At 42.2% G+C, this 144,179-nt stretch overlaps 6 protein-coding genes across 7 annotated transcripts; 3 read left to right on the forward strand and 3 right to left on the reverse strand.

Moving 5' to 3' along the window:
- Nucleotides 1-5,193: 5,193 nt before the first annotated feature.
- exd3 (exonuclease 3'-5' domain containing 3) lies at nt 5,194-50,254 on the reverse strand. The gene is made up of 21 exons (XM_061062083.1): nt 50,136-50,254; nt 49,134-49,182; nt 44,367-44,431; nt 43,277-43,438; nt 41,993-42,178; nt 41,828-41,881; nt 41,525-41,664; nt 41,327-41,433; nt 41,154-41,227; nt 39,061-39,099; nt 38,809-38,975; nt 37,747-37,900; nt 37,455-37,653; nt 37,265-37,374; nt 36,688-36,871; nt 36,215-36,387; nt 35,255-35,479; nt 35,071-35,124; nt 34,852-34,983; nt 6,482-6,548; nt 5,194-6,345 (listed from the first exon to the last, which is right to left on the reverse strand). The coding sequence occupies exons 2-21, from the start codon at nt 49,171-49,173 to the stop codon at nt 5,975-5,977; spliced, it is 2,703 nt and encodes a 900-aa protein (XP_060918066.1). The 5' UTR covers nt 49,174-49,182; nt 50,136-50,254; the 3' UTR covers nt 5,194-5,974.
- A 1,867-nt stretch (nt 50,255-52,121) lies between these two features.
- On the forward strand, nt 52,122-61,791 carry cdc37l1 (cell division cycle 37-like 1). The gene is made up of 7 exons (XM_061062151.1): nt 52,122-52,460; nt 54,062-54,364; nt 54,480-54,573; nt 55,072-55,187; nt 55,779-55,901; nt 56,102-56,275; nt 58,871-61,791. Exons 1-7 carry the CDS (start codon nt 52,362-52,364, stop codon nt 58,985-58,987), a joined length of 1,026 nt encoding a protein of 341 aa, XP_060918134.1. The 5' UTR covers nt 52,122-52,361; the 3' UTR covers nt 58,988-61,791.
- A 149-nt stretch (nt 61,792-61,940) lies between these two features.
- On the reverse strand, nt 61,941-68,920 carry ak3 (adenylate kinase 3). The gene is made up of 5 exons (XM_061062152.1): nt 68,553-68,920; nt 66,344-66,463; nt 65,974-66,146; nt 64,490-64,608; nt 61,941-63,058 (listed from the first exon to the last, which is right to left on the reverse strand). Exons 1-5 carry the CDS (start codon nt 68,698-68,700, stop codon nt 62,947-62,949), a joined length of 672 nt encoding a protein of 223 aa, XP_060918135.1. The 5' UTR covers nt 68,701-68,920; the 3' UTR covers nt 61,941-62,946.
- A 2,625-nt stretch (nt 68,921-71,545) lies between these two features.
- Nucleotides 71,546-81,570, forward strand: rcl1 (RNA terminal phosphate cyclase-like 1). Its single transcript, XM_061062117.1, has 9 exons — nt 71,546-71,746; nt 72,192-72,263; nt 73,610-73,785; nt 74,097-74,171; nt 74,301-74,425; nt 75,148-75,273; nt 75,574-75,730; nt 80,279-80,382; nt 81,395-81,570. The coding sequence occupies exons 1-9, from the start codon at nt 71,617-71,619 to the stop codon at nt 81,546-81,548; spliced, it is 1,119 nt and encodes a 372-aa protein (XP_060918100.1). The 5' UTR covers nt 71,546-71,616; the 3' UTR covers nt 81,549-81,570.
- A 5-nt stretch (nt 81,571-81,575) lies between these two features.
- Nucleotides 81,576-86,100, reverse strand: anxa3b (annexin A3b). The gene is made up of 13 exons (XM_061062118.1): nt 86,001-86,100; nt 85,849-85,896; nt 85,608-85,695; nt 85,416-85,510; nt 85,198-85,311; nt 84,963-85,053; nt 84,793-84,872; nt 84,315-84,371; nt 83,846-83,939; nt 83,321-83,416; nt 83,103-83,161; nt 82,231-82,353; nt 81,576-82,076 (listed from the first exon to the last, which is right to left on the reverse strand). The coding sequence occupies exons 1-13, from the start codon at nt 86,010-86,012 to the stop codon at nt 82,017-82,019; spliced, it is 1,017 nt and encodes a 338-aa protein (XP_060918101.1). The 5' UTR covers nt 86,013-86,100; the 3' UTR covers nt 81,576-82,016.
- Nucleotides 86,101-87,883: 1,783 nt separating this feature from the next.
- si:ch211-282j22.3 (ER degradation-enhancing alpha-mannosidase-like protein 3) lies at nt 87,884-100,916 on the forward strand. Of its 2 annotated transcripts, none has more exons than XM_061060976.1 (21): nt 87,884-88,180; nt 88,274-88,753; nt 88,887-88,932; nt 89,671-89,771; nt 93,359-93,398; nt 93,528-93,640; nt 93,767-93,920; nt 94,102-94,236; nt 94,406-94,511; nt 94,682-94,779; nt 94,897-95,022; nt 95,148-95,231; nt 95,667-95,750; nt 95,941-96,065; nt 96,214-96,409; nt 96,484-96,641; nt 96,742-96,859; nt 97,073-97,246; nt 97,567-97,732; nt 97,881-98,072; nt 98,608-100,916. In XM_061060976.1, the coding sequence occupies exons 2-21, from the start codon at nt 88,602-88,604 to the stop codon at nt 98,877-98,879; spliced, it is 2,640 nt and encodes an 879-aa protein (XP_060916959.1). In that variant the 5' UTR covers nt 87,884-88,180; nt 88,274-88,601; the 3' UTR covers nt 98,880-100,916. The 2 variants fall into 2 exon arrangements, with proteins under 2 accessions (XP_060916959.1, XP_060916960.1); XM_061060977.1 differs by having other exon boundaries at nt 96,214-96,379.
- Nucleotides 100,917-144,179: the final 43,263 nt, after the last annotated feature.

Genomic DNA, 144,179 nt, shown 5'->3' on the forward strand with positions numbered 1-144,179 from the left:
ATAAATTAAAAGTGTGACTCGTTTATTGGGTCCTTGGAAAGTGGATCCGGGTTTTATAAAGTGACAAAAAAAAGGAAAACCCAGAGTCTGTTTCTTTGTGAAGACATGAGTTGTAACCAACAAACCAAATGGAAGTTGGGATCCATATAAAACACCTCAGAGGAGGAGATTAGAGGAAGCTGTTTAAATCATAAACTGCGGATATATTCCAGTTGTTTTCAAACGACTAGACTGCGGGACTTCAAATAACAAAAGCCCTGCGTTACTTCCTTTTTGCAAGTCAAAAGAGGTGACGCTGTGCGCAGATTGACACGCCGCTGAGGCTCAGCTCCCCCCACCACCGTGGGAACTGGGTGCTTGTGTGTGTGTGTGTGTGTGTGTGTGTGTGTGTGTGTGTGTGTGTGTGTGTGTGTGTGAGAAAGAGATATTGAGAATGTGTTGATAGGTATTGATAGATGGAAACAGTTTGAAAGAAAGAATGCGTGTGAAAGTGACATATCTGGATAGATAAAAGGGAGAGGGGGGTTAACATGTGGAAACCGCAGATAGGTATGTGCCTCCCTCGCGCCGTTTGCTCCATTTGGCTGCCCGCGTGCTTCATCTCATCTGTGTAACACTTTATAACCGCTCTCCGCTCTGATGGTTAGGTGGCTTCACACTGTCCTCTTTTTCCCACACTCAGAACTGTACATTTGGCGCGCGTCTGTGGCTGCATCTGTCTGCATAAATGTGTGACAGTACATCTGTGCATCAGTGTGGGAGAGACAGCAACAGAGACAGAACCGACAATAACAAGGTCACAACCTATTTCATCTAATCTATCCAATCTATGGAAACACAAATTGAATGCAGTTCACATAAGAGGCAAGATCATTACTTCCAATGTAGATACAGATGGAGTGCATGATGAAAGTAATGATTATCTTTGCTTTACACTTGATCTATGTAATCCATATTGCACACACCTGTATCAGGTCAGTGAATAAACAGCACAAGCTGGTTTTTACAAGTGAAACCGAGAGAGGTCTTATTTGCTTAAAAAAATTATAATAATGTCCATTATTCTACAATATGGCACCTCATCACACAGATACTTTCTTTAACAATACACCTGTTGAAAGAGAATCATTGCACTGGGTTGCTTGGGTCTGTTAACTGATATTCGTAATAACATTAAAAAAAAAAGTTTGGATGCATAAATCAATGGGCATATAGACTAAGTAAGTGATCCACTTTTGTAAAGTCGTGCTTCAGAAAAAATAGGTTTTGTATGTTTTACTGGATGTAACCCTAATAGAGGCACGTTTAGAATAGAATGTGAGTTTCGGATGGAATAATTGGTTGTACTTTTAAACTGTGAGAAGAGGGTTTCGACGATGTTGTCATGATGACGAAAGTCTCTTAACACCGGATGTTGAGTTGAGAATGAAGGGAACTGTGTGTGTGTGTGTGTGTGTGTGTGTGTGTGTGTGTGTGTGTGTGTGTGTGTGTGTGTGTGTGTGTGTGTGTGTGTGTGTGTGTGTGTGTGTGTGTGTGTGTGCGTGCGCGCGCGCTATAATGCTTGACTGTGATTCATATGTTTTGGAGACTTTTGGGTGTACTTGCAGGTGACTGTGTGAATAAGCTGCCTGTTTGTTACAAGTGGCCCGCACAGCTGCAAACGTTTTAAAATTAAAAAAAATGCGGCTCTGACTCATTCATATAGAAATGCGGTGAATACCTAGCTCAGACCTTTTATGTCAGCTATACACTCGCAGTCGCAGATGTGCGTTCCTCTCCACATGTCTACTTCTGACTGCATCTGCTTGAATTGGCAGCTCAAAACTCTCACACCGCACATTAAGCCATGGTTTAACTTTAAGATTGCATCCCAGAGTTTGTAATTTTAGGATTATAATACATTTTATTATGTTTGTTATATAAGTGTCATTCTTGGGGTTACTGAATAGTGCGGAACATCTTCTGGAAAATCCTGAACATCTGTCCGCTACCAGAGGTTTGGCTGCACTGTGTCTGGACACTTGGAAAACATTTGCAGAGACCGCAGGAGCCAAAAGTTTCTCCGATTGGATGAGCCCCCCCAAACTCTGGGGCATTTGCTCCCCTCTCTCGGCCCCCCACCGCTTCGCAGCGATGAGTCTTTTTGGTAATGTGAATCTGGGAGGCAGCCAAAACAGATACAAACCAAGAAACTGTTGTAAAACAGTTTACAGTTAATGAAATTCGTTTTGCTGGTTGAACTATTAACCCCCAGTGTAAAGACTAGAAATAAATGGACAACAATCAACGACGTTGTAAGCGCGTAAAAGCGCACGGCGCCACAGTCAAAGTCATCTTTTAGAGAATATAGTCAGGTTTTGTGCATTTAGTCTCGAGCTGAGGCAAAATTCTCAGCCGATTAGATCGGTGCACTTTTCCGAGTTTTGGCGCCGGGACCTGCAGCAGCCGGGACCGCAGACCTGAGCATCTTGCTGCGCATGCATGTAACCGAGGAGGAGAGTCGAGATAGTAAAACAGGATGGATGTCATACCACCGCAAAAATGTCATGATGAACATCGTGTTGGCAAATTGGTTCTCCTGCATTCATGGCAGTGAGAATGTTGAACTCAACTTGCGATGTAAGTGAGAAAGAGAGAGAGAGAGTATGAGAGCCTAGACAGAGAGAGAGAGAGAGAGAGAGCCTAGAAAGAGAGAGAGAGAGAGATGACGTGTAACCGGGAGGGAGGGCCTACTGAGTCCAATTCATTCCGGGCACCACGTGTCCTCAGAGCGTGGGAAAGAGGCGAGCTTTTCTTCCCAGCAAAGAAAGAGCAGGGATCAAATAACACGGTGCTGCAGCAGAAAGCTCGCACTCTGCGCGGAGGCAGGGGCTGCAGCGACCACCCGGACAAGGACGGCACAGGACACACATAGGGGTTTTATTTAGGAGCTAGAGTGTAGACTTCATTCATAGCAATAAAATTCTTTTGGAGGTTAATGATACTGTAGTGATAATACAGTCCGAAAAAAGCGCACGGCAACACTCCAACAATTTCTTTTGCATTACAGTGCCTGTGAATCCATGCCTTTGTATACGTAAGAGGAAATCGGTTATTTTCTATGAAAAATTATTAGTAGTAGATACTATAAAAATATGTGCCTCGAGGAAACCCCGTTTCGTGGAGATTTTATAAAAAATCCCCCAGATTGATCCCAAACTGTCCCCTGCAGTCCTGCTTGCAGTTCCACAACAAAGATGGAAATCTGCTTCCCATTTTAAACACATGCATGAATGAAGAATAAAGTAAATGAACACGTGGCTACAGTCAAACCAACATGTTTCCTCGTTTTTTTTTTTTTTAAACATACATAAACACCAGCTCATTCAAATAGCCTAATACTCTGATGTCACTATTAAACGAGGCACACTTTGTTAGCTTCCACTAGTTATTTAACTTAATTTATAAATACTTTATTTTTGCTTTATGGATCAATTATGAAGAATGAACAAGGACATCTTCTTTGGGACCATACTTTTAAAAACACCTTTAGATGGTGCATCCTCCTCTGACATCACATGGTCTTTTCGTCTTTTGACCTCTCTATCACATCAGGAGACTCTGGCCCGGGTCCAGACCTGTGAAATGCATTCCAAGGTTTCGAATTATGTTACCACAGTTCAAATATCAAACATGCAGAAGAAGAATTCAGTCTGATTATCAGGACAGAACAGTTTTTGAGAAACTGGAAATGGCAAGCCAACCATGTGGTTATAAAATCTGCCTGCAGAATAGTTTGAATAATCAGTAAAACAAAAAAAGCAAACATCCCAGAACATAGGAATATTTTTCTCCTGAGAAAAGGTCTGCAGAGAACCCGGGCTCCTCCTTTTATTAATATCCTGATCAATTATTCATATAGGCTTAAATCAACTTATAAACATCATTGCGGGATACTCGGCTTGAGAGCTTGTAAATCATGTCTGAGAGAATAATCCACATAGTCCCCTATGTTCAAGATGGTTAATGTTGGAGTTTAAGGGAGGAGTTGAACCTTAAAACGGACTTATAGGAGGAGGAGGTTGAGATGAGGACAACCTTGATTTAATTGCTATGAACAATAAAGACTAAACTACATGTTCACGGTGATAGACGCCCATTTTTCAATGGTAATTCTTCAGTAACAAAGTGACAGGACTTATAATGTCCTTGCAGATGTCTAATGGGTGTAACATTACTTTCTGCAACAAAAGCACTAAGCCTATGTTTTGAAATGCCACTGAGGTTATGCAATTGGTAAGTTGGTGTTATATGACCTAGAAGCAGAAGTCTGACCTGCTGTTCAAATGCAGTGTTAATAAATGATGTAAATCTTTTGTCTTGTCTTAAACATGTGAAAAAAGGGAAGATTTGGTCAGTCAACATTGTATTTTTTATTTCCACTATTGGAATAGAATAGCTCCCTGTAAACTGACAGTGTGTGAAGTCAGCAAACCCAGAGTTTTCAGTTCCCACATATTAAACACTTTACATCGGATGATGTTATAATTGTCAGATTATGCTGTGCATGATCTTGAGACATGCTTTCACTTTATAACCTGACCATTAAAAAAGATTAGTCTCTGACTTCCTACCGCAGCCAAATACGGTCATTAAAAATGCATCTACCTCGGTGATTCACAGTATGACCTGTCTTTGGAAATCACTGTGGCTTTCTTGATGAAAGTAAAGTGTTGAAGTGAACATCTGGCTATGATTAAGGGTTTCTTAGATTTGATGAGTGTAAAACTCAGCTTTCCAAAAGCTATGAGTACAAGTAACGGGTCCTGAAAACACCAGACATTTGTTAATGTAGAGTTTTCCAGATGAGATCTCTTTCAACCCTTTTGGGGAGATCTCACAAATATGAAGTGGGATTTTTGAGTAGAGGAGAGTAATGAAAGAAAGGTATGAGAGAATATGAAAGGAGCGGGGGGGGGGGGGGGGGGGGGGGGGGGGCATGTGTTGGGTTACTCTGTGACCTGGCTGCTCTTCGGCCTGGGGGCAGGAAACCCCCACACACTGTTAGTGTTACACCTGACAGACATCAGTGAGGCTTTGGATGACCTCATCAATCTGACCACTCTCAGCGCTCTACCATCTGTTTTCTCAACTCGGAAACACATCAAAAACAAAACGTATCTGCAGACGGAAATGATTAGGACTTCTCACAGCTTCATAAAAGAAATGATTCTTTATTAACTCATTAGAGCTCGCAGCTGAATATGTAAACAATGTACACATGTAATAACGGAGAATGGAAATGTACAGTACCACAGACTGCTAAAAAAACCCAAACTGAGTCCTGCTGTCATTTGAGTGCAGCTCTGAAGTCCTAAAATAAAAAAAAAGTCCTAAATATGACTCAAGAAAGTCTTTAATGGAACAGAATGATTACTAACTTCAAGCCCGTAATAGTTTGAAAATGTAATCCATGTCAAGTTGAACTGCCATATGAAACTGACAAAGGAAAAAAAAATGTTTTTGAACAATAATCTGCTGTGGCATATCTGTTAATAAAATCAAAAACATAAAATGACCAAGTACAAACGTTCTTTGGTTGTCTGAGACTTTTGTTTTATAAACACAACTTTTAAAAGTATAAAATTATACAACTGAGAGAATCTAAGGATGAGCATGGTATTTCAAACATGTGTTCATTTATCATAGTTTTTTGTTTTTCTGGCCTGACCGGCATCCTAGAAGATCGCTTATTACCTAGTGTGTATTAGAATAACCTTTTTCCCCTTCTGCTTCACAAGTGTGAAATTGGTGTTTTGAATTTTATTGTCGGCCTCAATTCACATTTTTCATGCCTTAGTATCATGTCAATTAAAAAAAGGGAAGAATAAAAACCAATAAATGAGCACACCGAAGTGGATTTTATAAGCTGTGTGCTGAATGTGCAAATGATTATTTAGGATGTTTGAGGAGAACTACAGTAGTCCTACACCCGTCAATTTTTCTGCGCTGCCGTAACGCGTGCCGCGAATGATTCAGCGTCGTCGTCTGTAACGTGTAAGACCTCCTGAAACATGGACAGGACACGGCCGAAGTGAGAGCCTTCCCAGAACACCTTGCCACATCTGGTGCAGACGTAGAAGAGGGGTATCCTCGGCAGGAGGCCGGGGGGAACAGTGTGGAGCTGCATGGGCGCCCCCCCGGGAAAGGTCAGGGTGTCGGGGTCCAGCCCTGACAGAGGGGCCCACTGACACTGAGGAGCATACCTGGGGAGTTCAGGGGTCATGCTGAGGGTCACAATGTCACTGAGGTCCTCCTCTTCCTGTTGGTGTGTGTAGTCACCGTCGCCCTGGTGTTTCAGAAATCCTTAAAAAAAAAAAAAGAAGATTAAGGATTAGAAATACTGGAATGTAAAAGCTACGCTAATGTTTCATCTTTATTACGAAATTTAAAATCTGCTGTATATGAACTTTCTTCTCCATAACTATGTGGTTTAACTGACCTTTCTCTTTAAGCATCCTGACCATGTACTTTCTGGGCACAGCCACGTACTCATCGCTGTTACATGCCTGGACAAACAAATGAAAACAAACATTAGCAGCAAGGTTTAAAGAAATGTTTTTGAGACAATTCAAACATCAGAAATTGAAGATGTGTGTTTAATTACAGAGGAACTATTAGTTTTTATCCCTCAAAATAGAGTTCTCTTGGGGAGCTGGTGGCGCAGTGGTTAGTGCGTCAGCCCCATGTACGGAGGCTTTGGTCCTCCAAGCGGGCGGCCCAGGTTCAAATCCAGCCTGTGGCTACTTTCCCGCATGTCATTCCCTACTCTCTTTCTCCCTGATTTCCGACTCTGTCCACTGTCCTATCTCTCCATTAAAGGCACAAAATGCCCAAAAATAAATCTTAAAAAAAAAAAAAATTCTCGTTTCCTCTCATCCTGATGAAGAAAAATCCTAATCCTGATTATTTTGATTGATATAGAAATCCTGATTATTACACATGATTACTCATTGATGTTCATCACACACATTTATCAAACTTATACACTTTAACATTTTGAACACTTTGAAAAACAGTGAAAATAAGTGTAAATTATAAATACATAAAAATACAATTTACTACTGTAAACTCCAGTGTATAAAACACACTTTTAATATCTAGTTTTTCATCTAAAAAGTTGGCTGCATCTTATACTTTACACTGGTGCCACCAATATACCAGTATAAAATGCTGACAGTCACGCCATAATAACCACGAGTGCAACCACTTCTACCACACAGTGCACGCGAGGTGACGCAATTGAAATTTCACCTCCATTCATTGTGTACTGGAAGCTGACTGGGATATGTAGCAACACAGACAAGGCTGGCTGCACGACTTTTTAACTTCTTTTCTCCCTCCTTCATGCATTTAAAGCAAGTGGTGGTATATTGTTCAGTAAATAAAACTTGTGGAGTGCTCTTTTGATTAAAAGACTCACATATTAAAGTTGAAATTGTGACTTGGCTGAATCCAAAGGTCAGACAACACCTGGTCCATGGCCTGTTGCTGCCAGAACTGTGTGTCTCTGTTAAGTTTTAATCTTTCAAACTCCAACATAAGCGGAGTCAGACAGCTTACCGGGGTGCTGGTAGGCTATTTCACAAATTTCATTGTAGGCTGAGAGTTTAACTACCGTACTGTAGCTGGCAGGAGTGCAAACTTTCTTTCTGGGAAAAAAACAGACTGCGTCTTGTAAACCCGTTGCGACTTATATTCCGGACTGTACTTTATGTTTTTTAAGGTGGTGGTGATGAACTCTTGTGGCCAAAATATAACAACAAACACATTGAAACATTTACCACACATGACTTAACCTATGATCAAAAGGAGCGCAGCATTGCCCCACAGTAATTGTTTAATCTCGATTATCTCGTTTTCATGATTGTGAGAAGCCAAAATTGTAAATGAAATCTAAACTCGATGAAATGCCCACCCCTAGATCAATGTAATGGGGGGACATTTAAGACAAACTGTACATGAGAAGAAATCATTTCTATTTTATTGAAGCAATTTGTATGGGCTCAAATGTCATTGTGTTTACAAAAGTATGAGATGAACAAAATCCAAACCAATATGAAAAAATAATAGAAAAAATATACACTACATGTATACTACAACAAAAACTGAACTCTAACACTGTTTGACAGAGCACTTCTTGAGAAAGCGTGACCCACAATTCTTTTTCTGAGAATATAGCTGCTGAATGACACGTCTCAGTCATACAGCAGCTATGTGTGTGAAACTAGAGGTAACATATCCTTAAGTAAACTAACAGTGACCGGGGTTCACCTATTCAGGTGGAAAAGTGTCAGACCTGTATGTTAAAAACCAGGTGTAGAGCCTGAGAACTTGTGTTGACCCATTCACACCAATGGCAAACAGACATTTTCCCTCACTTTGGGTGTGAAAGGAACTGAGTGTTACTGACAGATCGGATCAGTGTGTTAGTGTGTGTAAAGACAGCGTTCACGCCTCAGCAGCGTTCACATGGCCGTGCCGTTCTGTCCCTCTCCATGCTTAAAGTCTCCCTGGAGGGACATTAGCGACCTCTTGTTTGCCGGCCCCTAACGTGGACACACACACGCATGCACACACACACACACACACACTCGTCTGTACGCCATCCTGACAGCATGACGGTGCTAAAAGCCTTGTCAACACACCTGAGCTCCACCCAGCAAACAGCATTCCACTTAGAGGTGGGCTGTAAATCAAACAACGCAGACCTCGCAAAGCAAGATCCTTGACTGGCTCACTTAAGCACAGTTTGTCTGTTTTCACTCAGAAAAAAAAGTTTAAGGAAGACTGCAGATCATGCAGAGAGCTGCATTTGCCTCTGCAGTTAGTGAGGTCAGGACAGGAGAAAGCGGCTAGACAGTGGAGGTGTGGGAATAGCAGAGGTGTCATCTTCTTCCTCATCCATGGGAATAGCGCTCATCTCTCCCCTCAGTACGCTCTGTATTCTCCTCTTTGTATTCACACACACACAAAAAAAAATTACCACACAGACAAAACACTTCAAAACTGGCACAGACTTCCCTACAGTGAGCATATACTGCATGCATACAAGTGCTCACAGTGCAAACACATGGCTCACACATATACAAGTGTGGCGGCAGCCAGGAAAACAGACCCAGCTATTTGCTCAGCTTAAAGTTTCCCAGAGTCGAGCAAGCCAGAACCTGCTCTGAACTCTCAAGGCTAAACCACGGAGCGGCAGGCACACACGCACAGCATCTTACACACACGCAACCTGTATGGAAACCATTCTGTCTATAATTAATGAAAACAAAGCTCGTTACAAATCCAAAGATCCTGCACAGATCCATTAGATAAGTAGATACAGCGAATATGTTTTGAAGAAAGGGAAAGTAAGCTTAAACAGTGCATTCTGACAAACCTCACTGTGGTATAAGCACACCTTCTAGCGATACTAACAGATGTGTAGTGTCATGGGAGTGGAAACGACTACATTTCATGGCTTAAGCAATGCATTATTTTGGACTGAACACAAAAGGTGGCTCTGTGCTTTCATCTAGGTTCAGAAACTGTATTTGAGTGACATTTCCCTGTTTTGTGAATGCTGCAGGACGGCAAGGTTTGATTTTCCCACAGTCAGAACTGAAGTGTTCTCAGGCATGCAGTTTCTCACAGAGAGCAGGAGAAGTTCAAACTAGTAATAGGTGCTCCTGCTGCTCCTGCACATCACAGGAAGCAGACTCACATGATTGTCAAACCCTTTTTTTTTTATTTGACATGTTTGCACAGGCAAAATATCATGTTTGTGATCATTACGATGAGCACCGTGTGGTTTATGGTCACTGCAGTCTGTGCAGGTTATTTAGACTTAAAGACGTTAAAATGTCAGGACGTGGTCCACATTACAAGGTTACTGATTTGTGTTTTCAACATCGTCTTCCTGGTGCATGTCCACTTTTGCACAGGTTTCTCCCCATGGCACTAGAAGGAACCTGCAGTGTGGGCACCTTTTTTCCCCCTCAAAGTCTGACAGCCTTTGCAAACATGCCTAATTTATTACAATACTGCCTCTCACCAAGCCACAAAAGTGCCTTTAAACAATAGAACCCTGAAAATTAAACCAGTAAACCAGAAGTTTTCTTCTCTTGAATTTACAGATTAAGGCAGTTGCTTCACAGCTTCTTCCCTCGCTCTCTCTTCTTTTGTTCTTTCGGTGTTTTTCAGGGAAACTCCTGCATTCTCACACTCCGTGGCCGTGCCAGAGAAAGAATGCTCCTTGCCGTGACAACAAAGGCTATCTAAAGTGTGATACTGTGTTTCAAAGGATGGGAGGTGGTGGAAAAAAAAGAGGAGAGAAGGGGGGGGGGGTAGCAGAGGGGAGTTAGGAAAGAGAGAGGGACGGGGGGGGAGATCTTTCCCTAACATTCTCAAACACACGCACGCTCACCCTGCACTGGCTCTGTAGGCAGCTCCCATGGGAAAATCCGAGACCAATCTCAGAAGGCGGTGCTTTTAGGGCCCATGTGGGTCACATGGTCAGAGCAGCCAATTGGCCACAAGTGATTTGATTCAAATTGTGGTAAGTCAGGTAAAGGGCAGCGTGGGAACTGGAAAGAAGAAGCGTGAGGGGAGCAAGAACAGCACCACTATTTCCCTTTGCAAATGTTGTCTTTTCTTCTTTGAGAAAATTTCCAAGTCAAGGTTAAAAAAAAAATAATGAATTCCACTTTCCATGCTGATGTAGTCTTAAAAAAAACATATATATATATGTATATAAGAAAAGAATGTCAGTTTAAGAAACTACTGCACAATTTCTCTTCTAAGGACAAACAAAAGAAAAATACAACATCAGAGATTCATTGTGTGCTTCCATCATCACATGTCTGGGACATTCTGCCATCATTGGCGCTCTGACATTTAGCTGGGCAGATACATCATTTTGTTGCCGCTGTCAAAATGATGTAGGTCAGTTGTAAGTGAGACGGAAAGCTGAAGTGGAAAAAAGCCGTCTCATTCTACTGTAGAAATGATGAGTAAGGGGAAGCCAACTGGTCGAGGTATTGACCTCTTTCCCTGCTTTCCCACACAATCCCAAGGTCATGCCAGGTGATTTGGACGACTGCCAGCAGCAGTGGACGATCTCATACGTGAGTTTTACGGAGCCATGCAAACTGCTGAACATTGGCCCAAGTTGATTTTTTTTGGCCCTCCAAAAGGAAACAGAAAGGAACATTTTTCTTCATTTAGCACATTCCGACTGCAAGAGCTGACAATACTTCAGAGTTAATCATTGCGTGAGGTTACCTTTGGGTGGGAAGTGAACCCTTAAAGCAGTCCACAGTCGGTACTCTGTAATACGAGTGACCACAGAGGGGAGAGCAAGTTGTGGAATTCTCGTTACGAATAAATAACTCGTACAAAAACTGTATTTAAAAAGGCAATCTGGTGGTTCATTGGCTTAAGGCAACACACATTACATTATTAATATAAAGTGTATAATGTGATGAAGACGTTTAAAATAGAAGAGAAAACACCAAGTCAACAAGTAATATGTACAGTAGACCTGCATGGTATGAGAAAATATGTAATGTGTGATGATAAGATTGTTCAATGCTGTGATAACGATATGAAGATGCATAGATAAAAATGAGGAAGTGCATATAAGATAACTAGTGTTTATGTCTAATACTGGTTTTTGGGACATTTTTCTCCTGAATCCAAAATACATTTAAAAAAACATCTGACGCTGCCCGGGTGAAAACATAGATTTCTTGAGCAAGCGCATCATCTCTCTGTGTTCTCCTGTGACCAAACTCACACTCATGGTAGGATCATATCGTGGTCTAAACCAATAAGAGACAGAGCTCGGGCGGGTGCTGTTCACCGCTCTAAGTTGTGTGTTTAAAATTTGCGAGCGACCTGAGCGCCAGAGTAGCCTAACTGAAACGGAAAAAAAAATAAAAATAAAGATCTTAGAAAATGAAGAGAGGTAGAAACATTGAAAGTTTATTCATTAAGAAAACTAAACCTACTGTTACAACCAGCCCTACAACTGTCATTCCTTCCATCCCCACTACTGAGAGTCCATCCAGCCAAGACACAGAGCCCTCGGTCCTCACATGCAGACTCAGTGTAGGTTGCGGACACCGGCGTTGAGCCTGATGATAAACTTATTTTACCTCTGGTTATTGTAAAAACAGTAAATTAAAATAACTGATTTTAATTACAGATGGTTCATTTCTCCCAGAGGTGAACGTGTTGTGTTGATCACCTCAAAGTTTCAGCGTGACATCACTTCTAAATAGCCTGCTGTTGCGCCTTCATCGTAAAATGCTTCCTCGAATTGCGCACGGAGATGGCACAGATTCATGGCGCATAAAAAGTCAGTGTCAGACTCATATCAAAAGTCGTTTATCTGAGTTTACTTAGTTGAAGACCGTGCACTCCACACGGACCTGATCAGACAGCAGTGCGCAACGCTGAAGGATAAATTCAAATGTGTTGGTTTAGAAACATGTTATCATTTTATAATGCCTCACACTAAAATACCCGAAGATGACTTCGGTCTTTGCATCAATGATACTCTGTGTGTTTGTGACAACTTATTCATGTGAGCAGGTTTTATCTGTAATGAACCTTAATGAGTGCAAACTGTGCTGTGGCCTGACACACACAGATCTAAAGTCTCTCTCTCTCTCTCTCTCTCTCTCTCTCTATGTGACCTTATGGTGTTAAAGGCGACCCAATGAAAATTTGGGTGCACCTAAATTTTACGCTGGTGCACCTAAGAAAACATGTTAGGCACACCAGTGCAACCAGTGCAAAAAGTTAGTCTGGAGCTCTGGTCTGGTACAAAAAAAAACGAAATAGGTCTGATTAGTTATTGTCCTCAAGGGCACACACTGAATGGGGGGTGTAGCTGACATGATTGACAGGTGCGCGCGAAACCTGCCTCAGCTTCAGCTTCAGCTCTCAGCCTGTTGTTAGGTTGACTGAGACAGGATTTCCTACATGGCAGCTGCTGCCGATGAGCCTCCTGCTGTAACAGATGGGTGACCTCACTCAGGCTTCATGCATTAATATTTACAGTCTATGACTGAAATAAAGAATTTATTGCACAGCCCTTATGACCACTAAATTAAGATTAATTATAAAATCAGAAACAAGCATGTCCATGGCTAGGTTAAAATTCCAATATTTAAGATATCTTCTGAATTAAATCATACAATGACCTTACTAAATCATCAGACATTAATGAATACGCTATGTGGAAGTGCTGGTTTCTATGACAACAACACAGCAGCCAGTATGTCCTCTTTCTAAGGTTTGATTCACCATTTAACATCCAGTCCGTTTTTTTTTTGTCTTTTGGATCCTTCCTGTAGATATTATAAATAATAAATATTCCTGTAGACACTGTATCTAAAGAGCTAGAGTGTGAGGTCACTCTCCTGCTGCAGACTGAGGCTACCTGCTATGTGTACTTTCCCACAGTATCCTGAGGGGATCTGGCCAGTGTCTCAGCCTGACAGTCTGAGGTAATTACCAGCTCTGTTAACTAACCACTAACACCTGACAGCAACCTGAACTTGGACCACGGCAGAGCCTGTCTGGGCTTGAAATCACACACACCTTCCTCTGACTCATTTTGCTCACACACATGTACAAACACACACACACACACACATACTTCCCAGCAGGAGATGTAAAAACTCAGAAGAAAGTCTCTCACTCAAATGCACACCCTTTACTGACTCATGTTTGCACCCACTCATTTCATCTGCATGACATATTACAGAAGCCACATTAATCTCTGAGGGAATTTTCCCATGGGTGCAACTCTTAACTGCGTAACACAGAACATCACTGCAAAAAGGCTTTTAGTTTCATTTTGTGTACAAATGATTGGTATGTAAACACAATGGAAATTGGCATGCAGGAAAACTGTATTTTCAAATGACTCAAGACAGATGACCAATACACATACAGGATCCTATGGACATGCACTAATGGAGAGGTGTCAGCGAGTGCTCCAGGGCTGGGGGGGCGGGGGGGGGGGGGGGGGGGGGGGGGGGGGGATTGGGTGCCTTGCTCAAGGACACCTTGACAGTTCCCAGGAAGTGAACTGGCACCTCTCCAGCTACCAGACCAATTTCCAGACTTGGTCCTCACGGGAACTTGGGTTGAGAACCGGAGGGTCACCGGCTCAAGTCCCCATGAGGACCAAGTCTGGAAATCTGTCTGGTAGCTGGAGCTGCAGACTGAGCTACTGCTGCACCATTTTTCTTACGCTTCATGACATTTTAGGACTTTTATTTAATCTTTATCAATCAAATATACAATGCCCTAAATATATGTAGTGCATCATTTACTTTCAAATAAAGAATTTATGAAGGTTATGGATTATCTTATATTTGGAAATAAATCATCAGTAGCGTCCCAATAGAGTTGGGCATTGCTAGCTTTGTTGCACTCTTGTATGTCTTACTCTTGCTCAATCGTTTTGTTTTTTTCTCTCTCATGAACTTTGTTGTCCACATTCAAGCATTTTCTAACCCTCCTCTTGGCCTCAACATTTCTGCCTTTTCTTCCCTCCCTCCTTGTCCCTCTTATTGGCGCTCACTAAAAGGGGTAATGAAGAAGATAATAGTCTGGAGTCTAGCCGATAACAGTCTCGTTGTCACACAAATAGCCCTGCAGCTTTCCCTTGGTTTGGCACAGACAGATTATTCTGTTTTTTACCTACTCAACCTTCAACCTTAACCTCCTACTCTCCCTCTCATTCAACCTATGTCTTGTCTCTTGCTCAGTGTCTTGCTTGAAGTTTCCTCTACCCCCAACCCCCTTTCAGTGCTCCCCTCAATCTCCCTCTCTCCCCTTCCCTCTAGTTGTCTCTCACCTCTAACCTCTTTCTTTCTCTGCTTCTCCAAGTACGTTTTTCTCTCTCCCTGTAACCTCAGATAGCTGGGGCCGGTCTAAGAAAAACAGCAGGAAAACAAGTTGCTGAAAATGCTCACTGGGCAATGGGAATTTAAAAAAGGATGAAAACAACGTATCCCAAAACAACTTACTGATGACTGAAAGTGCTAGCTAGCCTCTATTGATATGTGGCTTTCTGTAAAAATCAGTTAAAATGAAAACAAACCACTTTAAAAAGATACACAGTTTGAGAGGCAACTGCATGCAGGCTGAGAACTTCCTGTATCTGGTTAATGGAGTATAGACTGGCATAAGGTGAAACAATTAGCCCTATCATAACGTATAGGATCAAGAGATACAATGATCTGGAAGTATTTATACAACCCATGAAAGGATTCATTTCATTTATCAATTAAAAATAGTCAATATTTACTAATAATTAAATCTCTAAATGAGAAGACTTATTTTTATTTTAAGAATCTGAATGGAATGAAGCTGGGTGTTTGGCTCAGAAATATTAAATTTTGTATAGCGCACATCTGCCCATTCACACACTGATGGTAGACGTTATGTAAAGTGTCCGTCAGAAGTAACTAATCCCATTCATGCACATTCACACGCTGCTGACAAAGCAGCGGAAGCAAATTGGATATTGGGGTTAAGTGTCTTGCCCAAGGGCACATCGGACATGAAGCTGCAGGAGCTGGGGATCAAACCCGCAACCTTCAGGTTAGGAGACGACTGACTCTACCAACTGAGCCACAGCCGCCCTTTGCAGCCCTTTACACTTAGAACACTTGCCTTCCTCCATCCGGGTTACTGAAATTGGGAACCTAAACTTCTGTTTTTGAAAACACAAATGTTTGAAATATTTGTTTTGTAGTCATAGTTGTTCTTGGCTCACTAATGGTTCAAAATCGAAAGCAGCTGTACATAGACATTTATCCTGGCAAATGTCAGAATGTCTTTGCTTTTTCACAACCTCAAAAAGAAACCCTGAAATTATCCATCTTGTTGAGTTGCTTAAATCCAGGAAACACAGCAGGCATCGATGTGATGTAAGGACTTTGGCTTCTCATGTTTCTGTGACTTTGAAACAGGAAACATTACAATACTCTGAATTGTTATCTCAACCTACCCGTAGCGGTCCTGACGTAGAAATGGGTCGTCCGACCTGGGTATAGGGGCGAAAGACTAATCGAACCATCTAGTAGCTACTGAACAAGGTTTAACGGACAGAAGACTCTCCATGCTCGACCAGCAAAAGCTTTGAGAAACACTGCGATCCTTTGAAGGCAGGTTTCTTTGAGAAAACAACATTGCTTAAGAGACAAATGGGGAGTTTTGTGGATAACGACAACTGGTTCTCTGCAGGAAAAAAAAGAGCCTCCATGCAACTGGCAGTCAACTTTGGCTTTTTGAAGCAGACTTGGTGCTCACAATGTGAACCTGTTGACACTCACTCACTACAATGTTGTAGATACACAAAGATTTCCTGTCTTCACTGCACCCATTCACCTGATAATATTACGACATCCAAAGAGTCCTTTAACATGCGCTAACAATTCTTAAACTGTCATTACACCCACACACTCCAAACTGAAATTCCACAAACCCCAACTCATCACATCGACCTTAACTTCATCTGTACACACACACACACACACACACACACACACACACACACACACACACACACAGACACACAGACAGCCCCGTCATGGGAGAGCCACGGACAGATTCCTTTGCTCAACGTTTAACGCTGCTGGCACATATTTCACCCACAAGCCCCCCTCTACTCCACTCCTCTAACTTTTCCTTTTTTTCCCCCTCATCTCTTCCTGATGTAGAGGCACGCAGGGAATGTTATTGTAATGCAGAGTGATTCATCCAGGACTGTCAATATTGACGGCGATGCTTGTGGAAGCTGCTGCTGGTCTGGTCTCTCCAGAGGAGCTTCAAGGGAAAGGAGAGGAAACAAGGCTCCCACATGGCTTTTCTGACAGACAGGGTGTCAAAAGTGGAGTGGGCTAAGAGTAAATCGTTGGTCAAATGCTTGTGTAATCCAATGTGGGAGTGCCTGAGCATCGACGTGTTAGATCAAGTACCCGGGAAATGTAATAAATGACAAAGGTTGAATGTTAGGGAGACTCACAAACTCATGGCTTTTAACACAGTCAGTGAGTTTGGTGCGTGCGCCCCATGTACCCAAATTCAAATTTGACCTGTGGATCCTTTCCCGCATGTTGTTCCCCACTCTCTCTCTCTCTGATTTCTGACTCTATCCACTGTCCTATCTTTCCAATAAAGGAACAAAAAGCACAAAATCAATTAAAAAACAACAACAAAAAATAAAAACTTCCCACATCACATACCAAACAATCAACTAAAAAGCAAACCGGTTGTATGGCGAACAATGACAATTAGACATTCACAGATCAACCAGAATCGGCCAATTTCAGTCTGTTAGGCCATAATGGGTTACCAGCTGGTCCTCACAAATATAGCTGATTCTGTGACACACACAAGCTGCAGTTTTCATGCCATGCACACAGCAACACAAACACTAACGTAAGAGCCACATACACACATAACATGTTGGCAAAAGTATTGACACACTGGAGGATTAACACAGATTTTTTTCCCGGCACTAGCTCCTCTTCCTGAAAGTAACTCTCTGCCCATGGCGAATGTGCTCATCTGGGCTCTGTGTGTGTGTGTGTGTGTGTGTGTGTGTGTGTAATTCAAGTGTATGCTTGCATTTTCTTTTTTTCTTTCCTCTTTTTCATCTTTATTCCTTTTTTTTCCTTCTTTCATTCTATTTTTCTTTTCTTTTCTTTATTTATTGATTTTTTCCTCCTTTCCTTCTATATATATTCTCATTTCCACCACTTCAGTTACTGTGCAATGCAGGGGTGCCCCTGTCTCAGTTGCCCCCAGACCCTGTGGAGGGGGCCAGCCGATAGGGTCGCCCACTGCCACCCTCCCACCAAGCCCGAACAACCCCCAGACCCGATGGGAGGGGACCTGCCCGCGTTGGCGCTCGGAGGCATCATCTGACTCCAAGGCACAGTATCTTCACCATTGCACCATTTTTTTTTGTCTTTTTTTATGTATTTGTATTTATTTGTCCATGTGGGGGATGTAAAGTCCATCCCCCTTTTAACCTTCGTGTCCAAAGATAGACCACCGAGAGGATGGAGGCACCAGGAGGGTCTAGAAAGCACATTCAAAACAAAAAATTCTTCATGTTAACTAGTAAGGTGCAAAATGTCTACTAGTTAACTAGTGAGGCTCGGTATGGCTAGCCCTTTTAACATTAAATGAGTCTGGCTGACAAGTGGCAATTTAGTTTTCACTATTGGAAATTACATTTCAACATGTCAAAATGTCATTTTGGTCAACATATCAATAATGTAATTTCGACTAGTAAGAATTGCATTTTAGATATCTAGAATTAATTTGTGATATCTGTAATGTAAGAACAATTGTAGATAATATAAATTAACTTTGTCACTCGAAAGAATTGAATTTTTGATATCAAGAATGAACATTTTTAGTGAGAATTGAGTTGAAAATTACATTATGGATATGTCGGCTTGGAATTCTAACATGTTATATATATTATACTAGTTAACTAGTAGTAGCAAAAATGTAAACTAGTCACACTAGTGGGAGCAGTTTTCACCTTACTAGTTTACAAGTAAAGCCCTGTACAGTTTACAAGTAAAGGAATAAGTGCCTCTATGTCCAACTTTATATTCTTTAAATGACAGTCAAACTGGACGGGGTCAATTTGACCCCAGAGGGCAGCAGGTGTTATTATTTGCTGCCATTCAAAAAATTCAAATGATTCAAACACAGCATCTTCACTAAACTTATACTTAGACACAGACATATACCACTCTGTGATAAGTCAAAGAGTCAAAATTATATAAATTCAAAATGTTTTTTTTTCTCACTCAAAAACAGGGTATACTTTTATGTAAACAAGGTATATTGGCCCTACATTTAAAAAAAAAAGAAAAGGAAAAATGCATGGTAATGGGTTGGACTGAAGTCAGACTAAAGGTGTAACACAGAATTGATTGAATTAATTTATGTTCTATGCCTCAAATTACAGTCAAACCAGACGGGGTAATTTTGACCCCAGAGGACAGCAGGTGTATAGCAATCGGAAGGACACAATAAATCAACTTTTTTAATGTCATGTAAATGTACCGTGCAGAGAGAGATGCTTGGCATGATAACATCATTACAGCTTGAAACTGGACAATCACAGGCAGACACAGACGCACATCCTTGTCTCTCAGTGATTATATTTACTATCAGAACCCCCACGCTCAGTTCACAGAGGACTGGCTATGGGAGTGTAAGATAAAGGGAAATGAAAGAGGGAAAGGGCCCTCAGGGTTAAGTGGCAATAATGAAGCAGAATTAGACATTTGTTTGTGTGTGTGTGTGTGTGTGTGTGTGTGTGTGTGTGTGTGTGTGTGTGTGTGTGTGGAGGTAGCCTTGTTCATGTCAACTTGAGACGCAGGAGAGGAAAACAGCATTAGAAACCTCAGAGAGGTAGAGGGGGAGGTTAAAAAAAGAGGGGGAGTAGGGGTAAAAAGGAAGCAGTACACGATTGTGAACAAAGACTGAAGGAAAAGAGGAGACCTGAGGTTGGAGGAGGGTGAGGGAAGGGTTATGGAGAAGTGGGTCGGAGGTGAAAGGTTGGGGTATGAGGGCAGGGCGGGGGGGGGGGAGGCAGTGGAGCGGGGGCTCACGGTGAAGGGGTTCACTTCTAGTGTGAATGCAAAGAGGTAAAACTGAAAAAGAAAGGACGATGGAGAGAGTTCCTGTGTCCTACACCCTCTTTAATTCCACTCTTCCTCCCCTCCATCCCTCTCCCCTCCCCTCCCTCCCTGAAACGCTGCTCCCTCTCTGCGACCGGCCCCAGCAAATTCCCTAGGGCCAGGGGCAGTCCCCTTTCAGTCTCTAGTGACACAGTAATTACAAGTGTGGGAACTGAATCTGTCCCTCTTTCTGAGCCCCGCACTCCCACCCGCTGCCCTCCCGCTCTCCCTCCTTTCGCTGGCCCTCGACCCCCCCCCTCCCTTAACCCCAACCAGCTCCTGGCTCCTACCCTTCCCTTCCGCTTCCTTTGCCACCTCTCTTTTTGCACCCCTCTCAATCTCAGGAAGTGGCATCGACCCTTAGAAAGAGGTCTCACATGAGGTTAAAAACTTTGATTTCAACATCAAAGGCTGACATTGACATAAAAAAAAATATTTGCATCATCCTGGTTTAATATAATGGATACTTTAAATATTTTAAAATGTTATTATTTAATTATTTAAATGATACAGAAATTGTAAGTGTCACCTTTAAGGAGATTCAATTAAGGATCATACATCTAACAAAACCCCATGTGGGATGAATCCCCGGGGGCCACCTGTGATGTTCATGGGAGCTTCACATCACACACACTCACATCACACACTCAACCCCATACCCTTCATTCAACCCCCCTCCCCCCTGAATCCCCCCTACAGCCACAGAGTCCCCTATCTATCCGAACAGAGCAACGCTGTCTCTCCCGCTTTCTGTCAAGCCCACCACCACCACCCCAACCCCCCTGTTCGCTATCTCTGCGGCGATAACCATGGGAACAGCAGCACTGTGGGAACGGGCCACCAGTTGACCAAAATAGACAGCAGGAAAATGGAGGGAAAGAAAGAAAGAAAGGGTTCCCTGCATCCAAGGAGGCCTGTGTGTGTGTGTGTGTGTGTGTGTGTGTGTGTGTGTGTGTGTGTGTGTGTGTGTGTGTGTGTGTGTGTGTGTGTGTGTGTGTGTGTGTGTGTGTGTGTGTGTGTTTGTGTGTGTGTCTGGAGGTCCATGGGATCATGTACACAGACAGGTACTCAGGCACTCCAGTCACCTCTGGTTTCCAATGGCAACAAAGGGGACGCTGGGTCGCTTGAGTTGCTGCATTAATTTAGTGATGGATTTGCAGCTATGGTTTGAGATGGTGGGACACCTTGAAAGTTCCCCTTCTCACACACACACACACACACACACATTTTCAACGGTCCTGCACTCAGTAGATAGCAGCGTCCCACGCATAAAGGCTACACCCTTAACCACAAACACCAACACCCAAACAGCACACTAATACCATACCATTACACACCCAGTCACACCAGCAACCTTGCACCTCTACATATGAAAGTATATTTAAGTTCAGGATTTACATGACTGGACTGGTTGGCGTTCAACAACTTAAAATAGCGGTGAACGTATAATTTATAACAAGATCAGGTTTAGGTTTTTATACACCAAAAGTATCAAGAACTGATAAAATAAAGTACCAAGAAGTTCCTAAATATTTGTAAACGTGTACTATAATATGTCATAATGTGTTAGCATTTTAAAATCTCTTAAAAATCACGTTTTTTATGCTTCTTTGTGTTCTTGTTACAATTGTCTACGCATCTGCTTAAGTCCTCTTTCAGTACATTATTAATGTAATATCTGTATTTGGATGTCACAGGAATATTATTTAGCAGGTACAAAGACCCTGACCGGGACTCTTTAGTGAATGACATCATAGACTATATCCCAGTTGGAGCCCAAACTTCTGCTGCACGTAGTTAAGAGATTGGCATGTGTACATTTGCTTCAAAGGCAGTGCTGCAGCCAAGACTACAATATGCATACAAACACTGTAGTTGAAATGCTGGATGCAGCTCTTGTGAGAAACAGCACACACTGTTGTTCCTTGGCCTGAGAGAGGAGAAGGAGGAAATGGGGAAAAGACGCAAGTTGCGCATCATCATCGTTTTTTTTTCTAAATCTACTGCGGGTTTAATTTTCCATCCCTTTTATATCCTGTGTGGCTCTCAGTAGCTTAGAAGTCAAAGAAATCCCAAGATTTGGCTCACGCTCTTATTGTAATCTCCGTCTTCCACCCAATTTACTGTATTTATCTGTGGTGCATTGACTCCTTTCTCTCTGATGCTTTGTATGTTTGCATACATCACTTCTGCATAGTCTTTGCTCTCTTCTGTTTTTTAACCAATCAGTTTACATATCTATACATCTACATTCCCCCTTTTGCTCTTTCAGGCCTTTCCCAGGCCAAGCAGCCTGACCCTTCCAGCCTTCTACCTCTTAGCTCCCTGGGAGTAGAGGGGGTGTCTGTCTGCAAGCATTGCCTTTCCCGCAAGGACTTTTACTTGAATCTGACTGTGAGTACCAGAAGAGAGAGAGAGAGAGAGAGAAAACAGAAAATATGTGTGTGCGTGTGTGCAAAGCAAGCCTGCAGCTCCCAAAGCACACAGACTTCTAACCTCCTGATAGCATCACATCACGCAAACTACAGGCTTTAGAGCACCTTGGTTTACAGTTTAAAGTCTGAGCTCAACCCACATTCCCAAGACCTACACATGCACGTACAAGCCACGCAAAACAACAAAAACGCAGATCAGACATTTGAGGAATGTTCACAGAATGTGCAGCCCTACGCTCCTCAGACCATAAACTGTGAAAACACATAGCCACAATGGTGACACTCTTCGTGTGAGAAAAGCTACAAAAAAACCAAAAAAAAAAACAGCATACATCACAAGAACATAGACTCTGAAACCCAACACATGAAAACACACAGTGTACAGTTGTTGAGTTCGACAAACCACAGACATGCTGGGGGGTTACCATCTATTATCTCTGACTCCATGAGGTTTATATTGAAGTGTTGACACAACTCGTTCTCAGAAACTGCATGGACATGCACATGCACACGCACACGCACATACCCACCCACACACACACACACACACACACACACACACACACACAGGGATGTCAACAAAAATAAGAAAACAACTCAGTCGACAATGGATGGGGTTATTGCTGTTCAGATATATAGGACAGTGGTTCCCAGTCTCCCTGCTTCCCCATTGAATCTGTTGCATAAACCACATTCTCATCATAAAACTAAAGGTGTAAATCACAACTTTGATTGATGGCTAGAAAAAGAAACAGCAGGGTTCTGATTACTGTAAACCAGGATCTGAGTGTACATGTACCATCACAACTCATTATTTTAATAATAATAATTGATTTCATAGGTGCACACACTATAAAGTTCTACAAAACAGGGTGTCACAGAACTATTTATTCCTCCTGACTTAAAATGAATTCAGGGGGGCCCTGGTAGCCTAGCAGTCACATGCGGAGACTTTAGTCCTCCAAACGGGTGGCCCGGGTTCAAATCCGACCTGTGGCTCCTTTCCCGCATGTCATTCCCCACTCTCTCTGTACTTGATTACCGACTCTGTCCACTGGCCTATCTATAAAATAAACGCATAAAAAGCCCCAAAAGAAATCTAAAGAAAAAGAAAAAAAAAACTGATATTCTGTCAGTCCTTTAAAAGAAATCTTGATAGTTCCCCAAAACTCTATAAACAGGAGACAGGAAAACCCATACAACCACAAAATTTCATTACCCCTGCTCTTATGTGACTCTCAGCGCACAGACAACAGACCACACACACATTCTTCACACAGAGTCAGCAAACATGGGCTGAGAAGTAGCAGAAATGATGCAGGTAATAACCTATAATCAGCAAAACACAGCAGGAGGGATAAAGTGATTTGTTCCTGAGAATCCTTTTTGTTCTTACTTTGGAACGCACAACCCTGCAGAGGACGGCAGACATTTTCTTCTCAAATCAAGATATCTGATGTTTTGTAGAGCTCTAACTGTTGTCCGTGATTTAAAAAAAAAAAAAAACACAAAATTATTTTTTATACTACAACATGTTTTGGAGATGTCATCAAACTGGAATAAAGTCCTTAGGAACTTTATTTAAAAATGCGGCAGAATGAGGACAACATGTAACAACTAGTATTGAATAAATCAGGTAACAGAAGTCAGACTCCATGCTGGCTTGTTTTTTTGTCTGCCTCCACAAATACTAGTTTAACATTTACTTTCTTGGATTTGACCTACAATCAAGTTGCACCAATAGGATCAGGCTACAGAAAGAAAAAAAAAACATTAAATACTTTCAATAGTTTCTGCAACAAAAAAAATATCATTAGTTATGTCGAATGCTTTGCATTCAGCAAGCAAGGCGCCTCAAAACATGCCTGCAGGTGGAGGGGTTGCATGCGATAAAGTTGTCCCATGTGACATAGAGTTGTGATAATAACAACCCTAAGTTCTTTATCATCAGCTCAGAGTGAGCAGGGACGGTTGGCTGTGTTGCGCGGAGCGTTGAGTGTGGGAGAGTGATCTACGACTCACTGAGCTCCAAAGACCGAAGATCACATTTCACTATCGCAAGGGAAACCATTATACCATGACCACAGACACAAAGACAGCCATACCAGCAGTATCTGGGATTTTCAAAAAACACAATTGCTGGAGCTAGTTCTCACAACATTGATCTAAAGTTACATATTTGATTTCTATTGCAATGACAGAAGTAAACAATGTAAATAAAAAAGGAAATAGACAAAGCCTATTGCATGGTTGCACTATTTCTTTAGCAAGGAAATCAACTGGATACAATTGTTGGTGGATATTTTCACACTAATCAACAAATCTTTGACCTACTTCTGCACTAGTTTCATAAAGCCAAGGTGTCAGCATGGCCTCATAATGTTTCAAGCTAGACCGATAGCCTTAAAAAAAAAAAATCATGTAGCAGAATGACAAATAATTGATCTTCATGGCATTAAATGTGTTTTCTGAGTGGTTCTGTTGCCATTAGCTGACCCCAGCCTTGTTATTACGCTACAAAGAATTCCGCCTCCCTTAGGAGACTATTTTGTCGCAGAGGGCAATCACTCACTGCAGCATAGTCTGGCTGTGCAGCTACTGAAAAACATGAGAAACTTCCTCTTTCTGTGTGCATGTTTCAGAGGAAGGCATCAGTAAGTGGTTCCCTCTCCCCCAGCGGCAGGGGAAAGTAGACCCTCTCGAGTGCCTCTCGGCTTCCCCCACCTCCCCCATGAGCCAATAACACGGTTAGACAGAGACACACACACATTCATGCTCGCTCTCTCTCTCTCTCTCACACACACACACACACACACACACACCAGACACACACAGTGTGGTTTCTCCTCTGGAGGGGAACATAAACAGGGCTGTCTGTCTGCGAGCAGAGAGCTAGTTCTCATGACATCACCACCCAGCAGGAATGCTATGCTCTGCCCCGTCAAAATGCCTCCACTGGCCAGCAACTTGCACACATACACACACACACACACACGTTGAATGATTTATGCACGTCCACATTTTCACAGGAAAATGCACCTCATACACGGCACACACTCAAAAGGCATTCTGAGCAATTTTCTCTCCTCTGGCTTTTTTCGTATTGTGCATTTGCTTGTCCAGTTTTACACTTTCACACATAATCTCTCTCTGCATCTTCTCTCTCATTGTATCACATTTTTTTTGCTCGTTTCCCACGTCATTTCTCATCCTCTTATATCAGTACTGCCTTAGCCGACCATCGTGTCAGACCACACACAGACCACAGAAACAAAGAGAGAGCGTGAGAGAGGAGTGAGAAATTCACAAGCATAGAGAATAACGCTATATCACCTGTGAGAAACTGTGTATTTGTGTGTGTGCCAGTGAGACAGTATGTGTGTGCGTGTGTGTGTGTGTGTGTGCATGTGTGCGCGCGTGTGTGTGTGTGTGTGGGTGTGGGGGACATGGGAAATTACGCACTACTTCATTGTATTGGTGTTTGGAGGAAAGGCCCTATTGAAGCTCTCCCTCCTTCCTTCTCACCTCTCTTCCTCCCTCTCCAGCTCTCTCCTCCCATATCCATCCATCCCTCCATCACTTCCTGCCCCACATCTCTCCTCCTAGACATCTCTCTCCATCTTCCTTTGCTTTACTCCTTTTTTTGCTTTATTTACAGTATACCACCTTGTCTCTCTGCATCCATCCATCTCAGTCTTTCCCTGATATGTTTTCACAAGATTTCTCTCCCTTCTCTTTTTTTTCCTCCACTCAGTTTCTCTCAGGCTTTGGGGGCAGGAAGCAGCTTGGCTCTCAGACAATGGAACACATCAAAAAGCAGCACCAGCCTCACCAGCTTCACACACACACACACACACGTACACATACGCACACACACATTTACACATACACACAAACAGAGCAAGACAAACAGGACATTCCAGCTGCCGGCTGCACCGGATTCCTCGCCTTGGCTAATCTGAAACGGAGGAGAGTGAGACTGGGAGTGGAGCAGAGCAGGGAAGCAGGGTGAAAACAGTGAGTGAGAGAGAGAACAGTGGAGATAGAGAGGGTAAGAGAGAAAGAGAGATAGACAGAGAGAGAGAGAGCGAGGGCCAAGCAGAGGGTGAGAAGGACAAACACACACATACACTGAGGAAAAAGAAATGATGCAGAGGCAAAGACTAGAAATTGTAAAGCAGGGATCAAAGAGCTGAAGAAAGAAGGAGTTAACTGTATTTCCCAAACAGTCACGTGTTACTAGAGAATCCTTGCATGCACACAACATGTGTCATCATGAGCGCCAGTGGCCAAGTGGTTGGTTTCTGTGCCCTATGTACAGAGCCTATAGTCCTTGAGTTAGGCTGGGTTCAAATCCGACCTTTGGCTTCATTCCCGCATGCATGTCATTCCCCACTCCCTCTCTCTCTTTCTCCTTGATTTCTGACTCTTTCCACTGTCCTGTCTCCCCAATAAAGGCACAAAAAAATAAATCTTAAAAATCAAAAACTAATGTGTCATCATGTTATATTCGGCCATTTAAAGCAAGCAGTAAACCATTTCCTTTACTTCTAAATCTAATGACTGAAAGGAGGATGGACACATACACTGATTGATTTACTCTCTATTTTGTCAGCATTAACACAGATCTTTAAAGATAGAGAAAATACTATTTGAATACACTGGGTGTGATTTTTTCCCCCCCACCGTTTTTTAAATGTATCTTTCATGGATGGTTGTTTAGTCACAATCTGCGTTATTAAAAATGAGTTTTCTTCTTCTTCTGTCCTCCATATGTATATTTTATGAATGTAGGGGATGAGGTTTTGGGGACCATTTCTCCATATGTTAGATAAGTATAGCATTTGTAGCACAGTTTTGTAAACCTGTTCACTTGTTAGTATGAGTTTTCAAATGTTTTTTTTTGTTTTTGTTTGGATGGTTAAACTTTTCTGTGTTCTTACCTCTCTCCATTTATCAACAACATCTCCAATATTTATTCTAGTATTACCAAGTAGCTGGTGGTGGCGCTTTTCTAGAAAAATGCAGAGGCATTTTAGATCGAGTAGAATCAGTTATATCTGAACCAGACATGACAGTAAAATTATCACAGAGTTGACAGGTACTCATTTATCTAGGCTTCTTTTCTGCGTCTCCATTTTACACTTCTGTTCAATTATTTAAATACAAACAAACAAACAACTTGCTGATTACATACCTGTGTTGTGCGACTGGCTATACTTACATAGGACACAAATTATCAGGGAAAGCTGGAAGAAGCAGAGAGCTTATTCCAAAGCGGATTATTACCACTTGAAAGATTCCTACATCTATAATTAAAGGTCTTTAAAAACAACCTATGCACACATTCATCCGCCCCTCTGAGTGCTGACAGAAATCTCAGTGGTGTCTGAGCAACTATAAATTCACAAGCATGCAGACACACACACACAGAGAAACATGTCATGCATGCACCCGCACAGACAGGTGTCATTGAGTTGCTATGCTATCCTGGGGCCAACTAGACTGTGGGAAAAGAGAACAGGCAAGATTTCTTAGAGACCAGATGCTTTTTGAGTGATGGCTCATCTTCCTTATCTAACCGCGTGTGTGTGTGTGTGTGTGTGTGTAGTGTGTGTGTATAATGTGTGTGGGTGTGTGCGCGTACTTATGTGTGCGTGTTATATTGTGTCTGCTCAGACATGAGAATGAACTTCAAAATGAGCCAGGACGCTAAAGGCAAATTTCACAGGTTACAAGCTGCAAGTTCTACTGGGGGATTTTCAATCCACTTCTAATTAAAGTGCCTGCTACTCATCAGTTATCAGTTACAGCTGTCTAAATCTACTACCAGCACAATCGTGTCACATAAGTTAAAAAAGGTTTTTAATTCACACACACAACACTTTGCATGATGTTAGACATAAATTAAAACTGTTTAAGTTATATAACATGATAATATGTTTTATGTGTTTCTTTGTACATTTGTGTCATAATTATTTAGGCTCCGTGTCCACCTAGCATTTTTTTCTGAGTGCCAGTATCTTTTTCCAATTGTTTCCAATGAGTATAGAGCGTTAGCAGCAGAAAGCTCCACCTTTGTTATGCGGCAGCTAAGAGTTGATAATCTTTCAACTTTTCAAAAAAAAAACACTGTTGATGTCACTGGCGCTCTTTTCCAAATGCATGTTATTCCCGTATTTCTGCCTCCTACGGATCATGTCTTGTACACACATCCTCTTTGCTCCGTGTCTAGGCCCGGATTTACAAGACCTTCTGAAGAAGGGTTAAGTGCTGGTTTCTTCTTAACTTCAGTCTTAAGACAAAAGTTAAGAAGATTTCATATTCCTGAAAAAAGTTCATATTTATTTTCTTAACTTAACCTTTCTGCCCGGAAAAAAACAACAGGTGGACACGGGCCTTACAGAGCAGAGTGCATCTTTGTAGCCGTTGCCATCAAAGTATCTAACCCTGCCTATTTTCAAATCCTGTTTTAAAACACATTTTTATTTCTTGGAAAAGTCTATGAGTCGCTTTACTTATTACTTCATAGTTTTTATTATAAGTACAGCACAGTCAAATATGCTTATTAAAACATTTGGATTGGATTTGGATATTTTTCACATTTTAATAGTGTCATATAAATTTCCACATACAGTTTACTTCCTATTTTGCTACAAATTTGACTTAGAAATGATTCTGCCAAGGATTTGTTGAGTAAGTGTGAAGAAACATTTCCCTTTTCATTGCCTTCATTATTAATGCCAGTGTGTCTGGATGAAACACTCAGGAAAATCTTTCCTACTTCTGAAGAAACAATTCATGAGTCAACATCAGATTCTAGTTAAGAAGTCAATACCACAGAAATCTCCTTCATTCATAAAGTCACACGTCAGAGTGACACTACAATCACAACGGCCTTTCCTGATTTGGCTCCTCTGCAGAGCAGACTGACAGAAAGTACGACAGAGACGGCATGTCGCCCCTTGAGACACGAAACAGACAATGGAGACCGACAAACATGCAACCCATCAGTCACTCATAACTGCACCCACTAACTGTCCTGTCTGTGTGTGTGTGTGCCAGAGAGAGTGAATATGTGAGGGACCTGCTTTACACTTTCTCCCCATGTGTGTATTCACTTTTAGCACTTTCTCAAACTGAGCTTGTGTGTGTGTGTGTGTGTGTGTGTGTAACAGGAGACGCGAAGCCCTCGCCACACACAGTGGGAAATATTTGGGATGGTTTCCCTCGGAATGTCTTGGCGTGCCTATGGAATGCCCCACCACCCCTCCCTTCCTCCCTCCCTCCCTCCCCACCGTCTCGGTCTCCTCCTCCCCTCTCTCTCTCTCTCTCTGTTTCTCCCCTCTTGTCTCTGCAAAAGGGGAGGGTCGAGTGGGAGAAGAAAAAAAACGGCGGGACACACAAATCTGACCCTAGTTTTGTCACTATACGAAAAAAAAGCAGCACATGCACAGAGATGGCACACATTTGCAAGTAGCCATGGAGCTCAGACAAACACAGATTTGGAAGAGGTTTGCAAAAGTGAGATAATGTATTTTTGAGTTTCACAGCTTGAAACCAAAAGTGACCAAATTGTAACACTGTACATTTCGGTGATCATCTAAAAAAAAAGAAGCTGTGTGAATATTTACGCATATAGAAAGTGTCTTTTGTTCATCCTGATACTGACCACTTCTATCTCTCTCACACACACACACACACACACACACACACACACACACACACACACACACACACACACACACACACACACACACACACACACACACACGCACAGCTATTGACGGGTAACTTTAAACATGTTTCAACCTCTCACATTCCTCCTGTTTCTCAGCCCGCGGCCCTCTTTGTAGATCAAAGCACATAGACAACGAGTCTTTCTATCGCCTCGCCCTCCTCCAGCCCTCCTTCAATGCCACCTTTCTCAGACACCCTCTCTTCCTCCAGCTCTTCCTCACTCAACAAACACTCATCTCGCCTTCACAAAAGCGGATTATTTCTGGACACTCTCGCACAATCTCCCAAAAAACTGTCTCAACTGCTCAAGGTCATTTTCCTCTCTTTCGCCCTATCTCTGAATCACTTGCTCCTTCTCATTTGCTTTTTTTTGTTTTGTTTTTACCTCCCTGCCATCACCTCTGTTCTCAGTTCTCTCCTGCCCCCCCTCCCCCCCTCCCCTTCCCCATTTCTCCCACCCCTCCCTCTCACGGTGTGGCGGTTCCTGTTGCTCTTGTTTTCACTTCCCCAGTAGTCTGGTGCGTGGGAACCAGGATTTCTGCTGCAACAGTGTCTACGGCATCGTCTGACTTTGTGTGCATATGTGTCATAATGTGTGTGTGTGTGTATGTGTGCTCTTAATTGCTGTATTTGTGTGTCTGTTGTTGTTGTCAGCATGTATTTGTAAGTTTTTAGGTTTCCACTGTATAGTTTGAGTGTGTTTGGTTGGTTTCATGTCTATCTGTCAACATATCTCGGCTATCTCAACATGTCTATAAAAGGCTAGTACGGGACATCTGATGGATCTGTGCAGCCCAACGGAAGTGTGTGTGTGTGTGTGTGTGTGTGTGTGTTTGTGTGTGCATGGAAACATAGACGCAGCGGGCATTAGTTGTAGGAATAGGATACAGCTGAATGGGGAAACTGAAATGGACCATTTGCCAACTCCACCATTCTACCCTAACACCTTACAAGATGCAGACGACACCAATTCTTTCTCTCTATGATTTGAGAAAGTGACCTCAAGAGAACCCCTTTTGTACTGTAAATACATTGTAAATAAAAACTAAAGGTTTAATAAAAACGGAACATGTATTTAATTACATATCATGCATTCAAATAAGCTAATAAATTGCCTCTTCACATCCTCTGGTTTTCAATTCCATAAGAGAGTGACAAAGACATATCTTTGTGACCTAAAAACAATATTTGTTTGACACTGTTCTGAAAGCTGAACTGCTTTTATTTAAACAAAACCGCCTTTGTAACAATAGGAGGAAACACACTGGTTTGTTTTCACACATAACCTAATGATAATATATTAAATATGGCTACAAACCAGAAGCAGGTGCGATTAAAACTAGCCCTATATAGATTGCGGTTTCTGCAACAACACTGTAACAAAGTTTCGCCGCCATTACACCTTTGTACTTACATTAGTGTTGTAGTCAGGACCAGATTAACAGAGACACTCACTTAGACCGTAACAAAGGGCAGGTTGCGGCCATAAGCGGGGGACAAAAATCTAACTACATATGGATTGAAGATATTCGTTCTTCTAGAAAGACCCATTTTTCTTTCTAATCACAGTAATGACGAATGAAAAAATATGGTGTGTAAGCAAACAGCGGGAGCTTCAAACACACGAACACACAGACATGCATGTACACACTCAACACTGTTCTGCGTCTCTGGCTGCGATGTAACAGGGGCGTTAGTATCCTGCCTGGCATTCTATAAGCACCAATTGTTTTTCTAAATTTCACCACCCATACTTAAAAAAGATTACATATTGTTCTTGCCTACATGTTTTCTCAGCCTTAACAATTAATGTATCTCTCTAGGCAGTAGCTCAGTCAGTAGGGACTTGCATTGGGAACCTGAGGGTCACCGGTTCGTGTCCCAGTATATTAAATATTGAAGTTGGTCTGGTGGCTTAAGCGGTGCCAGGGCACTTCCTGATTACTGCTGAGGTGCCCTTGAGCAAGGCACCAAACCCTCAACTGCTCTACAGCACTCCCTACGTAGCACTATGTAGCAGCCCTACTCTGACTTCTCTCCACTAATGCATGTGTTTGTGCATGTGTGTGTTTTGGGCCTATGTGTGTGAGGAGCATGTCTCTAAATGACAGAGTGTAAACCACAATTTCCCTCAGGGATGAATAAAGTCCAAAATGATCCAGCTCATCCTATATACAACACTTCCGCCATGTTTGATGTTCATACAAACTATCACAGTACTTTTAGAATAAGCTAGTTAACATCAGTTAAAAGAATTGATGAGCCTTTATGCAGTTACATGACAAATCCCTGTTTACACCTCACATTGATAACTATATAAATAAATAGACCTTTCCTCCTCAAGAAATAATACAAAAACATCTCTTTATATATTTCAAATGGCTTACACAAAACAAAAATCAGTTTACTGGTGTCTCAGAGATACACTGATTATAAACCTCTTTGATAGAAAAATCAAACACCATTTGAAATGATTTTGAATTGAATGTAGTGTTTTCCCTCCATTTCCCCAATGTAAATACTGTAAATACAATTATGCAGATTCATATGAGGAAGCACTTCTACATTTCCCTCTCCCTCTCCTGGTCTCCATGGAGGACACACACATTCCCATGCCTTCGAAAATCTCTGCTGGGCCCATTGATACTCAGAAACAAACATCAACCCTTTTCCTGCACAATCCTGACACACAAGTCCCCGCTAATCTCCTCTTCTCTGTCTTCTGTATTCTTTCCCTTCTCTTTCCACACAACATTCATCAGCGGTGTATTTGCATGAGGGAGAATCACACAGAGACAAAGGGGGGAGAAACTAACCCATCCATTGCTAATCAGAGACTTTACAATCAGATAACAAAGGAGTTAACTTTGCCTGGGTGGGCCATGGAGCAGCCCCAGGGTGGCACTCTTTCAGTTACAGAAAAAAAACACATGGTATTTATTCACTAGTCATATACCTGAAAGACTGTTGTAATTAAAAATTAAACCATTTAACTGTAACAAACTTTTTCCAAAACTCTTAAGGCAAAGTGCTTGAAAACAGTATTTTACCTTTTTTTTGGGCTTCTTTTTGTAACTTTATTGGAGAGATAAGACAGTGGATAGAGTCGGGAGAGAGAGAATGGGGAACAACATGCGGGAAAGGAGCCACAGGTCGGACTCGAAACCCAAGCCGCCCGCCTGGAGGACCACAGCCTCCAGCTACTGTTCCACCAGCGCCCTGTGTCTTTTACTTCTGGTCTTTGGTTTAAAGAATGACACAATTAAATGACAACCTTGAAAATATCAACTGTTGAAAATGTTGAATAAAGAAAAGCAAAGGCCCGTCTATTCTTCCCTTAGCTGCCATGTCTGAATAATGCTTTCAAACAGATTTTAAACTACACTAATGAAACGACAGGTCTAGGCCGAAAAGGGTATAGCCCACACTAAAGTTTTGCCGATGTTTGAAGTCTGAACTGATGAGAGAAATCGGAGGCAGAGCTGTTACAAGAGTTGTATAACACTTGTGTCACATTTGGCTTTAAGTGTGAATGAGCAGTAAATAAGAAATGTGGTCGGACGACCATTTGGCCACTGGTCGCTTCAGGGAGATTTCGTTTTATGTGTGCCATCATCATCGTAACATACAGACAGGAGACAGCATGAAGGTGGTCCAGTATTTTTTTTTAGCATTTTGGGTCTGAGACAAATGCATCCAGTGGTGCATCTTGACACATTTTGAGGCCCCCTGCCAGGAGCAGCCAAGAACACCCAAGGTTAGAAACATGTCCTGCAAAAACATCCCTCCCAGTCACAACCACTGCTGCAGACAGAAAAAAAAAAAAAAAAAAAAAACACAAACGTCATGACACAAGAGTTACCCGAAACAGCCACCCAAGGAGATACCTCCAGGTCAGGTATCATAAATCTGACAATGACGAGCAGCAACAAGCTGACTAGCAAACATCTTATCCAAGCTCCACAAACATCATCCAAATAGAGGATAACACAATAAGGCACATGTCATAAGGACGTGTATAAATGAGCAAGTAAATAATGTTATTTTATTTAAGAGAGGAAAATGATGTTTCTATGACAAAGTAATAATCCAGTTGAATCAATATCAAGTTGAATTTCTCTTCCAGGTTCCCTTCATTACCCACAATTCCATGTGTAATTCTGCATGGTGACATATCGTTCTTTCAAGAAATAATGCACGTTTGATTGCACGATCATTGCCCCCTCCCTCTTTCCAAAACAAATCTCATCCTTCTGTTCCTCCATTCCACCACTTGTACCGCTAAATGTGCTAGCAGCAGGATAAACAACGTAACTGAGACAGTGCTTGACTCCAGCCGGGACCTCCAGCTCCTCCTGGGGTCTGCCAGACATTCCAACGCCATATGGGACATGCAAAACCCTTTCTGTGTCTCCTTTACCGCTTTGCACTAGCTTTCCCAACAGAGAAGGGACATTCCAGGTCCAAAAGAGTCTGTTTTTGATAACCAGAGTTCAGCTTGTCAAGCACCCACCCCCCTCTATTTTTTCACAGAAAACAAAATAAAGGTTTCTATTCCCACTCCTGTCATATTTTTATTGCTTCCCCTTTCAATAAGCATTCAACAAAACACAACAGCAACCACAAGCTATGTTCTCGTTAAGGAACCAGTTCTGCAGTATTTTAAACCACAGAAGTTTTGCCTTGGTAGTCACTTTTATTTTACCTCTCATTGATCATGAGACTAAAGCTTTTTCCTATTTCTCTTTTCGTTGTCCTTCATGTTAAACCTCTGCTTGATTACTTATGACTCCGTGCACACTGCAACATCTACTTCTCCGTGTGTATGTATTGATGAATCTTTGGATTTGTGGCACACAACTTAGTCAATCCCACCAGACCGTTTCAAAAAGAGAGCAGGAATTTTTTTTTACCTGGCAGCGGCTGAATATATCTCTTGGAGTGGGATGGACATTGAAGTGTCGGAGGACTCGAACGGCCTGGTCTTTGGCCTTTTCTGAACAGTCCAGGGACAGACAGCAACCCTCTCCCACCTGGGACCGCAACTAGGCAGGGCAGAGAGAAGAAACAAGTGAATACAAGCAAAACACACACAAATGTATCTAAAATGGTTCATATTGGTTTTAACTTACACTCTGGAACGGTTGTCCACATGTGAGTATGACACGACCTTCAGCCTGTGCTAACTGAAACACAATAAATACACATAAATTCAGTACTGCTATTATATTATAATTATTTATTATTATTCTAATTTTGGCAATGTGTGTACGTTTTTGTAAATGTGTATGTTTTCCATTTTGACTGTGAACCAACCCTTGCTGCTTCTCTGTGATCATCAGTGTTCTCCAACATGACTACATCGACTCCTAAACAGCGCAGGTACCTCCCCAGTCCCTGGAGCATGTTGTCACACACCACCCGCAACTGCTGGGGGGGCAGAGGAGGGGTGTTCTGGGGCTCCTGGGGCTTCTCGCCACACAGGAGGCCTTTCTCTGCTTCAGAGCGGGGGGGACTGACCCATTGAGCCCCCTGACATTCCTAAATGGACAGAGACAATAATGTGATACTTAAACTGATCCCCACAGGGGGATTTTCTTTTCACTTGCACCGCAGTGCAGGGGAGGTCAAAGCACAGGCTGAGCTTTACAACTGCACCCATGGAGCTGAGAGGAACTGCTGAAAAGTCTTGGTCAAACCATGGACTGTATATACAAATGGACAGCATGCCTCAGCCTCCTCCAATTGAACAGGATGAAGCCAAGCGCTGGATATTACTTTTGAAGCATCAGCTGAGCTGTGTGAGAGTTTTTTTTAAAGTGAAATGAGACATTCAAAAGATGCAGCAGTGTCACTCTTTTCCATCAGGGAGACACTGTGGAGGCTTATCCACAGTGCGCCTTAAGGAACAAAACAGCATGCGATTAATCATGATAAAAAAATAAGCATTCAATTCAGACCTTATTTAATCGCAATTACCTAAGTAGTGCTGAAAGCCCGAGTCAAAACATTTTAGTCTGATGTTTGGAGAGTGTGTCTATATTTTTCAGAGACATACAAACATGTCAGAGTGAAGAGCAGGTAAAGGATGTAAAGTGATTCTTTCTTACCTCTTAACTTAACCTCTCCATCTTATTATATGTGCAATGAACCCCCCAAAACACTTGCTATTTCATCTTTTATCGTCACATTCTAAACCTTAAAGCATTAACTATCCATGGGGACTGCATCAAATTATGAACTGTTCTAACAACATGCATGGCATGGACTTCTGACCTCTGCGCCATGTGTCTGCTTCGTCTGCTTGAACTGTTTCTCTTTGTGCCTCTTGTCTCCGCTCTTCTCTGGTGGTTTTGAGGAGACGCTGCACAGGTCAGCTGGTAGTCCAAAGTATGCTGGGTTTCTGGAGAGGACAGAGTACACGTCCAGCAGACAACAGGCATCTGCCACTAAAAGGAGAAACAACAGAGAGAGAGAGGTCTAATGTATGGGCTTGCACTTTGTCAGGGGGAATAAAAATGAACTGTAGAAGCTGTGATATTCCATGGTGAAAATACTTTATAATACATGTAAGGTTTTTTGTATTTCACTTGTATATGAAGCTCTTTGGTGTTACTCTTTTTTGTTACTGTAATGTTGAAGAAACCTGGCACAAGTATTTCCTTATATTATCCTATATTATCTTCAAATGATAAGTGGCAATTTGTCTACCTGTTACTGTTTGGTTTTGTGCATGCATACAATCTTACCTGCATATCTAACTTGGCTGATGCGCAGCGGCCGTTTCTCCCAGTTGGACATCTGCTCAGTCTTGTCCAGAGGCTTTCCAAGAACCTGTTGTACCAGCAGACTGAGGCCTTTCTCTGCAGAATCCTCTCCCACCAGCACCTCTTTTGGTCCATTTTGTGTCAGTTTGACTTTACCATGCTGAATCTAGGTATGATAAGAGGTAAGGTAAACACAAGATATAGGCCTGTGTTGAACATTTCTGCACAAAGACACAGGTTTTTTTTATTCTTGCAATGACCTTACGATAACCTTATAATGTTTTAAAATCTAGAATTAGTTATAATGCAATACACTTTTGAACAGTCCTTTCCTTTTTAATGTCTTGCAACAACCTTCGGCATGCCGCAACAGATGGTAAAGTAAACTCATCAGTTACAGACCCTTGTTTCCATTTCCACATTCCTATGCTCCCAAGGGACTACACATCCAGCTACATACGTATAACTCTGGCAAACTGCTTGACCACAGCTGCAGTACAGAGTATGTACACCAGTTATCCCTACGCAAACTAAACACAAACAAGCTCCTTTAAGTTACCTTCTTGTGTACATTAAGAAGATCAAGCATCCCCTCCATTTTCAGTGGCTCCTCTAAAAACTGCTGCCAGGTGGCCACAAGACACTTGACATCTCCTGACATACCGTAACCTGAAAGAGGAAGACTGACGGTCAAAAAGAAATTAAAAAAAAACAATAATAAAGTTGATATTCATTAAGTTGTTTCTTACCAAGTTTAAGAACATTTCTTTGGGAGAACAAAGTCCTGATGAAGCTGATTGTATCTGGGTGTTGACAGAATCCACTGGCACAGAGGTCTAATAAGAAAACCTGTTCACAAACTGCGATCTGAATCAGGGCAACTCTCTGAGTCGAGATGCAGCCAAACGTTGGCTGCCACTCCATGTCAACTCCTACCACACCACCTTCCTGAGAAATGGTAAAGAAATGATGGATAAGACAGAAGCTAAATACACAAGAGACACAAAACCATTTTTTAACCAACCTTTTATTTCTCATTACCTTCAGCACAATGTTTCGACATCTCTGCAGAGCATCCTGCGAGTCCACAAAATGAACTTTGTCTTTGGTGATCGGTACCTGGTAGAACCTCTCACAGTGAGACTGAGAGGGAATCCACTTCTCCGCTTGTGCTGGATCAGTCAGATGTATCTGTCTGAGCAAAGGCAAACGTGTGCATTTGAGTTGACACAATAAAAAACATAAAAATAGGTAAAAGACACACACACACACACACACACACACACACACACACACACACACGCACACACACACGCACACACACACACAAAACCATGCATTAAAAGGGTGAATGTATATCATATAGAAATGGGCTGCAATGAGCCAAAAGATTTACATTTGGAGAAACAGTTTACATTCTTGTCTGTGCTGCTGTAACGCCCGAATTTCCCCTCTGGGGATCAATAAAGTACTATCCTATCCTATCCTATCCTAAACAGGCTGAAATGTAAAAACACAAAGAGAAGTCCAGAACAAGGTCGGTAATTGAGACAAAAAGGTACCGGTACTTAAGAATTAAAAGACAGAGCTTTAAATGCACATTTGCTGAAAGAACATAAATGATGGGAAGTCAAAAAAACACACAACAAGAGGACAAATGCAACAGAACTGAGTCAGCTAAATCTGGATACTAAACATCTGTCACTATCTCTATAATCAGACAGAGAGTAACAGCAGCTGCTAAGTGTTAGGCTTACAGCTAGCATTTTAAATGCCTTGTTTGTGAAAGATTATTAGATCATAGTGTCTTAATGTATGGCCTCTTATCTGTACATCATTTCTAATGAATTAATTGTCACATTCAGTACAAAAAAATCAAACACATATGTCAGCTCAATTGAGCGGCTGCTGCTACATGGGTGACAACAAACTGGCATGCAATGGGTGAAAAGCGGATGTGGTGAACAAAGCTCCCTGCTGCACGACAGGAAGAAAAAAAACTCTGTGGCTGATCCTATCCCTCTTGATTTAAAAAAAAGCACAGCCTGTACGTCCTCACAGATTGCACAATAAGTTAATCTATGCATATCTTGGCCAACTCACTGTAGTTCAGGCGGTAGACTCTGCTGCGTATCCCAGAGCCCGATGGGGAGTCGATGTCTGGGGATGTTGTATCTCAAGGACCATTGAGAAGCTTTCTTAAGACCATCGTACTTCACCAACATCTCCACCAACACGATCTGCAGCTCCGGGTCATCTGCCACCACGTACTACACCAACATAAAGCACATGAAAAATGTGGCATCCTGCACATGTCATTGATGCTGTTCATCTCTACACAAGAGAAACACTTACTTGTACATGGTCACACCAGTTGTCCTCTGTCATGCCTTTCTGAAATAAAATTGGATATGGAAATACAGAATTATTAAGTCATTCTGCAGCTCTGCAAATATTTGCATTGCTGAAACTGAAGTTAATCAGTGAGGAAAAAAGTGTAATGCTTCATCTGCTCGTGTTTGCAGGAAATTGCTTGACCCTATCAACTGAGATTTCACAGAGATCTGTTACCAGCTTTTGTTGGCTAAAAACACGGAATTACCAGAAGTTTGACAGTGATTAAAGGAAACACATGTATGTGCAAAAGAAGGGAACATGAGATCCGAGTAGGAAGCCAAAAATGTGGAATAAGCATTTCTAAGAAACAGTAAAACCGTGAAACACTTGGGTACACAATGCTTTGCTTCCTATATGTACTTTGTTAAACTTCAGTAGCCTAAATAAATAAAAAGATCCAGTGTTGTTTTAGTGTCTTTTCTGAGTTTCAACATTCCAATACAACTTTGTTTTAATTAATGAATGATGAATGATATATTGTCATCGTCTGAACACAAAGGAAATTAAAAAGTTGGAATGAAGCACTTAAGCATCAAAACATTTTACAAAATAAAAAATCAGTACAGCCACCAACATTTGAGAAGTGAAATTAAGAAGTGAAAAGGAGCCTGTTAGTGCTTTCACAATTGAACAAAACTCATGAAAAACTCCTGATAATATTCAGGAGGATCTGCATCTATGAACTCAAACAGAGTTCCCTCAGACTTTATCAAAAGTTTCTCCTGCCAGCCCCCTAGTTTGTTTTCCTCAGAAAGTCTGAGTGAGCTGATGAGAACGCAGCAGGATATTCTTCAGAGAATTCAGCTCTAGCGAGTGGTAGCAGGTAGTGACATTTTTTCCCTGTGATTAGTGCACTACCATAGACTGCATGTATGTGATCAGTAAGATCTCTATGTCCGTAATTAAACTGCTGCAATACATTTGTTTTCATTTTGCTAGTATGCTCTTCTCCTCTCTTTTGTTGATATTCTGATTCTGTTGAACTACACATAGCATTGACATAAAGGCAAATATATCTCATAGGGTCGTAAAGCACACTCAGTTTGCTTCGTCCACCACTTCCCAGTCGTTATTTTTGCTTCATGTCTTGCCTCAGGAGACCTCCTGAAATTCTCTAAATGTTTATTTGTTTATTTGTTAGGATCCCCATTAGCCGTACCCAAGAGCTCAACTATTCTTCCTGGGGTCCACATTGAAAAAAATGAACATGAATATAAAATGTACATTTGAAAAACATAATTAAGCACTACAGTCCATACAAACCATCACATTTAGAAGAGGGCATTACAAAAATAGCTTATACTAATCAATATTTTTTAGAAAATACAATTAAACTTTACAATCAATTCTGTCAACCATAATAATATCAAAAAACACAAGACAGGTATTTAAATAAGGTTAAAATAAGCACACAAAAATAAACTACCAACCCCTAAGTTCATATCTTAGAGTTATGATGCCCCGAGGTGTTTCTTTGTTTGCTTTTTAAAAATAGTAATTTTTGTGTTAATTTAGTCAAGAACAATGGCAAAGCATTCCATGTTTTCATTGCTCTATATATGACTGTACTGTGAAAAAGGTTTGTGAAGTGTGTAGGGGGGAAACAGAAAGGACTTCTCTTTTCCATATCAATAGTATCACAAAACTGCAAGTTACTGCTTGAACAGTGTTAATCTCGTCAACGAAATAAATGACGAAAAATATTTGTTAACAAAGGTCTTTTTAAATTAGTCAACTATGACGATGACGAGACGAAACTCCGCTATTTGATGATTTGATAAATAATATTACTTCATCTAATTGACGAAATTTTGTTGCCAAAAATATCTTCTATTTTCATCAACTAAAATGATGTGCAATTTTAGTCAGTGACTAATTGACTAAATTAAACCAATAACAAATGACTAATATCTGAAATATAAAGGACATTTTCGTCAGGAGACTATGACTATGACTAAATTATAAAATGGTGTGAGGATTAACACTGTGCTTGAACAGGTGATCTAATCTATGAATGTGATAATAAACAGAAGGTCAGATGCATAATTTACCTCCACAAATCTCTTGTACATGAGGAAACGCAGAGAGTCCAGCCTTCTCTTGTGCAGAGCACGGGGACACAGTCCTGTGTTGAACATAGAACAAGATCACAATCATTTCAGCTTGAATTGTAACCTTACACAGGAACAACTACACAAGTGCCCACTGACTCAAAGGCACACACCTGGATCAATGTTGAATTTCTCCACGAGCCTGAAGACTTGTTTGGTGAGTAGTTTGGCCTGGATGTGGCCCATGGACTGTTTGGCTACAGAGAGGCGTGGGAACTTTCTGTGGAAACACACACAGGCAGGCATATCATCACATCACTGACGTGTGCACACATTCCACGGGATTCAATATGTTCATACACGCTCCATACTTGATTACGTGCTCCACGCTAAAGTTTGGGTGGCACCAGGAGTCCAGCAGCGTGACCAGTTGTTGTTCTAGGTGTTTGTGGCCTGTGACAAAGCACTCCGCCGATGCTAATTTATTCTGCAAGATTAGTGGCACACACATCTGCAGGAGAAAGATGGACATGAACATTTTAGAAAATGGTTAGAGATTTTGGAGAAGCCCTTTTTAAAAGTTAATACCTAACATAAATCTGCTTATTTATTCACTACATATGAATAAAAATACACAAGGGTTACACAGAGTCTGCTGACATGTTTTGTCTCACCTCCTCCATGTTCAGCTCCTTCTGTAAATTCAGTTTAACACTGAGTGCTGCTGCCTGTGAAGATCAAGAACTGTGAATACGTTTTCTTTAATTGTTACTTGTTATTCTCAGTGACTAAATTGTCCTGCCTTAAAATATAATGAGACCTTCAAATGAGGCACTCACCTCTTTGTAGCAATTAAGAGACTGCATCCTGATGATGTGCAGTTTGAGTGTGGCTGGATCGAGGGAGCTGAGGTGATAAATGTCTATGAGAGTGTCCGCAAAGCTGGGCTGGCTGTCTGTTAGTAAGCTTAGAGCCCGCCGCTGGAGTGACGCTGCTTGCTGCTCTGAGATTGCGCTCAGGGTCACCTAGTGGATGGATACAAATCAAAAGGAGGCATATTAAATGCTCAATATATGAGCAAACATGCCACAAAAATGAGATTAAAATAGATATATTGCATTATGAAGACATAAAGATTGGAATAAAAGAAGAGCCTAACACATGAAACAACAACGATGATCTTTTTTTTTTTTTTTTAACTCACATGAGACAACACTTGAATGGTTGCAACACATTTTGCTGATATGGATCTTAATTTTTTACCAACATGTTTGAAAAAGACATTAAATACTTGACGGTAATTGTGGTTCATGGTATCAACATTTTACTAAAAACCTAATGATTATTTCAATAGGCGCACTAAATGACCTTCAAGCAACGCACTTAAAAAAGTTCTTAGGCACAAGTTGGTAAACATATTTATATGTTTCAAAGAAGCAATATGTAAGCTATCTACTGAATTAAATCATAAAATGACCTTACGACATCATCATACATACAAGGAAACATGCACAACAATGCAGCAGCCAGTATGTCCTCCTTCTAAGTTTCGATTGGGGTCCGGAAGGGTTCATATCTGTTTTGACCAGAGGAGGTAGGTGGTTTTAAGACACCCCCACATCGCTGTTTTGAACGCCCCTCCAGCTGTTGCGGTGATGGAAGCAGACAAGTGAACTGGTTCAGATATAACTGATTCTACCGGACCTTTTTTTCTAATAGGCTACATGACTAAAAACGTGGTAAGACTAGGATAAATATAGGAGATGCTTTTTTAAAAGGAGAGAGATTAGAGCGCAGAAAGATTCCAAGACCGATGCAGAGCTGGCTAAACACTGAAGCTTCTGTGTGCATGACATGGCAACCCGTGTGCACATGGACTATGGGGAAGAGGTAGCAGGGGGAGACAGCTTTCTCCTATGTTTTCGAATTTGGACTGCAGTACCCATTTTAAACACTAGGTGTCAGAGTTACATACTGCTCCTTTAAGATGTTCATACCAGCCCAGGTTCTCAACTGTAAAACTACTAAAGTTGATGAAGGATGAAGTGTCCGGAGGTGCAGCTCTGAAATGGATTAATTAAAACTCTACATTGCATTTCTTCAGTAACTTTAGTCTCTTCTACCTGAGGATGTTCTTTCATCCATTTCTGGAATTCAATGAGTATCTGGTGACCAAAGAGGTGGCTCCGGCCCTTCTGTTTGCCTGGACAACCCTCCAGGATTGTTAGCAAGGCCACCAGGGGCTCAGACAGCTTTGAAAATCCCTGAATGGCAAGCAAATGTAGCTGTGGGAGGGAGGAAAGAAAATTAAGTTAAATGCATGTTGTCAGCGAGGAGAACAATCTGTATAAAACATGGCAGCTTAATTGTCTTTTTAATCGCCTTGAGAGGGATGTTTAGGATTTTTCTTCAATTAAGATTGTGATTTGATTTAGATTTGTGGACCCCAGGAAGAGTAGTTGTTACTTTGGTAGTGACCAATGATCCAAATAAAATAATAAATTGTCGACGCATGTACGGAGGCAATAGTTCTCATCGCAGCGGAGTTAGGTTCAAATCAGACTTCGGGCTTTTGCTGCATTTCAACCGCTATTCTCTCCTCCCAAAAGTAGTCATACATTTTTTTGCAATAATTTGGATGATCTAAAAACAATGCATCTTCTTTTAGATAAAACAGTTACCCCTTCTTTTGAAAAGTGTAACTGTCGTACAGGTGTTTTCAAGTAAATGAGTCAGAGTTGTTTGTAAAATGAGTTAAGGGACAAGTGAATTATTCTACCCAACAGAGACTTGTGACACAATTTTTGAGTCTCAGCTAAAGCTTGATGCAAACTGTGGCCTCAGTCATTTCCTACACAGGAAAATAATATCTGTGTGAGAACTCTTTACGCTTTGTCTTAATTTGCAAAACAGATGTCATCCACTCAATATCCTCCTCACACAGATCTCAAGTTCATTCAGTGCAACACAAATTCCTTCCTTCCTACTGACAGACACTCTGGTTTCCTCATTAACCCACACACGCACACACATGCCTTCACCTACATCTAAACATGCCTGTGTGCAAGCTCTCTCCCTCTCTCTTACTTGCTCCTTCCTGTAAAGTGCTTCTTGCAGACGCACAAAGCCTGCATCTCTCTATCTTTGTAAACAGGCACATATAGATATTGCATGTGTGTGGAATTGACACGCGCTGAGAAAAGGGACTCTCACCGTCTGCAGATCTCTCCGGTTCCATGGCTCGAAGAGCTGGTCCCTCAGCACGGCAGGGTCAAGACCTGAGGGTGGGATCACACACACAAAGTTGAGGTGGGGTTTCACCCTGACATTTGACCTCTATCAACTTGACAAGGCATCAAACCTTTTGGCCTTTTTAGTTCCCCCCCCCCCTTCTTCTTTTCATATGAGGCACCTGATAGCTGGTATCAGCTTTTGGTCCTTTCTACTTAATCCCCCAATAATGATGTGCCGATATATATTATGTCTTACTACTCTAATGTAATTCTCCAAACAAACTATTGTTTATTCTATACTGAGTCTGACACCAAAATGCTTACTTGCCCTTACATTTACCTTGCATTTATCTTTCTATAAAGACAAATATTTGTTTCCAAGATATCATGAATTATCTTTTTTTGTGTGTGTGCTAAATCTCAGCTTCTGGGTCAAGCGATACACTAGAAATATTGTCTGTTAAAACAGGCATAACTGAGTAGCCATAACGTCAAATATTATTTCTTTAACAGGCATAGCAGAGCAGCCATAACATCGGATTAACAGCCGGGGCAGGTTGCAGAGTCGAGGAACCCAGCATTAGCTCTGCATTCCAGCTGATTCTACAGCCAAAATACTCCACAGACGACTCTCGGGGCACATTTTTGAGGAAGGCCAGGGTGCATGAAAGGGCAGAGAAACAAGAGGAAAGTAAGAATGCAGTAAAAAAAAAATTGTGTCCATCTGCCTGTGCGTGTGTTCCACTGAGCGCTCTGTAAAAAAAAAAAAAACTCCAGCTTCTTTCTCTGTCACTCATGCTGTGTGGGCTCCACCATAACCTGCAACCCCCCCCCCCCTCTCCCCCCTCCCACCCTCCCCGCTTCCCAGGACTAGTTTTCCTGTTCTCCTCTCCCTCCCTGCAGCAGCCTCTCTCGATTTTGTCTCGGATTTCCCCAGGAAAAGGGCTATGTGGTGGTCATGGTGTAAAAAAAAATACAACCTTCCTGATGCATAGCCTGGGAAAGCAGAGCAGCAGGCCTCTCTCCCTTTCAGCGTTGGCCTCTGTCTGCTCTGTATCCCTCCTTGCCTGACACTTTCTTTTGTCTACTTGATATTTCTTCTTAAAAATAAACATACACCTGTCCTCACTTGGCCTTTTGATTCAGTGTTTTACTTACAGGAAATACTTGTTGTACCATGCCAGCCTTTCCCCATTTAGCAAAAAGCATGCATAGTTTCAGTCATTCAGTCAAGTATAAATCATTTTCAAGCTTTTGTGAATGCAGTTCCAGAAATTCCACTAGATAGTGGAAAATCTACACAAGAAGCTGCTTTCATTTAAAATAAAATAAAGCTTCATTGTTTTGTTGTAAAAAACAGGCCTTTCATATAACCGACACTTGGGTATCTCACCATGACGCCACAGCTTTGACAGCAACACTACAGCATACTATGGAAGACAGGCAACAGCAAAGCAGCCTTGACATGTAGTAAATAGACTAAGAAGTGCAGAAACACTGCAATGGTCCATTGAAAGTCCTTAAATTTCAAGCATTTCAATAGCTAGAGAGTTTCCTTTGCAGTTCTCTGTGCTTCTCTGCTGTTATACACGCCACTCAAGCCCATTCATCCGATGGCCGTACATGCGCACATGCACAGGGACTCACACAAACACAAACATCACAACCCACTCCACTTCAGTCTCAGTGTTTGTGTGAAGAGGAGAGAGGACAGAGAGTGAGAGGAGAGGTGAGAAGAGGAGTGGAATGTGGAGCATGTAGCTTCTTTATATTCTCAGCCCGATGGGTGAATGACAGAGTTGGAGGCTCCCCCATTCAGGACAACATAATGACCTCCATCATCACATATAAATACATCCACACACATACAGTACATGCACTCATTCACCTCAGCTTAGACGGTGTAGTTTAGATTTCCTCTTTAATTGGAATGTGATCATTTGGAATATGAGAAAGTGTTGCATTCCTTCAAAGTAATGGGACACTATCAAAACCGCCCTGTCTTTTAAAACAGATTAAGTCACACTGAAATTCAGTGAAATTAACTAGCGATTAAATCCAGAGACAGGTCTGACTGCCTGTTGCCAGGCAGCTGCCAAAATAAAGGAAACACAAAGATCAAGTGTCTAAATGGGGCATTTGGTGTCACTGCAGCCACCAGAACAGCTTCAGTGTGACTTGGCAGAGATTGTGCGAGTGGCTCAACTCCACTGGAAGGATGGCACAACATTCTTCTTCAAGTACTTCTCTGCTTTTGTATTTTTGTTGTAGGTGCTGAAAAAAAACAACAACCTTTTAACAGGTGCCATTACCAAAGCTTGGACAAGAGGAGAGTACAAGCACTTACTGAATATGATGCTTACTTAAGCATTGTTCTCATGCTGATTACCTCTCAAGAACTGACGAACAACAACTTGTGGAACATTTAAAACAAAGGCACTTACAGCCAGCGTGCTGGAAATAGCTGGGTTTAACACGGACTCCGGGGTCAGCAGGAACAGGCATTTAAGGTAACCATGTAGAAATAATCAGTCCTAAGGCCCTTTGCACACTGAGTCAGATGTGTTTTTCAGATCTGTTTTCCAATGAAAAACATTACACATAGAAACCTTGCACACTGAGTCCGATGTGTATATTTTTTTAGATTAATTGCGTAAATTTGCAGCATTAGACAAAATGTCTTGTACTCATCACACGGAGTAATCAAGCAGTAAAGAGGATTTTGTGGTTCTTTTACTCCTTGAAGAATGAGAAAAAAATGGGGTCCATCCAGTCCCGGAAACAAGTCAGTGGTCCAACTTGATATGCTGCTAGCTTTACTGGAGCCACACATTAAAAAGAAGACCACCAATAACCTCGAAGCAATTGATCCTGAACAGTGGCTGCCAGAAAATTTGAGGTAGGGAACACGACACACACACACACACACACACACACACACACACACACACACACACACACACACACACACACACACACACACACACACACACACACACACACACACACACACACACACACACACACACACACACACACACACACACACACACACACACACACACACACACACACACACACACACACACACACACACACACACACACACACACACACACACACACACACACACACACACACACACACACACACACACACACACACACACACACACACACACACACACACACACACACACGCAAGCATACAGGGATGGATGTTCCCCAAAAAAATAATGACGGATGAAAGCTTTGGAGTCAGAATGCAAATATGATTGACACAACATTAGATCATAATATGCGTCAATTTCGGGCGATAAACAGACTCAGTGTGAAAACGCCTTCACTCCTTGTGGTCTGTTTTGATTTTTTAGTTCACATGAAGTAATCAATATTATTTTCAGACTGTTTCATATCCAGTCTTCCAGAGTTGCCTGTTCACATATGCACCTTACAGAAGGAGACTACGACTATCAAGAACTGGGTGAAAAATTCTGCAGATTGTGTTCACATATGAAACACGCCCCAAATATATCAGGACATTTTAAGTGTCTGTATGTCAGAATACTTCTTATGTAAGCTAAAGTTGCCTAAAATACATAAAACTGCAGACACAAATCTGCTGATCGTCTTTGGAGTCCGATTACATGTCATCACTAAGCGGAAATCTCTGTTGTTGAAAAATGAAGCCAAGGCTGAAGTACAATAAACTGCAGTTCCTTGAGTGTCCACTTGAGGCTAGATGCAAAAGCCCTGGTAGTCCCATACACACCCATGTTAAAATGCCCAATTTTGACAGCAGAAATAAAAACATTCACACCCTGGTAAAAGAAAAGATTTTGGTATGAATAGTAATGTCTTTATCAGCACACATTTTAGAGGGGAGTATCTTTTTTTAATTCATCTATTTAGATTAAATGAAGGATTAGATCTATGCTTAATGGGGGGCGTGACTAATACGACTGCAAGCAAGCAGTAGCTGTTTGCCAGGAGGCTTAAGACCCACCCCTTTGCCTATTTCTAGGTTGACTAAAAATGAGGTAGAGAAAGCACTTTCAATATGGCGACCACTATTGTTGGGCTTCAAAACTCCCCTCCAGTAACCAATCAGTGAAACCCTTTTCACACATACAGAAATCTCCTGAAAAACTCCGGAGATTTGGCATTTTTCGCGCGGTCTTTACCCGGAGCTTCTCCGGCCAGAACCCTAGTAATTTTTCCGCAGAAAATCCGAGTGAGCTGACGTCTGAACGCGGCAGCATATACTCCGGAGATTTCAACTTGAGCCAATAGAAAGAGAATGACGTTTATATAGTGACCGGCTAAAGTGTCTGCACCCTCTACGATCTCTGTGCACGTAATTAAACGGCTGCATTATGTTTTCTGTTCGTCAGTATGTTGTTCTCCTCTCTTTTGTGGATGTTGTCATTCCATTGGATTACACATAGCATTGATATAAAGGCAAATATTCTCATTATAACGTCGTGTAGTGGACTCTGTTGCTTCGGCCGCTACTTCCGCGTTGTTCATTTACGTCACGTCTTACCTCGGGAAATCCCCAGAGCCCCCTCCCCTCTGACAGGGAAAGTCCCCTGCTGTGAGGAGCATATGTGAACGGCTAGGTCGGGAGAATTTCCGGAGCATTCCTCCTGTAATTATCTAGATATTATCCGGAGTGCATATGTGAAAACGGCTTGAGATTGCTCAGTGTTTTGGGGTTTAAATTTGATAATAACTTTACGACTAACCTGCTGACCCTGGAGTAGTGTGGCTCATATCTGTCCACATGATGATGTGCTGTAAATCTGTTAAGGAGGCACACACAACAACAAAGTGCTATGAGTAGAACATTTCAATTGGTCACATTTTTCACCAAAAAAAAAAAAAACGTGAGATACTTTATTAACAATGTATGTGTCATGTACCAAAAAAGTTAAAAGGTGAGAGCTTTGAGCAAACATGTCAAATGATTGGTATATGCATTTTCTCTCTAATGTGCAAAAAGAATAAGAATAAGAAAGCAAAATGAAGCGAGAGAACTTGTAACGGATAAAGCAGTGCAAACATGCCTTTTAAGAAAACTGTCAAACTGAACCTGATGATTATGAACTAGTTTTGCTGATATTATCATTCCTCCACAGACATACACTCAGACTTGTGGGAACAGCAGCCTGAGAAAGGGCAAGACGCCAGCTGGCTATGATACCAGATTTCAGGCTGAGGATGTTTTTATAGGCCTGATTTCTGGTTGTTTCTCTCTTAATGGAGGCGGGCTTAAGCATTCAGCACTGCCAGGACAACAGCACTCTTTCAGGGGGGGGGTTAGACAATTAAGACAAAGGAAATTTGGCCCCTAAATTGAGGTCTTTCTTGTGTTATGTTTTAACTCCCCCTGGTGGTGGTAAAATAAATTACACGTCCTCAGTGCGTGTTATCTTTTCTGTTAGCAAACATCAGCTTGTACGGTCAATATCAATAAATCACGTGGTCTTTTGGCAGCTGTACATGTTTAAGTCGTTTATGTTTAGACTTGCTCGACGCTTCCTGATCAACATAAAGCCAGACCACAGTTTGTAGGTGTCCAGGTGACGTTATTCTGGTTAGCTCATGACTCACTTTAGTCTGTCTCAAACCTCAGCTTGACATAATGCGCTCCGAAACACAGTAGACATAATTTTAACAGTGTGTCTACAATCTAGAAAACATACTCTACTGAGGTAATGTCACGGTGTCGATGTGAATGGACTCACCGTGTGCTACTTTCTTCCAGTTAGCTATCTTTAGGCAGGTTAAAGTCTCTAGCTAGGTAACGTAAACGTTACTTCTGGTTGACTACTGTGTTGTACTATTCTGATTACTTCCCTGCGTATCACCTCCCAGGCAGCCTGGCCCTTACACTGTACGCAGTTCCGACTTTATTGGAAGACATTTACAGGCAGTAACCATTATAGTCATGTCACAATTATATACCGAAGACATTTACACAATACTATGTCGAAAATCTGATTGGTGGACAGATTGAGTAGATCACATGAAAAACAAACACGATAGGAAGTGTTGCCTGTGAGACTTTAAATAGAGAAAATTGAACCCTCTATTCATTTTCTTCTACTTAATTTTAGAGTGAGTATGCCATGCCGGAGCAAAGTGAACTACTGCCACCCTCTGCTCAAGGACCACGGCGCAGTGACATTTCTAGTACACACTACTAGTTAGTTTTTTCTATTTTTTAGATATCTTTCACACAGCATACATTGTTTTAATCTAGACGTAGCCATTTGGATTCGTTAAATGTATCACATTTTCTGTGATACATGTTATTAGAACTCATATAAGCCCGAAAATATGTTATCTTTGTAAAAGACTGGATCAAAATAATCTTTTTCTTTACAATGGGCATCTTGATAAATCTAATCCGAGATTAACTCCAAAACCTAAAGATTAATAGTCTATACAAAATATTCTTTATTAAATTCAATGCATTTTAATTGTTTATAATAATTAGAGTAAAATTATGCATTTAGTTCAAGAGAGGCTTACAATAGGCAAACAATACCTGCACCAGTTTAATTAATTTCCCTTTAAAAATGAGAAAGTTTAGAGAGATTACATCTACATCATTGAGGCTGGACTGAAAAACACTACATTAAGAGTGATCTTTTTAAAATAGTGCCATCATTTGTTTCATGTTGTTCCTCCCCAAATCACATCCTCATTACCACTTGCTCTGTGTGACACAGTCAGGTTGCTCTCAATGATGATGTATTGAAAGTTCACTTTGGAACAGATCAGGCCGAATCTCTAATAAGCAAGGCAATGAGACTCTGTCCGTAAAAAAACAACTGTAAATCCGTGCCCTTTTTCAATTTAATTCTGTTTCTGTTTCGCCAATGAGACGCCTACCGGAAAAGTCGTTTAAGCTGGTGAAAAATTTGGACTTTCCCATAAAAATAATTTTTGTTCAATAAGGTTAAGGAGGTTTCTTTTTAAATTATTTATCGGTGTTATCCGGTCAAATGATTATTTGTTAAATTCAATTAAGGTATCCATGTAAATTGTACCTTTTGTGAATCCCATTCTGAGACTGTCATTAATTGAAATGTGTGCATATTCGTAAATTGTAAAAAGATATGTGTAGATCTATTTTAGATCATATTATTAATTTTGAGGTTCTTCTGGAAAATGTTCTCTATGACCACCTGAATTTCACTGTACCACAAACAGATTAAAAATCTCGTTATATTCCAAGCAAAGTTTTACATTTGTGCGTTTACAAAATGAAAACAGGAGCACCATATTTAATGGCAAAGTGTGTGTTAGACAAATGTGTTGTTTGTAATGTTACTGAAAATGTTGAACATGTTGTTATGAAGTGTAAGCATACATGATGTGGAGAGGACTACATTATGTGGTAGGATATATGAACAGAGATGGAGTTTGGAAGTGATTTTAGGGAGGATGGACAAAATGATGGAATGCTATAAGGTTTTTTATTTTCTGAAAGATAAAAATTTAAATGTTTTATTTTTCAGTCTTTTTTGTTTATTTGTGTTTTTTGGGAGTTTTTTTTTTTAATTTTTTAATCTATCATTAACTTGCAGAATGTAACATGAAGTAGGCCCTACTACATGAAGCCCTGCAGTTACACACTCCGGTACAGTAGGTGGCGGTATGCACCATGTTTCCGCCCTGATTAAACCAGAGAAGAAGAAGAAGAAGAAGAAGCAGAAGAAGTCCGTCTGTTTGGGATGGCCAGTTGTAGTTCTGAAAACTGTTAGCTAACGGTGTTATTCACGGGAGCTGAATCATATTCTCAAGTCGGCTCCGCTGACAAATCACACCTGCAGATGGTTCACATTCAACTCTGGCAGTGAGTTTGTCAAAGGGGAGCAACACTGGTTCTGATTCTTCCAACACAGCTAGCATTAGCTGGCGGATCCCACTTCGTAGCTAGGCGAGTTAGTTGCTAAGCAGTGATGGAGTGGCTGGGCAACGTAGCTTCAAATCAACCTCGCGAAGAGTCGAGCTGTGACGAGGCTTCACGGGACCTCAGTGGTGTTTATCCTCACCAGCAGGTAATTACCTCATGTTTATCCTTTGGGCCCTTCTTGGCACCAGAAGAGGAAACTGAAAGGTATTAAAAGCATGCTCTCCAGCTGAGCCTGTTCGGGGGTCATTTAAGTTATTAGATAGCTTGAAAGTTAGACAAACTGTAGACTTTGCTTAATTCTTTTCCAATTATATTGTTTTTTGTTCCATAATCTTGTCTTTTCAACTATATCAATTAGCTTTTAGGGGCTATTATAACATTGAGCCAATAACTGTCCTGGTGAATAATACTAGTGTCCAACCTGCATTTAAGACCGAAAGCTGATCTGATGGAGAACCTAAAGTTGCACAATCACGCCAACTTCAATGTTTAACTTTAGTGTTAGATGGTAAACGGTGTCACGCAGTTTCCAATCAGGATTTGTGCTAATAGAGGGAGATCAGCCGTAAATGGGATGGTGAGATCAGAGGCCACAACAACCCCCCCCCCCCCCCCCCCCCCCCCCCCCAGTGTTCTCAGACACTGACAGCTGTGTGTCATGTCTTAACAGGATTGTTTTAGGCAGCCGAATGAAGCATTGATTTATTTTTAGCCCCCCCCTCGCCCCACCCAGGACCAAATACAGCATGGTGGTGGCGGCGGTCATGAAAGCTGAACAAAGTGAAGGCCCCACATTAAGGTTGTGATTCAGCGTGAGCAGGAGGGGTTAGCTGAGCAGCTAGGGGGAGCACGTGATTTTGTGTAAGAAGAATATGTTCAATGCTTAGGGAGGGTAAATGTATGACAAGCCCAGAGCCCTGTTTAAATGAGAGTATCTGACATGTTGTCCAGTCTGAGCATGATGTTGACAAACTGTTTTTTTTTTTTTTTTAAAACACATTCAAAGGCACTTTCCTCTGTTGTCTTTCCAATGCTTGAAGCCTTTGCTCTTTTTTGCGTTCACTGTTTATCAGGCAAGTCATAAGTACGCTTCAGTGGCGTTCATCAGTCCTGATATAAGCAGCTGCACTCAGTGTAGTTGGTAGACAGAAGATATTTTAGTACATTTGTGAAGAATAATATAGATCTCGATGAGTGTCTATGTAATTAGTGTGCATGTTAAGAGTGTCTACAGTTAATTTGATTAACGGTCTGGGATGAGGGAGGGCATTAAGGCAAGCACGGGGGAAAGTGAGGTAGAGGACAGATGGAGGAGGAAGTTGATGGGTGGGGCGACGGAGATGGTGTTGGTTGGAGTTAGAAGTACATGAGGGAACCAGAGGAATTGAGACTTTGTGTGTGGGGGGGGGGGAGCTGTCTTTTTGTTGGCAAACACAGACTGTTTTTTATCATCTCAAATTGTTAGAAATGTTGGTGAGAAATTCTGTAGAAGATCAGCCATCAGTCTGCCTGTCAGGAATCAATGGAGGCAGGTCTGGAGCCTAAGGAATAGGCCAAAATATAGCTCAGGGTGATGTTTAAGATCTGACTCCGCTTCAAAGAGGAAAGGCACACATACGATGTCCTTAATGCACAGCACAGTTTGTGTGTGGTTATTTTCCCTAACCTAGTTATGAATCATATTTAACTCGTTGACAGTAACCCGCTATTTCTCTGTGATCTCTTTTCTTTGCAATAACCCCACAGCAGTCACCGTCGTCGCTCCGCTGCGATTGTGCCATGGCGTCTCTGTGCCAGAGCCAGCAGCGCTGTGTGAAGGCCTCCATCGTCTCCAGCTGGAGGCTGGCCGAAGCTCAGGATCAGCTGTGCTCTCTCGGTGTCCACAGCTCCGAGTCCCTGGAGCAGGAACGTGCTCGCACTCAGGTGTGCGCCACAGAACTCACGCACACTGTGGAGGAGTGGCGCCGCAAGGAGAGCATGCTGGGAGGTCCGGAACCCAGCCGGAGTCCTGTGCTCGGCGCTGTGAGCAGTTGGGATGTTTTTAATAAGGTTAGTCAAACAGTAATGACGTGCCCTGTTTAAAGGAGGGACAACCAAGGCAGAAGAACAGTTGCAGTCTGTTCATTTTGTTTGACTTATTGTTTTATTATTCTCCGTCTTTCAGAGTATCATCAATGTCCCAAACCAGCCAGTAGAAATGGATCAAGACAAGTGCAAGACGTTTCTCCAGAAGTATGAGCAAGAGCTCAGGCACTTCGGTGAGTGAGATGCCGAATCTGAAGTTTGTAATAAAAATTGATTCTCACTCAGAGTCATGTTTAAATGTCTATTGAGATTTAAGAAACGTATTGTATTATGTAGCTCTTAAGTTTGTTGCTTGTAGCTTTTTGTGTTGTTTCTGTGTTGTGCTCCGATGTGTGGACGCGTACTCGACTGTGTGTCCCATTATATATATTTTTTATGCTTATTTTTCAGTACGCATTTCTTGTAAACTCAGCATGCTTCATAATTATGTAAGGCCGTGCACATGTTGTATTACGTCATGTACAAGAGGTAGCCGGTGCTCAGGTGCCCGACACGAGCCCTCCTCGCCCTATAACTGTGTTTAAACAAATATCTTCTGCGTTCAGTGGACGTGGTAAAACTTTGCCCACGCTGCAGCAGGAAACATTTCAAATGCAAACGTACCCATGAGGTCTCCTGTTGATGTCTGCAGAAAATATATACCGACGATGCTTTTATGTTCCGTTCGTCAGGAATGTTGCGGAGATGGGACGACAGTCAGCGGTTCCTCGCTGAAATGCCGCAGCTCATCTGCGAGGAAACGGCAAACTACCTGGTCCTGTGGTGCATAAGACTTCAGCAAGAAGGGGTAATGTACTGAAATGATGAGACTGGTGTTCTTTCATCTTTGAACCTTCAGCAACTCATCAGCGTTGAGCGGTCTACTGCAAACTGGTTTATACTGGTACCTCCACAATAACAACATCATCAACAACAAAACCAGGAAGGGAATAACTCCTCTAACTAATGCGGCCTGTGTAGTGTCAGCTGGTTTTATGCCTCATGTACTTTCTGAACTCCAGGAGCACTTTGAAGTTGAAGTTGGTGGCACATAACGATGAATACGGATGAACCAGTTTGAGATTTGACCGTTGTGCTGTCAGAGCTAACCTCTTTGTAGAAATCTGACATTTTATAGAAGATGCTTATCATATGTTGCTGAGATTCCATTTGGACACAATTAACATCCATAGCAACATCAAATACTAAGTAGCTGCAAACAAACATACAAAGCAAATATTTAGTTAGAGATTATACAGCACATGTCATTTGAACAGTGTTTAAAAGTTTAGCTTTGGAAAAAGAAGCTTTTTAATGTCTACTTGGACAACTTCAAAGTTAATCAGGCGAGCTACTCGCAACAAACAGACGCTGAACATTAAGATTTTTGTTTTTCCAGAAAGAAGCGCTGATGGAGCAGGTTGCACACCAAGCTGTAGTCATGCAATTCATCCTAGAGATGGCTTCAAACTCTCAGCAGGATCCTCGAGGCTGCTTCAGACAGTTCTTCCACAAAGCCAAAGTGAGACACACACACAACCCCTAAATGACACTGTTTTTTTTTTTTTTTAAACATATTTCACATACCTATGGACCACTCTTACAGTGCATGCTAAAACAAATGTACCAAAGTGTCTTTAGATATGATTTCTGTTGCATTTTTTTTGGATAGTATAAGGCGAAGGGTTCCCTTACACTGTTGCCTTTGTCGTTGTTATGCAGGACGGACAAGACGTCTACTTAGAAGTCTTCCAGACGGAGCTTGAGGCCTTCAAACACAGAGTGAGAGAATACGCACTCAAGTGCAGAGATGACACACACAACAACATAGAAGAACACAACACTGGCACAAACTGCAGACTGGACCCCAAAGAAGCCCTGGACTCTTTACCTCCAGTAAGTGCTCTTTCTCTCCTTTTTTTTTTTTTTTTTTAACAAGGATATTGGGATTCTTCTGTTATTGCAGTTTACCCACACAGCTGTAGGGGGCATCATTGAGCCAGTGAATATCAGTTCTCTAATATGTAGAACTCTTAAAGCTCATCAATACTTGAATCCTGGATTTGGAGGCAAACGCAGTCATGGTGAAATGATTTACTCGGAAAAGGGAAAATGTGTCTGATTGATCAGGACGTCCTCTTTGCCACATTACTCACCGGAAATGTAATTCTGAAAACCTTAACTTCTGTCACAGTATTGGGATGGGCTTTTTAGGACAGCTGCAGAGAGACAGGATATGTTGAGATGTGCAGGATGACACGCAGCAAATGGCGGAGTTTGGACTCGTACCATCTGCAGATGCAACGAGGACTATATCCTCTGTACATGGGGCGTGTGACATAACCCCCCCCCCCCCCCCCCCCCCCCCAAAAAAAAGACAGATCACTTTATATCTCAGATATCCCGTTTCCACTAAAGTGTAATATTAAAACACTGCTACAGATAATAATCTCTACATGTTTTATTATTTGTAGAGCCTGACGTATATCTCTTTCGGCTCATATGAACCTGTCACAGACGTTTCTGGATGGACCTAGGTTGTTATTGTCGTTAATAAAAACTAATGGAAAAAATATATATATTTTATTTTAACTGAAACTAAAACGAGGCTTTAAATAAAAATGACATGTGTTTATAAAACTAAATAATATGAACTATAATTATGTCCGTACTGTAGTTTTAGTCTTTGACACGAGCACACTCAGTGACACATGATGTACGGTTTGTTTCTGTAATAGATGAGTTTATGCGGGGGGGGGCTTCATGAAGTTTGTGTTCACTAAACAGTACGATGTTTCCTTTTTCTGGTCTAAGTCTCACTTAGAACTTTTACAAAAAAACTACAAAGAATAAAAACTGAGGATTTTTACAACATAATAACTTAATAAAGAGTCCAAACGAAACAGAAAAAAAACCCCTCAGAAAAACAAAACTAGTTTAACCTTGTTATTGACCTGTATGTTTTCTGTAGTAAAAAGGTATATAAGTCTGAATGCAAAACATCGCACTGGATGATTAAGATGTTGTCTCATCTCAAAAGTTTGAACAGCAGGGCTTGCTTCACAGTTTACAGTACAACATACATTCAAGTCTACATATTCTTTAATTATTTGTGTAAGAAAACAGTCTTTGCAGAACCTTTGGATCAACATGTCAGCGCACAGTCATGGAGAGGCTCTAATTCCATTTCAGCTCGATGAAACCCTCCACAGCGGTAATCTGTGAGGTTTTTCCATTCTTAAACTAGCATATAACTGTGTAAATGTAGAGACTGATACCATAGGCTGTGGTGTAGGTCATACAAGTATTAGGGCCAAATGAGCGACAGATGTACGCAGAGACATTTAATGCTACGTACTTATAATAAATCCATAGTTGTGTATTTTTGCATCTACTTAACAAAGTCCAAACAGTAGATCAGATCCACTCTTCTACCATCAGAGATCCTTTTAATGCATCATCCTGTTTCCTAAGCCCGTATCAGACAGCTTTTTATTTTTTGCAAAAGTACCTTTACTGATCTCAGCAGTCATTACATCTTTGTACATTCATATTGATTCTGCAATGGCGTAATATTGGCGTCTCATGCATAAACACACAGCGCTGCGCTCCCCCTGCTGGCTCTGCTGAAGCTGTCTCGCCTCCAGAGTTGGTACAGAGGTGGGATCACTTCGCCCCCCCTATTACGCCTCGCTAACATTCAGGTTGAAGGCAAAACGTCACAGGGGTGTAAATATCAGTCTGAAAAGTCAGTCTGAACAGGGATTTAGATACATGCAGCCTCATCAGAGGAGAAGAGAATAATGTAGAAAATGTGTAACAAATGACTACCTAATAGCACCTTCCCTCATACAAATAAAAGCCTTTTTTTATGTGACAATAACAAGCTTGTTTAGACACAAATGCTTTTTTTTTTTTAATTCAGCGAAGTTTATCAACAGTCAGATGATGTAGAGAGTAAATATTACCAAACGGCTAAACTCTGAAAGGCGAGAGTGAATGAGGCCTCCTCCCCTCTGTGGCCTCACAGCTTGACCGTCTGCCAAACAGCTCCTCTGCAAAAAAGAAAAGAAGACTCCTCCCCTTCTCCCACAGGGGAGAGACGGCCACACAGGAATGCAGTCCTGCCTGTTTAGAAAGCAGCTCGTCTTTCCTGGACCTGCACCTGTGTTTGTGCTGGTGGTTTGTTTTCTACACAGTTTTGAGTAGGTTTGACCGTGAATCTGGTTTCAGTCCCTCGTTGATCCCTCGCAGACAAAAAATATGAAATAACATTATTTTAATACCAGATCAGCGCATTAAATGTTAAAGCAGCAGAGTGCAGTTACATCATCTGTATAATCCTCTAACTCTAGGTTAATCTCCCCATAATCTCATTCCATCTCAATTTTAACCTTTTTTTTTTTTTATTTGACGGGTCAATGACTAGCCTCACCTGTGAGCATTTTCTGATCATAATGCCCCCCCCCCTTCTTTCTCTCCTTCTTCTAGGTGGCAGAGTATCCTACAAAGCGATGTATAGAGTCCGAACTGTGGACAAACACCGTGCGATGGACAAAGGATGACGCTACAGAGACAGATGACATACGCATGATGGAGACATCCTAGTGATTTTAGAAGCAGCGCCTCCTTTTTCCTCCCATCTCCATCGTCTCACCCATTTAGGATGAACCTGAGTTTTTACGCCCTCTTCCCCTCTTGTTTGGGGAAAAACACCAGTGCAGAAGAAGGAATAAGCGAAGACATGACTCGACTTAAGAGTTGCGATTATAAGTGGAGAACCTGCGGGGAAATAACGTTTCTCTAAGTGACGGACATTTCTCAGTGTTGTCCTCGTTATGTCGCTGTGGAAGGCCTCCGGTAAGTCGGCTCCTGCTGTGTCTCTGGCCAGCTTGATGCATGTGTTTTCAGCCATATCAGTCAAGCTGGCTCTAAAAAGAGAAACATCCTGAGTTCTGAAGTGAAAGCGAAGCAGATCCACTCAATTGTAAATTACTTCCAGACAACACAAAAGAATACCTAGACAATAAGTTAAGCACCAAATCCTGTGCCTCAAGGAGGACTCGGGTCAGAGGGACGTTGTAGGAGGTGTTGTAACTGTGAATGATTCTCAGATTTCAATCATGAGGGGAAAACGTATTTAATAAGGAAATGTTAGCAGTGGAGTTCTGGTATGAAAGGGAGATTTCTTAATGTGAGAATTTCAGGCTTGCTGAAAACTTTTGTCAGATGTTTCACAAGAATTGACAGAAAGGAGGCTAATAGCTGACACTGTTCTGATAAGTAAAGAGCAGATCGTCTGCATTTATATCACAACAAAGGCGGGAAGCAGCTGTGCTTTTTCTAGCCGTCTTCACGTTCCTCCATTCTCACATCGGCCCACTCGGATTTGCTGCAGGAAAAAGTACCAGGGGTCTGGCAGGAGAAACTCCGGGGGAAGTCCGAGTGAAAAATGTGGCTGTTTGCATACAAACGCCCCGTCTGATTCCTGTTTATTTCTTCAGCATTATGCTCAGAATCACTCAGCGAGTACAACCCTTTCTGACTGATCAGTATGAGGAGCTGTACACGATCCCACATAGGTTGATTATCATGAGAGGACCAGTGATGTGATATGTCAGCCAATAGGGTCATTCAGAGTTTATGAACTGACAAAGCAATCAGCATCCCGTGTAAAACCAGCTTTTAAGAGCCGCTTTTGCATCTCACAACAACACCGGTGTAATCTGAACGCATGAGTCATTAAAGGTGAATAGAGGCCTCTGTGGTTGTCAGTTAAAGAGGTTGTTTTTCATCGTTTGAATTAAGATTATCTGATAATTAGAACATAAAGATGTAGAGCTCAACCTTAATTGCAGGTGACGGAGTGCAAATCTGCATGTTTTAGCACATTCAAGGTCCATTAGCTTTCTGGATTTGCTTCTCTGGTTCAGAGGTTTGCTAGAGTAAAACTGTACCTTTCATAAATCCAGTATTTCAATCCACAAGTATAAGACACAAGTGCTCCTTTCTCTCTTCACTAAAGGGAATATCAATTTAAATTCACGCTTTTGGAGCTACAAGTGAGTCAGAAGGTTTGAGTACCTTTTAAGGAGAGAAGGAGGAAAAAAAGGGCTGAGTTCTCCACAAAGACTTTTACTGTTTATGAGTATGCAGAAAGGATGTCTGCATCTGAATGTGTCCTGCACTTTATATTTCACTTTCTTTGTTGTGTCCCCTGACATTTTTATTTCACCAGCAGGCTTTACTTGAGCATGTGGTGGTTTTGTGTCACATTTTTTGTTTGTTTTGTATTATGTTTGCCAAGTTTTTAAGTTTTAGTCTCGAGGAAAACTCGAGAAAACTTTTTTTTTTTTTAAAGATTTGTGTGGCTTACAGTTAAGAAAATAAATAAAAGGACATGTTTAACTGGATGAACAAAATCAGTGTGAAAAATCTGCTGAGAGGCACAAAGAGTACAACTTTGACAACAGACTGTGGAACTGCAGACACCATGCATTAAAGAACATTGTATTTGTTTCTGACTTTCCACTTTTGGGGGATGCATCGTTGTCTCACTCTTCATATTTCACAGATTTGAGTTTGGCCTGGACGGTGCCATTTTTTTTCTTTATCTTTGCAGTGCATCTTTAAAACGTATCTGTATAAAAACCGTGAACAAAAACATTATTGTTAGCATTAAAGCTCAAACAATGTGCCGTAGTGGTCTTAATCGATATGTGTCACTGTCCACAGTGACTGACTATGCAAAAAGAATTGTATGGCTTTAACTGTTGTACTTAGCCTGTGGCCTGTGTCCATGGGGTCTCCTTATTCAGATAGATATTAAATAAATCTGTGAGTGTACAACTGAGAAACTTTGCTACAAGAAATTCTGTAACCGAGATGTGATCAGCTTAGGAAAATGATACATCTCATTCAGACTCATAGTAGGCCTCTGTAAGATTTTGTTAGTCTTGCTGCTGTAAGAAACTCAAATATAAGACCAGTGCTAATCTAAATGTCTGTCTTGTTAAAACTGCTACAGTTAATTGTAGATCTGCAGTTTGTAGCCTGCTCTATGCTCCCGATACCTGAAATTGCATCTGTGGTAAATTCATTAAGGGTGAGGGAAAAGCTGTTCAAATCATTGTCGTCGCTCCTGTGTGACGTATTTATAAAAGTGTTGTTCGCGCCTACAAATACAAATTAGGGTTACAGAAAACGCAAGTTGATTGAAACTGTGTTGCCTACTCCTTGTATTCAATTGAGGCTTTAGCGGCTCAAGGCGACATAAGCTGGTGTTGCCAGTATGCTAACAGTATACACCTGAACCTGTGACGGCGCTGTCGCTGGTTGTGTTGCATTGTGGATAATGTAGGCCCCAGGCCTTGGTCATAACAATGCATTGAATAAAAATTCTGCTCTCCTTGTTTCTTCTCTGATTTTTGACGCTTTCTTTTTCATCAATTGGTGGAGTCCTTCTTAGCAGCAGGTGTCGTCAAATTCAACAGAGGAAAACAATGACTGTGAAGCTACAATGATGCTATTCTCTTACAAAGTAACAGACACCATACTGAAACTAGTATCAGAGGTTTATTGTGATTTGCAATAAATACTTTAAAGCAGTTGTATGTTGTCTATGAAAAGGAGATGTGCTTTAAAACATCATATTCAAGTGTTCAGAAATTCACACAGTAGCAACAATAATTCTACAGTACATCACAAGGCAAAGTTAGCGTTTCTCTAACTTTTAACATGGTGAAATATTCTTAAGACAAATCTCAGCTACAGATCAACCTTGAATTTTGTGAAAAATGATTATCAGCTGTCAAATCAAATGGAAAATGTAAGAACAGGCCTTCATGTACAGACTTGGTTTCCACAAGGAATGCCTGGTTAAAATGGAAACTGTTGTACTTCAAAAAAAAGGGCAACATTATTAAGACTTCAAGTTTTAAACAGAGGCTGTTACACACTGATGGTTTGAAAGAGATCAAAGTGTTCAAAATAAGAGTGGTCCTCATTAATAATTTTGACAGACTACATTAGCTGAGCTACCTGTTAGAGATTTCTAAAGCAGCAAAAGGCACTTATGTGTTTAAGTGAATTTACAGTTATGTGTGGAACAATTCCCTTTTGGGCAAGTACTCTGCATAAGAAACATTTCAAGTTCTTCAACTAGGAGACTATGTCATGATTACAATAGTGGAATTACAAGTTAGTTGGTAACTTCTAAAGGAGTGTGAGAAATACCTATTTGCTTAAAAAAAGGCACATTATGGAATGACAATTTCTTTCAATCATAACGACTTCTGTTTTAAGGACTTTTATGCACAAATCCTGAGAATGCAGCATCAGTGCAGCGTGTACTTCATAAGTGAAGTTTCCCTAACAACATATGTTGTGGTGGTTACTGGCATGTAATGTTAAGAGCCTGCTCCTCACTGTGAACATTTAGGATATATATAACAACACATATTGCTCTTCCTTTGTTTAACAGGAAGTGGCACCTGATCGATCATTAAGTACAGCGTGGTTTCTGCTGGTAAACTTTAACCCTTCTTGTGCCGTTGCGTTCAGGCTTTCTATGCAACCTTCTGGTTGACGAGCTGGAGTTTTCTGTGGAGAAACGCCTCAACGAGCGGCCAGATTTTGTTGGTTTCTGTCCCAGAAAAGGTCTGAAGTACACCTTTACTTCTGTAAGGGAAAACAAACAGAAATCTGTTATTCCAATATAACAAAGAGAAAGTAGAGTGTCATTGCGGAACTTTTTTTTTTAATATCCAAGAAGCACATGTGAAAAATCTGAAACAGCACAAAAGATAAATATTTTTTTGTATGCTAAAGTGACTGCTAATGTCCTCTTTTATTCCCTGTTCTGTATGCCTATCACTGTGTACCTGTTTCAAATGATAAATTACCTCTCAGGAAAATGTAAAAAAAAAAATAAGTGGGACACTAGCTGAGTATGTCCCGTTGGTTTGAGGTAACAAACAATAAGTCTTGTTCTGCCTAATTGGTCCAGAAATAGCAAGTTAAGTGTAAGTATACCCACAGCCTTGCATTTCTTGCATTTCTTTTGTATTATTTGCCTTAAAGATAGAGTCAGCAACATTTTCATAAAAAACGTAATTATAGACTTATACAAAAGTAATGAAGCTCAACCATCACTGATGGTCCTCCGTACATGTGTGTTGGAGACTGAGTCTGCAGAGAGCCTGCCCTCTGTCTGTAATTTGATGTTTTGATTTGCTTTGGTTTCCTCTGGGTGTTTCTGGGTGGGGAGTGCATGTGTTTCCCGCAGCGGCAGCCCACAGTGCGCAGGTGAGTTTGGTAGTGAACTATCCAATGATTGGAAGCCGTTCAAACCGGCGGATATTGTGGAGGTGGACATAGTGGCAAAGAAGAGAAAATATAATCACAGTGAGGCCAAACACCACGCGGATTAAGCTCGTTCCACAACAAGGGTGGACTTTGGGTTGGCTTTCACCCACAGACAAGGAGTTGGCCTCATTTCTGTTAAGACAGTCAGATGCCAAACTCCAGCTTGCTAGGTTGTGGTAGCTTGCTAAATGATCTGCTTTTCCATTACAACGAATGTTATATTCTCAGGTAGCTTAAAGTGCAGGTACAAGCAGTAAACGTACATGCTAACATGGGCGTGCGCTTCTTGTGGCAATGATCCCAGATGAAGGGGCCCAGGTTCAATTTACAAGCCGCAACGAACAATGCTACTCTACCTTTAAGGATTCTGGTAAACCGTGAAGATAAAAGAAAGAGTGTCTTAAAAAACATGTTTGTTTTTCATTTACTCCAGTAAAAAGGACAAAAATCAATGTTTGTACTTATGAGCTTGTGCCCTTGGAATGTGGTTTCTTAAGCAGTTTCATGCAGGGAACCATGAGGAATGTGCAGACAGGACAGGGTCAAAGTTCAGCCACACTGTGTTGTCTTTTACCTCCATGTTGATTTATGCACGAGTGTAGAGTGTGAGATATATAGGCTGTAACACAGTCAAACATCTGCTTCAGCATTTTCCTTCCTGATTACTCTAATTAGCGAAGAGGAATATAAATAATATAAATACATAAAAGGTGCTGATATGTTTTGTATTTATCTTTATTCTACCTGTAGTACTCTAAGACAGGCTCTGTCTGGGTTTCATAGGCCTTCAGTCTGCGTGTGACTGTCTCTGGTGTGTCGTCGTCCCTCTGGACGAGAGGCTCCCCCGTTACATCATCCATACCCTGAAGAAAACACAGACAGTAAAACATGATATATTAGCACCTTGTAAACATGCTTAAACATATTACAGGCTGCAAACGAATCACTTTTTTCATTGTTTTATAATAATAAGAAAAAACATTATCAGGGGGAAAGCATGAGGAAACTGATTTTGAAAGATTCTCTTAAGAAATGCTTCCGGTATTAAATCACCTAGCTGGTTAACACCCTTGGGATGTGTCCAATCCAAACCCTGACACAGCTCACAGACTGGAATGTAAACACTGTTAACAAAACACACCAGGAGTTTTTTGCTTTGGAAACAGTTGACCTAAAGAAGATGCTTGAAGCTTAATGCTAATGCCAGGCTAACATGTGCACAGATGGAAACAAGCTGATGCTAAACATGTATAATGTTCATAATGCTCATTATCCTAGATCAACGCCATCTAGAGCTAATCTAAATAGAAACATTCACCACTGATGATGCTGTAGACTCGTACACGCATTATTACATTTTCAATATACCTAAACATTAACACTGATCATCTACATCCTTAAATAGTATCAATCTACCACTCGGACAGGAGAGATGCTACAAAACATGCAATTGCAAGTATGACAGAATCAACACTTTTGTGGAAAGAGCAAGCAGCAAACTCTGGTGTTAAAAAATAAAGCTGATACAGAAGTGAAATAAAACTGCAGTAGCTGGGCTGAGTGTACATTTGAGGCTTGTTTCAAAAGCCCAGGGAGCCCCATTGACATCAATATTAAAAAAGCAATTTTTACAGCACAGTTAAACATGCTTAATTCAACACGGTATGTACAAAAACAGTTTAGGTATAAATATCTAATTTCTTATTGGTACACACTGTAAGTTATCATAAGAAACAAAGTGTTGAGTTGTTACTGATAGTGTAAAATGAGGCTGATTATCCCTCTCACTCATTTTTATATTTTTACAATCCTTTTTTTTAAGCTTCTCATTGCACTAGCTCCTCTGTTTATTGGTGTGTAATTGCTCTGGATGAGAGCAAATGTCCCCACATGAATAGTCAGAGCAAACATTTTTTCTTTGTGTCCTCTTTCCATTTTTTAATTAACTCTGTCCACAATTTGATCCATTTACAAGGCATGCTAAATGTCCCTATTCCAATCATCCTGTAGTGTCTCCTGTCACTTTTTGTTCCTACTCTTTTGTGTTATTCACTAAATGTGCCTTCCCGTGTTTAAACTATTATTTTTGCATCTCATTTTATCCAAGTTGTAGTTTAGAGAAACTTGAAACAGTTCACTAAACTAAAATAAATTGCGAGTGGCAACATAAAGCTGGAAACAGAAACTTAAACAGTGATGTTAAATTATGGAAGAGAGGATGTATTTACAGGGACTTTAGGCGGGTTGAAATCTATGTTGTAGACTCTGCCGCTGGGAAGGTGAGTCCACCGAGATGTGAGCCGCTGTTTGATGGTCTGGAAAGGTACATTAAGGTTGATTACTGTGTCCACACTGCAGGTGTCATCTAGAGCCTCTGCCTGTGTCACTGTGCGAGGAAAACCTAACAGAGAGACAGAAGACAAAGGAATACAAGTCAAAAGGGACAGAGAGAAGAGGAGTAACTTTACCAGGTTTGGAGTAAAGAATATGCAAGGTCTAAGAAAGCATTGTTTCTCACTTCTATAACAAACAATGATGGCAATGTGTTTTAACCAGCAGTTTTTCATTTCAGACACAAGCAATGATTCAAACTCTTACCATCAAGCAGCCAGCTGCTCTGGTCTGTCGCTCTCAAGTCGCTCAGGATGAGACGAGACATGACATCATCGGGTATCAGCTGACCCTGATCAATACAGGACTTCATAAGCAGGCCGAGCTCTGATAGACACACAGAGGAACAGGATCAAGGATGGAGTGAGGATGCTGTTTAGCATTTTACAAAGCCAACATAAAACCCCTACTTTAATCCCTATATGCCTGATTAGCCTTTTGAAAAGCATACATTTCCTCCTTAATACTATAAACTTGGTGTTTTTAAAGAGTCCATCACTTCAAACATAGTGGGTGCATCCAAGACAGCACATGACTGTATTCACAATTTTGGAAAAATAACAGAGGTTTAACGAATATAGATAGACATTTTTACATTTTTATTTAATTATTGTGTCATAAAGACATTGACTGTGTATGTCCAGCCTGCATGGGCTAACATGACACCATGACTTGAAATGTTCATAGTAGGTCTATTCATTGGCATGGAAAGGAAGAAGATAATGAAAATATAATAAACACTAATTAAACAGACTATCTTGTCGTTGTTTCAAAGCTTTGGGGCACAAAATTAGCAAGCTTAAACAAATCAAACTTTAACAGCCATTCCAGATCTGCTCATCTGGTCACCACAATATCTCAGGTTTTTGACCAGCTTTTTCATAAAACAATAACTGTCTTTGGTCATCATATTTTGTACAGTGCAAAATAACATGTGACACTTAATCACCAGGAAATTTGTCTAAAATGATGCAGAGAAAACATACCATATTTACTCTGATAAAATGCTGTTTTGTCATTGTGTGACTGAATATCTAAGCACATAGAGGAACGGTGTTCTGTAAAACTTTCTGAGACATTTTTTTTTTTTTAATCTGTGAAGCAACAATATGGGAAATGTAAAACGGCATGAGAGTATCTTTTTCTCCTGTCACTTTCAGTTTCATTGGTTGGGGTCGAGCTGAAGTAAGGAACTTTCTGACAGTTCTCGCAAAAATGTACCGACTTGTGCTAGTAAGCAAAGGGTGAAACAGACTGTTTAACTGTTGGCAAACTACACCCTCGGAAAATGATTTGTTAAAAAAAAACAACAAAAAAAAAAAAAACGTATTGCTCTGGCATACATTAACGAATAAGTTGCTGTTCCCGTGTATTTAGTACATGACAAACGTAAGGCCACAGACAAAAGTGCTTTGGGCCTAAACAAGGTGTTTAGAAAGCAAAGGTACTGTTGCATGGATACCAGTTTGGCAAGTACAGTATTGGCATAGTGACAGCTTCAAGCTGGGTTTGAAGTTTAAATGTAAAATATTCTCTATAGTGTTCATTACAGCTTGTGTGAGGTAAAGTGTAGCAGTCTCAGGAAGTGAAAGGTCACTGGTTCAGATCCAGGCTGTGTTTATCTTAAGCTGCATGGAGAAGTGAATATGGAGAACTGCTCTGACTGCTAACCGCTCCACTGGAGCTGCTCCGCTGAAAGCAACAGAAGGAATGAGTTATAGAGAGGACTTTGAAAATGTCTGCTCATGTATAGTTACAACACATTTTCTTTGACTGTGGTCTTGGCAGGAAACTCTGAAAAAGCTGTAAAAGCATACTTCTTCATCTGTAGTTCCTCCTCTCAAACCTCGAAGGTGTTGCAACTGTTCTTATCTCTGCAGCTTTATCTTTAACCAAGGTGATACTGAGGAGTAGTATAGGCCTACTTCCAAAGTTCAGGTGATTTACAGCTCAAGTGTTTCCAGTATAAACACTACAACCACAAGCTCTGTGCTATACCTCCTGCTAACCTGTTTGACCTTGGTTAAAGAAAATACAGATTCTATCCTAGTTCAGCCTGTGTGGTTTGTGACAGAGAGATTAGAAATCTAACTGTTGAAGGAGGGGTGGTCTTATCACATCAGCCCAGAAAAGCAGTTGGGGTGTTTTCATTGTTCACACTACAGTACAGTATAACAGTGGTGACCTCGTTTTAGTGCAATTATCTGAGTTTGTGTTCAGCATAGTGATCATTTTGTGCAATGCACTTCCTCCAGAAAACAAAGCTTTAGATGATTAAGCATGCCCATAAGGTGTTTAGATTTCCAAAACACAGATTGTGTTACTGCAGCGTATTGAAAAGTCAAAGTGTGCAGGTTTTCATTTAGGATCAAACCATCTCTGTTAACTGTCGTAGAAAAGGACACCGCAATCTTACCGGTTTTGGCGTTGATATTGGCTCTCAAAATGTCCCCACTAGAAATATGTTTAAGTCCAAAAGTTTTGGTGATGCGCGAAGACACTGTCCCCTTCCCCGAGCCAGGAGGTCCCGTTATAACAGCGCGGAAAATTCTATGAAGAGCCATCTCTGGGCAATTATTAGGGGAGGGGGAAAAAAAGTTAAAGGGCAGAGAACAGCCGTATCCTTCCCATGTAGGACTCTTCAGTCTGGATGCTCAGTCGTGCCTGGATAAAAGCAGGTCTTCTCTTTTCCAAGAAGTGCGCAACGTCGCCAAGAGTGGGCGCGTCTTCTGCAACTCTCAACCTTGACTGTTATTTCCCCTGGTTTACAGAAACAGACGGAAGAGGAGGAGGAGGAGGGAGGAGGAAGGAGGAACCGATGAGAAGAAGTGCAACCAGTAGAGTCAGTTGGGGCAGATGAGGATACACCACCCTCACGACGCAATCTTAGCTTAACAGCGTGTTGATAAACTTGATAGTAGGTGACACTGTTTCACCAGAGATGTATTTATTGTATAACACGATTATGTAATTGGACTACAGGCAGAGTGAAGCTTGTTGGAAAGGGTTTGCGATGATTAATCCCTTCCGAGCCTCGATGTCCTCAGACAGACCTGCAGGCTGGCATGCAGGCTGGGCTGACCATCAACCAATCTGCTCCTTCACATTCAGCATCCAAAATATTTCCGATTGATGTTGGAAGAGACGGATGAACTAAAACGCACCCAGAAGCCTTATAGTTGTGTGATACATTCATATTAAAATGGCCTACCTGTCTATCACTGTGGACGCGTTTTAATGAACATTTGATTTGCTTTAAGCCTATGCTACCTCCCGACTCTAGTGAGGAATACGAGAGGCGATCCTGCATGTGCACGCAAGTTTGTTTCATTTCGTTCATGTCATTGCCTGTTATATAAGCGTATTGAAAGCCACGCCCACATTGTTGTTTTTTTTATGAATGATGGCATGGCGCTATCTAGTGGCCACCTGGTCCACTGCACCATCAAAACCAACAACATATTTTAGGTCCTCCTGCGTCCTCCTGAATCTAACGTTTTCCTCCATACAAACTATTGTACACATGTAGGGTATAAACACACATGGATCATAGGCCTGTTGTACATAACATGCTATAGCACTAATTTAGTGTTTTTTTTATCCACAGAGGTTAGGAAACGAAAGCATAAGCATAACCTTATTGCTCTCCATTAGCCAGATGTTGCAGGTCTAGTAAAATACCAAATCACACGGTAGGTTATGTAAAGTATAACACATGTTATTCTCTTGAAATGTCCTTAATTTCTTTCTTTCTTTCTTTCTTTCTTTCTTTCTTTTTGTTTGATTGTTTGCTTTATTCAAAAAGGCAACTGGACTGTGTTAAAGGTTAGTCCAATCCGCTCCAGTTGCCTTTTTCGATTGAGCCTTGAAATACCCTGACCTGTGACTGAAACTGAGAATCAAGAAAAAAAAAAAGTAGCAGAAGTAAAGTATGCTCAGGTAAAGTCTGATTTGCATTACTTGACTTACACTGCAAAAAAAAATGCAATGGCTGAAATGCGCTGCAAATAAAACAAATGTGCTGCAAAGAAATTGATTAAAAAAAAAAAAAAAAAAAGCATGATTCATCATTTTCAACAGAAGTGCTCCAGGCCTGTGTGGCCACCACCACCTCCACCACCACCACCACCCCCTCATTAACACACCACAGCTGCTCATTTGGCATTGCTTTTGACTGTGACGCAGGTTTTTGTTCTAATTGTTCTAAAAGTTTGAGCCAGATGATTGATTATATGTGTTCCTGTGTTCATCATTGAATGTGTATCAGTAACTGCACTGAGCTGAAATCTGATCTTGTTATATTTCTGCTGACTGAGGAGTACTCTGGGCTGCATGCACAGAATTGAATACAGTTCAATATTATTTTTGAAAATGAAGTGTTGTACGTGTACTTATTTTCCTCAATAAAGCATTCACAGCATTGAGAAACTCTATCTTGATTGATTGATTGATTGCATGTACAATTGTGGCCGACCCCTCTCACCTCAGACATGGCCTGTTCGAGACCTTCCCCTCTGTTAAGAGGCTGCGGTCCACGCGCCATAGGAACAGTTTCTTCCCCTCTGCTGCCAGCCTCATCAATAATAGTTGCTTCCCTCCCCCGATATAACACAGACTCTCATCCAGCTCCACAGTCAGAGAACATTGGAGGCTGAAAACTGAAACTGATATGTGTTACATTATCCTGATCTGATTGAATTTTTATTTTAGACAAAGCCTGAAATTTGTATTACTTCAATGAAGCAGTTCCATTTACAACATAAAAATTGAAAAGATACATTTGCCACATCACTTCAAACACTTGATCAATGATTAGGCTCCATAATCTCATTTAGAATTCACCGTTACAAAAGAGTGCTTCATTCTCCCTGACCGATCCTGTATCTCAGATTTGATGGTAATGGTTGATATTCACGGTCCATAGTGGTGTTAGGGTGAGTGACAATAATGTTAGCCAGTCTTAACAAGATTTTATAGGAGGCTGATTGTTTGCCTACAATCTTTGAGCAGATTAGACTTTGAAGTAGTGGACAGACATGTGTGACATGTGGTGTTAACAGTCGGACACTCAGAATCCCCCAAAAGCTCTGGTGGAGGCTGAGGAAATAAAATCTTTGTTTTGTCTTTTTGCGGACATATTCATATTTAATATGGCATAATCAATATGGTCATCCAAGGACAATAAATTGTCGAAAATTACATTCAAACATTTATAAGAGTACTTGCTCAATTTTGTTTATTATGTATGCCAATAACAAAATGGGCTTAAACATTTGGGAAAAACTCTAAATGGCCATTCCCCTATTATTATTTTTATGATAGGTGATCTGGCACCATCTCGTGGCCAACCAGGGCAATGTAATGTTAAAAAAACGCATTTTTGGCCCTCATGCTTTGCCGTATCCTCGCCTCCCACCGACGTGTTCTCTTGTACAAACACACGTGGATTTCCACTGACGCCAGGCAGAAACAACAATAACATGGCAAGCCACGGGCTCATGTACGACGGCTGCAATTTCTTCAGACAGCGGCTGGTTTTGTCTACACTAAGTGGAAAGCGAGTTAAAATAAAAAACATAAGGTCTAAAGATGACAACCCGGGTCTCCGCGGTAAGTTGCAGCTTCACTCTGGTCTACATGTGGCGTCGCAGTTAGCTCGACGGCTAACGAGCTAGCTGTTACGCAGTTGGGAGTAGGTTTTATCACTTGGCTTATGAGGCGGAGATACTTCAGGACATTAATGCAAATGGGAGATAAAAGCAACATTGCCTATCTGTATAAAGTTGTGTTTGCATTTAACTTCTCAATAGTTTGATTTCAGAGCTTGGAGCACACTGTACGAGTGACTTATTTTAAGTATTAAAAGTTCCCACATTCGTTCAACACTTGTTGGCTCATTAAATTTCCATATTGTATAAAAACTTGGGGGGAAAAAAAGAAAACGCTAGAAAGCTGTTACATTCCTTGTGGGCATGTAAAAATAATTGTGTTTGTCTTGGAGTTGATTAAATAAAGATCTGGCTGTAAAAGGTGTTACCTTGTGTTTCCTCTCAAGATTTTGAGGCCAGCTTCATCAGACTGCTAGACAAAGTGACCAATGGCTCCAGAATAGAAATCAACCAAACAGGTGAGTCTTGAAGTTTGATGGGGGTGCAATAATATATATATTTTTTTTTTAAATGGGGATACTGCACATCAATGATGATAAACGTGTTAAAATGCCAGATTGTATCCATGGGTGTCCCTTTGGGCAGGTTGGTGATACACACAAATAGAAATGAACATGTAACCACAATTACAAGCAAAAGGCGAGATAAGTTTATTTATATGGCATTTTCAGCAACAAGGCGATTCAGTGTTTCACACACGACATCAAAAGCATCACCACAAAGAGAAAAAAAACATTCAAATATAAAATGTGTAAGTCATGTTAACAATGGACAAAAAAACAAACAACAACATAAACTACATTAAATGACAGAGACACTCATACTGGTATACAAGCATTAAAAGTAGCTGTGAGGTTTTGTATAAAACAAACGTGGATAAAGTGACCTTCAGAGTTAAAGCGCATAAATATTACCTTGGTCACAGACTCTGAGGATTATGTAATTGCTGTTTACTGTCAGACAGGAGTGCAGAATGTTGACATTTCAATGTGTTGGGTGTGAAATATTGAATTTCATTGGAAGCGTTCACGTTGATGTTCAGGCATTTAACAGTAACCACTTTAAATGAATAAAAAAAAAAAACCTAATCAGTCTAGATGGAAATAAAAAGGTCTTGACTCAAAATTGACGCCTCCTTGTGGCCTACAAAACAAACCATACCGTGAGGAGGAGGATTGATAAAATTCTAGATAAAACACAATCTGATGGGTCAATGTCTTCATTTCCTTCCACAAAGTTTAGCATCACTTTAAAAGAAAACAGGGGAATATCTTTTAATAGAGAAACCTACACATGCATGTGTATGGCAAGCTCAGCAAAAAACAAAGAATTCACTAAATAAGAAAAGGGTATGAGGAGGGTGCTGGAGCACGAAAACACAAGTTCATCTTGATTATAAACTAATCCTGAATCGTCCCTCTTCCCCCCCTGGATGGTTAACCCAATAAGTTAGCTTTATTTATGAAATTCATTGTTAGACAAGGTCGTGACAGATGTAGCTATAAAACAACTGTTACTTCATTGATGTGAATCTTCAGCTGTGCTTAACAAAGAAAAGTTGTATTAAAAAGAAGTTAGGGTTTCTTTGCCTCACTTCCTTTATAAATGCACACACTACCCATATAACGTGCACTGCAGCTGCCCAAACCAACACACAATGAAAATCCCTCAGTGCTGCTTGAATAACCTCTTTTTGTGAGCAAATACTCATTTTAATTCTTCAGAAGGACCTCTTGCATTTGACTTCAGCGGCTCAACTAAAGCAAGTCTGAAAAACTCTCTCTCTGTGTTCTTTCTTTACAAGGTACGGTGTTATTCTATCAGCCCGGCTTGTTGTTTGGTGGTGCGGTAGAACATGACTGTAACACGCAGCGCTCAATTGGCTACTACCTGGAAGCCTTGCTCATGCTGGCTCCATTCATGAAGACTTCCCTGAAGGCCACGCTGAAGGGGGTCACCAACGACCCTGCTGACCCAACAGTAAGGACATTCATGCATATATGCTTCTGCTTACCTTCTGGTGTGCATGCTTCTGTGAAGAAAACAAATGTATTTTACTATGTGTAATGTTTTTGCTTTTCCATATGAGTTCTCTTATTTTAAACTGTGTAATGTGGAAGGGGTGTTGTCATGAAAACGGTGAGCAGTAGCTGTGTTTGCTGCCATGATGAGAAATGATCCGGTTTAGTTGACTTTTGTCCTGTTGTTCTTTTGCATTTTGCATTATAGTTTCTTTTCCATAAAGTCAGCAAAATGTGTTTCTAAGCATGTAAACAATCTGTCTTCTGCAGGTTGACATGCTGAAGACCACCGCCCTCCCTGTGATGAAGAAGTTTGGCATTGATGGAGAGGGCTTTGATCTCAAGGTGATGACAGAACTGTGGCCTTTAAAAAAAAACACAGAGTAATGTTATAAATTTGAACCTAAATATAACCTGAAAACAGGTCAGTCTATCCGTCTGTGTCTCACTGTCTCCCTGTCGCTTCTCCCTCAGGTGGTGAAGAGGGGTATGGCACCTGGTGGAGGAGGGGAGGTGGTATTCACATGTCCTGTGCGCAGGATCATCAGGCCGGTTCAGCTGACTGACCCCGGAAAGATCAAGAGGATCAGAGGAGTGGCGTATCTTTCTCAGGCTCATGGGCTTTTTTCATCTGTAAACAAACACTAAGTAGTAGAAGGCTTCACTGCAACCCTTTGACTGTCCAGTTATTAGGAAACATTATTGTGTTAGTAGGGCTGCAACTAACAGTTATTCTCATTTGTTTAATCTTCTCTTTATTTTCCTATGAATTCTTCAGTTAGTAAAATATTAGAAAATGATGAAAAAAATGTAATTGTCATAATTGGCCAACACGACAATTTCAAAAGTCTTCTTTGGTCGAATCCACAGTCAAAAAACAAAAGACTACGAGTATACAGCGTGAAGAATCTGCACATTTTAGAAGCTCTACAGAGAGATTGTTTTTCCTTTTTCATGAAATGATTACAACACATTGATGGTAAAAATAATTAATTTTTAATTATTATAGCTTACTAATCGATTAATTTTCTAATCATTTGTAAAAAACTTAAGTGTCTATCATGTTCTGATTGAATGAAACTCAATTTGTTTGCTTTAATCTGGTACACCACGTTGTCCTTGTTAAATTGAGATGACTATTAATGACGGATGATGTCAAGCTTGGGAGGCTTGCATGTTCTTGAACGTCTTCTTCTAGCTCAATGTTAAACTCCCTTTTTCACTGTTGACTTTTGCTTATCTGCCTTTGAGCAACATCCAGTGAGACCAAAAGCAATGCACTATTTCCAGTCTTCTAAGGTCCTTAACAGTGTCAACTCAGATACTCTGTGCGAGTGTCCCCTCAGATGGCCAACAGGATAGTGGACTCAGCCAGGAGCGTGCTAAACAAATTCATTCCAGACATTTACATCCACACGGACCACATGAAAGGACCCAACTCTGGAAAGTGAGTATCTCAACATTAGTTCTTATACAGGGCCTTCACCTATTGGTCAAAAAAATCATGCACACTGTAACACGTGTACTTGCTTTTTATAAACATTTGGGTCCTACAACCTTCTTGTGGTAAAATATATTAAGCTCCTTTAGTTGTTAACCAGGATTGTACTATCATAACTCATAGGTATGATAGAAAACTTCAATACGGCTGAATCAATTTCATCCCAATACTATCAGACAATAGGTATTGACTCAAATGTCACAGTGAAGAGGATGACAAAAAGTAAATAATGTTTGTTTACTGCAGGTCTCCAGGTTTTGGGCTGACTCTGGTGGCAGAAACTCTGAACGGCTGCTTCCTAAGTGCTGAGATGTCATCTATGCCACAGGGGCAAGGAGACACTGTACTACCAGAGGACCTCGGCAGGAACTGTGCCAAACTGCTTTTGGAAGAGATACACCGGGTAAGTACGGCAGAGACCCTCACATATAACTTAACTCATTCCACACACACTGATGGTGTCTGTGTTATTCAGGTCCTTGGTCAAAGATCTGAGGTTTCACTTGTGTCTGCTAGCATCAGATTTGATTTGGTCTTTGATATGGGAATATTTTTTTATAGTAAAATCAGGGTGATGAGATGCTCTTTTAATACCTACATACCTTTAATACAAAGAAGCAGAGGACAAAATCTAGAAAGTGATGTTTTGCACACACAAGGCGGTGCTTCATTATTCTGCATGGTGAATGTCTGTCTTTCGCTATCATAAAAATCAAAGGTTATAATGGACCCTTCAATCAGCTAACTGATCTTTATAACACCTTTTAATCGAAATACAAAGCCAGTCCGGTTTCAATCGCACAACTCAACCAGACAAAGTATTTCCCTGCCTGTACTCATCTCAAACTAAACCGATAGATGTTAACATAATGAATCAAAGTCTCATTTATTATCAGATCATTTAGGATGCAAGCTTGCTTTTCAATTGCTCATACATAAAAAATATTATGTGTGAGTGTGAAACTTTTACCAGTTGAATATCAACGTGAAAGTCAAGTATTATGAAATAAAAAATGAACAGTTGAAGGGTTAAGAGTTGCTACACATAATGTCAGTTATTACTGATCCGTCTAGATTAGTCTGCAAACAGCAGCTGAGGAATCAGCCCATCCCTGGACAAATCCAATTTCTCTGGGAATACCTGACATAAGCAGTCAGGACACACAAGAATCTCAGCATGCAACAATTACATTTGCTGCCCTTGTTTACCCACATTCCCCGATAATCACCACAGTCTGGAAGTCAACTGACGGACTGATTGTGAGTGGAAACCCAAATGTAGAAGTGGAGTAAAGACAATTTGAAGTCAATCAAATGTTTAATCTGACACGATTTCAGTTGCACCAAGATGGAAAATGAAGATAGTTTTTCTAATGTCACCTGTTATCTAATGTTTTTGTGATAGCCTTGTCCTGTCAGCTACAGTTAGGCCTGAGTAAAAAAAACAGTCAACCCAACCGTTCAGCCTTTCAGTTCTAGGTAGCATTAACCGTTTTGAATTAAGGTTGTTGAATGTTAACAATACTCCTGCTTAGGTTCAAGTGTTTTTTCCTAACGTTGCTTCCGAACACAAAATGTGTGACACGCCTTTTTATGTCAACTCATCTGCTGCTGTTATGAGTTTGTGTTTCTGAATGACTTTTATCAAGCCTTTCACGCTCTCTGTTGAAGCATTCAGAGGTTTTCTAAAAATGATTCATAAACAGTTAAAAGAACACAAGATAAAATAAAAAGATAAATGCAAAAGAAATTAAATTAAAGGAAAAGGTAAAAGATGAATAAGTCATAGTTGAAGATCAAAAAACTGTTATAATACTACAAAGAGTAAACGGTACCACTTACGTTACGTATAATTTATTATTACATTATTTATAAATAAGAAACCGTGCTTCAATAAAAAAGTGGCAAGACCTAAAAATCCAGAAATATTTTTTCAATTATTTCTTGATATATCTCAGCCAATCATTGTATCATTTACTGTCATCCTGCTCACATGATATTCATCGGTAGAGATAAGTTTATGGCAAAACTTATTTCAAAAGTGTTTATTTGTGATTTTTTTCCATGTTAAACATGGATCAATGTTGCATTTTCATTGTTCATGACCGTGTCGATTTTTGCTCAGACTATAGAGGTGAACTTGTTTGCTGGCAGTTAGCGACAAACCCCATCTCAGGACAGAAGAGCCACTTCATCAGAGTGTGTACAATTAGATCCAGTCATTCTGTGACTTGAGTTTGCCTCCAGCCATGTGAGTCCAGTTAGCTGGTCAGGGTAGTGCTGATTAACTCTGAAACAGGGATATTGTTAGACGCGTCCTCTTCACTCCGGTGGGCAGACTCCGGGTTCTTCTTGTTTTTCTCTTTGGAAGCCTCAGACGACGGTGGATTAAAAATCTATTTTAACATTTTGAACCCTTTTTTTTTTTTTTAATAAAGCTTCTGGTGGAAGGCTTACATTCACAAGTTTAGAAGTTTAACTGGAAACTCATAACAAAAGATTTTTTAATATCACGCCGTAGCAGGAGCACAGGGGGATTTTTACGGCAGAGGAGAAGTGATACTTCTGCAGAGTGAAATTCATGTGTTGTTCTGGAAGTGTTGATACAAATGGAGAAAGGACTAGAAGTGTGCTGGATTGGCATTAAAGGGCAAGAGTGCTCTGTATGTGTGCGTCTGTTTGTTTAATGGTTAATCAGTAGTGTCTTCTTGTAGTAAACCAAAGCTACACCATGGACATTTTGTTTTCGAAGGCAACAAGAGCCCATGTGAGTGGTGTCCTCTTCAGACTTTGTTGACTTTTAAATTTAAATGACGATTTTTCATATTTTTTCCTTTGAGGGGGCTTTGTTGTGTTCAGAGTGTGTCCATGCCTGTGTCTATGATTTTTGTCATTATTTTCAGCTTGAGAGCTACAGGTTAAAAAGTAGACTATAGACGTGGGTACTCAGACTTTAAGGTCGGTGAATCTTTGTTTCCCAGGTTTGAATTTTAACTTGATGTGGTGTTGTTAAACGCTAATGCTTCTGTTGAGCTTTTTCATTTGATTAAAAGTGTCCTAGATTGGTTTTCCAAAGTAGTAGAAAGAATGAAATGTGTTTCAAATCAGTCTTTAGTGAAGAAGTGGTGTGGGCAGGACATTTTAATTTGCTTCAGTGTAAAAATGACAAAGTAAAATGATGGATTTCTCCTGCTTTATTTTATAATTTTTTTTTAAAGTTTAAGGCCGAGTAAGTCGTGATTTTTTTGAGTACCAGTACATGTTTTATTTTTATTTTATTTACTTTGAGTGCGTCCTCTACGCCCCTGTTGTTGGTGAAGGCGGTTGCTGTCCGTGAAGGATTTAAGGGACTTTTCCATGCGGCCTTGTGGTTGTTTGGGGGGAAGCTGGCCTCTCGGGACATCTGAAGTGTCTCATGTGTTTTCTGGTAGGAAGGGCCTGGAACTAGCTGCCGGACATGTGGTCATTGTGTTTATATTAATTGGACTGCAGAAACGCTGCTCGTTTGAAAGCATTTTGTTTTTTTAAAAGTGGCAAACCAGAAACTGTTGAGGGGAAAAAAAATAGTTGTGTGAACATCTTCAGTCCCTGAACAGCCGCTTACAAAGGTAAGAAGGTGCTCAGGGATTCTCTTTCCTAATACTTGACTTTATCTGTATTTAATCCATATTTTAAATGTGTTTAAAGTAAATGTAACCTTTAAATGTATACATTCTCTCAATGAGCTCTGTTTAAAGTAAATGTGGAGTTTAATATGAAAAATAAATTCAATAATTTGTTCAGACAGGAAAAACTAAATCTTGAGTGTCAAACCAGTTTTCAAAGACAGTGTGCACATTAATTTGTAAAGCTCATCAGTTCATCATACTCCTACTTTAATGACTGGTTAAGGAGTAACGTAGTGGCATCAGTGTGTGATTGTTTTTTATATATTAGGTTAAAAATCACACTAATGTTTGGATTTATTTTCAGAGCATTTAGTTTAATATAACTCAGTATTCATTATGCATAATCTCTGCCTCATCAACAGTTAAGACTGTTTCTGTACTCTTTCTTTAGATTTGCTTTTATATGATGATGTAATGAAATCATATTCCTGCTGACAAGCTTTAAGTGTCATTTTGTAGCTGCACTTTATTTGTGTAAAGTGTGTCTTAAGTTTATTTCAAGACAGTCGATGTTCCTCTTGATCTCTTAAAAGCAAACACAGAATGGACAGCCATTTTTTTAATGAAGTGTATTCATTTGGTTAATAAGATCCTCTTGGGAGTGTCCAGTCTTGCTTAGACCTCCTCGTGGCCTGGATGAGCTGTTGTCCAGTAATCACTGATGCAGAGTGGATCCTCTGTCCTCTAAATATCGTACATGGTGAAGAAGAAGGGGGAATAATAGATGAAGGGCTGTAGGTCAGAGGGGCAGAAAATAAAGAATAATTTTGGGGAGAAGAGAGAAACGCGAAGAAGACTTGAATCAACTAATGTGATGTGTGAGTTTGTAGAAAGTGTTGTGTGGGTGATAAGAAATGCAAATACTGCAGGAAAAAAAACATGCATCCTGTATTTTTGATGGTTATCAAATGTGCCAGCACGAGTAGCTGCTAAAAAAAGTCAAGAAATAATACCAAAAAAAAAAAACGTTGAAAACATTTTGTACCTTTACCTTTCAATGTGTGTTTGTTTTCAAACTGATCTTTTTCCACTCTCTATATTTCAGTTTGGGTTTAAAACATTATCAGCCTTATGTTTGCCTTGATAGTGGAAAACCCTCTGACCTACAGGAACCTCTCTTACATTCTAACTTTGTTTTTTGTGTGTGTAATTTGCTATCAGTGTTTGACCTGAGATAATCAAACAGTCAGGGGGTTGCCAAGTTCTTTTTCTCCTTCTCCAGGACGTATTTGTGTGTTGTTTTTGTTGCTCATACGCCTCAACTTTCTCTTTCCCTGTAAAAGGGTGGCTGTGTGGATTCGTCCAATCAAAGTCTGGCGCTGCTCTTGATGACCCTTGGCCAACAGGACGTGTCAAAAGTTTTGCTTGGACCGCTCTCCCCGTACACGTAAGCTAGCCAGTCACACTCAGTAAAAGACGCACACAGAGCTGACTGCCCCTGTGAACTTTACAAACAGACTCTTGGTTTATTCATAAATTATTTAACAGATGCACTTTGTCCCAAGGCAGAACTCGAAGGACCTTACATTTTGTTATTCTTCCATCCATCCAATGTTGGCAGGAGACAGTTTTTTAAAGCTTTTATTTCCACCTTCAGGGCAGGAGAAAATAGGAAATACACGCATCCTAATACCTGAAGTTTTTTTTGTTTTTTACTTACAGTAGTTGCACTTCCACTTAATTTTCAAATTCCACAAAAAAAAAAAAAAAAAAACACACCGGCAGTTCACAGTTGATGAATTGTTAATGAAAGACTTCATATTACACAAAGGTGAGAAAGAAATGAGGAAAGTCCAAATTAACAAATAATGACCAAAACAAAGATTTTGAATCGACTTTGGATTACCCTGTATCCCTTTAAATCTTTATCTGGTATTATTAAACATGTTTTATCAGGGGACTGACTTGTTATGTACATGTCTTAAACATTCAAACATGCTTGGTGTATGTATTTAAACTCTTTTAGTTTTCTTTTGAAAATGTCATGTTGGAGAATAACAGAGAAATAGGAATAGGATTGAACATAGAGTTGATTTCAGTGTCGGATGAGGAGGGAGCTATGAACTGTCCATTTTCAGTTATCATGGTACCGGTGCTGTGTCCCTCTCAAGTACAGTACTATGATAACTGAAGATTGGCAGTGCCATCACAAAACACTCCTCCGTTTGCTCGTGCCATGCTGTTGACACACAACACGCTGGCAACATGGAGTAGACTCGAGACATTGTCTTGTAAATCTCAGTTTATTTTTTTTATTTTTATAAATGGTTTGAATGTTTTATTCAACGTGCATTGATTGCCTCTTCTTGTGTTATAATCAAACTGAAAATCAAACACCCCTTTTTTCTGTCTAATTTCCCTTTTCTCCCCGGTCTCTCTCTCTCTCATTCTCTCACCAGGATCGAGTTCCTCAGACACATTAAAGATTTCTTCCAGATCATGTTCAAGATCGAGGTTCAGACGCCTTTAGAAGACGAGAGTAAAGGTGGTGACAAGGTCCTGATGACCTGTGTAGGAGTCGGTTACAGCAACATCAACAAAACCCTGAAATAAACTGGTTTTTTAATAATTCAAACAGTGTCTCAAAGTATCTCTTTTATCACTCATTAAGACACAGAAAACAGTATCACTTTGCTTATATTTGAAAATAAGGACAGTCATTTATTTGTGTGTATGATCTATTACATTATACAATATCATGAAAAGTAGATGTTTAGTTAACTACAAGCTATCAGTCACATGGAATAAGGCATTCCCCCTCTTCATATCCATGAATAACCCTCTTCTTAAGGCACAGCACTACAGTTTAATGATATAAATGTTGGGTTGAACATTGCTGGAATTCCACTTTAACAAGCATTTCTCAATGTTTAGTTCCAGCCATGCTCTAGCAAATATATCACGCTATTGTGAAGGTCAGCGACTGGTCATCCTCATCTTTGGATGCAGTTCTCCCCCACCTGCTTTGGGGAAAAGCTTCAATTCACAACACGTGTTTCTCATCACAGCGGTTTGGGGGAGTTAGTCATCTTGGCCACAGAGATGCTTGAGGGCGTCACCATAACTGCCAGAAACTTCAGACTGCACCAACATGAAGAGAAGTAGGAATAATATATGTACATTGTGAAAAAAAGTATTGTCAATTGTCTCCAAACAAAAACACAACATACTCATTTTGAAGTGGAGGCATAAAATGAGCACTATCAATTTGAGCTCTTTGTGCATAATGACTTACCTCTAACTGGCTGTAGAGGGAACATCCAAACAGCTTCTTGTACTCGGCTCTAATGTCCAGCAGATCCATCTCTGAGCGACTGACAAGTATTCTGGTCAGAGTTGACTCTGTAGTCCCTGCACCCTGGAAAAAATCAAGTAAGAGATATTTCAACTGAGCAAAACCCACCCTAGATAAAACAATTATCTTTTCTTAAAGGAGCAATATGACACCTAGTGTTTAAAATGGGTACAGCCGTCCAAATTAAACCCCCCACCCCCCTCCCTAGTGTCCATTTTCAAGCAGGTTGCCAAGTCGTGGACTCTGAAGCTTCAGTGTTTAGCCAGCTCTGCAGTGGTCTTGAAACCTTTCTGCATTCTAACCTCTCTCCATTTTTCAAAAGCATCTCCAATATAGTAAAACTGCCTACTGCTCTAGTCAAAACAAAAACAAACCATTCTAGACCGGAATAGAAAGGGGGACATACTGACTGCTGCATTGTTGTCACAGAAGCCAGCGCTTCAACATAGCATGTTCCCTTAATGTCTGCTGATATAGTAAGGTCATTTTATAATTTAATTCAGTAGGTATCTTACATATTGGACCTTTAACATTTTTTATCAAATACATTACCCAGCAAAAACATCTACCTTTGTCTGTACATGTTTTGGTTGCCTATATTAACGCACGTTGACACATTCAAACCAGAGTTGCACATTTATCACAAAGCAGCAGCAATTCATAACAGGCTTAACATTCCTTTCCACTCTGCTGACAAATACAACTGTTGTTGTGGTTAAAAAGGACCGGCTGCAATAAGACAATATGTGGATTTAGTTTTTGGAGCCACAGATAAAACTGCAGCCATACGACGACATATCAAACAGATTTACCTTCATACTCTTGAAAAGCCTCTCAGCAAGGTACACAGGGACGCTCTTTGCACACTTCACTAGGATGGGAAAAAAAGTCAAATTCAGTTATTTAAGTGTGTTAAATGTGTCAAATGTGCAGTGATTAGCTCCCATGAAACTGAAGATGCAGCACGTTTAAAATAGAATGATGACATAAGGATCAGAAATATACCAACAATCTAACATGTTTTTCTTACCAACAGCCACTAGTATTTTCTCCAGGTTTCCAGACATCTCACTCTCAATGCTCTCCTGCAGAGTCTTCTTACTAAGGTTCTTGTACTCAACCAGAGCTGCAGAACACATTATAGAGGTTGAAATACTTTTTTGTTTCAGTTAAAATGGTATTACAAAGATTTATTTTCTGAGATCGTTGCTCATCACTTTTCCTTTTATCCAGCAACATCATCAAGTTACAACATTTGGACTTTTGCTTCAATCATTTATGACAAAATACCTGCTTAACTAATGGCATCCCATTAGCTTTCTTTGTGTTTAAAACTTACAAGCTAACGTATGTGTGCATGTGTGTAAGCCCAACTAGAGGGTGAACAACACTATACCTGTTTTGCATGAACACCCAGACATTAGCATTTAGCTCAAAGCGGTATTATGCCTTTTCACAACCTCACATATCTTTTAACATGGCTGAAGGCTCTCCATTCTGTGTTTATTCATTTCTATTTTTGTCTTTAAAAGACATATGTGAGGGATGTACCTACTTTGTCGAAGCTGAGGAATGCTTCTGTGGCACAAGATGTCTATAAACTTGGCCTCATCGGTTCCCCATTTCTTCTCCCCTGCTTCATACATCGCCTTGGAGGGAAACACAAAAGAAACTTTTAAACATAAATACACTATTTTAAAGGACTAGTTGTGGGCTATGCCTGCAATCCAAGGGATAATGTGTACATGTTTAGCATAGGAAAAGCATGTTCAGGCTTGAATCTGTGTAGAGCTGTGTTAGCTGATGAGGGAGGTGACTTTAAGCCTCATTGAGGTCAGGCAAAGAATGTCAACATAGCTACTGAAGAGGTTTACTATAACCATTCACAGATCTGTTTGACATAGTAGCCAAACTGCTGTAGAAAAGTTGTGTTCTGTAGCCACATGAATTAAGTCCCTTTAATACATGTTTACACTTTCTGAACGCGTTATAGAAACAAGGGCTGATTACTCTAGTGACTATACCTTAGCATCTGCTTTAGCTTTGGCTGCATCCACACTGGTGCTCTCGTCTCTCTTTCCCTGTGGAGACAAACAGAAGAATAGTTTTTGATACGATAATGCCATGAAATAAGAGTTTGCTCATTTGTCACAATTTTAGAATTACATTTAATACAATCCTCTCAATCAAATATATAAAGTAACAGGGATAGTCAATTGACAAAATACATTTCCAAAGCTTTTCTATGATTCAGACCTCTTAATAAAGTTTTGCTGTTATATTAATTTATTCGTTTTTCACTGGTCTGTTTTTAGCACAAGTTGTATTTGTCAATATAAAATAGTTTCTACAGTATAGTAAGGTTTTATCCACATTTTTATTAAATATGACAGGAATGTTGAAAGCTATCTTTGCAGGGAGAATTTAAGACTCAAGTCTGACTTCCATTACTTAAATATGTGCAGGAGCAGCCTGCCACTGTTTGAAATGAAGGTTAAATACCTCGGCCAAGATGAGCAGTGCTGTGCCATATTCTCCAGACACCTCTGACTTCAAATCATGAATCAATGATTTTCCAGTTTCTGGGAAAAAAAGAAAAATACAGAATTTCACAACATTATAGACAAACAGATTTACAATCTAAAATGACACGTGTTGTGTTGAAGACTAACCTGCAAGGTATGCTTCAGAAATAGCCTTGATTTGTCTGTTGGATCTTGAGGCAAAGATTTCAGTCAGCGTACTCTCTGTGGTTCCTGCACCCTAAAAGTTATAAAGACAACAAAAAAATAAAGATAATCATTTACATTTTAGCCTCATTAATTGACACATTTTTTCGTCATGATGTATCAGTCGAGTGGATTTATTTGCCTATGAGGCAAGGGAGGTGGATTTGCACAGTCTCACCTTGATGGCTGCGATGACTTCATGACAATCATAAACATCAGGAGGCGTTACCAAGGCAACCAGCAGGTCCTCAAAGTGTCCGTGAGTGTCGCCCTCTAGGTCAGCTACTAATGTCTGATGGAGGAGGTTTGAATAAACATGGACTTTACTCCACCATCATCATCATGTTTATCACAGAGCTGTGAAATAATATTTAGAGGAAGTTATTTTTATTATACCCGTCCTGCGGCTTTGTGATAAGCCTTGGCAATGATCTGACGTTGAGCATTACTTCTTTGGGTCAGCACCTCAATCAGTGTCTTTTCTGTCGTACCTATAAACACAAGACAACAAACTAAATGCTTAACACTTGTTCATGTGTGTCTGATATAGTATTTAAAATATGTAGGCCTACTGATATTGTAACTCACCGATACCCTCGATGGCTTTCCGTAGTGCAGACACATCTTCTTCCACTTTGAAGTTAGCCTTGTCCTTCACAGTCCCTCTGACATTGGACTGATTGACACAGAAACACACGTAAGGCTTAAACATAAAACTTATCAACCAGTATCTGAAGAGTAGAAATAGAAAATGAGACATCTCCAAAAATCATCTCCCATCATCTTCATAATCATGCCCCCCTAAAAGGGAAATGTTTGCCCAACTTACAGTGACAGTCAGAGAGGAGGGGGAGTCTAAGAGGAGGTCCAAGTCATCCTGATAATAGTAAGCACACATAGGTTTCAATTATCACCTGTATATTGTCTTATCTTCGGCTTAAAGTTTCATAATATCACTCACAGAAAGTTATGAGTTCTTACCCAAACAGACATGGTTGTGGTTAGATGAAAGGCTGAAATTAAGGAGGAGACAAAAGCGTACTTTTAGCATCCGAAATATAATTTATTACTATGCCTATAGCGGCTCAGGATTTCCACTTCTGTTTGTTTAGCATTCCCCCTATTTTTTTATCCTTTGGCTTCGACTTGTCAGCGCTGCTTTTGGCATCCACTTTAGGAAACATAAACCATTTCCTGGATTACGCTTTATGTCTTCCTTGAAAATGCACGATAACTTCCCTCATTTGAAAGTTGAAATTAGGAATTGGTCAACATAATCGAGGTGACACGTGTAGGCCTACAAGACAAATATGCTGCCTAAAGTAGATTACAGTCTGCAGCTGGATTTCCCCCGATCAGCAAAACACCAACAAAAAAAGAAAAAACACTGATAACAGACAGAGAATAAAGTCGAAACATGGATTGAGACGATAATAAACTGTCAGAAAAATAGTTGTCTTACCTAAGTGAGAGGACAGAATTGATACCAGAGGAGGAATTTCACAGTGAGATAGAATCGCCACACCTTTCAGAGAAGTTGGGAAGGCAACGCCCATTATAAACTGGAGGAAGTTGAATCATGGAGATGTTTTCTATTGACTCCTCCTCGGCAGTGACAGCACCCTGATGTTGAGATTCATGCGGTTCCTTTTCTGTAACTTCACCTCCTTGGGCAGCAATTTAGTCATCTCACTAAAAAAAAAAAAAAAACATCCTATACTGTAGGCTACTGTATATTTTCCCAAGGCGAGCTATTTATTGTGCTATGTATTGGTATTAACCTACAGTGGAACCAAAGTCATATTTACCCTCTGGTCAGAGCAGGGATATGATTCATGATGAAAAGAGGGAAGACCTTGAGAAATAGGAATTGCGTGTTTTTGGTCGTTCTGTCTTAATAGCGTTGCTGAAATAACTGTATGATTACGTCACAATTTTAAAGGACTTCACCCCCTGCCTAACACACAGTGTCACACACTGTTTCCCCGTTCAAGCCTTTCAATGTTAGGTTTGAAAGAATTGCTGACAACTGTGTAATCATGCAATTTTACAAGTAGTATGGTTTGTTTTGTGTTAGCAAAAATGATTATACTTTACATCCCGAGGCAAATGTAGGTCTGTGTAGTGTATAATTTAAAACACTTACACAAGGACTGTTTTATTGCGCCACCGCATCTTGCAATGAATTCAGTGCAAGATGCGATGGTGCAATAAATAAGTCGGAAGTAATTGCAATAAGGTAGACTTCAAAGTTTCCTTTGCGCCAGAACAGAAGCCCTGCTGTCAGGAGAGAGACAATAGTGACACCTCGTGGTAAAAAAAAAGTAGAAACAGCGGAATTACCTTTAATGATAAGGAACAAACATAAGAAATAAAGAAGTTAGGGGGCAAGCAATTGGGATTGAGGACTAGATACCTTACTTTTCAGTGGACGTGGAACGATTCGTCCAATATAATAAAGTAATTTGCATGGAAAGATTCACATGAGATGAAATGCATGAAAATATGGATGAAATAGGCAAACTCATGTATGATGTATAACCATGGACTGTAAATAACCCCTTTGACTTCTCTCACCATGTGACGCATGTCTCTGTCAATGAAAAGTTGTGGGGTTTTTTTTTATCCCTACCTTCAATCTGCCAGGGATAGTTCCCTTGCCTAGACAACTATTGGACGTCCGTCGACTTGCGAGACCAAATCCCTAAGCATAATTAAGATCTATGCTTCCTTTGTTTATAAATATACGCTCTAACGTGGAACTTCGTCAAATTTGAGAGCATTATAAGCTTGCCTACGTGGGCGGTAAGCTTGCCTGGAGTACATCACTCAGGGCTGAAGATGCCCGGGTCTAACTGAAACCGCTTGCCTGCCTGTCTCTTGACAGCTCGGTACTCGACGTCAGAGTACTATTATACATGTAGTGATACATGGCGACGTGTCATTGTCCATTTAACTGTATGACAATCAGGGTAAACGGAAAGGAAGCTTCTCTTTTAAACCAACATAATATCAAGACCTATATTTCTTCCTTTTCAGGTTTTCTAAACCTAAATTGAACACGGCGAAGTAGCAACTTGTTAGCTGGCTAGCAACAGCCTCCCAGCACTGTGATGGCTAACTTAAGCTAGCCACAATGTCTGGCTGGGCGATTCAGTTTTGTAAGTAGCCTAATTTTGTAAATAAATGTAAATTTGGGCAAGAAGTTTTTTTTTGTACTTTCTCTTATTAGCCAGCCTTGTTTTTCTTTACAGGCTAACGTCAACATTAATTGTTTATCCCGACTCAGCTGTAGCTAGCTGCCTCTATTGTTTACATGGATACGACCAGCTGAGGTCCTCTGTGGGCATGTGGTCATTGTGGTGGTCCTAACAATACTGAATCAATTACAGTGCAAATATGGAAATGGAGCCGTGAGGTAGCTGACCTCTGTCGATAACCCACTGTCTACTAAAATGAGGATGGTCGTGGCTCTAAAGGGGGACAATTGTGCCTGCTGGGCTGTTTGACTTTGTGTGGGAGGTGGACAAAGGTACAGGGGTTTGTTTGTCCATATTAAAGCTTGACCTGAGGCAAGACCACATGGCGAAAATGGGGAATAAACCGTGCTGGTGGCTGATCCATTCTTCTAGATCTAGAATGTTGACAACGATACTACTGATCACCTGTCTTCTTACCTGGGCGAAATGTCAAGAGAACCAGAGCATGACACAAGAGGAGAAACTTGTTATCAGGTGAGGAGAAACTAAATGAAATACTGTTTTGAATATGTTTGTAAATAAGTGACGGTGCAAGTCTTTGTGACAAATTGTTTACAGTGTTTGTGTTATTTTGTCATGTGATTGATATATTTTTCTTTTTTGGCAGGGACCAAATCATTGAAATGTTCGATCATGCTTATGGCAGTTACATGGTAAGTGCAACTTATCACCCCAAACTGCTGCAACACTTTTAGTATTTATAACCACTTTATCAAACCAACATTTTTGCTGATTTAGGGGTACGGTTGTGCAGAAAGCAAACATGCAGGATTTTGCTGCAGCTGTGTGTCATCCTCGTAAAACAGTGCCTGTAGAACATAATGTGAGACTCATGGCAGTATGGATTGTGTTTATTCATTTTGGTCCTTGATGAAAGATATGTCTTCCAAGAATGAGGATTTATTTAATGTGTAGTAAGAGCAGCATGTTGCTGAGAGTTAGAAGAAGTAAAAAGGGCAATGAATGTGTTTTGTAAAGTATGTGCCATAAAGTAGCAATTGGTGAGCCATCACAGTAGCTAAGGAGAGTGCTTTAGGACAGAATACAGACCGAGATATTCTCCATTATAAATGAAGCGATGTTGTTGGCTTAGTAATAAAGCGCTACACTTGATATTTTGTCTCATTAGTGGTGGCTTGGTAGAATTAAAACTGAAATGAAGTATGCAATATCTAATAAAATTCACCCTTGATCTCATTCTTCAAATAGCTAGAATTGGTAGCCCCAAGTCACAAAAAAGTATTCAAGCATTTATGTAAGGAATTTACCTTTAAGCTGTTTTTTTCTTCCTCCTAGAGAATTTGAAACCATCCAGGCTCCTTTCTTAATAATACCTTAACGTTAGACCTTTAAGTGAAGCTTTAGTACAATAACTGTTATTTGTGTTGCAGAAATATGCCTACCCAGCAGACGAGCTGATGCCTCTAAGCTGCAAGGGGAGAGTCCGTGGCCAGGAGCCTAACAGAGGGGACATAGATGACTCCCTTGGGAAGTGAGTTCATCATCATCACACAAGATACAATTTCTAATCCATCAGCTGCCATCAGGTTGGATCAAAATGGCATGTGCTCTTTTTAAAGTCTAAGGTTCTATATCTATAGAGCTTTCCCTGTAAAACTGCAACACAGTAAAGATTTGGATCATGAAAATGTTACTACAAACAATGTAACTATTAAAATACTTACATATGTAATATATTAATGCAGCCCCTCCCCACAACGAATGCAAAAGCACTCACCTATGATTTATATGTCAGTTAACAACTTAATAATTCATAAATCGGTTAATGCTGTTTTTAATGGCAAGTCGGTTCACAAACTCACAAATACACACGATACTAAAAACAGAAACGTAAGTTTTTCCTTTACTCCAACTCTCCCTGACTCTCCCTTGAAACCCACAACACAGACAAAAACAGTATTCATAATCATTGTGACAACTTCAATCACAATCATTACAGGAGCTGCGTCAGGCACCCCTGTCTTGAATCAAGATGCTCCTGACACAGCACCTTTGCTTCCTTAATGACTTTATCCCACTGTCGTAGAGGTTCTAAAGTTTCCTCTCTTTCTTTTGCACGCTCTATTCGAGTGGGTTTCTGTCTTTTTTCCAATACTTTTCAATGCCCCGATGACAACATGAGGCTGCTCCTTTGAAACTAAGTAGTCACTGGTATACACTGGAAAGCTTGATGAGACCCATTGTGTTTACTGAAGCCATGCAACTTTCATTTCCCCAGATGGCTCTGGGGATTGTTGTCAACCCTTTTCACACATATGGAAATCTCCTGAAAAACTCCAGAGATTTCCAGGAGGAGCTGTATGTGTAAACGCAACAGCCAAATTTTTAACTCCGATATTACCCCGAGTTTCTCCGGCCAGACCCCTAGTATTTTTTCCGCAGATAATCCGGAGGAGTTGATGTCCGAATATACTCCGGAGATTTTCAATTTGAGCCAATAGAAAGAGAATGACGTTTATATATTGACCGGCTAGAAAGTGTCTGCATCCTCTACGATCTCCGTGCACATAATTAAACGTCTGCATTATGTTTTCTGTTCGTCAGTATGTTCTCCTCTCTTTTGTGGATGATGTCATTTCATTGGATTACACATAGCATTGATATAAAGGCAAATATTCTCATTATAACGTCGTGTAGCGGACTCTGTTGCTACGGCCACTACTTCCACGTTGTTTATTTACGTCGGGAAATCCCCCGCGACCCCTCCTCACATATGCTCCTCACAGGGTGAGGAGCATATGTGAACGGCTAGTTCGGGAGAATCTCCAGAGAAGTCCTCCTGTAAATATCTAGATATTATCCGGAGTGCATATGTGAAAACGGCTTGTGAACACAAGAAACTTCCGACCCAGCAGATAGTCACTTTTCTGTTTCAGCCCTCTTCAAGGCAAGCAATTCAAGCTTAACCTGAAGTTTTCCACATATCTCCTATAGTAGCCTACAAAGGAGATTGGCAAAGTTTGCAGGTCACCTCCATTTCACCACTGCTCATATCTTCTCAGGGTCCATTGCAGCACCATCTTCAGATATGACGTGGCTCTAGTATGACACCTCCCGTTCAGAGCATTTGCTCCACTTAAAGCCATTCTTCCAAAACCGTAAAAGAACCATCTATAAGCAGCTCGCTTAGGTGCTGGTTGAAGGAGATCGAGAACGCCACAATGTTGTCCAAGTAAAGGAGCAGTGATTGATGATACTCATTGTCAAAGATGCGCCCAATAAGTCATTGGAAGCCCCCTGGAGCTTTGTACAGACCAAAAGGCATGCAGTTAAACTCACACAAGTCAAATAGTCTGCAAAACACAGTCTTCAGGCAATCACTCTCTGCCACCACCACTTGGCTGTATTTGCTCGCCAAGTCAGCACTTGACCTAGCGAGCACCTTAGCAAAACCTTGAGCAGCGGCTGAGGGTTAGGGATGCATGAAAGACAAGATAGAAGTGATGAACATTATTTGCATTTCTTTATTATATTAATCCCGATCATATCCGGCACCATTCTTTTTTTCTCTCATGTTTCAGAGTCAGGGTGTTCTTTCATAACTACATAACATAACAGTCTTCATCGGGATACACAACTCCTGCAATTGCCAAATCCAGTTGCAATTACCCCAATTATGGCAATGGAGTCCAACGTGTAAATAAACGTGTATTTGTAAATATATTTTTGAGATTTGAAAATAAAGATGCTTGACTTTGTGTGTGGATTCTGCATTTGTGGATCGCTTTTGGGCTTTTCTCTCGATTACATAATTTTGAGACATTCTTACAGCACACTGCGATCCACAAATAAATAAATATATTTATAAATGTTGTCAAATTTGACAAATGTTGTCAAAATCAACTTTCAGTCAGAATTGACAAAATCGACCTAGTATCCCACAAACATGACAACGCCTTAGCCCCCCCCCCCCCCCCCCCCCCCCCCCCCCCCCCCCACTCCCACTCCCCCTCCCCCTCCTTCTGCTTTCTATCAAAAGAAAGGCTTTTGAGCTTTGACCAAGGAAGGTGGACGACCATTGGCTTCCTCCAGAACCTTTAACATAAGATCTGGATTCCCCCCCCATCTCCGCCTTTTCACACACCAGCCTTTCCTTGAGCTCACAAACCTCATACTCCAAATCCTGATGCGACATTCTTTGACTGTCAAAGAGAAAACATCTGCCGTAAGCGTACATAAAAAGCACAATCAGACCGCACAGCTTTCACACCATCGATACATAGCAACCCTTAGTACAAATTTACTGAATATTAAGTTCCTCTTCATTCAGCCTCAATTCACCATGCAGTATTGCCTTACATGCCTAGCAGCATGTATCCATCAAGCAGGATCCCCAAAGTAGGCTTGACACTTCTTTATGACGGTTCTTGCTGAAACTGTATTACCTGTGTCGACCCACCAAGGGCAGCTCTGCAGCTGCCATGCCTTACACATATTTGCTTAATTTGTCCAGGTTACTATAAATGTCCACCGGTTTCACTCTTCACTGAAAACTTGAAATATGGAGATAGGGAGGGGGTTCAAAGAAGAAAAATCCACCTCTGCAATTTCTGCAATTATCTTTCCACCTTCCACAATTTCCATACTGTGTTTTTTATAACAAATTAAAGGCTGTAAAAGTGTTTTACATTATATAAAACAAAGACCTGTTTATGTATGAATGGCTAAACAATTGTATTTATGTAATGTCTGTAGTATTTTCAAAAAAGACAAAGACCTATTTTAATACTGTGCTCTTCCCAACAGATTCAATTCTACATGGAGTAGATGTCCCAGTTTTAAGGGAACACATTAATTAGATGCTAATTTAAGTCAACGAGATTAACAAGGAGGCAATCAATCATGGATTTAAAAAAATGTACATCTATTTACAGTATTTGCCAGGCATGTTTCATATTGTAATTTAGCTGGAAAATTCATTAGACGATTAGACAAGATTAGACATGTAAGAGTCTGTGATTCATTACATATGAAACCAGATCATTGGCAATGTGAGAGTAGCTCCACTGTGCTCTGCCAGAAGCTTTCATCATAACATGTCCTCCTCCTTTTCTGCAGGTTTTCTCTCACACTGATTGATACTCTTGATACCCTGGTGGTGAGTACTTGCTTTCACTCTATGTACAGGCACAAAAGAACTTTGATCTGCTTTTGCTTTTTCCGCATGTTGACTCAAGATTTATTAGATTCTGTGTTTTTGCTTGTGTGTATGTGTGTGTTTGTGCAGGTGCTTAACAAGCTTGATGACTTTGAGGATGCAGTGAGGAAGACTGTGAGGGATGTACGCCTGGACAACGATGTGGTGGTGTCTGTGTTTGAGACCAACATCAGAGTTTTAGGGTATAACGCATGTCTTTTATATATGAACTCATGTACTGTACATACAATAATATGGCTTGTTTTTAACAATGTGTCTTTAAAAAAACAGTTTTTGTCCATATTATTAATATTTTTAATTCCTCTCAGAGGGCTCCTGGGCGCTCATGTGATGGCGGACCTGCTGCGGCAGCGTGGGGAGAGGATGCAATGGTATCAGGATGAGCTTCTACACATGGCCAAAGAACTGGGCCATCGATTACTGCCTGCCTTTAACACCACAAGTGGCCTTCCTTACCCTAAGGTGTTCTTTATTCTGTTGGTCGAATGCACAGAAATTAAATGAGTATAATTCTAAGCAGTTTGTGTGTCACAGAGGAACAAATGAAAAATACTTTATTTAAATGATTTGATATTATTTAATATCAAAGAATGTTACTCAAATGATTTTGGTTGAGAGAAGCTTCAATTCATCTGTTTTCCAGGTGAATCTGCGGTATGGAGTCCTGAATCCTCTTTCACGCACAGGCACTGAGTCGGACACCTGCACAGCATGTGCTGGAACAATGATCCTGGAGTTCGCTGCCCTCAGCAGACTGTCAGGAGAGTCTGTGTTTGAGGTATTACCACCCTTTGCCTTCTGTGAAATTATACGAGAAATAACACAGGACCAGAGACAGAAAATGACTTAGAAATAATATCTGGCTATCACTGGTGCAAGTTGCAGGAAGGTAATAAAATGTCATATCAAAGATTTAATCTTTTATGTAAATAATACCTCTTTTATAGGAAAATGCAAGGAAGGCTCTGGACGTCCTGTGGGACAGGAGGCAGAGAGGAAGCGACTTGGTGGGGACTGTGATAAACATCCATAATGAAGAATGGGTCCGAAGGGGTGAGGCAATGTGAACAAATAGTGTAAAACAATCAAAGCTTTATTACATCAAGAGGTGAAAGAAGATGACAGTGGATCACTGATAAAACAGTACATACATATTCCACAGCTGTAATATGTATAAAGCATTCTACAGTGAGTTGACTGTCTTCTAACGTCTTTGTTTGCAGACAGTGGAGTTGGTGCCGGGATTGACTCATACTATGAATATCTGATGAAGGCCTACATTCTTCTAGGAGACAATGTTTTTCTAGAAAGGTTCAACATTGTAAGTCCTCCTCCATCAGTGTGTGCTTCATCCAGTTAAGCACATCACACACAGTGATTGTGGCTCAAGAAAATTGCTCTTTGCTAATATATTGTTCATGTTGTATGTTTACCACAGCACTATAGTGCCATTATGAAGTACATCAGTCAGCCTCCCCTGCTACTCAATGTGCACATGCACAACCCCACTGTAAGCGTGCGCAGCTGGATGGACTCTCTCCTGGCGTTCTTCCCTGGGTTACAGGTGAGGGATCCCATCTAAAGATTTCATTTGATAAAATGACATTTACTATCATTAAAACATCCTGGAAGGCTTTTTAGACATTGAAGTGCATATAATTATGTAAGGGACATTTGTTTTTCCCACAGGTTTTGAGAGGAGATCTGAAGCCAGCTATTGAGACTCATGAAATGCTTTACCAAGTCACCAAACAGCACAAGTTTCTTCCAGAGGTAAAGAAGCTCTGCTCTTTTTTTAACCATTGAATTACATTTTTAGGCATGTATGCTCAAATAATGTATTCTGAACACTTAATAGAGATGGATATTATAGAGAAAATCTTTTGTCAATAGTACAGTTTTTTTCACGCACCTATGAACAATTATCCGATTGTAATGTCTGCTACTTCCTAGTCTGCTGATGCTGCTGATGCTACCATTAAGCAGGCCCTCTCATCAAAACATTGTCTGTATTAGCAAAAGAGACAATGCAAACCCAAACTACTGATGCCATTAATATACCTAATCTGTATGTTTTTTTTTAAAGTTACAATATGACATACATCAAATTAACTTATTCACAATCTTAAAGAAATGTGATAATTAAGGTCAACAAAACATTTTTAGTGTCCCCAATGTACGTTTCTTTCCTTTTTTGTGTTGCTGCAGGCTTTCACTACAGAGTTCAGAGTTCACTGGGGCCAACACTTACTGAGACCAGAGTTTGCAGAAAGCACCTACTACCTCTATAAGGTAAAAAAAAAAAAAAAAAAACTGTCAAAGAATATAACGGCCTTTTCTCTAAAAAGTGGACTACAGCTTGTTACAAACAGGCCTATTTATGAAATGATTCCACTTCTGTACTAAATTCACAAAGCATCTTATCGGCAAACTGAATGATCCAGGTAGGATAATTGTGTTGATGATATTTTGATGTCTGCAGGCAACTGGCGACCCGTACTACCTCAGAGTTGGACAGTCCATTGTGGAGAAGCTCAATGCCTACGCCAGGGTGCCTTGTGGATTTGCTGCTGTTCAAGATGTCCGCACTGGGACACATGAAGACAGGTATTCACATGCCATTACACACATTTTTAAAATAAGTAACTGTAGAAGTTGTGGATTCTATATTTTTTTTGGCTGGAATATCTGTTCTGAAACCCTAAAATACTTCCTATGAATGTCACATCTTTCCTCCGTGTGTTTGTGTGTGTAGGATGGACTCGTTCTTTCTGGCTGAGATGTTTAAATACCTGTACCTGCTGTTTTCGGAGAAGACTGAGCTGCCAATCGATATTGATGACTACATCTTCACCACAGAGGCTCATCTCCTCCCTGTGTCTTTGTCCACCACCAAGCCGCCCTGTCCAGGCAACGACACGGTGAGAGATCTCACTTTGTCACTAACACAGGTACACACATTGTAATACTATTTTATGTGTGGCATATCTTTATTGAGCCATTGACTACTCTTTCTGTGCTTCAGGAAACTGATCCTGTCTCTCATGAAGAAGATCTGTTTACACACTCCTGTCCCAGCTTGGAGACATTGTTTCCCAACAACCCATCATTTGCCAAAACCATCCGGGACAGCTACAAGTACCTCACTGGGGTGGGACGCGCCTTTCACCCCTTACCTGTCAGGTATGTTCAGTTGTAGAGTGGGCTTGATTTTAGATTCAAATCCCTGTTGAAAGTTGTTAACAGGTATAACTTTAATGTCAAACTTGTTTGCATGTTACAGAGAAATTGAACTTCCACTCCACGATAACGGCATGGAGCCAGTGGAGTTCCTGAAAAGCATGGGCATTTCACTCACTCCACTGAATGAGGTCATGGCTGGAGAGGGCAGAAGACAGAAGGTATTTAAGTTGCTATTTCTCATATTCGTCCTCTGACCTGTCTTTCTTCGTTTTATATTTTTATCTTTGTCAAATTACCAAACTCTTAACAGGTAAATGTTTTGTTTCCTTGGATTGCACCTTTCCTCCTAAACAAAAAAAAAAAAAACATCCCTGCAGAATTGAGACAGGGCATAACATTCAGTCACTTTTTCTGCATCTGATTCCCTTTAGGATCGTAAAGGAGTGTACCGAGTAAAACTTGTGGCAGAGTTGAGCCAGACACAGGAGGAGGAGGAGGTGTTGCCTCATGTTGTTCAGCTCATATCCCCCCCATTTCTGGGCAGAACGGTCCTCACAGCTGGACCTGCCAAGTTTGGCTTGGACCTCACCAAGCAGGAGCACGGGGTAAGCAAATATTTTTTATACATACACCTGGGGTCCCCCCCGTCCCCCCCACACCGGCCTCTCCCTGCACACTGAAGCACATTTTTACATATGCTCTACTGAATATTTCTAGAAGATTTTTGCTTTAACATCAAAGCTACATGTACAGTATTTCCACATAGAGAAGCACATACTGCAACCCCCACCCCCGACTCTCAATGATTATAGGGTCACTCAAAATTCAATGTTTGTTGTTTGCTGTTTTTTCACATGTAACTCTATTATCTCCATAGTTTTTAAGCAATGACTCATAATAACACAGTCAAACTCTTGTGCTACAGGTGAAGGGCAGCATAGTGAAAGCCTCCCCTTACACTGCATGTGGACCGATAGATAATGCACAGGAGCTTGAAGGCCATATTGCTCTGGCACTGCGTGGTGACTGCATGTTTGCTGCAAAGGCTCGCCGGCTGCAGGAGGCAGGAGCCATTGGAGTCATCTTTATAGGTGAGGAGCATTACAAAGAAGAGCTGCATACACATTTTTTCTACAGTCTAGCTCAGGGGTCATTTACAAATCTTACGAATAACAGCAAAATTCTAAAGGCTGTACCTTACAAATACAAAAGTTCTAATGTTTCACTTAATCTCCTCAGACCACAGAGAGGGGAGTAACAGCGAGGAAACCCCCCTCTTCCAGATGGTTGGAGATGGTGACTCCACTGAGGACATCAACCTGCCTTTGGTGTTTGTGTTTAGCCGAGAGGGTGCCATGCTCACAGCAGCTTTGGAGGAACATCAGAATGTAGACGTGCTCCTGCTGCCAAAAGAGAGGCAGCTGGGACATGGTGAGGATGAATAAAGAAGATCACAGTATAAGACTGATGATGTTCACAGTTTTTGTTATTGTATTTAAATAGTAAAGGTATAAATGCAACTTTAAATATGAATATAGCAGATATCACATATATTCTTACTAAATATATTGTGAAGTCATGATTGTAAAAAGTCAAACTCCCTCTGGGTTTGTTTTTCTTATGTCTGTGTTCACAATGGCAGGACGGCCTTTCTGTCAGCTTTGATTATGTGTCACTCAGGTGGTGCGCTTAGAGAATTTTGTTTTGTTCTGAGAGGCTGGTGCTAAAGTGCAACATCTACCAGATTGAAAGTTGCATATTATACCTTTAAGTACTTTAAGGTTGTCTTTCATTGCTTTTAAAATTCTTTATCTAATACTTCTACACGACAAAAGAAGAAAGGCTTATTAACTCCCAACAATAGCAAGGCACTGTATCTTAAAGAAATGAGTGTGAGTCAAAGTTTGTGTTTGATAACAGTGGCCTCATTTGCATATCATTTTTTGTTCTCCTTCTCATTGTCCAGATAAGACGGAGAAACCCGTCAGCATGAACATCAAACTCCGCTTGGCAGAGGAGGGAGAGCTCGATGAAGGAGCAGCCAGAGGGCCAACCCTGGAGTTTTTCCTGGAGAAAGAACAGTTGCTTCTTAAGGAAGAAGAAGAGGAAGAATTAGAGCACAGGGAACAGCAGCACAAAGCCTGCACCAAGGCAGACAAGGATGGCAGAACTGCACCCTGTACAGCAGGTTCATCACCAACTACAAAATCTAACTGTGGACCAGACACAAACCCTTGACCACTGCTGATCCTTTGTCAGTTTCTGAACGGCTTGTGCCTCAGAGCCCCTCACTGCCCTACATGGAACCCTAACTTACCCAGCCTGCATGTTAGCAACCGATAGACAAGAGTAGATCAGTGTGATGGCAACACTTTAATCCTATCTTGACTGTGAAACCTAAAGATGTGTCTGTAATTAGACAGAGAGTTAAAGTGGAAACTACAGTTGGTAGTTAGAGGCTGTAAAGTGTAGGTTAAGATGGCTGAGCTTGTGCTCATCCTGTAGTGTTGCTGCTGTAGGCACAAAAGAAATGCTTGTGGAGATAATGACATGGATAACTGACTAGTTTGTTTTTTTAAATGACCTCACCCCAGAGAGAGAAAAAAACCTCAGATAAGGCAAAAACTTACTCGACTAGGTTTTTATGCAATTTAGTTCCTTTCAATGTTGAATGCACCTTTTCACTTCAAGGAACTACTGTAAAATGTTCAATAATGCTGAATGGAAGTCGACTTGACCAGTAGGGGGAGTTAGCTCCCATAACGTCTCATAGTAACATAGCATGTGAAGATGAAGGAGATGAACTGGGGCCAATTTACAAGGTGATTTTGTACAAGTAAGCAACTTCAGGGAATTCAAAGAGTAAATGCAGTTTGCTGGGTTGAATAGTTTGATAAAATGTGTGTTTGTGTGTGCGTTCTGCATTTTTTGCTATGATGTGTGAATGTTGAAGAGTGTTTGCTGTGTGTGAGGTATAAAATAACTGAATTACTAAAGAGAGCATCTAAAAAGATCAGTGTTCTTAAATGAAACCTTTCTCTCTTCGTAAAGTGATCGATTGGAATGAAAAGCTCTTCAAGGCTTAAATCAATGAATCCTTTACAAGTACGTTTAGTTTTTCCAAGCTGTTTCAACATTTTCTGACTTGTAAATAACTAAGTAATTAATCACGTTGAATTAAATCATCTTAATAGCCTTGTAAAAACGACCAAAGATGGGTTTTTTTGTGCATGTTAACAGGGTTAGTTCCAGATGCATCATCACAGATTGGGCTGCGGTCCCAGACTGTTCTGCACTTTGAAACACGGGTATGATTGTCTCCACTCTGGCAGAGTCAAACATTCAGCCTGTCTTTGCATTTTTTGTATGTGCAATAGGTTCATTTAATTGCAGTCCTTAAACAACCACTGATAATATGTATAGATGAAACTTTTTGTGCACCTTTTAATTTACAGAATCGTGTTTGTTTAAAAACAGGTGATTTCTTAGCACCTCTGAATAACAGCAGGATTTTTGCATCATCTCAATTGTCATCAACTCAAATGAACTATAAATAATGGGCAATGCTTCCAAAAATATAACTCAAACAGTTCTACTCCAGGACATTTTTGGATCCATTTTGGATTTCAGTTTTGTTTCTTCCATCAAGTCTTAAATGTACCGTCTGTTCATTTCTCTCATTCTTAATACATACTTAAATGTATTGTTGGCATTCTCGTGTGTAGGAACATTATGCAACAATTCCTAAACATGTTAACTCTTTTATCAGTTTCTCCATATCCCTTGTGTCGTTTACGCTAATAAGTTGTTCCAAGACTTTTTTTTATTTTTGTGGTACATAAATGTGAGCTTGTGAATGTTTTCAACAAACCTTTTTGTGCCAGTGTTGGGTTTTATTTTTGTGTTTATAGTGGACCTTTTTCCTGAAGCTGCTGAGTTAATATCAAGTCTTCATCCAACATGACGATGAATATTTCGATTTAGCCCATATGAGGCTTTGCCAACAGGTATACCTCAGGACTGTTCATGCTACTCTTCAGAGACAAAACATGGACAAGAAGTAGGGGAGGATTGTTTTCTTTTTTTTAATGCTATTTATCATATTGGCATATATATATTAACATCTAATTATTTTTCTTTCTAATTTTCTGTTGATCAGGTTAAAAATTGCCAAAAAAAAACTTGCATGACATGGCTCCTGTTTCTGTAACACATCTTCTCTGTTTTTCATTTGGGACTGTGAGCTTAGGCAGTCAATAAATGTTGAAATCACAATGTGATCTTTTGTTTATTTAACAGAATTTAACTCAGTTTTAGTGGCAGCTCGAGCTCGTGTGGTAAGTTCTAGGTGAACCAACCAGGCTTGAGCAGATCCCATGTTTCCTAGCAGTAAAACACAGATCTGTCCTTTGTAGACAGAGCCATCTAGATGCTCTCTCAGCTCGCTAACTGACCTGCAAAGCACTGACACCTGACCCCCACAGGCCAACACTTGGCTCTCCAGCCTCTTCTTTGGTAGATGTCTCTCAGCTCCTCAGACGTTCTTCTTGTCATACACATAGCTCTAATATCAGCAAGAGATAGTAGATGAAAGTATGAAATACTACCACAGAGCGGTCACACTCCTGAACACACAGAAGTGACACCCACCCCCCCACTGACTCTCTGCATCACAGAAGCCCCCATCGTCCCTTCCTCCTCCACCTTCTGACTCTCTGCACCACACTGAACCTAATTGTATATTGTATACTATATCGTATTATTTAATTGTATTTCTTATTTGAATATTTGGTTTTAGTATTTGTATATTTGTATATTTCTGATATTGGGCATCTACAGGCTTGCTCCAACAATATTTCGTTGTACTTGTACAATGACAATAAACACATCTTATGAAAGTATGAGATATGTGTCTGTACGCAGGTGCATGACAGAACAACCTTTGCATTCATGGATGGATTGAATTTGAGCAAGCGCTTTAATACATGTGAGGAAAATCTTAGTCATTTATTTAAATGTATTTTGGTTTGTTTTATTATTTTTCATGTGAGATTATTTTGTTTCACTATTTTTTTTCCAGTATGAATAGAAACTTTAAATCACAGAGGTGAGATAAGACTGTGAAAACACACGCGCACAAAATGGAGGCTGAACATTCCATGGTTGCTATGGTCCGTCTCCAAGCGCATCTTTAACATCATATCACATTCAAAGATAAACAAAATCTCTACAGCCACGAAATGTTTTGCACGACTTTCACTCGACGATTTCTTCCAAGTTTGAGCTTCAACTGAGGACTTTTTTTCTTCCAGACGATGAATAAAGAGTCCCGGAGACTGACGAGAGCCAAACTAAAAACTTTCATCTTGAAAAAAAGATTTCAACATTTTGACCGTGTTTACTGTCATGATGCATGCTGTCACAACTGGACTGGCCCGGGACGTTTATCTGCTCTTCACAATGGTAGTTCCCTTATTTTCTACTGACATGTAAAGTGTTACATCAAGTGTTATTGATGTTATGTCACCTAAGATAGAAAATAAAATGAACGTAGTTAGCGGTAGTTTGCAGTAGGCCTACATGTTAAAATTGCTTTGTTTTACATGACCTGTTGCTATTAAAATTGTTGTATTATTAGATTATTATTATTAATAATATTAATATTGACATGTTTTTTGCCAAACTTAAAAATCGTCCTTTATGGTGTAGCCGAACTGTCAGCAGCATTGTTCAATCTTTTACAACATGTAGCCTAGTAATTGATTAAATTAAAAGGCCATAAAACTATTAATAAATACATTTGGGTAATTTAGTAATTTAGTTAAAGGCAATAATATTTTTTCCTCCGTTTTCTGTTTAATGAGTAACTCTAAAAAAAAGTTATTTAAATACCATTATATGGTATTTTTCTGAGGCTCTATGTGGAGCCCGCGATGATCTAATTGGTTGTTTTTTGTCTTAAAATAATGTAAATATTTAATCTTATTCGAACAACCATTGAAGTGTTCAGTTTTGTTTAGTTTGGTGTGAAAACTGTTGGTTAAATGTAAGTTTAAAGCAGTTAATAAACTACAAAACTACAGATTATTATACTTACAGTGACTGACATTAAAGCTAAGAATAACACAAACTCAAACAAAATGCTGAAACGATTAAAATGAGATAATAGGCTACTGGGCTGTTGACAAAACAGGGTTAAAAAATATTTTTCTGTAAAAAAAACATGTGTACAAATATGATCCATGGTTGTTGACATGACATGGCCTTTTAATTGTCACATAAGATAACAATGTATATAATTAGTGTTTCTATTATTTAAAATGTATTTAATGGTTGAACATTACCTTGTTATGTGAAACTGCTGTTATTAAAGCTGCTGTGTTTATAGATTTTTACATTTTTAAGACAAACGCTAATAAGTTGTTCCAAGACTTTTTTTTATTTTTGTGGTACATAAATGTGAGCTTGTGAATGTTTTCAACAAACCCTTTTTGTGCCAGTTTTGGGTTTTATTTTTGTGTTTATAGTGGACCTTTTTCCTGAAGCTGCTGAGTTAATATCAAGTCTTCATCCAACATGACGATGAATATTTAGATTTAGCCCATATGAGGCTTTGCCAACAGGTATACCTCAGGACTGTTCATGCTACTCTTCACAGACAAAACATGGACAAGAAGTAGGGGAGGATTGTTTTCTTTTCTTTTTTAATGCTATTTAACATATTGGCATATATATTAACCTCAAATTATTTTTCTTTCTAATTTTCTGTTGATCAGGTTAAACATTGCCAAAAAAAACTTGCATGACATGGCTCCTGTTTCTGTAACACATCTTCTCTGTTTTTCATTTGGGACTGTGAGCTTAGGCAGTCAATAAATGTTGAAATCACAATGTGATCTTTTGTTTATTTAACAGAATTTAACTCAGTTTTAGTGGCAGCTCGAGCTCGTGTGGTAAGTTTTAGGTGAACCAACCAGGCTTGAGCAGATCCCATGTTTCGTAGCAGTAAAACACAGATCTGTCCTTTGTAGACAGAGCCATCTAGATGCTCTCTCAGCTCGCTAACTGACCTGCAAAGCACTGACACCTGACCCCCACAGGCCAACACTTGGCTCTCCAGCCTCTTCTTTGGTAGATATCTCTCAGCTCCTCAGACGTTCTTTTTGTCATACACATAGCTCTAACATCAGCAAGAGATAGTAGATGAAAGTATGAAATACTACCACAGAGCGGTCACACTCCTGAACACACAGAAGTGACACCCACCCCCCCACTGACTCTCTGCATCACAGAAGCCCCCATCGTCCCTTCCTCCTCCACCTTCTCACTCTCTGCACCACACTGAACCTAATTGTATATTGTATACTATATCGTATTATTTAATTGTATTTCTTGTTTTAGTATTTGTATATTTGTATATTTCTGATATTAGGCATCTACAGGCTTGCTCCAACAATATTTCGTTGTACTTGTACAATGACAATAAACACATCTTATGAAAGTATGAAATATGTGTCTGTACGCAGGTGCATGACAGAACAACCTTTGCATTCATGGATGGATTGAATTTGAGCAAGCACTTTAATAGGCTACATGTGAGGAAAATCTTAGTCATTTATTTAAATGTATTTTGGTTTGTTTTATTATTTTTCATGTGAGATTATTTTGTTTCACTATTTTTTTTCCAGTATGAACAGAAACTTTAAATCACAGAGGTGAGATAAGACTGTGAAAACACACGCGCACAAAATGGAGGCTGAACATTCCATGGTTGCTATGGTCCGTCTCCAAGCGCATCTTTAACATCATATCACATTCAAAGATAAACAAAATCTCTACAGCCACGAAATGTTTTGCACGACTTTCACTCGACGATTTCTTCCAAGTTTGAGCTTCAACTGAGGACTTTTTTTCTTCCAGACGATGAATAAAGAGTCCCGGAGACTGACGAGAGCCAAACTAAAAACTTTCATCTTGAAAAAAATATTTCAACATTTTGACCGTGTTTACTGTCATGATGCATGCTGTCACAACTGGACTGGCCCGGGACGTTTATCTGCTCTTCACAATGGTAGTTCCCTTATTTTCTACTGACATGTAAAGTGTTACATCAAGTGTTATTGATGTTATGTCACCTAAGATAGAAAATAAAATGAACGTAGTTAGCGGTAGTTTGCAGTAGGCCTACATGTTAAAATTGCTTTGTTTTACATGACCTGTTGCTATTAAAATTGTTGTATTATTAGATTATTATTATTATTAATATTAATATTGACATGTTTTTTGCCAAACTTAAAAATCGTCCTTTATGGTGTAGCCGAACTGTCAGCAGCATTGTTCAGTCTTTTACAACATGTAGCCTAGTAATTGATTAAATTAAAAGGCCATAAAACTATTAATAAATACATTTGGGTAATTTAGTAATTTAGTTAAAGGCAATAATATTTTTTCCTCCGTTTTCTGTTTAATGAGTAACTCTAAAAAAAAGTTATTTAAATACCATTATATGGTATTTTTCTGATGCTCTATGTGGAGCCCGCGATGATCTAATTGGTTGTTTTTTGTCTTAAAATAATGTAAATATTTAATCTTATTGTGAAAACTGTTGGTTAAATGTAAGTTTAAAGCAGTTAATAAACTACAAAACTACAGATTATTATACTTACAGTGACTGACATTAAAGCTAAGAATAACACAAACTCAAACAAAATGCTGAAACGATTAAGATGAGATAATAGGCTACTGGGCTGTTGACAAAACAGGGTTAAAAAATATTTTTCTGTAAAAAAAACATGTGTACAAATATGATACATGGTTGTTGACGTGACATGGCCTTTTAATTGTCACATAAGATAATAATGTATATAATTAGTGTTTCTATTATTTAAAATGTATTTAATGGTTGAACATTACCTTGTTACGTGAAACTGCTGTTATTAAAGCTGCTGTGTTTATAGATTTTTACATTTTTAAGACAAACCTCAAAATTTTCCTGGTGTGACTGTCACCATCATGCTTCAATATTTACAACTTATATGATTCAAATCAAAAGGTCATACATCTTTTGATAAATACCCTTGGCATATTTCTACAAGTGTCTGTTTTTAAAATTGGTTATCAAGTTTTTTGTCTATATATATTTCTGTAACTGAACCTGGTACATTTTGTCACCAAAAACCATGTCCGCTAGTGTGACACAACATCCTGATTTTTAATCAGGCAATTTTTCATACAAATTTATTTATGTAAAGGACCCAATTAAAGGCATGTTTATGAAGTTCTCTGTGGAGCTCAATTCATTAAAATATTTAACTCCTTTCCTAATCACTGTAAAAGTGCAAAAACAAATGGCAAAATAACTGGAGTGTGTTTAATCATGGCAAAGGTGTATTTCAAACGTTTTTTAAACATAAAGAAATAAGGAATACAAATAAGTTAGAGAGAAAGGAAACCAAAGAGTTAACTATGACATGGATTCATATAACAAAGTTAATGAGCTGAGGCACAATAAAAATACACAAGTGTCCTATTTAACCTTCTAATAGTCAGAAAGTAAAATATTGTCCAACAGAGAAATAGTTAAAACATTAATAATTTTCTGTTTATTACTGTAGGGATATCACAGTGTGATACATTATGTATTTTAATGGATTATTGTCCTCTACATCGAACAGGTTAACACATTATCTGGAGAACCATGTTGATATTAGATTTTATTTTGTTATGTTAGATTTCTTTTAATTGTTTTCAAGAGGTTATCTTTTTTTATTTCTTCCTTGAGTTATAAAACCTTGTAAAAAACAAGAGTTTTATAAAATAAAAACAATAAAAACATATCATTACAAAATAAAATAAAATATCAACATGGTTCTCCAGATAATGTGTTAACCTGTTCGATGTAGAGGACAATAATCCGTTAAAATACATAATGTATCATCCCTACAGTAATAAACAGAAATGTATTAATGTTTTAACATTTTCTCTGTTGGACAATATTTTACTTTCTGACTATTAGAGGGTTATAAGACACTTGTGTATTTTTATTGTGCCTCAGCTCATTAACTTTGTGAAATCCATAGTTAAGTCTTTAGTTTCCTTTCTCTCTAACTTATTTCTATTCCTTATTTATTTCTGTTTAAAAGGGTTAGGGTTACACTTTTGCCATGATTAAACATGCTCCAGTTATTTTGCAAAAACAGCAGGAAATACTCGTAAAAATGTTACCATGTTGTTCAAAACTCACTACAAGAGTCAAAAGAGATTAAAAACGTTTTGAAGAAATCTTAATTTACTATTTAACCCTTTAATGGTTTTTATCCTGGGGATACAGACATTTGACAGGCTGTGGGATGGAGGAGGGGCATTAAATGTGTAAACAAACTTTCATGAGAAACACTGAAGGGAGCTGTAGGTCAAGAACTCAACATTCAAATAGATACAAATAATTTGTATCAAAATTCAAAATGCCTGTGTTCTGTGACAAATATGCAGACCATGAACCAAGCTTTGTAATTTTTTCATGTTTATTAGTGTTTGTTGGGATTTTGTTTTTGAATATATTTTTTAAGGAACATTTTACAAGTTCTTGTTGAAAAATTATGAATTGCATTTTCACAACTGTGATGATCATGCGTTGAATGTTTGTATCCTGGAGGATACATCATCCAGATAGGGGTAACAGAGTCACTCATATACATTTGTTTTATGGGTTTAAACTATATTGAATAATATAAATCTGTAAAATATTGATTAGTCTTAATTTGACTCCTAACTGTGTTTTATTGGTTTTAACTTTTTAACCAATGTGTTTCATGGATGGCCCCCAGCATTTTTCAGCTGTAGCTGAGGGAGTCTTTTTATTGTCACTGGTCAAAATGTTTGAAAAATGTTAGTAAAGGACCACCACAGGGATGGTAATATAAAAACAGGAAGATATTCTCTTTATAATTGTTTAAAAGCCAATTTTTATTCAAAGATAGATTTGTTACTGTTCACTTCTTTCACTTTTATAAACTGTATTCAAATCATGATTGAAAGAGGCCAATTCATTGTTTATAAAATGTTTTAAAAGTTGGTGCAGGAAATTTTCAAAGAAGGAGGTAAATGTTGAATCTATACCCTAAACGGGTGACGTATCCTGGGAGATACAGACTCTAAATTGGAGAAAAGGGTAATATTTTGAAAAATATCATGAAACAGTGTTTTTTTTAGCCCAAAATAATTATGTCTGCCCATTTAAGGGTTAAACACATTTTTATAGAAACTTGGCCCTCTTGTGTGACATTTTTGTCCTCTGGTGTGACAAAAAAGGTGTCACACCAGAGGACATTTAACGTCACCCAAAAGGACGTTCTGGCCTTTAGTGTCAGTTTGTGAGTGTGTTATTCTTAGCTAACCAGTCAAACCCAGTAAGCAAGATAGATTATATAATTTCCCATGATTTTGTAGTTTATAAACTGTTTTTAATCTAAAATGTTAATTTAGGGCTGTCACAGCAAAGGACAAAAAACATGGGCATTTTTATAGTGATTAGGAAAGGAGTTAAATATTTCATTGATTTCTAGATAGATCTAAACAATGAGCACATCATGAGCTCCACAGAGAACTTCAGAAACATGCCTTTAATTGAATTGGGTCCTTTAAATAACTAAAACTGTTTGAAAAATTGCCTGATTTAAAATCCTGATGTGCAGTCACCCCAGTGGACATGATTTTTGGTGACAAAATGTAACGGGCTCCTACAGTTACAAAAATATGGACAAAAAAATTTGATAACCAATTTCAAAAACAGACACTTGTAGAAATATGCCAAGGGTATTTATTAAAAGATGTATGCCATTTTTATTTAAATTATATTATTTAATTATAAGTTGTAAATATTGAAGCATGATGATGACAGTCACACCAGGACAATTTTGAGGTTTGGCTTAAAATGTAAAAAATCTGAAAACACAGCAGCTTTAATAACAGCAGTTCCATGTAACAAGGTAATGTTCAACCATTAAATGTTATCTCAAGACACTTTACGAAAAGCAGGTAAAAGACCTTACTCTTGGTCTTTTAACATTACAAAAGAGCAGGTAAAAAGACCATACTCATTGTTATGTTACAAAAAGCAGGTAAAAGACGTTACTCATTGTTATGTTACAAAAAGCAGGTAAAATACCTTACTTATTGCTATATTACAAAGAAAGAAATTATGTTTGATATGCCTCAGGAACTAGTGTGCATGCTGGAAGTGTGTAGACTGCTGGTGGTGTGGCTTGGATTCAACTTTAATCCAAAGTCATGAGTAGAAAGCTGCATTGAACATTGGCAGAGGCTAATGGTGATTCATCAACATTGATTGTTTGGTGACAAAAGATTGTACCTGCAATTTACAGGTGGAGTTGGAAGCTTCAGGTTGTGGACTCTGGACAGATGATAGGGCGGAAGCTGTTGTCGACAATCTGTGGCTTGAAATAGTTACTGCAGATTTCTGGCAAAGTTTTAAGTGAAGGTTCCCGCTGGGGCTTGTGGTGTCTGGCAAAGACTTGTGGTGGAGGCTCTAGCTATATCTGTAATTTACAACCTTTGGATGGAGATGGTTACAAGTTACTAGCAAAAGCTGCAGGAAAATACGGAGGACGTCCACCAGCCATGACAGAAGCATTTCATTTTCTGAAGAAGCTGGAGCTCATCTAACTCATGGATTGTGAATGACAGTATCAACATATCCACATCCAGCCCCTGCCAGCAATTGACTGCTACTGCCTGCACCCAGAGATTATGGCCATTTAAAGATGGAGGTTCAGGCTGTGCTTGCCCCTGACACAAACAAACAGCTGGTGCCTCAGGCACAAATTGCAGGTAAGTGTGCAGATTAGAAGAGGAAAAACGGTAAGAGACAGTTTTTCCTTGCAAATTTGGCCAAAACTTTGAACTTAGACTCCCGAAGACCCCTACAGCTTCTGCTTTAAACTGCAGAATTGTAAAGACAGCTGCTGCTCATGTCCAGCTTAAGCCCCTGACACAAACAAACAGCTGGTGCCTCAGGCACAAATTGCAGGCAAGTGTGCAGACTGCACATGTGTCACTGAGGCTTCAAAAGGGGGATTTGACACCAACTTTTTTCCAAAATCTGTAGCCGTTTGCCACTATTCAAAGGGTAGACGTGGTAGTGGAAAGTTGTTCAAAGAGGCTGTAAATGGACACACTGCTACATCCACAAATCGTCTGCGGGAGAGCTGATGCTTGGAGTGACTGTGAGAGGCTGGATGTATAGGCTGGTACTACACCATGCTGCCACAAAGTCCAAGTTGAAGCAGTACTTCCTTGGCAAGGGCAGCAAGTGATTGCTTGTGGTGTCTGGCAGAGACTGGTGGTGGACGCTCTAGCTAAAGCTGTGGGCCACAACCTTTGGATGGAAGTGGCTACAAGTTGTTGCCTGACAGCTCTAGGCAGAGTCCACACCTCCAATCCCTGCATCCAAAGTACAGCAAACCACCGCCACTCACAGATTGTGGATGACAGTATCAAGAAATCTACCTACAGCCCCTGCCAGCAATTGACTGCTACTGCCTGCACCCAGAGATTATGGCCATTTAAAGATGGAGGTTCAGGCTGTGCTTGCAACAAACGGTAAGAGACAGTTTTTCCTTGCAAATTTGGCCAAAACTTTGAACTTAGACTCTCGAAGACCCCTACAGCTTCTGCTTTAAACTGCAGAATTGTAAAGACAGCTGCTGCTCATGTCCAGCTTAAGCCCCTGACACAAACAAACAGCTGGTGCCTCAGGCACAAATTGCAGGCAAGTGTGCAGACTGCACATGTGTCACTGAGGCTTCAAAAGGGGGATTTGACACCAACTTTTATCCAAAATCTGTAGCCGTTTGCCACTATTCAAAGGGTAGACGTGGTAGTGGAAAGTTGTTGAAAGAGGCTGTAAATGGACACACTGCTACATCCACAAATCGTCTGCGGGAGAGCTGATGCTTGGAGTGACTGTGAGAGGCTGGATGTATAGGCTGGTACTACACCATGCTGCCACAAAGTCCAAGTTGAAGCAGTACTTCCTTGGCAAGGGCAGCAAGTGATTGCTTGTGGTGTCTGGCAGAGACTGGTGGTGGACGCTCTAGCTAAAGCTGTGGGCCACAACCTTTGGATGGAAGTGGCTACAAGTTGTTGCCTGACAGCTCTAGGCAGAGTCTACACCTCCAATCCCTGCATCCAAAGTACAGCAAACCACCGCCACTCACAGATTGTGGATGACAGTATCAAGAAATCTACCTACAGCCCCTGCCAGCAATTGACTGCTACTGCCTGCACCCAGAGATTATGGCCATTTAAAGATGGAGGTTCAGGCTGTGCTTGCAACAAACGGTAAGAGACAGTTTTTCCTTGCAAATTTGGCCAAAACTTTGAACTTAGACTCCCGAAGACCCCTACAGCTTTTGCTTTAAACTGCAGAATTGTAAAGACAGCTGCTGCTCATGTCCAGCTTAAGCCCCTGACACAAACAAACAGCTGGTGCCTCAGGCACAAATTGCAGGCAAGTGTGCAGACTGCACATGTGTCACTGAGGCTTCAAAAGGGGGATTTGACACCAACTTTTTTCCAAAATCTGTAGCTGTTTGCCACTATCAAAGGGTAGACGTGGTAGTGGAAAGTTGTTGAAAGAGGCTGTAAATGGACACACTGCTACATCCACAAATCGTCTGCGGGAGAGCTGATGCTTGGAGTGACTGTGAGAGGCTGGATGTATAGGCTGGTACTACACCATGCTGCCACAAAGTTCAAGTTGAAGCAGTACTTCCTTGGCAAGGGCAGCAAGTGATTGCTTGTGGTGTCTGGCAGAGACTGGTGGTGGACGCTCTAGCTAAAGCTGTGGGCCACAACCTTTGGATGGAAGTGGCTACAAGTTGTTGCCTGACAGCTCTAGGCAGAGTCCACACCTCCAATCTCTGCATCCAAAGTACAGCAAACCACCGCCACTCACAGATTGTGGATGACAGTATCAAGAAATCTACCTACAGCCCCTGCCAGCAATTGACTGCTACTGCCTGCACCCAGAGATTATGGCCATTTAAAGATGGAGGTTCAGGCTGTGCTTGCAACAAACGGTAAGAGACAGTTTTTCCTTGCAAATTTGGCCAAAACTTTGAACTTAGACTCCTGAAGACCCCTACAGCTTCTGCTTTAAACTGCAGAATTGTAAAGACAGCTGCTGCTCATGTCCAGCTTAAGCCCCTGACACAAACAAACAGCTGGTGCCTCAGGCACAAATTGCAGGCAAGTGTGCAGACTGCACATGTGTCACTGAGGGTTCAAAAGGGGGATTTGACACCAACTTTTTTCCAAAATCTGTAGCCGTTTGCCACTATCAAAGGGTAGACGTGGTAGTGGAAAGTTGTTGAAAGAGGCTGTAAATGGACACACTGCTACATCCACAAATCGTCTGCGGGAGAGCTGATGCTTGGAGTGACTGTGAGAGGCTGGATGTATAGGCTGGTACTACACCATGCTGCCACAAAGTCCAAGTTGAAGCAATACTTCCTTGGCAAGGGCAGCAAGTGATTGCTTGTGGTGTCTGGCAGAGACTGGTGGTGGACGCTCTAGCTAAAGCTGTGGGCCACAACCTTTGGATGGAAGTGGCTACAAGTTGTTGCCTGACAGCTCTAGGCAGAGTCCACACCTCCAATCCCTGCATCCAAAGTACAGCAAACCACCGCCACTCACAGATTGTGGATGACAGTATCAAGAAATCTACCTACAGCCCCTGCCAGCAATTGACTGCTACTGCCTGCACCCAGAGATTATGGCCATTTAAAGATGGAGGTTCAGGCTGTGCTTGCAACAAACGGTAAGAGACAGTTTTTCCTTGCAAATTTGGCCAAAACTTTGAACTTAGACTCCCGAAGACCCCTACAGCTTCTGCTTTAAACTGCAGAATTGTAAAGACAGCTGCTGCTCATGTCCAGCTTAAGCCCCTGACACAAACAAACAGCTAGTGCCTCAGGCACAAATGCAGGCAAGTGTGCAGACTGCACATGTGTCACTGAGGCTTCAAAAGGGGGATTTGACACCAACTTTTTTCCAAAATCTGTAGCTGTTTGCCACTATCAAAGGGTAGACGTGGTAGTGGAAAGTTGTTGAAAGAGGCTGTAAATGGACACACTGCTACATCCACAAATCGTCTGCGGGAGAGCTGATGCTTGGAGTGACTGTGAGAGGCTGGATGTATAGGCTGGTACTACACCATGCTGCCACAAAGTCCAAGTTGAAGCAGTACTTCCTTGGCAAGGGCAGCAAGTGATTGCTTGTGGTGTCTGGCAGAGACTGGTGGTGGACGCTCTAGCTAAAGCTGTGGGCCACAACCTTTGGATGGAAGTGGCTACAAGTTGTTGCCTGACAGCTCTAGGCAGAGTCCACACCTCCAATCCCTGCATCCAAAGTACAGCAAACCACCGCCACTCACAGATTGTGGATGACAGTATCAAGAAATCTACCTACAGCCCCTGCCAGCAATTGACTGCTACTGCCTGCACCCAGAGATTATGGCCATTTAAAGATGGAGGTTCAGGCTGTGCTTGCAACAAATGGTAAGAGACAGTTTTTCCTTGCAAATTTGGCCAAAACTTTGAACTTAGACTCTTGAAGACCCCTACAGCTTCTGCTTTAAACTGCAGAATTGTAAAGACAGCTGCTGCTCATGTCCAGCTTAAGCCCCTGACACAAACAAACAGCTGGTGCCTCAGGCACAAATTGCAGGCAAGTGTGCAGACTGCACATGTGTCACTGAGGCTTCAAAAGGGGGATTTGACACCAACTTTTTTCCAAAATCTGTAGCTGTTTGCCACTATCAAAGGGTAGACGTGGTAGTGGAAAGTTGTTGAAAGAGGCTGTAAATGGACACACTGCTACATCCACAAATCGTCTGCGGGAGAGCTGATGCTTGGAGTGACTGTGAGAGGCTGGATGTATAGGCTGGTACTACACCATGCTGCCACAAAGTCCAAGTTGAAGCAGTACTTCCTTGGCAAGGGCAGCAAGTGATTGCTTGTGGTGTCTGGCAGAGACTGGTGGTGGACGCTCTAGCTAAAGCTGTGGGCCACAACCTTTGGATGGAAGTGGCTACAAGTTGTTGCCTGACAGCTCTAGGCAGAGTCCACACCTCCAATCTCTGCATCCAAAGTACAGCAAACCACCGCCACTCACAGATTGTGGATGACAGTATCAAGAAATCTACCTACAGCCCCTGCCAGCAATTGACTGCTACTGCCTGCACCCAGAGATTATGGCCATTTAAAGATGGAGGTTCAGGCTGTGCTTGCAACAAACGGTAAGAGACAGTTTTTCCTTGCAAATTTGGCCAAAACTTTGAACTTAGACTCCCGAAGACCCCTACAGCTTCTGCTTTAAACTGCAGAATTGTAAAGACAGCTGCTGCTCATGTCCAGCTTAAGCCCCTGACACAAACAAACAGCTGGTGCCTCAGGCACAAATTGCAGGCAAGTGTGCAGACTGCACATGTGTCACTGAGGCTTCAAAAGGGGGATTTGACACCAACTTTTTTCCAAAATCTGTAGCTGTTTGCCACTATCAAAGGGTAGACGTGGTAGTGGAAAGTTGTTGAAAGAGGCTGTAAATGGACACACTGCTACATCCACAAATCGTCTGCGGGAGAGCTGATGCTTGGAGTGACTGTGAGAGGCTGGATGTATAGGCTGGTACTACACCATGCTGCCACAAAGTCCAAGTTGAAGCAGTACTTCCTTGGCAAGGGCAGCAAGTGATTGCTTGTGGTGTCTGGCAGAGACTGGTGGTGGACGCTCTAGCTAAAGCTGTGGGCCACAACCTTTGGATGGAAGTGGCTACAAGTTGTTGTCTGACAGCTCTAGGCAGAGTCCACACCTCCAATCCCTGCATCCAAAGTACAGCAAACCACCGCCACTCACAGATTGTGGATGACAGTATCAAGAAATCTACCTACAGCCCCTGCCAGCAATTGACTGCTACTGCCTGCACCCAGAGATTATGGCCATTTAAAGATGGAGGTTCAGGCTGTGCTTGCAACAAACGGTAAGAGACAGTTTTTCCTTGCAAATTTGGCCAAAACTTTGAACTTAGACTCTTGAAGACCCCTACAGCTTCTGCTTTAAACTGCAGAATTGTAAAGACAGCTGCTGCTCATGTCCAGCTTAAGCCCCTGACACAAACAAACAGCTGGTGCCTCAGGCACAAATTGCAGGCAAGTGTGCAGACTGCACATGTGTCACTGAGGCTTCAAAAGGGGGATTTGACACCAACTTTTTTCCAAAATCTGTAGCCATTTGCCACTATCAAAGGGTAGACGTGGTAGTGGAAAATTGTTGAAAGAGGCTGTAAATGGACATACTGCTACATCCACAAATCGTCTGCGGGAGAGCTGATGCTTGGAGTGACTGTGAGAGGCTGGATGTATAGGCTGGTACTACACCATGCTGCCACAAAGTCCAAGTTGAAGCAGTACTTCCTTGGCAAGGGCAGCAAGTGATTGCTTGTGGTGTCTGGCAGAGACTGGTGGTGGACGCTCTAGCTAAAGCTGTGGGCCACAACCTTTGGATGGAAGTGGCTACAAGTTGTTGTCTGACAGCTCTAGGCAGAGTCCACACCTCCAATCCCTGCATCCAAAGTACAGCAAACCACCGCCACTCACAGATTGTGGATGACAGTATCAAGAAATCTACCTACAGCCCCTGCCAGCAATTGACTGCTACTGCCTGCACCCAGAGATTATGGCCATTTAAAGATGGAGGTTCAGGCTGTGCTTGCAACAAATGGTAAGAGACAGTTTTTCCTTGCAAATTTGGCCAAAACTTTGAACTTAGACTCTTGAAGACCCCTACAGCTTCTGCTTTAAACTGCAGAATTGTAAAGACAGCTGCTGCTCATGTCCAGCTTAAGCCCCTGACACAAACAAACAGCTGGTGCCTCAGGCACAAATTGCAGGCAAGTGTGCAGACTGCACATGTGTCACTGAGGCTTCAAAAGGGGGATTTGACACCAACTTTTTTCCAAAATCTGTAGCTGTTTGCCACTATCAAAGGGTAGACGTGGTAGTGGAAAGTTGTTGAAAGAGGCTGTAAATGGACACACTGCTACATCCACAAATCGTCTGCGGGAGAGCTGATGCTTGGAGTGACTGTGAGAGGCTGGATGTATAGGCTGGTACTACACCATGCTGCCACAAAGTCCAAGTTGAAGCAGTACTTCCTTGGCAAGGGCAGCAAGTGATTGCTTGTGGTGTCTGGCAGAGACTGGTGGTGGACGCTCTAGCTAAAGCTGTGGGCCACAACCTTTGGATGGAAGTGGCTACAAGTTGTTGCCTGACAGCTCTAGGCAGAGTCCACACCTCCAATCTCTGCATCCAAAGTACAGCAAACCACCGCCACTCACAGATTGTGGATGACAGTATCAAGAAATCTACCTACAGCCCCTGCCAGCAATTGACTGCTACTGCCTGCACCCAGAGATTATGGCCATTTAAAGATGGAGGTTCAGGCTGTGCTTGCAACAAACGGTAAGAGACAGTTTTTCCTTGCAAATTTGGCCAAAACTTTGAACTTAGACTCCCGAAGACCCCTACAGCTTCTGCTTTAAACTGCAGAATTGTAAAGACAGCTGCTGCTCATGTCCAGCTTAAGCCCCTGACACAAACAAACAGCTGGTGCCTCAGGCACAAATTGCAGGCAAGTGTGCAGACTGCACATGTGTCACTGAGGCTTCAAAAGGGGGATTTGACACCAACTTTTTTCCAAAATCTGTAGCTGTTTGCCACTATCAAAGGGTAGACGTGGTAGTGGAAAGTTGTTGAAAGAGGCTGTAAATGGACACACTGCTACATCCACAAATCGTCTGCGGGAGAGCTGATGCTTGGAGTGACTGTGAGAGGCTGGATGTATAGGCTGGTACTACACCATGCTGCCACAAAGTCCAAGTTGAAGCAGTACTTCCTTGGCAAGGGCAGCAAGTGATTGCTTGTGGTGTCTGGCAGAGACTGGTGGTGGACGCTCTAGCTAAAGCTGTGGGCCACAACCTTTGGATGGAAGTGGCTACAAGTTGTTGTCTGACAGCTCTAGGCAGAGTCCACACCTCCAATCCCTGCATCCAAAGTACAGCAAACCACCGCCACTCACAGATTGTGGATGACAGTATCAAGAAATCTACCTACAGCCCCTGCCAGCAATTGACTGCTACTGCCTGCACCCAGAGATTATGGCCATTTAAAGATGGAGGTTCAGGCTGTGCTTGCAACAAACGGTAAGAGACAGTTTTTCCTTGCAAATTTGGCCAAAACTTTGAACTTAGACTCTTGAAGACCCCTACAGCTTCTGCTTTAAACTGCAGAATTGTAAAGACAGCTGCTGCTCATGTCCAGCTTAAGCCCCTGACACAAACAAACAGCTGGTGCCTCAGGCACAAATTGCAGGCAAGTGTGCAGACTGCACATGTGTCACTGAGGCTTCAAAAGGGGGATTTGACACCAACTTTTTTCCAAAATCTGTAGCCATTTGCCACTATCAAAGGGTAGACGTGGTAGTGGAAAATTGTTGAAAGAGGCTGTAAATGGACATACTGCTACATCCACAAATCGTCTGCGGGAGAGCTGATGCTTGGAGTGACTGTGAGAGGCTGGATGTATAGGCTGGTACTACACCATGCTGCCACAAAGTCCAAGTTGAAGCAGTACTTCCTTGGCAAGGGCAGCAAGTGATTGCTTGTGGTGTCTGGCAGAGACTGGTGGTGGACGCTCTAGCTAAAGCTGTGGGCCACAACCTTTGGATGGAAGTGGCTACAAGTTGTTGTCTGACAGCTCTAGGCAGAGTCCACACCTCCAATCCCTGCATCCAAAGTACAGCAAACCACCGCCACTCACAGATTGTGGATGACAGTATCAAGAAATCTACCTACAGCCCCTGCCAGCAATTGACTGCTACTGCCTGCACCCAGAGATTATGGCCATTTAAAGATGGAGGTTCAGGCTGTGCTTGCAACAAACGGTAAGAGACAGTTTTTCCTTGCAAATTTGGCCAAAACTTTGAACTTAGACTCTTGAAGACCCCTACAGCTTCTGCTTTAAACTGCAGAATTGTAAAGACAGCTGCTGCTCATGTCCAGCTTAAGCCCCTGACACAAACAAACAGCTGGTGCCTCAGGCACAAATTGCAGGCAAGTGTGCAGACTGCACATGTGTCACTGAGGCTTCAAAAGGGGGATTTGACACCAACTTTTTTCCAAAATCTGTAGCCATTTGCCACTATCAAAGGGTAGACGTGGTAGTGGAAAATTGTTGAAAGAGGCTGTAAATGGACATACTGCTACATCCACAAATCGTCTGCGGGAGAGCTGATGCTTGGAGTGACTGTGAGAGGCTGGATGTATAGGCTGGTACTACACCATGCTGCCACAAAGTCCAAGTTGAAGCAGTACTTCCTTGGCAAGGGCAGCAAGTGATTGCTTGTGGTGTCTGGCAGAGACTGGTGGTGGACGCTCTAGCTAAAGCTGTGGGCCACAACCTTTGGATGGAAGTGGCTACAAGTTATTGCCTGACAGCTCTAGGCAGAGTCTACACCTCCAATCCCTGCATCCAAAGTACAGCAAACCACCGCCACTCACAGATTGTGGATGACAGTATCAAGAAATCTACCTACAGCCCCTGCCAGCAATTGACTGCTACTGCCTGCACCCAGAGATTATGTCCATTTAAAGATGGAGGTTCAGGCTGTGCTTGCAACAAACGGTAAGAGACAGTTTTTCCTTGCAAATTTGGCCAAAACTTTGAACTTAGACTCCCGAAGACCCCTACAGCTTCTGCTTTAAACTGCAGAATTGTAAAGACAGCTGCTGCTCATGTCCAGCTTAAGCCCCTGACACAAACAAACAGCTGGTGCCTCAGGCACAAATTGCAGGCAAGTGTGCAGACTGCACATGTGTCACTGAGGCTTCAAAAGGAGGATTTGACACCAACTTTTTTCCAAAATCTGTAGCCGTTTGCCACTATCAAAGGGTAGACGTGGTAGTGGAAAGTTGTTGAAAGAGGCTGTAAATGGACACACTGCTACATCCACAAATCGTCTGCGGGAGAGCTGATGCTTGGAGTGACTGTGAGAGGCTGGATGTATAGGCTGGTACTACACCATGCTGCCACAAAGTCCAAGTTGAAGCAGTACTTCCTTGGCAAGGGCAGCAAGTGATTGCTTGTGGTGTCTGGCAGAGACTGGTGGTGGACGCTCTAGCTAAAGCTGTGGGCCACAACCTTTGGATGGAAGTGGCTACAAGTTGTTGCCTGACAGCTCTAGGCAGAGTCTACACCTCCAATCCCTGCATCCAAAGTACAGCAAACCACCGCCACTCACAGATTGTGGATGACAGTATCAAGAAATCTACCTACAGCCCCTACCAGCAATTGACTGCTACTGCCTACACCCAGAGATTATGGCCATTTAAAGATGGAGGTTCAGGCTGTGCTTGCAACAAACGGTAAGAGACAGTTTTTCCTTGCAAATTTGGCCAAAACTTTGAACTTAGACTCCCGAAGACCCCTACAGCTTTTGCTTTAAACTGCAGAATTGTAAAGACAGCTGCTGCTCATGTCCAGCTTAAGCCCCTGACACAAACAAACAGCTGGTGCCTCAGGCACAAATTGCAGGCAAGTGTGCAGACTGCACATGTGTCACTGAGGCTTCAAAAGGGGGATTTGACACCAACTTTTTTCCAAAATCTGTAGCTGTTTGCCACTATCAAAGGGTAGACGTGGTAGTGGAAAGTTGTTGAAAGAGGCTGTAAATGGACACACTGCTACATCCACAAATCGTCTGCGGGAGAGCTGATGCTTGGAGTGACTGTGAGAGGCTGGATGTATAGGCTGGTACTACACCATGCTGCCACAAAGTCCAAGTTGAAGCAGTACTTCCTTGGCAAGGGCAGCAAGTGATTGCTTGTGGTGTCTGGCAGAGACTGGTGGTGGACGCTCTAGCTAAAGCTGTGGGCCACAACCTTTGGATGGAAGTGGCTACAAGTTGTTGCCTGACAGCTCTAGGCAGAGTCCACACCTCCAATCCCTGCATCCAAAGTACAGCAAACCACCGCCACTCACAGATTGTGGATGACAGTATCAAGAAATCTACCTACAGCCCCTGCCAGCAATTGACTGCTACTGCCTGCACCCAGAGATTATGGCCATTTAAAGATGGAGGTTCAGGCTGTGCTTGCAACAAACGGTAAGAGACAGTTTTTCCTTGCAAATTTGGCCAAAACTTTGAACTTAGACTCCCGAAGACCCCTACAGCTTTTGCTTTAAACTGCAGAATTGTAAAGACAGCTGCTGCTCATGTCCAGCTTAAGCCCCTGACACAAACAAACAGCTGGTGCCTCAGGCACAAATTGCAGGCAAGTGTGCAGACTGCACATGTGTCACTGAGGCTTCAAAAGGGGGATTTGACACCAACTTTTTTCCAAAATCTGTAGCTGTTTGCCACTATCAAAGGGTAGACGTGGTAGTGGAAAGTTGTTGAAAGAGGCTGTAAATGGACACACTGCTACATCCACAAATCGTCTGCGGGAGAGCTGATGCTTGGAGTGACTGTGAGAGGCTGGATGTATAGGCTGGTACTACACCATGCTGCCACAAAGTCCAAGTTGAAGCAGTACTTCCTTGGCAAGGGCAGCAAGTGATTGCTTGTGGTGTCTGGCAGAGACTGGTGGTGGACGCTCTAGCTAAAGCTGTGGGCCACAACCTTTGGATGGAAGTGGCTACAAGTTGTTGCCTGACAGCTCTAGGCAGAGTCCACACCTCCAATCCCTGCATCCAAAGTACAGCAAACCACCGCCACTCACAGATTGTGGATGACAGTATCAAGAAATCTACCTACAGCCCCTGCCAGCAATTGACTGCTACTGCCTGCACCCAGAGATTATGGCCATTTAAAGATGGAGGTTCAGGCTGTGCTGGCAACAAACGGTAAGAGACAGTTTTTCCTTGCAAATTTGGCCAAAACTTTGAACTTAGACTCCCGAAGACCCCTACAGCTTCTGCTTTAAACTGCAGAATTGTAAAGACAGCTGCTGCTCATGTCCAGCTTAAGCCCCTGACACAAACAAACAGCTGGTGCCTCAGGCACAAATTGCAGGCAAGTGTGCAGACTGCACATGTGTCACTGAGGCTTCAAAAGGGGGATTTGACACCAACTTTTTTCCAAAATCTGTAGCCGTTTGCCACTATTCAAAGGGTAGACGTGGTAGTGGAAAGTTGTTGAACGAGGCTGTAAATGGACACACTGCTACATCCACAAATCGTCTGCGGGAGAGCTGATGCTTGGAGTGACTGTGAGAGGCTGGATGTATAGGCTGGTACTACACCATGCTGCCACAAAGTCCAAGTTGAAGCAGTACTTCCTTGGCAAGGGCAGCAAGTGATTGCTTGTGGTGTCTGGCAGAGACTGGTGGTGGACGCTCTAGCTAAAGCTGTGGGCCACAACCTTTGGATGGAAGTGGCTACAAGTTGTTGCCTGACAGCTCTAGGCAGAGTCTACACCTCCAATCCCTGCATCCAAAGTACAGCAAACCACCGCCACTCACAGATTGTGGATGACAGTATCAAGAAATCTACCTACAGCCCCTACCAGCAATTGACTGCTACTGCCTACACCCAGAGATTATGGCCATTTAAAGATGGAGGTTCAGGCTGTGCTTGCAACAAACGGTAAGAGACAGTTTTTCCTTGCAAATTTGGCCAAAACTTTGAACTTAGACTCCCGAAGACCCCTACAGCTTTTGCTTTAAACTGCAGAATTGTAAAGACAGCTGCTGCTCATGTCCAGCTTAAGCCCCTGACACAAACAAACAGCTGGTGCCTCAGGCACAAATTGCAGGCAAGTGTGCAGACTGCACATGTGTCACTGAGGCTTCAAAAGGGGGATTTGACACCAACTTTTTTCCAAAATCTGTAGCTGTTTGCCACTATCAAAGGGTAGACGTGGTAGTGGAAAGTTGTTGAAAGAGGCTGTAAATGGACACACTGCTACATCCACAAATCGTCTGCGGGAGAGCTGATGCTTGGAGTGACTGTGAGAGGCTGGATGTATAGGCTGGTACTACACCATGCTGCCACAAAGTCCAAGTTGAAGCAGTACTTCCTTGGCAAGGGCAGCAAGTGATTGCTTGTGGTGTCTGGCAGAGACTGGTGGTGGACGCTCTAGCTAAAGCTGTGGGCCACAACCTTTGGATGGAAGTGGCTACAAGTTGTTGCCTGACAGCTCTAGGCAGAGTCCACACCTCCAATCCCTGCATCCAAAGTACAGCAAACCACCGCCACTCACAGATTGTGGATGACAGTATCAAGAAATCTACCTACAGCCCCTGCCAGCAATTGACTGCTACTGCCTGCACCCAGAGATTATGGCCATTTAAAGATGGAGGTTCAGGCTGTGCTTGCAACAAACGGTAAGAGACAGTTTTTCCTTGCAAATTTGGCCAAAACTTTGAACTTAGACTCCCGAAGACCCCTACAGCTTTTGCTTTAAACTGCAGAATTGTAAAGACAGCTGCTGCTCATGTCCAGCTTAAGCCCCTGACACAAACAAACAGCTGGTGCCTCAGGCACAAATTGCAGGCAAGTGTGCAGACTGCACATGTGTCACTGAGGCTTCAAAAGGGGGATTTGACACCAACTTTTTTCCAAAATCTGTAGCTGTTTGCCACTATCAAAGGGTAGACGTGGTAGTGGAAAGTTGTTGAAAGAGGCTGTAAATGGACACACTGCTACATCCACAAATCGTCTGCGGGAGAGCTGATGCTTGGAGTGACTGTGAGAGGCTGGATGTATAGGCTGGTACTACACCATGCTGCCACAAAGTCCAAGTTGAAGCAGTACTTCCTTGGCAAGGGCAGCAAGTGATTGCTTGTGGTGTCTGGCAGAGACTGGTGGTGGACGCTCTAGCTAAAGCTGTGGGCCACAACCTTTGGATGGAAGTGGCTACAAGTTGTTGCCTGACAGCTCTAGGCAGAGTCCACACCTCCAATCCCTGCATCCAAAGTACAGCAAACCACCGCCACTCACAGATTGTGGATGACAGTATCAAGAAATCTACCTACAGCCCCTGCCAGCAATTGACTGCTACTGCCTGCACCCAGAGATTATGGCCATTTAAAGATGGAGGTTCAGGCTGTGCTGGCAACAAACGGTAAGAGACAGTTTTTCCTTGCAAATTTGGCCAAAACTTTGAACTTAGACTCCCGAAGACCCCTACAGCTTCTGCTTTAAACTGCAGAATTGTAAAGACAGCTGCTGCTCATGTCCAGCTTAAGCCCCTGACACAAACAAACAGCTGGTGCCTCAGGCACAAATTGCAGGCAAGTGTGCAGACTGCACATGTGTCACTGAGGCTTCAAAAGGGGGATTTGACACCAACTTTTTTCCAAAATCTGTAGCCGTTTGCCACTATTCAAAGGGTAGACGTGGTAGTGGAAAGTTGTTGAACGAGGCTGTAAATGGACACACTGCTACATCCACAAATCGTCTGCGGGAGAGCTGATGCTTGGAGTGACTGTGAGAGGCTGGATGTATAGGCTGGTACTACACCATGCTGCCACAAAGTCCAAGTTGAAGCAGTACTTCCTTGGCAAGGGCAGCAAGTGATTGCTTGTGGTGTCTGGCAGAGACTGGTGGTGGACGCTCTAGCTAAAGCTGTGGGCCACAACCTTTGGATGGAAGTGGCTACAAGTTGTTGCCTGACAGCTCTAGGCAGAGTCTACACCTCCAATCCCTGCATCCAAAGTACAGCAAACCACCGCCACTCACAGATTGTGGATGACAGTATCAAGAAATCTACCTACAGCCCCTGCCAGCAATTGACTGCTACTGCCTGCACCCAGAGATTATGGCCATTTAAAGATGGAGGTTCAGGCTGTGCTTGCAACAAACGGTAAGAGACAGTTTTTCCTTGCAAATTTGGCCAAAACTTTGAACTTAGACTCCCGAAGACCCCTACAGCTTTTGCTTTAAACTGCAGAATTGTAAAGACAGCTGCTGCTCATGTCCAGCTTAAGCCCCTGACACAAACAAACAGCTGGTGCCTCAGGCACAAATTGCAGGCAAGTGTGCAGACTGCACATGTGTCACTGAGGCTTCAAAAGGGGGATTTGACACCAACTTTTTTCCAAAATCTGTAGCTGTTTGCCACTATCAAAGGGTAGACGTGGTAGTGGAAAGTTGTTGAAAGAGGCTGTAAATGGACACACTGCTACATCCACAAATCGTCTGCGGGAGAGCTGATGCTTGGAGTGACTGTGAGAGGCTGGATGTATAGGCTGGTACTACACCATGCTGCCACAAAGTCCAAGTTGAAGCAGTACTTCCTTGGCAAGGGCAGCAAGTGATTGCTTGTGGTGTCTGGCAGAGACTGGTGGTGGACGCTCTAGCTAAAGCTGTGGGCCACAACCTTTGGATGGAAGTGGCTACAAGTTGTTGCCTGACAGCTCTAGGCAGAGTCCACACCTCCAATCCCTGCATCCAAAGTACAGCAAACCACCGCCACTCACAGATTGTGGATGACAGTATCAAGAAATCTACCTACAGCCCCTGCCAGCAATTGACTGCTACTGCCTGCACCCAGAGATTATGGCCATTTAAAGATGGAGGTTCAGGCTGTGCTGGCAACAAACGGTAAGAGACAGTTTTTCCTTGCAAATTTGGCCAAAACTTTGAACTTAGACTCCCGAAGACCCCTACAGCTTCTGCTTTAAACTGCAGAATTGTAAAGACAGCTGCTGCTCATGTCCAGCTTAAGCCCCTGACACAAACAAACAGCTGGTGCCTCAGGCACAAATTGCAGGCAAGTGTGCAGACTGCACATGTGTCACTGAGGCTTCAAAAGGGGGATTTGACACCAACTTTTTTCCAAAATCTGTAGCCGTTTGCCACTATTCAAAGGGTAGACGTGGTAGTGGAAAGTTGTTGAACGAGGCTGTAAATGGACACACTGCTACATCCACAAATCGTCTGCGGGAGAGCTGATGCTTGGAGTGACTGTGAGAGGCTGGATGTATAGGCTGGTACTACACCATGCTGCCACAAAGTCCAAGTTGAAGCAGTACTTCCTTGGCAAGGGCAGCAAGTGATTGCTTGTGGTGTCTGGCAGAGACTGGTGGTGGACGCTCTAGCTAAAGCTGTGGGCCACAACCTTTGGATGGAAGTGGCTACAAGTTGTTGCCTGACAGCTCTAGGCAGAGTCTACACCTCCAATCCCTGCATCCAAAGTACAGCAAACCACCGCCACTCACAGATTGTGGATGACAGTATCAAGAAATCTACCTACAGCCCCTGCCAGCAATTGACTGCTACTGCCTGCACCCAGAGATTATGGCCATTTAAAGATGGAGGTTCAGGCTGTGCTTGCAACAAACGGTAAGAGACAGTTTTTCCTTGCAAATTTGGCCAAAACTTTGAACTTAGACTCCCGAAGACCCCTACAGCTTTTGCTTTAAACTGCAGAATTGTAAAGACAGCTGCTGCTCATGTCCAGCTTAAGCCCCTGACACAAACAAACAGCTGGTGCCTCAGGCACAAATTGCAGGCAAGTGTGCAGACTGCACATGTGTCACTGAGGCTTCAAAAGGGGGATTTGACACCAACTTTTTTCCAAAATCTGTAGCTGTTTGCCACTATCAAAGGGTAGACGTGGTAGTGGAAAGTTGTTGAAAGAGGCTGTAAATGGACACACTGCTACATCCACAAATCGTCTGCGGGAGAGCTGATGCTTGGAGTGACTGTGAGAGGCTGGATGTATAGGCTGGTACTACACCATGCTGCCACAAAGTCCAAGTTGAAGCAGTACTTCCTTGGCAAGGGCAGCAAGTGATTGCTTGTGGTGTCTGGCAGAGACTGGTGGTGGACGCTCTAGCTAAAGCTGTGGGCCACAACCTTTGGATGGAAGTGGCTACAAGTTGTTGCCTGACAGCTCTAGGCAGAGTCCACACCTCCAATCCCTGCATCCAAAGTACAGCAAACCACCGCCACTCACAGATTGTGGATGACAGTATCAAGAAATCTACCTACAGCCCCTGCCAGCAATTGACTGCTACTGCCTGCACCCAGAGATTATGGCCATTTAAAGATGGAGGTTCAGGCTGTGCTTGCAACAAACGGTAAGAGACAGTTTTTCCTTGCAAATTTGGCCAAAACTTTGAACTTAGACTCCCGAAGACCCCTACAGCTTTTGCTTTAAACTGCAGAATTGTAAAGACAGCTGCTGCTCATGTCCAGCTTAAGCCCCTGACACAAACAAACAGCTGGTGCCTCAGGCACAAATTGCAGGCAAGTGTGCAGACTGCACATGTGTCACTGAGGCTTCAAAAGGGGGATTTGACACCAACTTTTTTCCAAAATCTGTAGCTGTTTGCCACTATCAAAGGGTAGACGTGGTAGTGGAAAGTTGTTGAAAGAGGCTGTAAATGGACACACTGCTACATCCACAAATCGTCTGCGGGAGAGCTGATGCTTGGAGTGACTGTGAGAGGCTGGATGTATAGGCTGGTACTACACCATGCTGCCACAAAGTCCAAGTTGAAGCAGTACTTCCTTGGCAAGGGCAGCAAGTGATTGCTTGTGGTGTCTGGCAGAGACTGGTGGTGGACGCTCTAGCTAAAGCTGTGGGCCACAACCTTTGGATGGAAGTGGCTACAAGTTGTTGCCTGACAGCTCTAGGCAGAGTCCACACCTCCAATCCCTGCATCCAAAGTACAGCAAACCACCGCCACTCACAGATTGTGGATTACAGTATCAAGAAATCTACCTACAGCCCCTGCCAGCAATTGACTGCTACTGCCTGCACCCAGAGATTATGGCCATTTAAAGATGGAGGTTCAGGCTGTGCTTGCAACAAACGGTAAGAGACAGTTTTTCCTTGCAAATTTGGCCAAAACTTTGAACTTAGACTCCCGAAGACCCCTACAGCTTTTGCTTTAAACTGCAGAATTGTAAAGACAGCTGCTGCTCATGTCCAGCTTAAGCCCCTGACACAAACAAACAGCTGGTGCCTCAGGCACAAATTGCAGGCAAGTGTGCAGACTGCACATGTGTCACTGAGGCTTCAAAAGGGGGATTTGACACCAACTTTTTTCCAAAATCTGTAGCCGTTTGCCACTATCAAAGGGTAGACGTGGTAGTGGAAAGTTGTTGAAAGAGGCTGTAAATGGACACACTGCTACATCCACAAATCGTCTGCGGGAGAGCTGATGCTTGGAGTGACTGTGAGAGGCTGGATGTATAGGCTGGTACTACACCATGCTGCCACAAAGTCCAAGTTGAAGCAGTACTTCCTTGGCAAGGGCAGCAAGTGATTGCTTGTGGTGTCTGGCAGAGACTGGTGGTGGACGCTCTAGCTAAAGCTGTGGGCCACAACCTTTGGATGGAAGTGGCTACAAGTTGTTGCCTGACAGCTCTAGGCAGAGTCCACACCTCCAATCCCTGCATCCAAAGTACAGCAAACCACCGCCACTCACAGATTGTGGATGACAGTATCAAGAAATCTACCTACAGCCCCTGCCAGCAATTGACTGCTACTGCCTGCACCCAGAGATTATGGCCATTTAAAGATGGAGGTTCAGGCTGTGCTGGCAACAAACGGTAAGAGACAGTTTTTCCTTGCAAATTTGGCCAAAACTTTGAACTTAGACTCCCGAAGACCCCTACAGCTTCTGCTTTAAACTGCAGAATTGTAAAGACAGCTGCTGCTCATGTCCAGCTTAAGCCCCTGACACAAACAAACAGCTGGTGCCTCAGGCACAAATTGCAGGCAAGTGTGCAGACTGCACATGTGTCACTGAGGCTTCAAAAGGGGGATTTGACACCAACTTTTTTCCAAAATCTGTAGCCGTTTGCCACTATTCAAAGGGTAGACGTGGTAGTGGAAAGTTGTTGAACGAGGCTGTAAATGGACACACTGCTACATCCACAAATCGTCTGCGGGAGAGCTGATGCTTGGAGTGACTGTGAGAGGCTGGATGTATAGGCTGGTACTACACCATGCTGCCACAAAGTCCAAGTTGAAGCAGTACTTCCTTGGCAAGGGCAGCAAGTGATTGCTTGTGGTGTCTGGCAGAGACTGGTGGTGGACGCTCTAGCTAAAGCTGTGGGCCACAACCTTTGGATGGAAGTGGCTACAAGTTGTTGCCTGACAGCTCTAGGCAGAGTCTACACCTCCAATCCCTGCATCCAAAGTACAGCAAACCACCGCCACTCACAGATTGTGGATGACAGTATCAAGAAATCTACCTACAGCCCCTGCCAGCAATTGACTGCTACTGCCTGCACCCAGAGATTATGGCCATTTAAAGATGGAGGTTCAGGCTGTGCTTGCAACAAACGGTAAGAGACAGTTTTTCCTTGCAAATTTGGCCAAAACTTTGAACTTAGACTCCCGAAGACCCCTACAGCTTTTGCTTTAAACTGCAGAATTGTAAAGACAGCTGCTGCTCATGTCCAGCTTAAGCCCCTGACACAAACAAACAGCTGGTGCCTCAGGCACAAATTGCAGGCAAGTGTGCAGACTGCACATGTGTCACTGAGGCTTCAAAAGGGGGATTTGACACCAACTTTTTTCCAAAATCTGTAGCTGTTTGCCACTATCAAAGGGTAGACGTGGTAGTGGAAAGTTGTTGAAAGAGGCTGTAAATGGACACACTGCTACATCCACAAATCGTCTGCGGGAGAGCTGATGCTTGGAGTGACTGTGAGAGGCTGGATGTATAGGCTGGTACTACACCATGCTGCCACAAAGTCCAAGTTGAAGCAGTACTTCCTTGGCAAGGGCAGCAAGTGATTGCTTGTGGTGTCTGGCAGAGACTGGTGGTGGACGCTCTAGCTAAAGCTGTGGGCCACAACCTTTGGATGGAAGTGGCTACAAGTTGTTGCCTGACAGCTCTAGGCAGAGTCCACACCTCCAATCCCTGCATCCAAAGTACAGCAAACCACCGCCACTCACAGATTGTGGATGACAGTATCAAGAAATCTACCTACAGCCCCTGCCAGCAATTGACTGCTACTGCCTGCACCCAGAGATTATGGCCATTTAAAGATGGAGGTTCAGGCTGTGCTTGCAACAAACGGTAAGAGACAGTTTTTCCTTGCAAATTTGGCCAAAACTTTGAACTTAGACTCCCGAAGACCCCTACAGCTTCTGCTTTAAACTGCAGAATTGTAAAGACAGCTGCTGCTCATGTCCAGCTTAAGCCCCTGACACAAACAAACAGCTGGTGCCTCAGGCACAAATTGCAGGCAAGTGTGCAGACTGCACATGTGTCACTGAGGCTTCAAAAGGGGGATTTGACACCAACTTTTTTCCAAAATCTGTAGCCGTTTGCCACTATTCAAAGGTTAGACGTGGTAGTGGAAAGTTGTTGAACGAGGCTGTAAATGGACACACTGCTACATCCACAAATCGTCTGCGGGAGAGCTGATGCTTGGAGTGACTGTGAGAGGCTGGATGTATAGGCTGGTACTACACCATGCTGCCACAAAGTCCAAGTTGAAGCAGTACTTCCTTGGCAAGGGCAGCAAGTGATTGCTTGTGGTGTCTGGCAGAGACTGGTGGTGGACGCTCTAGCTAAAGCTGTGGGCCACAACCTTTGGATGGAAGTGGCTACAAGTTGTTGCCTGACAGCTCTAGGCAGAGTCTACACCTCCAATCCCTGCATCCAAAGTACAGCAAACCACCGCCACTCACAGATTGTGGATGACAGTATCAAGAAATCTACCTACAGCCCCTGCCAGCAATTGACTGCTACTGCCTGCACCCAGAGATTATGGCCATTTAAAGATGGAGGTTCAGGCTGTGCTTGCAACAAACGGTAAGAGACAGTTTTTCCTTGCAAATTTGGCCAAAACTTTGAACTTAGACTCCCGAAGACCCCTACAGCTTTTGCTTTAAACTGCAGAATTGTAAAGACAGCTGCTGCTCATGTCCAGCTTAAGCCCCTGACACAAACAAACAGCTGGTGCCTCAGGCACAAATTGCAGGCAAGTGTGCAGACTGCACATGTGTCACTGAGGCTTCAAAAGGGGGATTTGACACCAACTTTTTTCCAAAATCTGTAGCTGTTTGCCACTATCAAAGGGTAGACGTGGTAGTGGAAAGTTGTTGAAAGAGGCTGTAAATGGACACACTGCTACATCCACAAATCGTCTGCGGGAGAGCTGATGCTTGGAGTGACTGTGAGAGGCTGGATGTATAGGCTGGTACTACACCATGCTGCCACAAAGTCCAAGTTGAAGCAGTACTTCCTTGGCAAGGGCAGCAAGTGATTGCTTGTGGTGTCTGGCAGAGACTGGTGGTGGACGCTCTAGCTAAAGCTGTGGGCCACAACCTTTGGATGGAAGTGGCTACAAGTTGTTGCCTGACAGCTCTAGGCAGAGTCCACACCTCCAATCCCTGCATCCAAAGTACAGCAAACCACCGCCACTCACAGATTGTGGATGACAGTATCAAGAAATCTACCTACAGCCCCTGCCAGCAATTGACTGCTACTGCCTGCACCCAGAGATTATGGCCATTTAAAGATGGAGGTTCAGGCTGTGCTTGCAACAAACGGTAAGAGACAGTTTTTCCTTGCAAATTTGGCCAAAACTTTGAACTTAGACTCCCGAAGACCCCTACAGCTTTTGCTTTAAACTGCAGAATTGTAAAGACAGCTGCTGCTCATGTCCAGCTTAAGCCCCTGACACAAACAAACAGCTGGTGCCTCAGGCACAAATTGCAGGCAAGTGTGCAGACTGCACATGTGTCACTGAGGCTTCAAAAGGGGGATTTGACACCAACTTTTTTCCAAAATCTGTAGCTGTTTGCCACTATCAAAGGGTAGACGTGGTAGTGGAAAGTTGTTGAAAGAGGCTGTAAATGGACACACTGCTACATCCACAAATCGTCTGCGGGAGAGCTGATGCTTGGAGTGACTGTGAGAGGCTGGATGTATAGGCTGGTACTACACCATGCTGCCACAAAGTCCAAGTTGAAGCAGTACTTCCTTGGCAAGGGCAGCAAGTGATTGCTTGTGGTGTCTGGCAGAGACTGGTGGTGAACGCTCTAGCTAAAGCTGTGGGCCACAACCTTTGGATGGAAGTGGCTACAAGTTGTTGCCTGACAGCTCTAGGCAGAGTCCACACCTCCAATCCCTGCATCCAAAGTACAGCAAACCACCGCCACTCACAGATTGTGGATGACAGTATCAAGAAATCTACCTACAGCCCCTACCAGCAATTGACTGCTACTGCCTGCACCCAGAGATTATGGCCATTTAAAGATGGAGGTTCAGGCTGTGCTTGCAACAAACGGTAAGAGACAGTTTTTCCTTGCAAATTTGGCCAAAACTTTGAACTTAGACTCCCGAAGACCCCTACAGCTTTTGCTTTAAACTGCAGAATTGTAAAGACAGCTGCTGCTCATGTCCAGCTTAAGCCCCTGACACAAACAAACAGCTGGTGCCTCAGGCACAAATTGCAGGCAAGTGTGCAGACTGCACATGTGTCACTGAGGCTTCAAAAGGGGGATTTGACACCAACTTTTTTCCAAAATCTGTAGCTGTTTGCCACTATCAAAGGGTAGACGTGGTAGTGGAAAGTTGTTGAAAGAGGCTGTAAATGGACACACTGCTACATCCACAAATCGTCTGCGGGAGAGCTGATGCTTGGAGTGACTGTGAGAGGCTGGATGTATAGGCTGGTACTACACCATGCTGCCACAAAGTTCAAGTTGAAGCAGTACTTCCTTGGCAAGGGCAGCAAGTGATTGCTTGTGGTGTCTGGCAGAGACTGGTGGTGGACGCTCTAGCTAAAGCTGTGGGCCACAACCTTTGGATGGAAGTGGCTACAAGTTGTTGCCTGACAGCTCTAGGCAGAGTCCACACCTCCAATCTCTGCATCCAAAGTACAGCAAACCACCGCCACTCACAGATTGTGGATGACAGTATCAAGAAATCTACCTACAGCCCCTGCCAGCAATTGACTGCTACTGCCTGCACCCAGAGATTATGGCCATTTAAAGATGGAGGTTCAGGCTGTGCTTGCAACAAACGGTAAGAGACAGTTTTTCCTTGCAAATTTGGCCAAAACTTTGAACTTAGACTCCTGAAGACCCCTACAGCTTCTGCTTTAAACTGCAGAATTGTAAAGACAGCTGCTGCTCATGTCCAGCTTAAGCCCCTGACACAAACAAACAGCTGGTGCCTCAGGCACAAATTGCAGGCAAGTGTGCAGACTGCACATGTGTCACTGAGGGTTCAAAAGGGGGATTTGACACCAACTTTTTTCCAAAATCTGTAGCCGTTTGCCACTATCAAAGGGTAGACGTGGTAGTGGAAAGTTGTTGAAAGAGGCTGTAAATGGACACACTGCTACATCCACAAATCGTCTGCGGGAGAGCTGATGCTTGGAGTGACTGTGAGAGGCTGGATGTATAGGCTGGTACTACACCATGCTGCCACAAAGTTCAAGTTGAAGCAGTACTTCCTTGGCAAGGGCAGCAAGTGATTGCTTGTGGTGTCTGGCAGAGACTGGTGGTGGACGCTCTAGCTAAAGCTGTGGGCCACAACCTTTGGATGGAAGTGGCTACAAGTTGTTGCCTGACAGCTCTAGGCAGAGTCCACACCTCCAATCTCTGCATCCAAAGTACAGCAAACCACCGCCACTCACAGATTGTGGATGACAGTATCAAGAAATCTACCTACAGCCCCTGCCAGCAATTGACTGCTACTGCCTGCACCCAGAGATTATGGCCATTTAAAGATGGAGGTTCAGGCTGTGCTTGCAACAAACGGTAAGAGACAGTTTTTCCTTGCAAATTTGGCCAAAACTTTGAACTTAGACTCCTGAAGACCCCTACAGCTTCTGCTTTAAACTGCAGAATTGTAAAGACAGCTGCTGCTCATGTCCAGCTTAAGCCCCTGACACAAACAAACAGCTGGTGCCTCAGGCACAAATTGCAGGCAAGTGTGCAGACTGCACATGTGTCACTGAGGCTTCAAAAGGGGGATTTGACACCAACTTTTTTCCAAAATCTGTAGCTGTTTGCCACTTTCAAAGGGTAGACGTGGTAGTGGAAAGTTGTTGAAAGAGGCTGTAAATGGACACACTGCTACATCCACAAATCGTCTGCGGGAGAGCTGATGCTTGGAGTGACTGTGAGAGGCTGGATGTATAGGCTGGTACTACACCATGCTGCCACAAAGTCCAAGTTGAAGCAGTACTTCCTTGGCAAGGGCAGCAAGTGATTGCTTGTGGTGTCTGGCAGAGACTGGTGGTGGACGCTCTAGCTAAAGCTGTGGGCCACAACCTTTGGATGGAAGTGGCTACAAGTTGTTGTCTGACAGCTCTAGGCAGAGTCCACACCTCCAATCCCTGCATCCAAAGTACAGCAAACCACCGCCACTCACAGATTGTGGATGACAGTATCAAGAAATCTACCTACAGCCCCTACCAGCAATTGACTGCTACTGCCTGCACCCAGAGATTATGGCCATTTAAAGATGGAGGTTCAGGCTGTGCTTGCAACAAACGGTAAGAGACAGTTTTTCCTTGCAAATTTGGCCAAAACTTTGAACTTAGACTCCCGAAGACCCCTACAGCTTTTGCTTTAAACTGCAGAATTGTAAAGACAGCTGCTGCTCATGTCCAGCTTAAGCCCCTGACACAAACAAACAGCTGGTGCCTCAGGCACAAATTGCAGGCAAGTGTGCAGACTGCACATGTGTCACTGAGGCTTCAAAAGGGGGATTTGACACCAACTTTTTTCCAAAATCTGTAGCTGTTTGCCACTTTCAAAGGGTAGACGTGGTAGTGGAAAGTTGTTGAAAGAGGCTGTAAATGGACACACTGCTACATCCACAAATCGTCTGCGGGAGAGCTGATGCTTGGAGTGACTGTGAGAGGCTGGATGTATAGGCTGGTACTACACCATGCTGCCACAAAGTCCAAGTTGAAGCAGTACTTCCTTGGCAAGGGCAGCAAGTGATTGCTTGTGGTGTCTGGCAGAGACTGGTGGTGGACGCTCTAGCTAAAGCTGTGGGCCACAACCTTTGGATGGAAGTGGCTACAAGTTGTTGTCTGACAGCTCTAGGCAGAGTCCACACCTCCAATCCCTGCATCCAAAGTACAGCAAACCACCGCCACTCACAGATTGTGGATGACAGTATCAAGAAATCTACCTACAGCCCCTACCAGCAATTGACTGCTACTGCCTGCACCCAGAGATTATGGCCATTTAAAGATGGAGGTTCAGGCTGTGCTTGCAACAAACGGTAAGAGACAGTTTTTCCTTGCAAATTTGGCCAAAACTTTGAACTTAGACTCCCGAAGACCCCTACAGCTTTTGCTTTAAACTGCAGAATTGTAAAGACAGCTGCTGCTCATGTCCAGCTTAAGCCCCTGACACAAACAAACAGCTGGTGCCTCAGGCACAAATTGCAGGCAAGTGTGCAGACTGCACATGTGTCACTGAGGCTTCAAAAGGGGGATTTGACACCAACTTTTTTCCAAAATCTGTAGCCGTTTGCCACTATCAAAGGGTAGACGTGGTAGTGGAAAATTGTTGAACGAGGCTGTAAATGGACACACTGCTACATCCACAAATCGTCTGCGGGAGAGCTGATGCTTGGAGTGACTGTGAGAGGCTGGATGTATAGGCTGGTACTACACCATGCTGCCACAAAGTCCAAGTTGAAGCAGTACTTCCTTGGCAAGGGCAGCAAGTGATTGCTTGTGGTGTCTGGCAGAGACTGGTGGTGGACGCTCTAGCTAAAGCTGTGGGCCACAACCTTTGGATGGAAGTGGCTACAAGTTGTTGCCTGACAGCTCTAGGCAGAGTCTACACCTCCAATCCCTGCATCCAAAGTACAGCAAACCACCGCCACTCACAGATTGTGGATGACAGTATCAAGAAATCTACCTACAGCCCCTACCAGCAATTGACAGCTACTGCCTGCACCCAGAGATTATGGCCATTTAAAGATGGAGGTTCAGGCTGTGCTTGCAACAAACGGTAAGAGACAGTTTTTCCTTGCAAATTTGGCCAAAACTTTGAACTTAGACTCTTGAAGACCCCTACAGCTTTTGCTTTAAACTGCAGAATTGTAAAGACAGCTGCTGCTCATGTCCAGCTTAAGCCCCTGACACAAACAAACAGCTGGTGCCTCAGGCACAAATTGCAGGCAAGTGTGCAGACTGCACATGTGTCACTGAGGCTTCAAAAGGGGGATTTGACACCAACTTTTTTCCAAAATCTGTAGCCGTTTGCCACTATCAAAGGGTAGACGTGGTAGTGGAAAATTGTTGAAAGAGGCTGTAAATGGACATACTGCTACATCCACAAATCGTCTGCGGGAGAGCTGATGCTTGGAGTGACTGTGAGAGGCTGGATGTATAGGCTGGTACTACACCATGCTGCCACAAAGTCCAAATTGAAGCAGTACTTCCTTGGCAAGGGCAGCAAGTGATTGCTTGTGGTGTCTGGCAGAGACTGGTGGTGGACGCTCTAGCTAAAGCTGTGGGCCACAACCTTTGGATGGAAGTGGCTACAAGTTATTGCCTGACAGCTCTAGGCAGAGTCTACACCTCCAATCCCTGCATCCAAAGTACAGCAAACCACCGCCACTCACAGATTGTGGATGACAGTATCAAGAAATCTACCTACAGCCCCTGCCAGCAATTGACTGCTACTGCCTGCACCCAGAGATTATGTCCATTTAAAGATGGAGGTTCAGGCTGTGCTTGCAACAAACGGTAAGAGACAGTTTTTCCTTGCAAATTTGGCCAAAACTTTGAACTTAGACTCCCGAAGACCCCTACAGCTTCTGCTTTAAACTGCAGAATTGTAAAGACAGCTGCTGCCCATGTCCAGCTTAAGCCCCTGACACAAACAAACAGCTGGTGCCTCAGGCACAAATTGCAGGCAAGTGTGCAGACTGCACATGTGTCACTGAGGCTTCAAAAGGAGGATTTGACACCAACTTTTTTCCAAAATCTGTAGCCGTTTGCCACTATCAAAGGGTAGACGTGGTAGTGGAAAGTTGTTGAAAGAGGCTGTAAATGGACACACTGCTACATCCACAAATCGTCTGCGGGAGAGCTGATGCTTGGAGTGACTGTGAGAGGCTGGATGTATAGGCTGGTACTACACCATGCTGCCACAAAGTCCAAGTTGAAGCAGTACTTCCTTGGCAAGGGCAGCAAGTGATTGCTTGTGGTGTCTGGCAGAGACTGGTGGTGGACGCTCTAGCTAAAGCTGTGGGCCACAACCTTTGGATGGAAGTGGCTACAAGTTGTTGCCTGACAGCTCTAGGCAGAGTCTACACCTCCAATCCCTGCATCCAAAGTACAGCAAACCACCGCCACTCACAGATTGTGGATGACAGTATCAAGAAATCTACCTACAGCCCCTACCAGCAATTGACTGCTACTGCCTACACCCAGAGATTATGGCCATTTAAAGATGGAGGTTCAGGCTGTGCTTGCAAAAAACGGTAAGAGACAGTTTTTCCTTGCAAATTTGGCCAAAACTTTGAACTTAGACTCTCGAAGACCCCTACAGCTTCTGCTTTAAACTGCAGAATTGTAAAGACAGCTGCTGCTCATGTCCAGCTTAAGCCCCTGACACAAACAAACAGCTGGTGCCTCAGGCACAAATTGCAGGCAAGTGTGCAGACTGCACTTGTGTCACTGAGGCTTCAAAAGGGGGATTTGACACCAACTTTTTTCCAAAATCTGTAGCCGTTTGCCACTATTCAAAGGGTAGACGTGGTAGTGGAAAGTTGTTGAAAGAGGCTGTAAATGGACACACTGCTACATCCACAAATCGTCTGCGGGAGAGCTGATGCTTGGAGTGACTGTGAGAGGCTGGATGTATAGGCTGGTACTACACCATGCTGCCACAAAGTCCAAGTTGAAGCAGTACTTCCTTGGCAAGGGCAGCAAGTGATTGCTTGTGGTGTCTGGCAGAGACTGGTGGTGGACGCTCTAGCTAAAGCTGTGGGCCACAACCTTTGGATGGAAGTGGCTACAAGTTGTTGCCTGACAGCTCTAGGCAGAGTCCACACCTCCAATCCCTGCATCCAAAGTACAGCAAACCACCGCCACTCACAGATTGTGGATGACAGTATCAAGAAATCTACCTACAGCCCCTGCCAGCAATTGACTGCTACTGCCTGCACCCAGAGATTATGGCCATTTAAAGATGGAGGTTCAGGCTGTGCTTGCAACAAACGGTAAGAGACAGTTTTTCCTTGCAAATTTGGCCAAAACTTTGAACTTAGACTCCCGAAGACCCCTACAGCTTTTGCTTTAAACTGCAGAATTTCAAAGACAGCTGCTGCTCATGTCCAGCTTAAGCCCCTGACACAAACAAACAGCTAGTGCCTCAGGCACAAATTGCAGGCAAGTGTGCAGACTGCACATGTGTCACTGAGGCTTCAAAAGGGGGATTTGACACCAACTTTTTTCCAAAATCTGTAGCTGTTTGCCACTATCAAAGGGTAGACGTGGTAGTGGAAAGTTGTTGAAAGAGGCTGTAAATGGACACACTGCTACATCCACAAATCGTCTGCGGGAGAGCTGATGCTTGGAGTGACTGTGAGAGGCTGGATGTATAGGCTGGTACTACACCATGCTGCCACAAAGTCCAAGTTGAAGCAGTACTTCCTTGGCAAGGGCAGCAAGTGATTGCTTGTGGTGTCTGGCAGAGACTGGTGGTGGACGCTCTAGCTAAAGCTGTGGGCCACAACCTTTGGATGGAAGTGGCTACAAGTTGTTGCCTGACAGCTCTAGGCAGAGTCCACACCTCCAATCCCTGCATCCAAAGTACAGCAAACCACCGCCACTCACAGATTGTGGATGACAGTATCAAGAAATCTACCTACAGCCCCTGCCAGCAATTGACTGCTACTGCCTGCACCCAGAGATTATGGCCATTTAAAGATGGAGGTTCAGGCTGTGCTTGCAACAAACGGTAAGAGACAGTTTTTCCTTGCAAATTTGGCCAAAACTTTGAACTTAGACTCTTGAAGACCCCTACAGCTTCTGCTTTAAACTGCAGAATTGTAAAGACAGCTGCTGCTCATGTCCAGCTTAAGCCCCTGACACAAACAAACAGCTGGTGCCTCAGGCACAAATTGCAGGCAAGTGTGCAGACTGCACATGTGTCACTGAGGCTTCAAAAGGGGGATTTGACACCAACTTTTTTCCAAAATCTGTAGCCGTTTGCCACTATCAAAGGGTAGACGTGGTAGTGGAAAGTTGTTGAAAGAGGCTGTAAATGGACACACTGCTACATCCACAAATCGTCTGCGGGAGAGCTGATGCTTGGAGTGACTGTGAGAGGCTGGATGTATAGGCTGGTACTACACCATGCTGCCACAAAGTCCAAGTTGAAGCAGTACTTCCTTGGCAAGGGCAGCAAGTGATTGCTTGTGGTGTCTGGCAGAGACTGGTGGTGGACGCTCTAGCTAAAGCTGTGGGCCACAACCTTTGGATGGAAGTGGCTACAAGTTGTTGCCTGACAGCTCTAGGCAGAGTCTACACCTCCAATCCCTGCATCCAAAGTACAGCAAACCACCACCACTCACAGATTGTGGATGACAGTATCAAGAAATCTACCTACAGCCCCTACCAGCAATTGACTGCTACTGCCTACACCCAGAGATTATGGCCATTTAAAGATGGAGGTTCAGGCTGTGCTTGCAACAAACGGTAAGAGACAGTTTTTCCTTGCAAATTTGGCCAAAACTTTGAACTTAGACTCTCGAAGACCCCTACAGCTTCTGCTTTAAACTGCAGAATTGTAAAGACAGCTGCTGCTCATGTCCAGCTTAAGCCCCTGACACAAACAAACAGCTGGTGCCTCAGGCACAAATTGCAGGCAAGTGTGCAGACTGCACATGTGTCACTGAGGCTTCAAAAGGGGGATTTGACACCAACTTTTTTCCAAAATCTGTAGCCGTTTGCCATTATTCAAAGGGTAGACGTGGTAGTGGAAAGTTGTTGAAAGAGGCTGTAAATGGACACACTGCTACATCCACAAATCGTCTGCGGGAGAGCTGATGCTTGGAGTGACTGTGAGAGGCTGGATGTATAGGCTGGTACTACACCATGCTGCCACAAAGTCCAAGTTGAAGCAGTACTTCCTTGGCAAGGGCAGCAAGTGATTGCTTGTGGTGTCTGGCAGAGACTGGTGGTGGACGCTCTAGCTAAAGCTGTGGGCCACAACCTTTGGATGGAAGTGGCTACAAGTTGTTGCCTGACAGCTCTAGGCAGAGTCCACACCTCCAATCCCTGCATCCAAAGTACAGCAAACCACCGCCACTCACAGATTGTGGATGACAGTATCAAGAAATCTACCTACAGCCCCTGCCAGCAATTGACTGCTACTGCCTGCACCCAGAGATTATGGCCATTTAAAGATGGAGGTTCAGGCTGTGCTTGCAACAAACGGTAAGAGACAGTTTTTCCTTGCAAATTTGGCCAAAACTTTGAACTTAGACTCCCGAAGACCCCTACAGCTTTTGCTTTAAACTGCAGAATTGTAAAGACAGCTGCTGCTCATGTCCAGCTTAAGCCCCTGACACAAACAAACAGCTAGTGCCTCAGGCACAAATTGCAGGCAAGTGTGCAGACTGCACATGTGTCACTGAGGCTTCAAAAGGGGGATTTGACACCAACTTTTTTCCAAAATCTGTAGCTGTTTGCCACTATCAAAGGGTAGACGTGGTAGTGGAAAGTTGTTGAAAGAGGCTGTAAATGGACACACTGCTACATCCACAAATCGTCTGCGGGAGAGCTGATGCTTGGAGTGACTGTGAGAGGCTGGATGTATAGGCTGGTACTACACCATGCTGCCACAAAGTCCAAGTTGAAGCAGTACTTCCTTGGCAAGGGCAGCAAGTGATTGCTTGTGGTGTCTGGCAGAGACTGGTGGTGGACGCTCTAGCTAAAGCTGTGGGCCACAACCTTTGGATGGAAGTGGCTACAAGTTGTTGCCTGACAGCTCTAGGCAGAGTCCACACCTCCAATCCCTGCATCCAAAGTACAGCAAACCACCGCCACTCACAGATTGTGGATGACAGTATCAAGAAATCTACCTACAGCCCCTGCCAGCAATTGACTGCTACTGCCTGCACCCAGAGATTATGGCCATTTAAAGATGGAGGTTCAGGCTGTGCTTGCAACAAACGGTAAGAGACAGTTTTTCCTTGCAAATTTGGCCAAAACTTTGAACTTAGACTCTTGAAGACCCCTACAGCTTCTGCTTTAAACTGCAGAATTGTAAAGACAGCTGCTGCTCATGTCCAGCTTAAGCCCCTGACACAAACAAACAGCTGGTGCCTCAGGCACAAATTGCAGGCAAGTGTGCAGACTGCACATGTGTCACTGAGGCTTCAAAAGGGGGATTTGACACCAACTTTTTTCCAAAATCTGTAGCCGTTTGCCACTATCAAAGGGTAGACGTGGTAGTGGAAAGTTGTTGAAAGAGGCTGTAAATGGACACACTGCTACATCCACAAATCGTCTGCGGGAGAGCTGATGCTTGGAGTGACTGTGAGAGGCTGGATGTATAGGCTGGTACTACACCATGCTGCCACAAAGTCCAAGTTGAAGCAGTACTTCCTTGGCAAGGGCAGCAAGTGATTGCTTGTGGTGTCTGGCAGAGACTGGTGGTGGACGCTCTAGCTAAAGCTGTGGGCCACAACCTTTGGATGGAAGTGGCTACAAGTTGTTGCCTGACAGCTCTAGGCAGAGTCTACACCTCCAATCCCTGCATCCAAAGTACAGCAAACCACCACCACTCACAGATTGTGGATGACAGTATCAAGAAATCTACCTACAGCCCCTACCAGCAATTGACTGCTACTGCCTACACCCAGAGATTATGGCCATTTAAAGATGGAGGTTCAGGCTGTGCTTGCAACAAACGGTAAGAGACAGTTTTTCCTTGCAAATTTGGCCAAAACTTTGAACTTAGACTCTCGAAGACCCCTACAGCTTCTGCTTTAAACTGCAGAATTGTAAAGACAGCTGCTGCTCATGTCCAGCTTAAGCCCCTGACACAAACAAACAGCTGGTGCCTCAGGCACAAATTGCAGGCAAGTGTGCAGACTGCACATGTGTCACTGAGGCTTCAAAAGGGGGATTTGACACCAACTTTTTTCCAAAATCTGTAGCCGTTTGCCATTATTCAAAGGGTAGACGTGGTAGTGGAAAGTTGTTGAAAGAGGCTGTAAATGGACACACTGCTACATCCACAAATCGTCTGCGGGAGAGCTGATGCTTGGAGTGACTGTGAGAGGCTGGATGTATAGGCTGGTACTACACCATGCTGCCACAAAGTCCAAGTTGAAGCAGTACTTCCTTGGCAAGGGCAGCAAGTGATTGCTTGTGGTGTCTGGCAGAGACTGGTGGTGGACGCTCTAGCTAAAGCTGTGGGCCACAACCTTTGGATGGAAGTGGCTACAAGTTGTTGCCTGACAGCTCTAGGCAGAGTCCACACCTCCAATCCCTGCATCCAAAGTACAGCAAACCACCGCCACTCACAGATTGTGGATGACAGTATCAAGAAATCTACCTACAGCCCCTGCCAGCAATTGACTGCTACTGCCTGCACCCAGAGATTATGGCCATTTAAAGATGGAGGTTCAGGCTGTGCTTGCAACAAACGGTAAGAGACAGTTTTTCCTTAAAAATTTGGCCAAAACTTTGAACTTAGACTCTTGAAGACCCCTACAGCTTCTGCTTTAAACTGCAGAATTGTAAAGACAGCTGCTGCTCATGTCCAGCTTAAGCCCCTCACACAAACAAACAGCTGGTGCCTCAGGCACAAATTGCAGGCAAGTGTGCAGACTGCACATGTGTCACTGAGGCTTCAAAAGGGGGATTTGACACCAACTTTTTTCCAAAATCTGTAGCCGTTTGCCACTATCAAAGGGTAGACGTGGTAGTGGAAAATTGTTGAAAGAGGCTGTAAATGGACATACTGCTACATCCACAAATCGTCTGCGGGAGAGCTGATGCTTGGAGTGACTGTGAGAGGCTGGATGTATAGGCTGGTACTACACCATGCTGCCACAAAGTCCAAGTTGAAGCAGTACTTCCTTGGCAAGGGCAGCAAGTGATTGCTTGTGGTGTCTGGCAGAGACTGGTGGTGGACGCTCTAGCTAAAGCTGTGGGCCACAACCTTTGGATGGAAGTGGCTACAAGTTATTGCCTGACAGCTCTAGGCAGAGTCTACACCTCCAATCCCTGCATCCAAAGTACAGCAAACCACCGCCACTCACAGATTGTGGATGACAGTATCAAGAAATCTACCTACAGCCCCTGCCAGCAATTGACTGCTACTGCCTGCACCCAGAGATTATGGCCATTTAAAGATGGAGGTTCAGGCTGTGCTTGCAACAAACGGTAAGAGACAGTTTTTCCTTGCAAATTTGGCCAAAACTTTGAACTTAGACTCCCGAAGACCCCTACAGCTTCTGCTTTAAACTGCAGAATTGTAAAGACAGCTGCTGCTCATGTCCAGCTTAAGCCCCTGACCCAAACAAACAGCTGGTGCCTCAGGCACAAATTGCAGGCAAGTGTGCAGACTGCACATGTGTCACTGAGGCTTCAAAAGGAGGATTTGACACCAACTTTTTTCCAAAATCTGTAGCCGTTTGCCACTATCAAAGGGTAGACGTGGTAGTGGAAAGTTGTTGAAAGAGGCTGTAAATGGACACACTGCTACATCCACAAATCGTCTGCGGGAGAGCTGATGCTTGGAGTGACTGTGAGAGGCTGGATGTATAGGCTGGTACTACACCATGCTGCCACAAAGTCCAAGTTGAAGCAGTACTTCCTTAGCAAGGGCAGCAAGTGATTGCTTGTGGTGTCTGGCAGAGACTGGTGGTGGACGCTCTAGCTAAAGCTGTGGGCCACAACCTTTGGATGGAAGTGGCTACAAGTTGTTGCCTGACAGCTCTAGGCAGAGTCTACACCTCCAATCCCTGCATCCAAAGTACAGCAAACCACCGCCACTCACAGATTGTGGATGACAGTATCAAGAAATCTACCTACAGCCCCTGCCAGCAATTGACTGCTACTGCCTGCACCCAGAGATTATGGCCATTTAAAGATGGAGGTTCAGGCTGTGCTTGCAACAAACGGTAAGAGACAGTTTTTCCTTGCAAATTTGGCCAAAACTTTGAACTTAGACTCCCGAAGACCCCTACAGCTTCTGCTTTAAACTGCAGAATTGTAAAGACAGCTGCTGCTCATGTCCAGCTTAAGCCCCTGACACAAACAAACAGCTGGTGCCTCAGGCACAAATTGCAGGCAAGTGTGCAGACTGCACATGTGTCACTGAGGCTTCAAAAGGGGGATTTGACACCAACTTTTTTCCAAAATCTGTAGCTGTTTGCCACTATCAAAGGGTAGACGTGGTAGTGGAAAGTTGTTGAAAGAGGCTGTAAATGGACACACTGCTACATCCACAAATCGTCTGCGGGAGAGCTGATGCTTGGAGTGACTGTGAGAGGCTGGATGTATAGGCTGGTACTACACCATGCTGCCACAAAGTCCAAGTTGAAGCAGTACTTCCTTGGCAAGGGCAGCAAGTGATTGCTTGTGGTGTCTGGCAGAGACTGGTGGTGGACGCTCTAGCTAAAGCTGTGGGCCACAACCTTTGGATGGAAGTGGCTACAAGTTGTTGCCTGACAGCTCTAGGCAGAGTCCACACCTCCAATCCCTGCATCCAAAGTACAGCAAACCACCGCCACTCACAGATTGTGGATGACAGTATCAAGAAATCTACCTACAGCCCCTGCCAGCAATTGACTGCTACTGCCTGCACCCAGAGATTATGGCCATTTAAAGATGGAGGTTCAGGCTGTGCTTGCAACAAACGGTAAGAGACAGTTTTTCCTTGCAAATTTGGCCAAAACTTTGAACTTAGACTCTTGAAGACCCCTACAGCTTCTGCTTTAAACTGCAGAATTGTAAAGACAGCTGCTGCTCATGTCCAGCTTAAGCCCCTCACACAAACAAACAGCTGGTGCCTCAGGCACAAATTGCAGGCAAGTGTGCAGACTGCACATGTGTCACTGAGGCTTCAAAAGGGGGATTTGACACCAACTTTTTTCCAAAATCTGTAGCCGTTTGCCACTATCAAAGGGTAGACGTGGTAGTGGAAAGTTGTTGAAAGAGGCTGTAAATGGACACACTGCTACATCCACAAATCGTCTGCGGGAGAGCTGATGCTTGGAGTGACTGTGAGAGGCTGGATGTATAGGCTGGTACTACACCATGCTGCCACAAAGTCCAAGTTGAAGCAGTACTTCCTTGGCAAGGGCAGCAAGTGATTGCTTGTGGTGTCTGGCAGAGACTGGTGGTGGACGCTCTAGCTAAAGCTGTGGGCCACAACCTTTGGATGGAAGTGGCTACAAGTTGTTGCCTGACAGCTCTAGGCAGAGTCTACACCTCCAATCCCTGCATCCAAAGTACAGCAAACCACCACC

The sequence above is a fragment of the Labrus mixtus genome, chromosome 17 (genome assembly GCF_963584025.1).
Source record: "Labrus mixtus chromosome 17, fLabMix1.1, whole genome shotgun sequence".
Taxonomy (NCBI): domain Eukaryota; kingdom Metazoa; phylum Chordata; class Actinopteri; order Labriformes; family Labridae; genus Labrus; species Labrus mixtus.

Excerpts from the sequence above, each read along its gene's own strand:
- exd3 (XM_061062083.1), bottom strand. The coding sequence starts at position 49,173 with ATGTGGACAGATATGAGCCACACTACTCCAGGGTCAGCAG. Across the intron at positions 37,901-38,808 it reads AGTCTACCGCCTGAACTACA|ACAGATACATCTGACTGATC; the intron begins GTGAGTTGGCCA and ends GCCTTTGCTCAG. Across the intron at positions 37,375-37,454 it reads AAGAAATGTTCTTAAACTTG|GTTACGGTATGTCAGGAGAT; the intron begins GTAAGAAACAAC and ends TTCCTCTTTCAG.
- cdc37l1 (XM_061062151.1), top strand. The coding sequence starts at position 52,362 with ATGGAGTGGCTGGGCAACGTAGCTTCAAATCAACCTCGCGAAGAGTCG. Across the intron at positions 55,902-56,101 it reads AGTTCTTCCACAAAGCCAAA|GACGGACAAGACGTCTACTT; the intron begins GTGAGACACACA and ends GTTGTTATGCAG. Across the intron at positions 56,276-58,870 it reads CCCTGGACTCTTTACCTCCA|GTGGCAGAGTATCCTACAAA; the intron begins GTAAGTGCTCTT and ends TCCTTCTTCTAG.
- ak3 (XM_061062152.1), bottom strand. The coding sequence starts at position 68,700 with ATGGCTCTTCATAGAATTTTCCGCGCTGTTATAACGGGACCTCCTGGC. Across the intron at positions 64,609-65,973 it reads TCAACCCGCCTAAAGTCCCT|GGTATGGATGATGTAACGGG; the intron begins GTAAATACATCC and ends TGTTTTCTTCAG. Across the intron at positions 63,059-64,489 it reads CCTGTCTTAGAGTACTACAG|AAGTAAAGGTGTACTTCAGA; the intron begins GTAGAATAAAGA and ends TTTCCCTTACAG.
- rcl1 (XM_061062117.1), top strand. The coding sequence starts at position 71,617 with ATGGCAAGCCACGGGCTCATGTACGACGGCTGCAATTTCTTCAGACAG. Across the intron at positions 71,747-72,191 it reads TGACAACCCGGGTCTCCGCG|ATTTTGAGGCCAGCTTCATC; the intron begins GTAAGTTGCAGC and ends TTTCCTCTCAAG. Across the intron at positions 80,383-81,394 it reads GGACCGCTCTCCCCGTACAC|GATCGAGTTCCTCAGACACA; the intron begins GTAAGCTAGCCA and ends TTCTCTCACCAG.
- anxa3b (XM_061062118.1), bottom strand. Across the intron at positions 84,372-84,792 it reads CACTGCTCATCTTGGCCGAG|GGAAAGAGAGACGAGAGCAC; the intron begins GTATTTAACCTT and ends TTGTCTCCACAG. Across the intron at positions 83,417-83,845 it reads CATTCCTCAGCTTCGACAAA|CTCTGGTTGAGTACAAGAAC; the intron begins GTAGGTACATCC and ends TGTGTTCTGCAG.
- si:ch211-282j22.3 (XM_061060976.1), top strand. The coding sequence starts at position 88,602 with ATGGCGAAAATGGGGAATAAACCGTGCTGGTGGCTGATCCATTCTTCT. Across the intron at positions 94,780-94,896 it reads TTCTAGAAAGGTTCAACATT|CACTATAGTGCCATTATGAA; the intron begins GTAAGTCCTCCT and ends TGTTTACCACAG. Across the intron at positions 98,073-98,607 it reads AGAGAGGCAGCTGGGACATG|ATAAGACGGAGAAACCCGTC; the intron begins GTGAGGATGAAT and ends CTCATTGTCCAG.